The sequence below is a fragment of the Hypanus sabinus genome, chromosome 1 (assembly GCF_030144855.1).
Source record: "Hypanus sabinus isolate sHypSab1 chromosome 1, sHypSab1.hap1, whole genome shotgun sequence".
Taxonomy (NCBI): Eukaryota; Metazoa; Chordata; class Chondrichthyes; order Myliobatiformes; family Dasyatidae; genus Hypanus; species Hypanus sabinus.
Window position 1 is genome coordinate 12,238,299 of NC_082706.1, and position 144,179 is coordinate 12,382,477.

Below are 144,179 nucleotides of genomic sequence, written 5' to 3' on the forward strand. Positions count from 1 at the left end.
ATCATATACAAACCTGGGGTTCATATTCTTGTGGGCATACTCAGTAAGTCTATAGAACTATAACTGTAACACAATCAATGAAAGACTGTCTAATTTGAACATTCAATCAGAGTGCAGAAGACAGCAACTGCACAAATACAAAACAAACAAATAACAATAAGCAATAAATATCAAGAACATGAGATGCAGAGTGCTTGAGAATGAGTCCATTGTTTGTAGGAACATTTCAATGTCTCTTCAGCTATCCTGCACGTTTGCCATTACATCTGCCCTGTGGTCAATTGCCTGAGACTGTACACAATGCTCTAAATCATGTTTATGCAGTACCAGAACAATCTTTTTGATCATAAATTTGACTCTTTGATCACTAAGCATCCCAGAAGCAGTAATGGCCCAATGATTTATGTATTGCCTTCTAGGAACTTCCACCTTAAATTTAATAAGCCCTCATGCCCAAGGATCAAACATGAGGAAATCTGCAGATGCTGGAAATTCAAACAACACACACAAAATGCTGGTGGAACACAACAGGCCAGGCAGCATCTATAGGGAGAAGCACTGTCGACGTTTCCGGCTGAGACCCTTCGTCAGGGCTAACTGAAAGGAAAGATAGTAAGAGATTTGAAAGTAGTTGGGGGGAGGGAGAAATGCGAAATGATAGGAGAAGACCGGAGGGGGTGGGATGAAGCTAAGAACTGGAAAGGTGATTGGCAAAAGTGATATCGAGCTGGAGAAGGGAAAAGATCACGGGATGGGAGGCCTCGGGAGAAAGAAGGGGGGGGGGAGAAACACTAGAGGGAGATGGAGAACAGGCAAGCTACTAAATATGTCAGGGATGTGGTAAGAAGGGGAGAAGGAGCATTAACGGAAGTTAGAGAAGTCAATGTTCATGCCATCAGGTTGGAGGCTACCCAGCCAGTATATAAGGTGTTGTTCCTCCAACCTGAGTTTGGATTCATTTTGATGGTAGAGGAAGCCATGGATAGACATTTCAGAATGGGAATGGGACGTGGAATTAAAATGTGTGGCCACTGGGAGATCCTGCTTTCTCTGGCTGACCGAGCGTAGGTGTACAGCGAAACGGTCTCCCAGTCTGCGTTGGGTCTCACGAATATATAAAAGGCCACATCGGGAGCACCGGACGCAGGATACCACACCGGCTGACTGACAGGTGAAGTGTCGCCTCACCTGGAAGGACTGTCTGGGGCCCTGAATGGTGGTGAGGGAGGAAGTGTAAGGGCAGGTGAAGTACATTGGTTCCGTTTACAAGGATAAGTGCCAGGAGGGAGATCGGTGGGAAGGGATGTGGGGGGGGGGGGGACGAGTGGACAAGGGAGTCGCGTAGGGAGCGATCCCTGCAAAAAAGAGGGGAGGAGGGAAAATGTGTTTGGTACTGGGATCCCGTTGGAGGTGGCGGAAGTTACGGAGAATTAACGAAGTAACGATCCAATTTTTTGTCTACTCGCCAATAAAAATGGGATCCATTCAGCTATTTGCTTTCAAATATGAAATTTGACATCCCTTCGGCAGGTCATGTCATCTAGGACAGGGAATCTCCTGTTGGTATCTACGAGGCAAATGATCAAGACGTTGAGAATATTTAATGCAGAGAAGCTTCCATTTGGTATGAAAAATAAGTAATTTTTGGATTTCTTATTTATTGCTTATAGTTATTTATTTATTTGTTTTGTGTTTGCGCAGTTTGTTGTCTTCTGCACTCTGATTGAATGCTCAAATTAGACAGTCTTTCATTGATTGTGTTACAGTTATAGCTCTATAGACTTACTGAGTCTGCCCACAAGAATATGGTTGCTCTTTATGCTTTTAATAAGGTATTAACTGGATTAATAACTTTTTAGCAAAACTGAATTTATAGCACTACGAACATATAGTTTGTATTTTAACTTGCTTTTTTCACAATATGTGATGTTAGCCTCCACCTACTGGTGGCAAAGCAATATAACAGTTACATTACGGTTCGTCGTCTTTAATTTTTCTTTTGCTAAATGTTAAACATGTTGTACCTGCGTGTCTTCTAATTAGGCCTTGTTCGATATAAAAGCATCAGTTTCTGCAAAAATTGCTATCTTGTCTTTGTCTTTTCCTTAGGTTCTTTCCTTCCGTTTCGGGTGCTTTGTACCCGATCCCCTGTTTAAACTTTAAATAAACGGTCGTAAAGCAAACAAGTTTTCAACACATTCTTGGACTCCGAAAAGAACCGACAGATCAAAAAAATCACTTCATTCGACAGTATGTTGTCACTATAATTTCGATTATTTTCTGGGAAAGTGCTCTCTCTTCTTGTCAATGCTCCCACTGAATACGAACATCAGTCCATGATGCTCCTTTCTATTTGTAGATCTGGCTGTCACTCTCTTTGTCAATCTGAGATGGTTTCGGTAAACTTTCATTTGGTGTGTGTAAAGAGCAGGATGTACCCTGGTTGCATTTCCTATCGGGCTTCCATTGACTCCTTTGACACCTTGCAGCCTCACTAAGTGACCTTGAAAACTAACAACCGCGTCTAATGACCTTGTTTAAACTGGTGTTTTTCTGAGTCTTTTTGTTTCTGGGAATATAATCTTGGATGCTTCAGTCAATTGCTTCTGCCTGCTCCGGATCTCTTCACTGCTAATTGCCGACGGGACATCAACCGTCTCGACTTCACCACACCTTGTTCCAATTCCAACCTCAACTCCTTCCGAACGCTCTGCTCTCCGCTCCCTCCGCACCAATCCCAACCTCACTATAAAACCCGCTGATAAGTGGGGGGGGGGGGGGGCGCTGTTATAGTCTGGCGTACAGTCCTCTACCTGGCCGAGGCACAGCGACAACTCGCTGATACCTCCTCTTATTGACCCCTCAATCATGACCCCACTAAGGAGCACCAGGCCACTGTCTCCCACACTATCACCAACCTTATCAGCTCTGGGGATCTCCCATCCACTGCCACCAACCTCATAGTTCCCATACCCCGCACTTCCCGTATCTGCCTCCTACCCAAGATCCACAAACCTGCCTGTCCAGGTAGACCCATTGTCTCAGCTTGCTCCTGGCCCACCAAACTTATTTCTGTATGCCTTGACACTGTTCATCTCCCCCCCTCCCCCCGCCATCCTTGTAAGCCGAACAAGTACTTCACCTGCCCTTACACTTCCTCCCTCACCACCATCCAGGGCCCCAGACAGTCCTTCCAGGTGAGGCGACACTTCACCTGTGAGTCGGCTGGTGTGGTATCCTGCGTGCGGTGCTCCCGGTTGTGGCCTTTTATATATTGGTGAGACCCGACGCAGACTGGGAGACTGTTTCACTGAACACCTACGCTCGGTCTGCCAGAGAAAGCAGAATCTCCCAGTGGCTACACATTTTAATTCCATGTCCCATTCCCATTCTGATATGTCTATCCATGGCCTCCTCCACTGTCAAGATGAATCCACACTCAGGTTGGAGGAACAACACCTTATATTCCATCTGGGTAGCCTCCAACCTGACGGCATGAAGATTGATTTCTCTAACTTCTGTTAATGCCCCTCCTCCCCTTCTTTTCCCATCCTTTATTTATTTATTTAGCTAGCTAGCTATTTATTTATTCCCCCCCTTTTCTCCTCTCCTTTTTTCCCCTTTTTTTCTCTCTCTGCCCTTCTCACAATCACTCCTTGTCTGTTCTCCATCTCTCTCTGGTGCTCCCCTCCCCCTTTCTTTCTCCCGAGGCCTCCTGTCCCATGATCCTTTCCCTTCTCCAGCTCTGTATCACTTTTGCCAATCACCTTCCCACTCTTAGCTACACCCCACCCCCCTCCGGTCTTCTCCTATCATTTCACATTTACCCCTTCCCTCCTACTTTCAAATCTCTTACTATCTTTTCTTTCAGTTAGTCCTGATGAAGGGTCTCGGCCTGAAATTTCGACAGCGCTTCTTCCTATAGATGCTGCTTGGCCTGCTGTGTTCCATTAGCATTTTGTGTGTGTTGCTACAACACTGGCCTCATGTTGTTCTATCTAAGCTCAGTATTTTAGAGCAGTACGGTAGCGTAGTGGTTAGTGTATCAGTTTACAGCCCCAGTGACTAGGGTTCAATTCCCACCATGGTCTGTCGTTTGTGTGTTGTCTCTCTGACCATTGGGGTTTCTAGGTGCTACAGTTTGTTCCCCCATTCTGGCAAGATGGCTGTGCGCTTGGATGCAGTGGCTGCTATGAGCTCAACCAAAGGTGTTATTGTCTTTTTTTATGTATTTTTTTATGATCACAAGATCCTGCTGGACGTTAAGAACTTAATGCACTGCAGACCTACCCACATCATTGCTGAAAAACTGAAGGAGGTGGACTCGGTGTGGACTGTGATGTTGCCTGCAACAGAGAGACGGCAGTGCATGAAGGAGATGTGTAGCCTAACAACAAGTTACTTTTCTAGTGATCACCAGACCCTATTGAATATTGGTAGCGTGGAGTGATGCAAGTCCAATTCATTGATTTATTGAATAATGGCAGGGGTGTTGAGTAGCCACAGTTGTAGCAAGGGCTGGGTCTCAAACTACAGTGCCACCTGTTTGCAGTCACCCAGGGGGAGGTGTTGGAGTTGGTCACTCTACCAGAGTGCTGGAGGTGGTGTGGTGTAATGTCCATGCTGACATCAATGCTGCCCCCTACTGTTTGCTCAACAGAAGACAAGCTGTATTGTGTTCAACTGCAGACTGCTGCAAAATTCATTAACTCGGGGACTTGGACTATATACTTTCTGTTAATGTTACTGTTGTCTTCAATATTCCCTCTAACTTCTTTATTTTTATAGCTGCAAGGACTAACCATTTCTCTGAACAGGAAATTTTTACATGGCCTGAAAACTGTATGGCACTTTAAATGTTTTCTTTTTGTAGTATGCATACAATTTTTTTTTGTTTTTTTTTTAAAGATTACTTACCAAAAAAATTCAGAATCCAGAATTTTTCACATCAAGCGAACAGAAACCACAACTCACAAAACAAGTAAATTATGTCGGGCAGTCAAAACAAGTGACATGCACAATGGCAAAAAAATGTTTTGAATAGATGGTGCTGGTGTTCAATGGGTCGACAGTTTATTAACAATGAATTACCGACTTCCATTCTGTGTTTATTGTTACAATTTTTAACAGTTTAATCATTTGGAACATTGGCAATGTAAATACATTGAAACTCTAACAGGTTTCAAAGTAAAGGTTGCCGTCTGTTTATTATCTTGGAAATGTATGGATTATATTAATTAACATCATTAACTAAAGAGTATTTCACAATTATGTTAGCATAATTTAAAAATCATATTAACATAATTTCAATATTATATTAACATTATATGAAACAAAATTCCATCTGCGTGGCTACAAAGACTATGTGTGTGGGAGCATTTCAGTTACTGCATGGCCACACATCCACACAGCTTAGAGAGAACAGTGGCTATCTTATATATGATATATGTGCCCTGTACAGTGCATTTTTGTTGGTACTGTTTTTTGAAATATGGCCCTGAAGTATCCCTGTTTCCTTTGGCTATATTCATGGGTATTCATGTATGGTTGAATGACGATTAAACTTGAACTTGAACAGTCCAAAGATGTACAAGTTAGGGTTGGTAAATTTTGTATAAGCTATGTTGGCGCCAGAAGCATTGTGGCACTTGTGGGCTGTCCTCAGCACATCTGTGGAAAAATGACTCATTTCACTGTATGTTTTGATGTACATGTGATGAATAAAACTAATCTTTAAGACTTTCTGATTCCACTGAGTCCCTCCGTGTGATTGAATATCACAGCAACATTTCTGGTGACTCTGGTCATGAATCAGAAAATCCACGAAGAAAGTCCGGCAAAAGTCAGGGTGGGCGGATTTTAGGGTTCCATTACATTTTTCCGCAGAGTCGTTAAACGACCTAGTAGTGGTAATATGATCACTCGAGTTGCGTATGATGTTCTCCTAAGTGGTTGCCTTAATAGGGAATGCCCAAGCGTGACTTTGTTTAAATGGAGAGGCTGATGCACTTGCAGCCTCCACACAGTCCCTGACAGATTGGGGCCAGGGTCCAGAGGCATGGAGTACAAGACAACTGCAGAGCCTTTATTGCTGCAGCTTTCCCTGCTTCCACTGCATAGCCCAGTATTTAGGAGTGATCTTGGTTATTAAGTGTAGAAGTAATGACTTAGGTGTGAGCCATTTTTATCGATACTCATACATGGTATAATTTGCTGGGGGATGATCTGGTCAATGTTCCCACAAACAGATTGTCCCCTAGTAAATTGCAAAAATTGCAAAAGCCATTGAACATAACATTTCACCACAATCTCCCATGGAGATTGTAAACCCTCCCCCCTGACTCACTAACATTGGCATTTGCGTTCAATGACCATTATGTATTTTAACTCTCAGGTTAGCCCCTCTTTGAGCTTGAGGATGGTGACACAGACACTCAGATGAGTAATTGCCAACTGCCTTATAGTTCCAATGATTTCTTCAATTTCCAAAACATTCTATCTGATCAAGATGTTGAAGAAATGCCATTTCTAGAATTAATTCAAGAGCTATGTTCAATATAATCATATCTCAATCCCATTTTCCTGCCATCTCATCTTGATTTTTTTTTCCTTTGCAAGAATTAAAGGTATTAACATTGGTGATTTCAAGGTACACCTTGTTCTGACAAGCAAAATAAGGAGTTTGTTTTTTGTTAATATGAAACTTTACAGAGTTCACTCAAAACCTTCTGACTATTGGAGATTAGATCCAGTTTATCTGCAGTCGTCCAGTGGTGAAACAAGGAGAAAAGAAACCTTTCAGGCACATATTACCTACCTGTATCCAGTCTTCAAAAATTTCACATGTTGCCATATTGATGTTTAAATGCACCCAAAACACACAGGGTGTATTTCCTTATGGTATAGGCACCCATTTGTTTGACATATCTTCAAAGTTCAAAGTACACTTATTATCAAAGAATGCATAAATTATACAACCTTCTTAAAATATTAAAACCAATACTTGGGATTTTCTCTACAATTTGCATAATTTTATTTTGCTTAATTAATGACTTTGGTTTTATTTTACATAGCTTATTTTTCTATTTATATTATAACATAACTGTATACATTTTCCAAAACCATCATGAAAATGGAAAAACATGACTTCTATGTTTGTTAAAAACATGTGTGTAGGTTCTTTATTTTTTTTAACAGCTTCGCTTTTGAATGCCAGTAACTAAATTGTATAACCGTATTTCCGAAATTGCTGCAAATGACTGTCTAGCATCGGGAATATGTGCAGAAACCATTTGAATCACATAGCATCTAATACAGGTGCAATGCAACTTAAGATATATTCTTCAAATTTTCCAGTTTGATTTCATGGCTACATTGATGTTAATATTGAATATCTGTCTTGTGCTAAAATATATGCGTACATTTAATCGTTCAGTTCTGTGGTGACATTCTTATCCTTGGGAATATTTGATTATAAGTAGACTCCATTAATCTGGAGATTTTCATGTTAGCAAAGAGCTAACATTCAACCACTGTGCCTCTAAATAGTTACAGTATCCACCCTCTCCCGATGATCCTCATTGTTCATCGCTTATTACTTGCAGTTAGCAAGTTCAACCAACAGAGGGCAGTGAATGCCATAAATATGGAAAAATGCAGAGTATCTTAGGATTTGAAAGGAAGATAACCTTCATATCGTGGTGGAAAAAAACTGCAAAGTGGTAAAGTTTAACTAATATGTGATTGAATGAAATGTAAATCTGGTTAAAATAATAGTTTAAGTAATCTTAACTGCATCAACAATCAATCTGCTGGAGGAACCCTGCAGTCAAGCAGCATCTGTGGGGGAGAAGAATGGACACAAACAGGTCTATCACAAGTCAGCACTTTGTGTCAAGCGCATACCGCAGGAATTGGTAATTGGGCCCCGGCTAATCACAGCCTATCAGAAATATACAAAAAACAAACCTTGGTAGGATTATTGGCAGTGAGCTTTCAAGAGGATCCAGGTGCCAAATGAGTTGATGAAAACATGGCAGATAAAATATAAGATGGAAGAGTATAATATTGACCATTTTGTTGCACAAACAGAAATATCATCAAACCATGAACATGAAAAATGTTGAAGCTCAATAACTACCTTGTGTACCCATTCAGGCAAACTGCTGAATTCCCAAGTATGTGTAGTTGAGGGTAAATGGCTCGCTGGTATTTATAAGATATAGGAGCAGAAGTAGACCATTTCGCTCATTGAGTCTGCTCTGCCATTCAATCATGGACCGATTCAATTCTTCCAGTCATCCCCACTCCCTGCCTTCTCCCCATACCCTTCGATGCCCTGGCTAATCAAAAACCTATCTATCTCTGCCTTAAATACACCCAATGACCTGGTCTCCACAGCCGCTCATGGTAACAAATTCCACAGATTTACCACCCTCTGACTAAAGTAATTTCTCCACATGTCAGTTCTAAAAGGACGTCCTTCAATCCCGAAGTTGTGCCCTCTTGTCCTAGACTCCCCTACCATGGGAAATATCTTTGCCATATCTAATCTGTTCAGGCCTCTTAACATTCGGAATGTTTCTATGGGATCCCCCCTCATTCTCCTGAATACAGCCTGAGAGCTGCCAGATATTCCTCATACGGTAACCCTTTCATTCTTGGAATAATTCTCAAGAATCCTCATTGAATCCTCTCCAATGTCAGTATATCCTTTCTAAAATAAGGAGTCCAAAACTGCCCACAATACTCAAAGTGTGGTCTCATGAGTGCCTCATAGAGCCTCAATATCACATCCCTTTATTGCAAATAAATAGGACAGAAGATGTTTGGAGCAACATATAAATCAAATGCTTCCTTCTACAGCATTCAGTATTTTTCAGGCCACGAAGTTGATGTAATTGTTATTTTAAATTCAAGATTATGTAATTAACTGAATTTAAATCCCAAAATCTTGATTTTGAACTGATGGCTCTGGATTCTTACTCAAATAATTTAACCAGTGCACCTCTGTATCAAACACTTCCTACACTAATATAATTTAGACTCACTATAATTTAGTATATTTATGTATTACACTGAACTGCTACACAGAAGAAAAGAAATGGTGAAGTATGTTGGTGATACAAATGCAGAAAACAGAGTTCTGATGAAGAATTTGTGACCTGAAAGATTAATGTTTTCACTATGCACAGATGCCGCCTGGCTCTCTGATATCTTCCCAGCATCTTCTGATTTTATTTCAGATTTCTAGCATCAGCAGTTTTACTTTTAATGGTTCAACTTATGGCTGTTTAATTCAGCTTCATGTCTGCGACTGCACAGAGTGGCCACTTTACTAAGTACCTCCTGCACCTGACAAAGTGGCCTCCGAGCGTATATTCTGCTGCTGTAGCCCATCCCCTTCAAGGTTTGAAGTGTTGTGTGTTCAGCGATGCCTTTTTCCTGCAAACTCTATATTCACCATTTCCTGTGAACTCTAGAAACTCGGATTAAATCTACAGATTGCCAAGCGGTGTGGATCGTGACCATTAATAAAGAAGTAAATGTATGTATTGCACTGTACTGCTGCGTAAAACAAAATTGCAAAGTTTGTCAGTGATAATAAATCTGATTCTGATTCCGGATTATTGTGCTGACCTCACACAGCTATTAAGGATGGTCCCTGAAGCTCTGGTTCATATCCTGCTCCAACATTATTAAATATTAAATATTGCCTGGCAGTTCATTCTAGTAGGGGAGCCTGCTACACTGTGGTAAATGCTGTCCTTAGGATGAGATACTGAACTCTTTTCTCAGATTTAAAGTCTCAAATGCAGTATGTCAAAGCACAGTGGAACTTTCTTCACTGTCTCAGCCAAATTTATTCTTAATGAAATAGGTGGTCAGGTAATGAACAGTGCAGCTGTGGGAGCTTGTTGAGTGCATACTCTCACTGGCTTCATAAGACCATTGATATAGGAGCAGAATTAAGGCCATCTGGCCCATCGAGTCTGTTCCACCATTTCAACATGGCTGATTCAATTTTCCTCTCAGCCCTAGTCTCCTGCCATCTCCCCATATCCCTTCATTCCCTGACCAATCAAGAATCAATCAATCTCTGCCTTAAATATACCTAAAGACTTGGCCTCCACAGCTGGCTGTTGCAAAGAATTCCACGGATTCTCCACCCTGTGGCTTAAGAAATTCTTCTTCATCTCCAGCCAATAAGTCACTGGTCAGTGAAATCATTTCATTTTCTCTCCTGGCCATTTCTGGCATCTCCAAGCCTGAATTCCTGAAACTGTGCTGAGCAAAACAGTTCCAAGTTGCCTTACTGCTTATTTCTTGCCATCTACCAGTGACAAGAATCAATGCTTTTTGAACACAAACATGAACAATAGATGCTATTTAAAAACTGACTGCTCTAACGTCCAAGCACAAAGGCACATGACTGTCACTAATTAGAAACCGTTCAGTAACTGTCTCCTATCCCAGATAAAAGGTAGTGTCCTAAGTGAATGAAGATAATCCTGACAATTTTAGTGATTTAGTTTTTGTTCTTTAAGAATTGTCCCAAATAAATGGGTATCCCAATTAACCAGACTCCTTTGTACATGGTGAGTAAAGCTAATTCTTGGTCCTTGATATGAAGTGATTGGTTGAGTGCCTTCACTCTGTCTCCAACAAGCAGGATCTCCTGGTGGTCAACAATTTTAATTCTGGCCCGATTCCCATTCTGGCATGTCAGCCCATGGTCTCCTCTGCTGCCATGATGAGGCCACTCTCAGGTTGGAGGAGCAAGACCTTATATTCTCTCTGGGTATTCTGCAACCTGATGGCATGAACATCAATTTCTCTAATGTGCAGTAAACTTTCTGCCTCTACCTTCTCTCTTCTTCTATTCCCACTCTGGCCCACTCTTACCTCTTCTCTTCCTCCTTAGCTTTCCATCACCACCCCCCTCTTCCTTCCCGTGGTCCACTCTCCACTCCTATCAGGTTCCTTCTTCCTTGTCCCTTTACCTTGTCCACCTATCATCTCCCAGCTGCTTCTTTCATTTCGAATGTCAGCTGTTTTTCCTCTCTGTAGATACTGCCTGACCAGCATATTTTGTATTACTCTGGAGTTCCAGCAACTACAGAACCTTGTGTCCCTTTGGAATTAAATGCTTTTTGACCCCAGTTTCAGAGTCATAGAATAGTACAGCTCAGAAACAGACCCTTTGGCCTATTTAGTCAATGCCAAACTGTTCAAACTTTCTACTCCTGTTGACCTGCACCACAAACATAGCTCTCCATACCCTTACTATCCATATGCCTATATAACTTCTGTTAAACATTGAAATCAAGCCTGCATACACTACTTGTGATGGCAGCTCATTCCACACACTCACACCCTCTGAGAGAAATTTCCCCTCATGCTCCCCTTAAACTTTTCACCTTTCACCCTTAACCCATGAACTCTGGTTGTAGTCCCACCCAACTTCAGTGGAAAAAGGCTGCTTGCATTTACCCTATCCATACCCCTCATAATTCTGCATACCTCTATCAAATCTCCCCTCAATCTTCTACATGCCAAGGAATAAAGTCCTAACCTATTCAGTCTTTCCTTATAACGGGCTGCTTCACTGTCTGGTATGAAGGGTGGGGGGGGTGCGGATTGAGGTGGCAGAAACTTAGTAAGCTCCATCACGGGTACTAGCCTCTGTCGTATCCAAGACATCTCCAAGGAGCAATGTCTTGGGAAGGAAGCTCATCACTAAGGACCCCCACCACCCAGGAAATGCCCTTTTCTCACTGTTACCATCAGGTAGGAGGTACAGAAGCCTGAAGGCACACACTCAGCGATTCAGGAACAGCTTCTTCCCCTCTGCCATCCGATCTCTGAATGGACATTGAACCCTTGAACACGACCTCACTACTTTTTATTTGCTTTATTTGCTCTACTTATTTTTAACTTGGCTATTTAATAGACTTCAATATACTTACTACAATTCAGTTTTTTCTCTATATTTATTTGTCATGTATTTCGTTGTACTACTGCCGTAAAGTTAACAAATTTCAAGACATATGCTGGTGATACTGAACTTGATTTTCATTCTTTCCTTTTCATCAGAGGTACAAACTGGCACGGATGAGAGCTTCAGAAAGATTTTGAAAGACATAATTTTTTTATTTCATCTTATTCATATACTCCAATCCAAGACAGGGGAAAAACCATTTATCACTGACATCATTGTACAAAGCACAGCACGGGTTTCACACGGAGCCGGAAATAAAATGTAGTGTACACCAAGTTAGATATCAAAGCATATTCCATTGAACACTTCAGCACTTATTTAAACTTCCTGCATATTCTTCCTTTGGCTTGGTCGTTGTGGCGCATGAATGGCTTCGTGGTTGCGAGGAAACTACGTGAATGAGCCGAGAGCTGATGGGAACTCGAAATTTTCTTTGACCGTTTATTTCGGAAGCAATGATATCGTGACTGTTACACAAAAAATAGCCAAACTTCATTGCCTCCCCCCCCCACCCACCCCCCAAGCGACTGTAACAAAGATTTAAATATGAATTTTAAGACAAAAACTGAACTCGGATTTCATTCGCCTTTATTCACTCTCCCTGACATTTGAGATTCGAATTTTGCTCCTTTATTACGTCTAAGTAAGGAACCTTCTGAAGGGGCACAGTGGAGTCTGAAATACTCAGGAAACCGGGAAAATACCCACGGTCTCAGGGTGGATGAGCAGAACCCAAAGTTCTCCGAGTCAAACTTGAAATAAAACCGGCTATTAGACAAAAGAGTGAGCAAAGACGAAGCGCTGACTAACACTTTTAACACCGACTGCCAAACTTCTTTTTTATTCCGGGAGCATTTGACTTTGAAAATTGCTTCTGCACTTGAATTTTTAAAATAGCTGCATTTAAAGAGCTTGTGTACAACTTTTAACTGAGGGAGAGGTATTTTGGATTAGTCATCCAGACTGCTTTAGTTTTACCAGTCCTGTGCAGACGGACCCTTCCAGCGTTTGGAATGTGAGTTAGAATCCAAGCGTTTCCTGGCAACCATGAAACTCCAGTGCGCCATGTGACCAGTGCAAACCAATTAAAAAAAAAGAGGATTCTGCATGACAATGCTACATTCAGTCCTGTATACAAAAAGTAAACTCGCATCAAAAGATTTGGAGTTCGAATTTGAGGAGCTATAACAAGCTCTGAGATGCCAGTTGGATCACAGGGTCACCTTCTCCTCTCTCCTGATTTGCCCTGGCTTGGCAAAGGGCTTCCTTTCCAAGTGCAGGCAGTTTGGCAACGAACCTTGTATAAAAATAGAACGGGGAAGGAGAGGTTTGAAACAACGACTTTCAAAGGAAAATTCCGCCCTCGATTGACAAGTTAAACACCCCATAATAAATGGACGAGGTCCAGGACACGGACAGCACTGTCGTTCTACACAAATTAAGCGCGGAAAGAAGCTGGAATGAATTATGTGCATTAAACAGATCCTCTTGACAGCTGGGTGAAATCTGTTAACGTACGGAACCTCATAAGCTTCGCTCCCCCACTAATATACCTTCTCTTGTCCGTTATATGAGAAGAGCAATTCAGTAAAAAAATATTTTATATTAATTGGTGAACCCAGTGCACATAAATAATAGAAAAATTGGGTGCTATGTATGAGGGAAGGGTTATTTTGATTTTAAAGCAGGGGTACCCAACCTTGCTTAATGGTATTGGTCTATGGCATAAAAAAGGTCGGGAACGCCTGTGCTAGAGGAAGTTAAAAGGTCGGCACAACACCGTGGGCTGAAGGGCGCGTACTGTGTTCTAATGTTATATGTTCCAGTGTTCTACGTCCAAACCTACTAAAACACATGCCTCGTTTGGCCTTTCAATATAACCACAAGGGGACAGTGCAATACCACAGTTGTGCTTCACAGTGACGGTCAGGCTAAGAAATGGAATCAACAACGTCAATAAAATTAAAAGATAGGCAACACTTTTGCTCAATAAGTACAGCAATCAGTGGAACTGAAGCAAGCCAGAGCAATTATTGTCAGTCCCACTACAATCCTTGAGAGTCCCCAGATGGGTAAGTTTGCAACAAAATCAGCTATCAAATTTATCAATTTGATTTCAATTGTCTATTAGAACTATTAACTAAGATGATCCCTTACAAGCTAAGATATATTCCTCATTCCCAGGAACCTCACCTGATTTTAAATCATTGAATCATACTTCACGTGAGGAGGTTATTCAATTAAATGAATGTTTGGAAGTTTTATTTATTTGTTGAGCTAAATCATGGAATAGGTCCTCCTGGCCCTTCGAGCCAGACCACCCAGCAATCCCCAGATTTAATCCAGGCCTAATCATGGGACAACTTACAATGACCAATTGTAAACTGGTATGACTGTGGGAGGAAACCAGAGCACCCGGAGCAAACCCATGCGGTCGTGGAGAGAACGTATAAACTCCTTACAGTCAGGCGTGGGAATTGAACCCGGGTCATCTGTACTGTAAAGCATTGTGCTAACCACTACACTACTGTGCTTAATTTATTTAGAGGTACAGTGTGAAACAACGAGCCACACTGCCCAGCAACCCACCTATTTAACTCTGGCCTAATCACAGGACCGTTTTCCAATGACCAATTAACCTACTAACCGGTAAACATGTTTCAACTGTGGGAGGAAACCAGAGCACACAGAAGAAACTCGTGCAGTCACGGGGAGAACGTATAAACTCCAACATTGAACTCTGAACTCTGATGCTCCTGAGGGGCAATAGTGTTGCGCTAACCGCTACATTATTGTGGCCCCCCATTCATTCATCTCAGGAAAATCTCACTCCCTAATTTGCTTTCAAGAAGGAGCTAGATAGGTATCTTATGGATAGGGGAATCAAGGGTTATGGGGACAAGGCAGGAACCGGGTATTGATAGTAGATGATCAGCCATGATCTCAGAATGGCGGTGCAGGCTCAAAGGGCCGAATGGTCTACTTCTGCACCTATTGTCTATTGTCTATTGTCTAATTCATTCATTTGAGGATGGAGGATGTGACTTTCTTTCAAGGGCTAAGTGGAAATCTCAACCGACAGATTTCAATGTTGTATCACTAAAAGATGTACTGAAAATTAATTCTACACAGATTGTTTTGGGCAGAGAAACACCAATAACATAATATCATAAGCAGAACTGATGCTTATTCAAGTAAGGTGAAAATCTTACATCTCTTTGTCGAACTTTTTCTAAATCCAGTTTCAAAATCTGTTTTGGAGCAACGTGCACTGTGTATCTTCCTGACTACGTCTTTGTGCAAGCTGAACAATTTTTGGTATGGTGAGTCCACTGAAACACTAACTATGATATTAATACGTCATAATCCTTCAGTTTTACACTAACTATGATATTAATACGTCATAATCCTTCAGTTTTACAGCTCAGAATGAGGCTATTTGGCCCATCATGCTCATACCTGCCTAAAGTGGTCTTTTCCCTTTTCTCTGCTCAGGCCCAATAGGTACAGCTCGTTGAGTTTTCATTCAGATGTCGCTGTCAGGTGAAATTTCGTAAATGCTTCCCATCACCTCCAAGAGGCTGCTCCCTGTGGGTTAAAGGCAATCCCCAACCCTATCTCTCGTTCCCAGAATTTGGTCAATAAACCTTGGTCTTGCCTGCAACACTGAACCTCAAGAATTAGCAAAATAATTATTGCTGCCTCGAGAGTTACCTTGACCAGGAGAAAGCATAAATTCTGTCATTTGAAGCCAGTGATATGTGCTGATATTGAAGAGCAGAGCCCTTCATTGGTTCCAAACGAGGAGGAGAATTCTGTGCCAAGGGAGAGATACAGCAACAGAACTCAGATAACCCAGGAAGAAACCAACAATCTACCACTGCTGGAGGGACTTCCAGTCTGAGTCACAACCCATGTCACCAACTCTCCAATCATCACTCTGCTCCTCAGGATCTCCAGCACTTCCCCATCCACAGCTTTGAAGACATCAGGAGCCTTTACGCTGTAGTATGTAAACAATTGCAACTTAATCATGTCTTCCACAGATTGAAAACACAGGCAGAAGGAGATGAACTGTGGACTAACGCCATGCTAACTCGTACTGTATTAAGGTAGAGGTACAGCATTCCGCCTGACTCTACAAGATTCATGTGGCTGTCTGTGAGGTTGCCTCAGAATCCGATGGTCTCTGGCCTGTACCAGTCTGGGTGTGTACATAAAACGTGATGTCGTGTTAATTACATTGACAAAATCACAATTGCTACTATGAGTCCCTAAGTTTTGGAAACCTAAAGGCCCCTAAGTTTTGGAAACCTCTTCCAAAACCCTTTCCCTTTCCCCATTTTACTGTTAAACATCCCATTTCAAATTCTTAAGGATAGTCCTATGCCATTAAAGATCTCATTCTGCAGCATACAATCTGCAGGAGGAGCTCACTGGATCGAGGGGCATCCATGGGAGGGAGGCAATTGTCAGGACACAGATGCACTTAAGAGCTTAGGGCTTAAGGCTCGGTGCAGGATTTCAACCCCATGCGTCAGCAGTTCCTTTCCTCCTCCGGATGCCACTTACTCTGCTGAGTTCTGCCTGCAGATCATTGCTCTGGATCCCAGCATCTGCAGTCACTTGTGACTCTGGGATCTCCAGTGGAGCACAGTCCGCTCTTTAGTTCTCTCCGAGGTACTTCTGGGCTTTGTTTTGCAGAGACCATCACGTAGGTGCAAAAGCAGCTGCCAGCTGCTGGTGGGACAGGTTGCTGTCCAAGGTTGCTCACCAAGGTTGCTCACCAAGGTGGCCGCAGTCACTGGATGACCATCTGATGACCATGCTGCCTCCTTCCTCCCTCCTTTGTCAGATCCCACTAAAAGGCAGTGCCTTTGCTTTTTGAACCCCTATTCAGGCTGACAAGTAGGGGACAGAAAGACTTGCGGCTGAATCTGTTGGGGCCTTCTCCTGCATCCAGTGCACCGGGTGAGACCCGGCATAAATTGGGGGACCACTTCGTTGAGCACTCTTGGTCCATCCACCCTAAAAGGTGGTATTTCCCGGTGGCTACCATTTTAATCCCATTAGCCATTCCTGTTCTGACCTGTTGGTTCATGGCCACCATTACTGCCACCATGAGGCCAGTCTCAGGTTGAAGGAGCAACACCTCATATTCCATCTGGGTAGCCTCCAACCTGACACATGACACCGATTTCTCCAACTTCTGATAGCTTTCCCCACTCCCCTTTCTCTCTTCTTCCATTCCCTATTCTGGCTCCCCTCTCACCCCTTCTCTTCAACAGCCTATCATCCCCCACCAGTGCTTCTCCTTCCCATTCTCCCATGGTCCACTCTCCTCTCCTATCAGATTCCTTCTTCTTCAGCCCTTTACCTTTTCCACCTATCACCTCCCAGCTTCTCAATTCACCCTTCCCTTCCCCATGCACCTACTTGCCCTCTCACATGGCTTCATCTAACCCTTCCAGCTTGTACTCCATTCCCCCCTCCTCCCACCTTCTTATTCTGGGTTCTTCTTCCTTCCTTTCCTGTTCTGGGCCAAAACATCAATTCTTCATTCCACTCCACAGATGTTATCACCCCTATATCATTTCCCCCCAGTTGTCTTAAATCCCTTGAACTCATTATGTTAGATCTACCGTTCCCCCCTATATACCCTCTTCCCTCCAACACACTTGTTCAAAATGATTGGATACTCAAACAAAGATGTGTCTAGTGCTCTCATCAGTTCAGTAGTGGTAATCAACCAAGAACAAGTTTTACTCTGACTAGAGGATCACAGCAAGTCAGGCAGCAACTGTGGAGGCAAATGAACATTTGACATTTTGGGCCGAGACCCGTCATTGGACTGAAATGAAAGAGGGCAGCAGCCAGAATAGAATGGTGTGGAGAGAAGCACAAGCACAAGCTTGTGAGTAATAGGTGAATCTGGATGAAAGAGAGGGTAGGAAGGTGAGGAAAGTGAGAAAAGGGGAATGATAATGAGAATTTGGGAGGCTGGGGGATTATAGAGGGGTGGGGAAGATGGAATTTGATAGCAAAGTACAATAGATCATGGAATAAAGGGAAGGAGGTGAGCAACAAGTGGGAAGAGGGTATGTGTATGGAAAGGTGGAGGAGAAGGTGAGGAACAAATGGGAGGAAGGAATAGATGAATGACAGGTAAGGAGGCAGTGGGGAGCAAGTGGGAGGAAGCTGTGAATGATTGACAGGACAGGTGTTGAAGGTGAACAAATGGGAGGAAAATGTGGATGACTGACAGATCAGGAGGAGGTGGGGAACAAGTGGGAGGAGGGAATGGTGACTGAATAGTAGGAAGAGACAGGGAAGAAATGGGAGCAAGCTGTGGATGATTGACAGGTCAGGATGAGGTGGGGGACAAGTGGGAGGAAGTGGATGTTTGACAGGTCAGGAGTTGAGGGAAGAGGAAAGAGGAGGGGCCAGAGAAGTACATAAAACAAAAAGAGGTTGAAGGACAGAGGGAAATAGTTATCAGAAATTGATGTTAGTACCATCAGGTAGGAAACCTGATGGAGGTGTGGCTGTAATCTGTGTTTAGCCTCACTTTGGCAATAGAGGAGGCCATGGACAGTATGGGAACAAAATGGCTGACCACCAGGAGATCCTGGCTGTCACAGCAGATGGACCAAAGGGACTGGACTAAAGTTCACCCAGTAGCCTGAACTTCAACAATCCTAGAACAATCCTTTGGTAGGTATATTGTTGTACACTTTGTGTCTGGGTCAACTGATCTGGTGAGCTTCAATCTTAAAGGTAACTAGTGCTTAGATATAGGGAATGGTGAGCTTGGTGTTGGTTGCAGTGGGCGGTGAAGGAACACAATGGTAGTTTACATTCCCTGTGCACAGTCATGGGGATTTACAGACTCACAGCTTCAGTAACCCGGTGCATGGTCCCGAGTGTTATAAGCACAAATCTCGGTGTTGTTAAAAGGGTGGGGAAGGGCTTTAGTTTCAAGCTGACACCATCAATGATCATGTGCTGAAGGTCTACTGTGCATGTTACCGGTGCCCAAATTGGTGTTCCTGTCTTGTCTTAGACCCCCTAGTTTGCCAATCCCAAAGGAGGGCCCATCTTGCATTATTACAGTAAATTGGCCAGCTCCTCAGATCTGAATATTAGACGGTGCCTGTTCGGAATCATTCAATCTCTTATTGCTCTCCAGTCTGAGGGCCTCGTGCTTTGGCTGACCACTTAGTAGGGATCTGGTCTTCAGTAGGTGCCGGTAGGGTTGGAACCAGCCTTTAAAGAGTGGCGTGCAGACCCATTGGTGGAGAGGTCCAGAGGCAAGTGTACAGCCTTCTCATTCTCCTCAGTGTCATCATCATTTAGGTTGACCTCGGTGGTCTCCATGCGGCTGACCTTGTACATACTGCTCTGGGTATGAAAATACCTGGTGGACTTCATCTCCAGACCCTCATAGTCAGTGTCTTTGATGAACGGACACCAGCGGAAAGCACGGCGGAAGCCAACGCGGAACCTGCAAGGCAAACCAGACATGAGGTTTTAATGGTGTCCCAGCAAGGGGACACTTGGGCAGGTTTAGCGGGGTTGTGAGACATTCTGAGGGATGTGGGCTATCTGCTGGTGGGTGGGGACACCAGAGTTGGCAGATGCTGGATTGGGAAGCAATACCCGATCTGCTGGAGGAACTCAGTGGGTCAAGCAGCATCTGTGGGAGGAAAGAAACAGCCGTGGTTTCAGGTCAAAGCTCCGAACCAAGACCTGAAATGTCACCAGTTCCATTCCTCCCGCTGATGTGACTTGAACTGCTGAGCTTTTCTTGGAGATCGTTTGTGGTGGCCAAATGCGACTAGTTTGGATGAGTTGGACCAAAGAGTCCATTTCCACGCTCTATATCTCTACAGTCTGCTGTTGAAGTGTAAAAGGCTCACATTTCCTCACCAGCTATGTCCTAGCTCCAGTGGAACCTACTGGTGTTAGAGTAGGAGGGTGACCAGTTACTAGGAGATGTAAAAGAAGAATTAAAGATTATGGATGGATCTGTGCGTGGCTACCCTATGAGGCATTGGTATCATTTTGATCTTGCTTCTGGGTCAATAAACCAGTTGCCTGGACAGGTTTGTGAGTTCAAATCCCACCTGTGGAATTTAAGTCCAGTTGATTAAAAAAAATGGAACATGAAGCTTATAGTTAAAATAAGCTGCTGACCTGCAGGGGGTGACACATTTCCTTTTTCTAAGAACGTTGATGAGAAAAAGGAAATGTGTCACCCCCTGCAGGTCAGGAGTTAGTTCTGTACAGATGTGTATGGAACTCCACACTAACAATTACCTGCATCTAAGGTGGATCAGCCAGCTGGCCACGTGGGTACCCAATGCAGTGGTCCCCCCCATCCCATGAGGTGACCAACTAAATATCGGCAAAGTTGAGCACCTTGCCTCTAAATGGGATTCTCAGCAGAAAAGCTACTTTTAAAATTAATGATCAAGCATTCACGTCCATCTGCATTTCATCACCATTCCCCAACTCATCTGCCCACCCATACACACAAAATGCCTCTAAAGTACAGAAACACTGGTGAGAAATCCCTCACAACCCTGTTCCCAAAGTCTTTCTGACACTGCGTAGAAACACTTTTGCCGGTCAATAAGTGTGAGACTCAGTTTGTAAGTGCAGGTGTATGTGTATGTGGGGGTATTCGTGTGTGCTGTTGTGTGTCCATTTCTGTATCTGTGTGTGTGTGTGTGTGTGTGTGTGTGTGTGTGTGTGTGTGTGTGTGTGTGTGTGTGTGTGTGTGTGTGTGTGTGTGTGCGTGTGTGTGTGTGTGTGTGTGTGTGTGTGTGTGAATATGTGCCAGTCTGAACATGTATGTGTGCCTGCACTTCACATCCAAATGAAAATGAAAAGGGTTGTAAGTTATCCCACAGCTGATTAGACTGTAGCCACACTCTGGGGCACTGTGTGTTTGCAAAACCCTCACTTGGATGAAGAACAAGAGAGGTACTGACACCCGTCTTACTAATTCAATGAACAAGACTTTATGGACATTAATCCCTCGGTGAACATTTGTGCTCTGTGTCTGTTACAAACACATCTGCCTGGCGAAAGTTACACCAAGGTGCAAAGTTGGTAGGAAGTGGGTGTCAGGAAGTTCTAACTTAGCAGTTGCTAACCCTGGAGGATTCTTCATTAGCAGGAGGAGCCTGCCTTGTGTTTGGACTTACCGTTCATTGAGACAGCAGTAGATTATGGGGTTGTACATTGTGGAACTCATGGCGAGCCAGAAGATGGCCAGATACACTTGCTGGATGTATTTCTCCAGGTAGATATCAGGGTGGAAGAGGGAAAGCAGGAAGTAGATGTGAAAGGGAAGCCAGCACACAGCGAAGGTAGTCACCACTACAATCATCATCTTCACCACCTGCAAGGGCAGAAGGGACAACCATCAGATGGCCAGTTCCTCATGTTCAGACCCAGATTCCAAACCACACCGCAAGCTCAGACTCGCTCAGTTCCGTCTTGCATTCTGTACTGTTGAGCAAAGCAACTGCTTGGAGGAACAGTACGACAATAGACAGTTAGAAAGTTAGAGAGATAGATAGAAAGACTGAGAAAGAGAGATAGACAAACAGCCAACTAGACAAGCAGTTGGAGAGGCAGTTAAACAGATTGATCATTCATTATGTGCTGTGCTATATACATGGGCGATCATAACCATGTTTGTTCTTGGCTGGGTTTTCTACAGTTTGCCTTTTTCTGGGCAGTGTCTTTATGATGTTAGTGATCCCAGGCATTATCAATACTCTTCAGAGATTGTCTGCCTGGTATCAGTGGTCATATAACCAGGACGTGATATGCACCAACTGCTCATACGGCCATCCACCACCTGCACCCATGGCTTCACCTGACCCCGATCGGAGGTGGGGTGGTGGGGGGGCTAAGCAGGTGCTACACCTTGCCCAAGGGTGATCTGCAGGTTAGTGGAAACAAGGAGAACCTTATACCTCTTTTGGTAGAGACGTATGTCCACCCTACCACCTGCGATATCAGATAGATAAATAATAGGTAGATAAATAGACAGATAGATAGATAGACATATAGATAGACACATACATATAGAAGCTTCTGGAATATTTCTGTTTCAAAGTTCCACGAACTAATCAGAAAGATTAATGCACACTATCCAATGGACAATAAGGAGATTATGTTCTGATACTCCTTATGCATTGTTACTCATTGAAAAACTAGAGCAATTGCCTTCAATGGGAGTTTCCTTTCTCCCAATCCTCCCAATTGGCAATGCCATTTGCTGGAGGAAAGTAATCAACAGAAGACCTCACTCACCTTCCTCTTGGAATTGAGCTGCTCCCTATATCTGTCCGAGGAATCCCCTGGGATCTCACTGGCCCACAGCGTCCTGCCCACAACAGTGTAGGTAAACCCCATCACAATCAGGGGCATGAAGTAGACAAGGGCTATCACACAGACGTGGTACCTGTTTGGAAGATTTGGCAACAGTCAGAGAAGATTACCATCTAGCAATTCTGATCCCTGAAGGTTTACTGGGGAGTTCTAGATCAAGTCAAGTTTATTGTCATTTAATTATATTCATGTATATTGTCAAATGAGACAATGTTTATCTGGAGCACAGTGTAAAGCACACAGCAGTACACATAACACACAATAACTTAGGAAAGTAAGGATAAGATCAATAGATGAACTATGCATAAATAAACAAAATGCATAAATTAAATATTGTAAGTGTACTGCCCTGGTTAAGCTTTCTACTGCTATGCTCTGAGGTAGTTTATATTAGCAGTTTTCTGTAAAAGTAGTGTGCCATGCTGGGAAGTGTGTTTTGTCCGTGGCTAAGATGAGGATCCTTGTCGTCCAATTTAGGAATGTAAGTTAGCCAATCAGGATCGTGGGATTCTTCCTGATGGCAGCAGTGAAAAACAGCCTGGGTGGTGGGAATCTCTTGATACTGGATGCTCCATCACACATCTATAGAAGTTTGTCAAAGTTTCTGATGTCATGCTGAACATTCACACACTTCTAAGGTGCAGTTGTGCTTTCTTCCTAATTGCACTTATGTGCTGGACCTGGGATAGATCCTCTAAAATGATAACACCAAGGAATTTAAAGTTGCTGACCCTCTCTACCTCTGATCCTCTGATGAGGACTGGCTTATGGATCTCAGCTTTCCCCCTCCTGAAATCAATAATCAGGTCCTTGGTCTTGCCGACATTGGGTGAGAGATGCTGTTGTGACACTGCTCAGCCAGATTTTCAGTCTCCCTTCCATATACTGATTCCTCATCACCTTTGATTCAGCCAATGACAGTGGTGTCTTCAACAAGCCTAAATATGGCATTGGAGCTGTGCTTAGCCTCACAGTCATAACTATAAAGCAAGTAGAGCAGGAGGTTAAGCACTGAGCCTTGTAGTGCTGAAGGTTATTGTGAAGAATATGTTATTACTAATCCAAACTGACTGGGATCTGCAAGTGAAAAAATCAAGGATCCGATTGTATAAGGAATATTGAAGCCAAGGTCTTAGAGCTTATTTATTAGTTTTAAGGGGATGATGGTATTGGATGCTGAGCTGTAGTCGATAAGGAGCATCCGGATGTATGCATCTTTGCTGCCCAGGTTTTCCAGGGTTGAATGAAGAGCCCATGCGATGGCATCTGCTGTGGACCTGTTGCTTCGGTAGGCAAATTGGAGAAGATCCAAGTTGCTTCCTAGGCGGGAGTTGAAAATGTTTCATCATCAACCTATCAAAACACTTAATCACTGTGGATGTAAGTGCTACTGGATGATAGTCATTGAGGCTGGTTGCTATGTTCTTCTTAAGCACTGGTATAACTGAAGGCTGCTTGAAGCCCATGGGAACCTCAGACTATTGAAGCAGGAGGTTAAAGATCTCAGCGTACACTCCGGCCAGTTGACTAGCACAGGTCTTTGGGCACCCCATCTGGGCTAGCTGCTTTCTGTGGGTTCATCTTCCTGAAAAATGCGCTCTAGAATGACCTCTTGTATCATCATCACCTGACCTGACTGCCACTGATCTGGCCCTCAGCTGAGTGTGGATCTCATGGCTCAACCTGGACTTCTGGGTTGGGAAGAATAAATGATTTTGCGGGAGACACACATTTATGATTGTTTTTATGAAGTCCAAGACAACCCTGGTGTCTTCATTCATTTAAAGAGACCTGTCTTTCTCTCTAAAGTCCCATCTTGCTGTCAGCAAGTTGACAAGATCAGGTGATACTTTTAAGGAGTATGGGTTTGATCTTTCAGGAACAATAAACACCGGGGTTCCCATTCCACTTTTAAAATCCTCTTAAACAAAGTTCGCCAGTGTGACAATATAGCCTCTTTAAATGAAAATGAACAACACGGTCAACAAAGCCTGAATATTCCATAATTTTATGGAAATATTGACTTTTTTCTGCGAGATCTTCAGCAAACTCTTCCCTTGGGATCTGTTCACATGCCTACTTTACAAGGATTCACCAACAGCCATCTTGGGATTCAGACTGGCCTTAAGCCGGAGCAGCTCTAGAAGCGGCCGGAACTCAGTGGGTTAAGAGATTCAAAGCGCATTTATTATCAAAGTACACAACCCTGAGATTTGTCTTCCCTACAGACAGCCATGAAACAATGAAAACCATGGAACCTTTATTCAAAGAAAAATATCAACCCCCTTCCCCCACATGCAAAAAAAAACAATTTGCACAAACAGAAGAACAGTGTTAAAGACTCAGAGTGTAAAACACAAAATCAGAAGAGTCCAGCTTAGCTCAGTCCAGTTCAATCTTGGAGCTATGTGGTTCATTATCTGCAGGCCACGCTGATCAAAATCGTCCAAAATAGCAACAGAAAAAAGGAGCGACCAGAAACCAGAAGCACATCATAATGTGCGTCAGGCATTATCTATGAAGCTAAGTGGACTGCTGAAGTTTCAGGTCGAGACCTTTCATCTGGACTGAAAGACAGAGGTGAGCTAGTTGGTATAAGAAAGTGGAGGGAAAGGATGCAGCAAGAGTTGGGAGGCGATAGGTGGACTCGGGTGAGCAAGGAGGATGATGAATGGATGAGGGAGGGAGGAGAGCGGAAATGATGTCAGACAATGGGGTGAAAGGTCAAAGTGACAAATGGCTGAGAAAGGAATCAGGTAGGAGAGAATGATAGAGTATGGAGGGGCTGGGGCATGGAATCAGATAGGATGATTGGAACCAGCTGAATTAGAGGAGACAGAAATGAATATAAATGGAGCAGTTACCAGACATCTGATAATTCAATGTCCATGCCAACAGGGTAGAGGCTGCCCAGGTGGAAATGCAGTGCTGTTTCTCTAATTTGTGTATAGCCTCGATGTGACAGTGGAGGAGGCATGTTGGTGTGGGGCTGGGAAATGGAATTAAAGTGGCTGGTTGCTGGGTGATCCAGGCCAGCATGGTGGATGGAGCAAAGGTGCTTGGTGAAGGTGTTGGCTTTAAGATGGCTTCTGCTGCTTGTTACAAGTGGGTAAGGGGATAAAGGAGAAGCTTTCCAATATCCCAGGGTGGGTGAGGAATAAATGAAATGGCAACATCAAAAGCAGGGAAACTATTTAATGCCCCTATGCCCAGCCATCTGAAGGCTCCATCCTCTCTGATATTGATGTTCACTTGCCCCAGGGTGCAATAATACTAAATAGCAAAGCTTTTGCTTCCTGAATACTTTTGGGTGTATCTTATGGACTTTGGGCTGTTGATCATGAAAATCACCATGAAATTTCACTATAATGCACCAGTTTTTGAAATCGTTTATATTTGCTATTTCAATTCATAATTCAAGTCGATTAAAATCTTGCCCACAATGTGAGCTGGGAAGTTTTCTATCTTGTCCCGGAATGCCTGGGCATGCTTAGGCAGGGAAGATGCTCCATGCCAGGACATCTTCTAAAAACGCTATAAATTTCCATGAAGCATTTTGATATTTAAGGGAAATGTTTCCCAGAATAACTGATGCCAAGATTAAGGAAGGCACCTTTGCTGGTCCACAAATTAAATAGCTCGTCAATGACAGACAATTCAAAGAACTTCTAGTGGGACCGGAGAAAATCACATGTAAGGCGGTCAAAGATGTTGTTGAAAATGTTCTTATTTTCAACTACAGAACACTAAACTGCACGCAGCTGGTTGACAACCTGCTTCAAGCATACAAAACCATTTCCTGCATTCTGTTTAGACTTCTTCCCAGCAAGCCTTGGTCCTGTCAGTGGCAAGCAAGGTGAAAGGTTTTTCCAGGATATTGTGGACATGGAGAAATGGTATCAGGGCAACTGGAATCCATCAATGCCGGCTGAATATTGTTGGACGCTTAAGCCAGAAGTCTCAGACCCTGAGCACAAATGAAGTAATCAACAAAACATTTTTAGCTTAGTTGCAATATTGCAAAACATCAGCACCATAATTCAATCAATTTTATGTTAATTTATATTTAATAAAAGTTTATTTCTTGTTTCTCCAAATTCCTATGTGATACAAGTAGTCTGAAATTATATTTGTGTTCAGCTGCAAGCAGTCTGTCATAAGCAAAAAGAAAATTCTGAGGATAGAACACTTCAAAAAAAATTGTTCTCCTGTGTAACTAACATATCTCAGAACTCCCAGCAAAAACATCTTATCCTTACGTGTCTCGTCTCAGTCAGCTTTCAGAACTGCACCCTCCATAAAAAATAAATCATACCTTTGTGCCTAGTAGCACTGCAGTAAGCATAATGCAATTATAGTTACAGAGACTAAGGTTCAATTCCCATTGCTGTCTGTAAGGAGTTAGTACTTTCTCCTGGTGAACCACCTGGGTTTCATCTAGGCACTGCAGTTCCCTCCCACATTCTAAATTCAAAGGTTAATTGGTTACAGTTAGTTGGTTATATTGGGCCTGTTACCATGCTGTATCTCTAAATCAAAATATAAAATGCCACGCTGCTTCTTTTCCCTGTGTTTGCAGTCACTGGCTCCCTCATTCATTTTCTCCTGACCCATCTGATGGCCACTGTTAATCTCCGCTCAAGGAATCCTATGACTTTCTATTTCAGAGACTACAGCCCCAATTTATGTGTAACCTCTTCTCAACTTAACTCTCGAAGCCCATGTATTACTCTGGCATGCAATTTACACCCAAAACATGCTCTACAAGATACGGTAATCAGACCTGCTCACGATACTCCAGTGTGATCCAATCAGGCTTTATATAGTGGGGTTATACCTTGATTCTAACCTTCCAGAAATAGGATAAATTTACATAAGCCTTTTAATGGCCGCCTTTAGCATTTTAATGGCCTGTGGTGGCGGGGGTCACAACATGAAAAGGGCTAAAATGGTGTGCTAATGGAACAAAGCACAGACACTTTGTACAGGCTTTTCAATATGTGGAAGTTCTGTAAGGCAACAGCCAAGATGATAAGGCAGCAGAGACAGCTTGCAAACATAGGCTACATCCACACTAGACCAGATAATTTTGTAAAAGCCGGTTTCGCGTAAAAACGATGGGCATCCACACTATGCGTTATTGAAAATATCTCTATCCAGTCTGAAACAGAGATTTTGGTGAGTTTCCTCCTGCTGTGCATGCGCAGGACACATCTACCGAAAACAAACAACATGTTTGGTGTCGAATCTCACCGTAGAAGTTCGTGTTTGTATAGTTAAAGACTAGAAAAACTTAAAATGACGGATAGCTGTTGGTTGTCACGCAGGAGAACTTAAAACTAAAAAAAAAACAAATACTGGAGCGTACGGCGGCAACCAACAGGGAGTTCACGGACAGATTGACCCGGCTGACGACGAACATTGAAAAACTGACTAACTCTGTTGCATTAATGATGCACCATCAATAACTCACACTGAGACGTAAGGTGAGATATCGGCTTTTATTGACTGGAAGAAGGAACCAGGAGTGAGTGTCTATCATACAATGTCCTGGAGACTGAGACCGAGCGTCAGGCCTCAGATCTCCTTTATACAGGGGCCTGTGGGAGGAGCCACAGGAGCAGTCAGCAGGGGGCGTGTCCTGACAGGCACATAGTTCACCACAATTAATAAAGCACCTTGTTAAATGTATAAAACATGTCTTCATCAGTGTTATCTTGTATTCACATACAATGTTACATTAGGCTGTTACACATTGTCAGAGAAGTACTTGCATAAATAGGGAAACTACCTTCATACGAGCAAGGACAGAAAATGGCAAAGTGAGTACAGTATACTTACTTATTCAGTAAGTTATAGGTCAAAGTACTTGGTGAGTACATTTCTAACTCTTCTGGCTTCAGTCTCATTGCCATCTGTTATGAAATTGTTAGGTTGCATTCAAGAAAACAATGAAATGGCGCGCTGCCATCTGACAGCGTTTTCAAAAGTCTCCAGTTACCCCGTCCACACTGATCTGCCCAAGCAGCGTTTTCAAAAATATCCACTTTGGAAAGCGTTTTTGAAAAGCTCTGGTTTCAGGAGATGAAAACACCGTTTTAGTGTGGACGGAGGGTAAAAACGAAGAGAAAAAGCTTCAGTTACGGATTTATCCGGCATAGTGTGGATGTAGCCATAGTGCAGTCACCCAGGCTGAACATGGCCCTTAAATACCCAACTCTCCTTTGTGTAGTTATTCTGTTCAAGCTTCGGAACAAAATCACCAAGCACAGCAAAGCTAGATAAAGATGCAAATGAAGGATTCTAGGGCAAATCTTACTATTGGACGGTTATCTTACTAATTCTCAAGTATTATTTGCCTTGAATTGGTTATTAACAGATGAAATATGTATCATGAGTGGTACATAAATATGCAAATGATAGGATTCAGAAGTGTACAAACTTTCTATTGGATCAATATCTGTATCCAACTCATCAATTTGTATATAAAAATGGCATTTCTCTGTTCAAACTTCAGAATAGTTTGGTGACAAAGGCCAGTCTATTCTTGTTCATTCATTCATTATGTGCTATGTTATATGACATGGCCAATTGTGGTCTTTCCATGACCATGATTGTTCTAGGCTAATTTTTCTTCAGAGGTGGTTTGTTTTCTTCTGGGCAGTGTCTTTACAAGACGGGTGACCCCAGCTGTTATCAATACTCTTCAGAGATTGTCTGTCTGGTGTCAGTGGTCACATAACCAGGACTTGTGATATGCACCAGCTGCTCATACGACCATCCACCACCTGCTCCCATGGCTTCATGTGATCCTGATTTTGGGGGGGGGGGGGTGCTAAGCAGGTGCTACACCTTGCCCCAAAGTGACTTAATGTCCCTTTAGATCTCCAGAGGACCATTGGCATGGTTCTTGTGGGGAATATAGTTCTGCTTCTGGGAGAATCTAGAAGTGTGGTTACTGCTTGAAGGTCATGGGTGATGTATTTAAGAGGTGGGTGACACTACTTCCTTTTTTACTCTCCAAGGCCTGTGGGTCATTGGAACTTCTTTCTTCCACAAAGCACCATGGAAGCAAAGTATTTGAATATTTTATGGCAAAGGGAGCCAAACTCGTAATCAGCCAGGAATGGATGAAAAAGCAGAAATATGGAGTTATAGAGAAAGGAAGGAAAGTGGGTGGCATATTAGTATAGAGACTAATGCAGTTGCTTTCCAGTGACAATCATCACCGATCGTAGTTTGGTTCCTGCCGCTGTCTGCCAGGAGTTTATATGTTCTTCCTGTGACCACGTGGGTTCCACTGGGTACTCCGGTTTCCACCCACATTCCAGAGATGTACAGGTTAGGGTTAATGAGTTGAGGGTGTGCTGTGTTGGCATTGAAGGCATGGCAACACTTGTGGGCAGCCCAATAGAATCCTCGCAGATTTGATTTGACTCAAACAATGCATTTATTCCATTGTATGTTTCAATGAAACCATGAACCAATACCATTAAGCAAGAGGCCTGTAGATGCCAGTTTGGGAACCCCTGCTGTGGGAGAACTTTATGCCATTTCCTCCCTAGAATCTTCTGTGCAAAGCAGGAATCTGGCTTTGAGATATCCTCTTGTCAGGCTGTGAAAGTTCCTTGAGTATAGTGTGTCAAGTCAGTTATTCAGTCGCAGGGTCATAACTATTTATAGCTGAACATCTGCTCAGATGCTCAGCCACACAAGGTGACATCAACAGCGTGTTCATCCAGCCTCCCCTATTTTCAATCCCCTTCAGCGCAGCCAAATGTACTCCGCTCTCTATCAGAAACTTTATCACAAATCCAACCAAATTACGCCCACACATGCACTTGTTCACAAGCAACTTAATGGCTCAGCTAGCACAGCCGTTGCCTCAAAGTGTTGGGGACCGTGTTAAATCCTGAAGTTGTCCATGTGGAGTTTGCAAGTTCTCTCCTGACCGTGTGGGTTGCCTTTAGTTGCTCCAGTTTCCTTCCACATGCCAAAGACATGTGGGTTGATAGGTTAATTGGACTAGAATCTGGAGGAGGGATGTAGGAATGTGGATTAAGGTATAGTTAGTTTAGATAGGTAGTTCATGGGCAGAAAAACCTGTTTCCTTGCTGTGTCTCTCTAAGAGTGAAATGCATCTATCATACTTTTTCTTCATACCTCCCACCCCCTAAGGTTAGAACATAAGAAATAGAAACAGGAGCAGGCCATCTGGTCTGCTGAGCCTGTTCTGCCATTTAACAAGATGATGGCTGATCTGGCCATGCACCCATTTCCACCTACCTGCCTTTTCCACATACCTTTAATTCCCCTATTATGCAAAAATCTATCCAACCTTGTCTTAAATGTATTTACTGAGGCAGCCTCCACTGCTTCACTGGGCAGAGAATTCCACAGATTCACCAACCTACTCCCCCCAATCTTGAGGCTATGTCCCCTAGTTCTAGTCTCACCTAACAGTGGAGATAACTTTCCTGCCCCTATCTTAACTATCCCTTTCATAATTTTATATGTTTCTATAAGATCTTCTCTCATTCTTCTGAATTCCATCGAGTACAGTCCCAGGCAACTCAATCTCTCCTCATAGTCTAACCCCTTTGTCTCTGCAATCAACCTGGTGAACCTCCTCTGCACCACCTCCAAAGCCAGTGAGTATATGCTTCTTCAAATAATGAGACCAGAACTGCATCCTGATAAGTTGGTGCCTTTTACTTTATTTTCTTTTCCTTCATATATACTGTATTGCATAGTACTCTTTTAGTTTTAGTAAAATCTTTGAAATGTATTCTGTAACGGTATCTGGTGTGAGTTTGATATTGTGTGTGTGTGTACGTGCGGCATAAACTTGATTCTCACAGCACCTGCATGTACGGGAGGTGGGATTGGTGAGTGGCTGGATCTCCTTTTCCCCTAGATATTTACCAGCCTGCTGGGTAAGTGTTACGTTTGTGGGGTGCTCGTCCTGGATTGGATTGTTAGGGGCTGTGGAATTGCGCAGGCAGCAGAGCCGAGATGGACAGAGATAAGTTTGTTAACTGGTACGAGTTGGAAGATGTACCGGTAGCCTTTGTCAGCCGAAGCTTGTCGCCACCTGAGAGAAACTATCCAATCACAAGTTGGAGTTCCTGGTGCTGAAGTGGACTGTGGTGGACAAGTTGAGCGATTACCTGTACGGAGCCAGGTTTGAGGTGAGAACGGATAACAATCCTCTCACTTATATTCTGACTTTGGCTAAGCTGGATACCACAGAACATTGGTGGCTGGCAGCCTTGTCGGTATATGATTTCAGCCTGAAGTACCGCCCAGGAAGCCGGAATGTCAATGTGGATGCTTTGTCTCGTCGGGAGCCGGGGGAGGAGGAGAGTGACGAGGAGTGGGAGAGTGTCCCTGCCCCTGGAGTGAAGGCCATGTGTCAGTTTGCTATCACCGTGAAGGCCGAGGGAAGAGGAAGGCTGGAGCAAGCCGTAGACCATTTGGGGGTCTTTGACGACGCCATACCCCTAGCTTACCGTGACCTGACCACACTGCGGACTAAACAGTTGCCGGAACTGAGTCCGGGGGAAGTGGTTGCTGCTCAGCAGAATGACCCGGGTCTTGGCACTGTGTGGAGAATGGTAGAGAAGGGGGATGTGGCGTTGGCTGAGAAGGCAAAACACCCGTCCATGCCTCTGTAATTGAAGGAGTGGCCTCGGTTAGAATTAAAGAACCAAGTCTTGTACCGGGTCACGGCACCTCAGGACCAACCCCGCCGTTGGCAACTGGTCCTGCCGGAGAAGTATCGGCAGACTGTACTCCAGGCCTTGCATGATGATTCTGGACACTTGGGGTGGAAAAGACCTATGGATTACTCAAAGACCGGTTCTACTGGCCCCGGATGAGGGGGGAAGTCGAAGAATACTGTAGGGGATGCAGTCGTTGCATCCGGAGGAAGACCCTGCCAGCGTTGGCGGCTCCACTGTCGCACTTGCAGAGTGCGGGCCTCTGGACTTGATATGTATGGATTTTCTGTCGGTTGAGCCTGACTCCAGCAACACCGCGAATGTCTTAGTCATCACCGATCATTACACTCGCTATGCTCAGGCATTTCCCACTAAGGATCAGAAGGCGATGACAGTGGCGAAGGTGTTATGGGAGAAGTATTTTGTTCATTATGGCCTTCCCAGGCGAATCCATAGTGATCAGGGGTGGGACTCTGAGAGCCAATTGGGGTTGAGAAATTATCACCCACAGGGTATCCTCAGCCTGAGAGGTTCAACAGGACCCTTTTGGATATGCTCAGGGACCTGGAGATTGGGCAGAAAAATAAGTGGAGTCATCATATTGGACATTTGGTCCACTGTTACAATTGTACTCGCAATGATGCTACAGGGTACTCGCCTTATTATCTGATGTTCGGGTGGGAAGCGAGGTTGCCCATTGACTTATGTTTTGGGGCTGAGGTGGGTGAATTTCCCGGGAAGCCCTATCTAAAGTATGTGTCCGACATGAAGAGGGAGTTACAGAGGGTGTACGAGTTGGCCGAGGCGGCGACTACCAAACAAAATCAGAGGAATAAGATGAGATATGATCAAAAGGTGAAGTTTGCCCAATTATTGCCGGGCGACCGGGTCCTTTTATGGAATTTGGGATTCCCTGGTAAGCACAAGTTGGCAGATCGATGAGAGCCAGCCCCTATTAGTAGAGAGCCAGATGCCGAATCTACCAGTTTACCGGGTGAAACCTGAGGATGGAAAAGGGCCTATCAAGATACTCCATCAGAATCACCTGCTGCCCCTGGGTCAAGCGGTGCGGGTGGACAAGGAGCCAGAGAGGGAGGCTGTGCCTAGTACAAGGACTCTGCCAGGGTGCGGAGCGAGGGAAGAGGCTGCTGCTGAAGAGTGGGGACGGGTCCCTAACCTGGGAATGGCTACCGATTCGAAAGATGACGACTCAGATGAGTGGCCCCTGTTCCCATTCGCTGGCGCTCCAGTACCAGAAGAGGAGGCTCCTGGCCCTTCCCCTACTGAGTTAGGTGAGAGGAGGGAAGGTGTTGATGGTCAGATGGAGAGGCAGCCAGCATTGGGCGGAGAGAGGGTGGAACCCGAACATGAGCCAGAGGGTTCTCAGGTAAGGGGGGAACCTTGACATGAGGGCATGACATTTGCTGGTGGGGGGTGAATGTACAATGTACTATGTATGTAATCAAAATGGCTTCTTTGGATTGCTAGAGTAGGAATGCTTTTATGTCTGATAAGTGTTTTTTCTCGCAGTTGTTTAGCTTTGAACTTGCTGATATGGGGATTGTATTCATTTGTTAACCAATGGGGAATGTTATTTTGTCTTGTGGGGCTGGGAGCTTGGGGGGGTTTCGCGGTCTTTTGAGGGGAGGCGGGAAGGAGACGGCGAGGAAGGTGGACGTGCGCTGCACTGCTCGGTCGACCACTGGGGTGGTCCCAGGTGCAAGGACGTGGAGGTTGGAGGAAAGCGACGAGGGGTCGGATGGTTCGATGGTTGAGCTCCAACGATGTGCGCTAATCTGACCAAACTTTGATAAGTTGGCGCCTTTTGATTTATTTTCTTTTCCTTCATATATACTGTATTGCATAGTACTCTTTTAGTTTTAGTAAAACCTTTGAAGTGTATTCTGTAATGGTATCTGGTGTGAGTTTGATATTGTGTGTGTGTGTGTGTGTGTACGCGCGGCATAAACTTGATTCTCACAGCACCTGTGTGTACGGGAGGTGGGGTTGGTGAGTGGCTGGATCTCCTTTTCCCCTAGACATTTACCAGCCTGCTGGGTAAGTGTTACACTGACGAGAGGGTCAGTGTAAAAGTCAAATATATCAATTAGTTGAGTGGTATTGCAACAAAAACCTGGCACTCAACGTCAGTAAGACAAAAGAGCCGATTGTGGACTTCAGAAAGCATAAGACGAAGGAACACAAACCAATCCTCAAAGAAGGATCAGAAGTGGAGAGAGTGAGCAGTTTCAAGTTCCTGGGTGTCAATATCTCTGATGATCTAACCTGGACGCAACATATTGATGCAGCTATGAAGAAGGCAAGGCAGCAGCTGTATTTCATTAGGAGTTTGAGGAGATTCAGTTTGTCACCGAAAACACTCAAAAACTTCAAAAACTGTTACGAATGTACTGTGGAGAGCACTCTGACTGGATGCATCACCTTCTGGTATAGTGGTAGGGTGGGGCTACTGCACTGGATTGAAGTAAGTTGAAAAAACTTATTAAATTAGTCAGCTCCATCATGGGCACTAGCCTCCGTTAGTATCCAAGACATCTTCAAGGAGTGATGCCTTAGGAAGGTAGTGTCCATCATTAAGGATTCCCTTCACCCAGGACGTGCTCTCTTCTCATTGTTACTGTCAGGAAGGAGGTACAGGAGCTTGAAGGTACACACTCAATGGTTCAGGAACAGCTTCTTCCCGTCTGCCCTCAGATTTCTGAATAGTCATTGAACCCATGAATATTACTTGTTTATTTCTATTATTTTTGCACTACTTATTTTAACTTTACTATCTAATAGACACACACACACACACACACACACACACACACACATATTTACTGTAATTCAGATTATTTTCTCTATATTTATCATGTATTTCATTGTACTGTGGCTGTAAAGTTTACAAATTTCATGACATATGCCGATGATATTAAGCCTGATTCCAATTCTTCATATTCAGATGTGGTACTGTAGCGGTGTGCTACACGCAGCGCTAAAATTACGACACAGAGTCGGTAACTGCAGTCGAAGGAAAAAAACTTTATTCGAAAACTTCAGCCTCACTTTTAAGCCTCTGTCAACCGGCCCCCCATGGCGCAGAGGCTCCAAAGCTCTGTGCTCGCAAACCCCCGTAGGCTATCTAATTGTGAGTCGGTTCGGATACGCTAGGAAATGGGTCGCCACAGTACCTTTATTCAAGAAGGGCAGCAGGGATAAATGAGTTAGTTGTATATCTATGGGGCTGGCATAAGTGGTTGGGGAGACATTAGGAAAAAAAATCCTTTGGTAAAAATATTAATCAATATTAATCTTGGAAACCTAATGATTAATGAAAGTAGTGATCTTGGTTTTGATCATGTCTGAACAATTGAGTTGAGTTTTCTGAAGAGTTAAGGAAGTATACAGAGGAAGTCATTTGTGGTTGATGTTGCTCGTGTGGATCTCAGCAAGAACTTTGACAAGGTCCCATATGGAGATCCAGTTCAAAAGATTGAAGCCCAGGACAAATACATAATTTGTATACAAAACTGCTTTGGTAATAAGATGGTGGAAGGCAGCTTTTTGATTGTCACACTTGATCAAAGCTGGTACGTTTACAGTTTTTTAATATGCATTAGTTATTTGGATTTGAATGTCAGAGGCGTAATTGCTCATTACACAGATGACACAAGAATTGGTGTTGTTGATAATGAAGAGGCTGAAGGGCAAGTGCATAAATTCATACCACATTATGATGGAGTAGGTATTTGTAATCTTTTCCCTGTGACAGAGGTGTGTAGATTAGAGGGCATGGGCTTAAAGCTTAAAACATAGAACATACACTCAGTGTCACCGTTATCAGGTACAGGACTGGAAACCAGTTTCGTCTTCTGCGGATGTAGCCCTTCACTTCAAGGTTTGACTTGTTGTCCATTCAGAGATTCTCTTCTGCACACTACTGTTGTAACACGTGGTTATTTGAGTTAGTGTCACTTTCCTGTCAGCTTGAACCTGTCTGGTCATTCTGTTTTGACCCCTATCATTAATAAAGGCACTTTCAGCCACAGTACTGCCACTCACTGGAATTTGGTTTTGTTTTTTGCACCATCCCCTGTAAACTCCAGAGACTGTTGTGCGTGAAAATCCCAGGAGATCAGCAGTTACTGTGATACTTACAATCATTCCATGGTCAAAGTCACTTAGACCACATTTCTCCCCCATTCTGATGTTGGGTCTGGACAACAACTGAATCTCTTGACCATGTCTGTGTTGCTGCCACATGATTGGCTAATTTGCATTAATGAACAAGTAAACAGGTGTACAAGTACCTAATAAAGTAGTCACTGCATGTAGAACATGGAAAAGCAAGGCAATCTGCAGGCCCTTCAGCCTATAATGTTGTGCCAACCTTTTAACCTGTTCCAAGATCTATCTAACCCTTCCTTCCATATTTCTTTCATCCACGTGTCTATCTAGAAATCTTTTAAATGTCACTAATGTATCTAATTCTACCCCCACCACTACCAGTGCTCCATGAACCCACCATTCTCTCTGTAAAAAAAATCCCTGACATGTCCCCTCCAAACACCTTAAAATTGTGGCTTCTCATTTTAACCATTACTGCCCTGGGAACGATAAACACTATCTGTCCACTCTATCCAAGTCTCTTATCATCTTAGACAACTCTATTAAGTCACCCCTCATCCTCCTTCACTCCAAAGAGAAAAGCCTTAGCTCACACAACCTATCCTCATAAGACACTCTCTCTAATCCAAACAGCATCTTGGTAAATCTGCTCTGCCTTTCTCTAAAGCTTTTACATCCTTCCTATAATGAGGTGACCAGAACTGAACACAATACTCCAACTGTGGTCAAACTAGCTTTTTAGAGTTTTGAGGAAAAGGAGGGGGATCTGAAGAAGATAGTGTTTTTTCACCCAGTTGGCAGATGGAGTTTAATGCTGAGAAGTGTGAGGTTCTACATTTTGGCCGGAATAATCCAAATAGAACATACAGGGTAAATGGTAGGGCATTGAGGAATGCAGTGGAACAGAGAGATCTAGGAATAACAGTGCATATTTCCCTGAAGGTGGAGTCTCATGTAGATAGGGTGGTGAAGAAGGCTTTTGGAATGCTGGCCTTTATAAATCAAAGCATTGAGTACAGAAGTTGGGATGTAATGTTAAAATTGTACAAGACATTGGTAAGGCCAAATTTGGAATATTGTGTGCAGTTCTGGTCACCGAATTATAGGAAAGATATCAATAAATTAGAGAGAGTGCAGAGACGATTTACTAGGATGTTACCTGGGTTTCAGCGCTTAAGTTACAGGGAAAGGTTGAACAAGTTAGGTCTCTATTCATTGGAGCGTAGAAGGTTGAGGGGGGATTTGATCGAGGTATTTAAAATTTTGAGAGGGATAGATAGAGTTGACGTGAATAGGCTGTTTCCATTGAGAGTAAGGGAGATTCAAACAAGAGGACATGATTTGAGAGTTAGAGGGCAGAAGTTTAAGGGAAACACGAGGGGGTATTTCTTTACTCAGAGAGTGATAGCTGTGTGGAATGAGCTTCCTGTAGAAGTAGTAGAGGCCAGTTCAGTTGTGTCATTTAAGGTAAAATTGATAGGTATATGGACAGGAAAGGAGTGGAGGGTTATGGGCTGAGTGCGGGTAGGTGGGATTAGGTGAGATTAAGAGTTCGGCACGGACTAGGAGGGCCTAGATGGCCTGTTTCCGTGCTGTGATTGTTATATGGTTATTTGAGTTATTTGAGTGCTTCATTGGAATTAGAAACACGCCCCCTAAGTGGGGTGATGGGGGGCAGAGACTCATCATATAACATGTAGGAAGTATCCAGGTGGCCATTTATATAGTCAAGTCGTTGGCAACTACGGACAACTGCCAGAAATGGGGACAGGTAGAAACAGGTATTTGATGACTTCGATGAACAAAAGGAGCCACCTTTCTCTGATTTTCCTGCGTGATAATTTTATTTTATGGACTTGCTACTATATTGCGTGGTGGGTGGAGATACGTCTGTACCAAAGGAGGTGTAAGCACTCCATCCACCCCCAGCCCCACTAGCCTGCAGATCACCCTTGGGCAAGGTGCGGCACCTGCTTAACCCTTGATCAAGGGTACATGAAGTCATGGGAGCAGGTGGTGGATGGTCATATGAGCAGCTGGTGCAGATCACAAGTCCTGGTTATGCAGCTACAGATGCTAGGAAAGCAATCTCTGAAGACTGTTGATAATGTCTGGGGTCACCCATCTTTGTAAAAACACTGCTCAGAAGAAGGCAATGCAAACCATTTCTGCAGAAAGTATTGCCAAGAACAATCATAATCATGGGAAGACCATGATCACCCACGTCATACAACTTGGTACTACTGCAAACTACTGTATTATGGACTCCAAATCAAGTCCCACTAACTATTTGAACTTGCACCTGTAGATGCCATCTCTTCCCCTGTGTTTCACTCCAGAAGATAAGGGAGATGCTTCTTATGAGGCATCACTGGCTACAGGCAGAGGAGATCGTTGCTGTGTTGATGGCCTGAGTGACTAGTTGACAAGGACGAAACGAACAGTACAGAGTACAATGTTAGCTTGATAACATGCTAGGGTAGGAGTGGTTAGACCTGCAGCATCATGGGTTCAGCTGCCCAGGTTCAGTCCTGACATCCAGGGTTCTCTATGTGGAGTCTGCACATTCTCTCTGTAACTACTCGGGTTTTCTCCTGATCTTCTGGTTTCATCGCACTTTCCAACAACATCCAGCCTGAGAGATTACATGGCCTTCATAAACTGAACTCTAGCGGGTAGGCTAAAGTCAAAAGGGCATTGGTGAATATCCGAAGGAGAGTAATGCAGTGGTTACTGTTGTTTGTTTATTTATTGAGGTACAACACAGAGGAGGTCCTACCGGTCCTTCGAGCCATTCCGCCCAGCAATGCCCTGATTTAATCCTAGCCTAATCACAGGACAATTTATACTAATCAGCTAGCCTACCAACCAGTACGTCTGCGGATTGTGGGAGGAACTGGATCGTTCTCGTGGGAAGAACATACAAATTCCTTACAGGCAATTAAAACTACATCACACACACTCCTTACAGGTAATTCTGCTTACGGGAATTGAACCTGGGTCACCTGTACTGTAAAGCGATGAGCTAACCACTACGCCACCTTGCTGCCTTAACTCAAAACATTAATCTAATTTCAAACAACTCACACAAAACACTACAGGAACTCAGCAGGTCAGGCAGCATCTATGGAAACAAGTAAACAGTCAGCGTTTCAGGCTGAAGCCCTTCTCCAGGACTGAAAAGCAGGGGGGGAAATTCCAGAATAAAAAGGTGAGGGGAGGAGAAAGAAACTCGCTGGAAAGTGATAAGCGAAGAAATGGAGGTTTGGCTTCGACTTTATTTAAGAGAGGCACACACATATCATGGGATGTTGTATGTATTTAACATATTTTTGCATATAACCCTTAATTAATTGTTTAAATGAACATGAATGCTCAATCAACCTATCTCTATATATATGATTACCCAAATATTATTGAAATATTAAATACACAACAGTCAGCACAACACTTTGCAGTATCAACGACCTGGGTTCAATTCCCGCCACTGCCAGTAAAGAGTTTATACATTCTCCCCATGACAGCTTGGGTTTCCTCCGGGTGCCTCAGTTTTCTCCCACAGTCTGAAGATGTACTGGTTGGTAGGTTAATTGGTCATTATAAATTTTTCTGTGATTAGGCTCGGATTTAAGTCAGGGCATTGCTGGGGGGGGGGGGGTGTGGCTTAAAGGGGTGGAAATGCTTATTCTGCACTGAATCTCAATAAAATAAAAAAAGTAAACTGAAGATGACATGAAAATATGAAGCAAGGAACTTATGGGTGGCTCCTCTAGGAGTTGACAGGCACTAGATGGACTGAATGGTCTTCATCACAAAGCTGATGAAGTTGCCGCCTCAGGGCTCCAATGACCTGAGTTTGATCATGACCACTGGCATTGTCTGCGGGGAGATTGCATATTTCCTCTGTGATTTACTGACACTCCAATTTGGTTCTGTGTCTGAAAATGGTATTGATATTCGCACTGGTTTATTATTGTCACATTAATTAATTTATAATTTATTGAGATATAGTGTGCAATAGGCCCTTTTGGCCTTTCGAGCCATGCCACCCAGCAATCCCCCAATTTAACCCTAGCCTAATCACAGCACAATTTATAATGACCAATTAACCTACCAACCGGTTCGCCTTTGGACTGCGGGAGAAAACTGGAACACCCAGAGGAAACCCATGAGGTCATGGGGAGAATGTACAAACTCCTCACAGGCAGCGGTGTGAAATGAACCTGGGTCGCCTGTACCCATACCGCCCCAAGTGATGGGACAGCTTACAATGACCAATTAACCTACCCAGTAGGTCTTTGGACTGTGGGAGGAAACCCGAGCACACAGGGAAAACCCACGTGTTCCATGGGAAGTACATACAGATTCTGTACAGATGGTGCCAGAATCGAACTCTGACCTCTGAAATGCCCCAATCTGTAAGAGTATTGCACTAACCGCTATGCTACTATGGTGGAAGGGAAAAACGTGTCTACAATACCATTCCTGCAGATCAGATCATTACACAGTGCGTTGAGGTAGAACAAGGATGTTGACAGGATTTGAGGGGCTGAGTTATAGAGAGAAGTTAGACAGGCCAGGACTCTATTCCTTGGACCACAGGAGACTGTGATGTGGTCTTGTGGAGGGGTGTAAAATTACAAGACAGGATGAGTGCTCACCATCTTTATACCAGAGTTGAAAAATCAGGAACGAGAGGGCCAAAGTAATTTCTAAGGTAAGAACATGTTCGGCACAGCTTTGTGTGCAGAAGGGCCTGTATTGTGATGTAGGTTTTCTATGTTTCAATGAGAGGGCACAGGTTTCAGCTGAGAAACAAGAGATAAAATAGGACATTGAGGGGCAACTTTTTTGACACAAAGGGAGGTGTTGATGTGGAGTGAGCTGCCAGAGGAAGTGGCTGAGGCCGGTGCAATAACAGCTTGTAAAGGAAAGTTGGACAGTACACAGATAGAAAGGTTCAGGAGGTTATGAGCCGAATACTGATAAATGAGCTAACATGAGGAAATCTGCAGATGCTGGAAATTCAAGCAACACACACAAAATGCTGGTGGAATGCAGCAGGCCAGGCAGCATCTCTACGAAGAAATACAGTCGACGTTTTGGGCTGAGACCCTTTGTCAGGCCTAACTGAAAAAAAGATAGTAAGAGATTTGAAAGTAGGAGGGGGAGGGGGAAATCTAAAATGATAGGAGAAGACCACAGGGGGAGGGATGAAGCTAAGAGCTGGAAAGGTGACTGGCAAAAGGGGTACAGAGCTGGAGAAGGGAAAGGATCATGGGACAGGAGGCCTAGGGAGAAAGAAAGGGGGAGGGGAGCACCAGAAGGAGATGGAGAACAGGCAAGGAGTGATTGTGAGAGGGCAGAGAGAGAAAAAAGAAAAAAAAGGAGAGAAAAAAGGGGGAGGAATAATAAATAAATAAATAGATAGATAGATAGATAGATAGATAGATAGATAGATAGATAGATAGATAGATAGATAGATAGATAGATAAATAAATAAGGGATGGGGTAAGAAGGAAGGAAGGGGCATTTACGGAAGTTAGAGAAATCAATGTTCGTGCCATTGGGTTGGAGGCTACCCAGACGGAATATAAGGTGTTGTTCCTCCATGGAGTATACAACAGTGAGATACAACCTGTTCTTCCTGAGGCTGGTGGTACGTGATTTCAGCCCTTTGTATCTTCTGCCCAATGGAAGAGGGGAGAAGGGAGGATGACCAGGGTGGGTGGGGTCTTTGATTACAGGGACTGCTTTAATGAGACAGTGAGAAGCTCAGACAGAGTCCATGGAGTGGAGGTTGTTTCCGGCTTCCTTCCCTGGACTCTGTCCATTCTTCTCACTGCATCAGTAAAATCTTCCCTAGTATTCAGGTGAGTGGTATGCTCTGGGGTAAACTGTTGAGAAAGGGCAGAGAATAAAGAGGATCATTGTGAGAAAAATGTGCTTCATGTTCAAAATGATTTACTGCACTCAGTGGCCCATTTCCACATCATATACCCCAGGTACTCACTGAGATGTACAGAATCACCCATTTTGAGATGAAAGCAGGACAGAGAGAAAAGCCAATTCAATTGATAAAATTAAACCATAAGACCATAAGATTTAGGAGCAGAATTAGGCCCTTTGGCCGATTAAGTCTGCTCCGCCATATCATCATGGCTTATCCATTCTCTCTCAGCATCAGTCTTCTAGCTTCTCCCCATATCCCTTTGTCTTAAGTATACTCAGTGACTTGGCCTCCACAGTTGCCTGTGGCAACGAATTCCATAGATTCACCACGCTCTGGCTAAAGAAATTCCTCATCATCTCTGTTCTAAATGGATATCCCTCTATTCTGAGGCTTTGTCCTCTGGTTTTAGACACCGCACCATAGGAAGCATCCTTTCCGCATCCACTCTATTGAGACCTTTCAACATTCGGCAGGTTTCAATGAGATCCCTCCCTCATTCTTCTGAATTCCAGTGAGTAGAGGCCCAGAGCCAGCAAACGCTCCTCATATGATAAACCTCTCAATCCTGGAATCATTTTCGCGAAACCATCTCCAATGTCAGCACATCCTTTCTTAAATAGGGGATAAGAGATGAACTACTCAGAAGAAACATTTAAAATGATCAGAAAATAAATCACAGCAATAAATATTTCACACGACCCTCCCTATCATGGCTGATGGGCAGTCTCCCAGTGACCACTTTATTAGATACCCCCACTTGTTAATGCAAATATCTAACCAGCCAATCATGTGGCAGCACTCAACGCATGAAAGTATGCAGACTGGGTCAAGAGTTCAGTTGTTGTTCAGAATCAAACATCAGAATGGGTTTGAAGTGTGATCTAAGTGACTTTGACTGTGGAATGATTGTTGGTGCCAGACGAGGTGGTTCTGTATCTCAGAAACTGATTAACTCTGGGGATTTTCATGCATAACAATCTCTAGAGTTTACAGAGAATGGTGTGAGAAACAAAAAACATCCAATGAGTGACAGCTCTGTAGGTGAAAGCGCCTTGTTAATGAGAGCGGTCAGAGGAGAATGGCCAGAGCAGTTCAAGCTGACAGGAAGGCAACAGTAACTCAAATAACGACAGTGGTGTGCAGGAAGGCATCTCTGAATGCTCAACACGTTGAACCTTGAAGTGGATGGGCCACAGCAACAGAAGATCACACTAGGTTCCAGTCCCATACCTAGGAAAGTGGCCACTGCATGTCTTTCAGCATACAGTTAAGCTGCAAAAACACTTCTTTCCCGGAATCAATGGAGTATCGATGGCTGTAAAGCGAGCAGATGCTCAGAACACAATGAGTTCACTGCACCTCATAAATAGAACAGAGATTGTGTGCAAATGATTGACAGGGGCCAAGTGATAATTTTAACCCTGAGAGTTCAGCAAAGATCTCTGAATGATTTTACAGTGAACGGATTGACTGCAACCAACAAATTAAAGAGCGAACATATCCAGTGTATAAACATCGATTGACGGTTCAGTGGAGATTCCCTGGGGTCCACTCATCGCTGAACCTAAATTGGAAACAGATGCTTCCCCATTGAACTGACAGAATTGGCAGAAGCCAGAGGCCTGCTTTGGAACTGAGATAAAATTTAAGGCAAACTTTGTCAATTACAAACTGTCGAAGTGACATTGTAGATGACATTATAGATATAGAGCTGAGTGAGGGGGGTGGGGATGGTGGGACATGAACATTAGATTGTGACCTTTTGTACCTCTTGTCAAATACCAAGATTCATGGAAGGCAGAGCAAATCTGTCAGTGCTCATGCATCAAGTGTAACCTTATTGGCCACTGGTTAAATTGCAAAGAGGTAATTCTTAGTTCTTAATCAATCATTTTCCCTTCTACTCGCTGTCAGATCTGCTTTGTACTTCCAACATTTTTCAAGAGGGTTTCTGACATTGCTTTGGAAAGAGAATATGTTGACATCGCATTCTGATTCCAACTTGGCTTTCTCCTTTTGTTTTGCCTATTGGCAGAACATTTTCTGAAAGCCTAATGCTTTCCTGATAAAAACATAGAAAACCTACAGCACAATACAGGCCCTTCGGCCCACAAAGTTGTGCCGAACATGTCCCTACCTTAGAAATTACTAGGCTTACCCACAGTCCTCTGTTTTTCTAAGCTCCATGTACCTACCCCGAAGTCTCTTAGAAGACCCTATCATACCTGCCTCCACCACCGTCGCTGGAATCCATTCCGCGCACTCACCACTCTCTGTGTAAAAAACTTACCCCTGACATCTCCTCTGTACCTACTCCCCAGCACCCTAAACCTGTGTCCTCTTGTGGCAACCATTTCAGCCCTGGGAAAAAACCTCTGACTAACCACACAATCAATGCCTCTCATCAAGATGTCTTCAGAAACCAGTTCAACAATGCTGGAAATCCAAGGCAACACACACAAATTGCTGGAGGAAGTCAGCAGGTCAAACAGCATCTATTGAAATGAATAAACAGTCAATGCTTCAGGCAGAGAACCTTCTCAGTCCCAAAGAAGGGTGCTGAAATATTGACTGTTTAGTCATTTCCACAGATGATGACTGACTTGCTGAGTTCCTCTAGCACTTTATTGTGGTCACCTTCAAAGCAAGACATCCAATGTATCAAATTTTCCATAATTATCAGCCCAGATATTTTAAGCAGATAATACCTGGTGAAGACTTAAAGTAGCACTCCATTATAGAAGTAGAGTCAGGATCAGCTTTAATACCACTGTCATCATCAACATGATGTGCCGTGTCGTATGGTCACAACACAGCAGCGATCTCCTCTGCCCGTAGCCAGTGATGCCTCATAAGAAGCATCTCCCTTACCTCCTGGAGTGAAACACAGGGGAAGAGATGGCATCTACAGGTGCAAGTTCAATAAATAGGGGGACTTGATTTGGACTCCATAATACAGTAGTTTGCTCAGTTCATTATGTGCCATGTCGTATGTATGACGTGGGTGATCGTGGTCTTTCCATGACCATGATTGCCCTTGGCAAATTTTTCTAAAGAAGTGGTTTGCCATTGCCTTCTTCTGGGCAGTGTCTTTACAAGATGGGTGGCCCCAGACATTATTAATACTCTGCAGAGATTATCTGCCCAGCATCTGTAGTCGCATAACCAGGATGCCAGCCGCTCATATGACCATCTACCACCTGCTCCCATGGCTTCACATGACCCTGATCGGGGGCTAAGCAGGTGCTACACCTTGCCCAAGGGTGACGTGCAGGCTAGCGGAGCAAAGAGCAAAGGATCTCTTTCTTTGGAAGAGATGTACCTCCACTCCAGCACCCATTCACTGACATATGTCTCACAGTTTGTTGTTTTGCATCAGCATTAGAGTGTGAAATTTTATTTATTTATTGAGATTCTGTGTGGAACAGGTTCTTCCACCCCTTTAAGCCATGCCACAAGCAAACCCCCAGTTTAATCAGAGCCTAAAGGCAGGACAATTTACAATGACCAATTAACCTACCAACTGGTCCATCTTTGGACTGTGGGAGGAAACCACAGCACCTAGAGGAAAAGAAGAGTGCGAAAGTAGTGAAGTAGTGTTCATGGATTAGTTCATTGTCCATTCAGAAACCTGATGGCAGAGGGATAGAAGCTGCTTCCAATCCTGTCATTGCCCCTGGCTGTACTTTAAACATAAACATAGAAACATAAAAAATAGGTGCAGGACTAGGCCATTTGGCCCTTCCAGCCTGCACCACCATTCATTATGATCATGGCTGATCATCCAACTCAGAACCCTGTACCTGCTTTCTCTCCATACCCCCTGATCCCTTTAGCCACAAGGGCCATATCTAACTTCCTCTTAAATATAGTCAATGAACCGGCCTCAACTGTTCCCTGTGGCAGAGAATTCCACTGATTCACCACTCTCTGTGTGAAGAAGTTTTTCCTCATCTCAGTCCTAAAAGGCTTCCTCTTTATTCTTAAACTGTGACCCCTCGTTCTGGACTTCCCCAACATCAGAAACAATCTTCCTGCATCTAGCCTGTCCAATCCTTTTAGAATTTTATATGTTTCAATAAGATCCCCCCTCAATCTTCTAAATTCCAGTGAGTATAAGCCTAGTCTTTCTTCATATGAAAGTCCTGCCATCCCAGGAATCAATCTGGTGAACCTTCTCTGTACTCCCTCTATGGCAAGAATGTCTTTCCTCAGATTAGGGGACCAAATCTGCACACAATATTCTAGATGTGGTCTCACCAAGGCCTTGTACAACTGCACTAGAACCTCCCTGCTCCTGTACTCAAATCCTTTTGCTATGAATGCCAACATACCATTTGCCTTTTTCACCGCCTGCTGTACCTGCATGCCCACCTTCAATGACTGGTGTACAATGACACCCAGGTCTTGTTGCACCTCCCCTTTTCCTAATTGGCCACCTTTCAGATAATAATCTGTTTCCCTGTTCTTGCAACCAAAGTGGATAACCTCACATTTATCCACATTAAATTGCATCTGCCATGAATTTGCCCACTCACCTAACCTATCCAAGTCACCGTGCATCCTCTTAGCATCCTCCTCACAGCTAACACTGCCGCCTAGCTTCGTGTCATCCACAAACTTGGAGATGCTGCATTTAATTCCCTCATCTAAATCATTAATATAAATTGTAAACAACTGAACCTTGCGGTACCCCACTAGTCACTGCCTGCCATTCTGAAAAGGTCCCGTTTACTCCCACTCTCTGCTTCCTGTCTGCCAACCAATTCTTTATCCACATCAATACCATACCCCCAATACAGTGTGTTTTAAGTTTGCACACTAATCTCCTGTGTGGGACCTTGTCAAAAGCCTTTTGAAAATCTAAATATATCACATCCACTGGCTCTCCCTTATCCACTCTACTAGTTACATCCTCAAAAAATTCTATAAGATTCGTCAGACATGATTTTCCTTTCACAAATCCATGCTGACTTTGTCCGATGATTTCACCTCTTTCCAAATGTGCTGTTATCACATCTTTGATAACCGACTCTAACATTTTCCCACCACCGATGTCAGATTAACCGGTCTACAATTCCTTGGTTTCTCTCTCCCTCCTTTTTTAAAAAGTGGGGTTACATTAACCCTCCAATACTCAGGAACTAATCCAGAATCTAAGGAGTTTTGAAAAATTATCACTAGTGCATCCACTATTTCTTAGGCTACTTCCTTAAGCACTCTGGGATGCAGGCCATCTGGCCCTGGGGATTTATCTGCCTTTAATCCTTTCAATTTACCTAACACCACTTCCCTATTAACATGTATTTCCCTCAGTTCCTCCATCTCACTAGACCCTTGGTCCCTTACTATTTCCGGAAGATTATTTATGTCCTCCTTAGTGAACACAGAACCAAAGTAGTTATTCAATTGGTCTGCCATGTCTTTGTTCCCTATGATCAATTCACCTTTTTCTGACTGTAAAGGACCTACATTTGTCTTGACCAATCTTTTTCTTTTCACGTATCTATAAAAGCTTTTACACTCAGTTTTTATGTTCCCTGCCAGCTTTCTCTCATAATCTTTTTTCCCTTTCCTAATTAAGCCCTTTGTCCTCCTCTGCTGGTCTCTGAATTTCTCCCAGTCCTCAGGTGTGCCGCTTTTTCTGGCTAATTTATATGTTTCTTCTTTGGACTTGATAATATCCCTAACTTCCCTTGTCAGCCACGGGTGCACTACCTTCCCTGGTTTATTCTTTTGCCAAACTGGAATGAACAATTGTTGTAGTTCATCCATGCGATCTTTAAATGCTTGCCATTGCATATCCACCGTCAACCCTTTAAGTATCATTTGCCAATCTATCTTAGCTAATTCACGTCTCATACCTTCAAAGTTACCCTTCTTTAAGTTCAGAACCTTAAGTTCTTTAAGTTCTTTGTTTCTGAATTAACTATGTCACTCTCCATCTTAATGAAGAATTCCACCATATTATGGTCACTCTTACCCAAGGGGCCTCGCACGACAAGATTGCTAAGTAACCCTTCCTCATTGCTCAATACCCAATCTAGAATGATCTGCTCTCTAGTTGGTTCCTCAACATGTTGGTTCAGAAAACCATCCCGCATACATTCCAAGAAATCCTCTTCCTCAGCACCCTTACCAATTTGGTTCACCCAATCTATATGTAGATTGAAGTCACTCATTATAACTACTGTTCCTTTATTGCACTCATTTCTAATTTCCTGCTTAATGCCATCCCCAACCTCACTACTACTGTTAGGTGGTCTGTACACAACTCCCACCAGCGTTTTCTGCCCCTTAGTGTTATGCAACTCTACCCATATCAATTCCACATCCTCCAGGCTAATGTCCTTCCTTTCAATTGCGTTAATCTCCTCTAACCAGCAATGCTACCCCACCTCCTTTTCTTTCCTGTCTATCCCTCCTGAATATTGAATATCCCTGGATGTTGAGCTCCCATCCTTGGTCACCCTGGAGCCATGTCTCTGTGATCCCAACTCTATCATATTCATTAATAACTATCTGCACATTCAATTCATCCACCTTGTTACGAATGCTTCTCGCATTGACACACAAAGCCTTCAGGCTTGTTTTTACAACACTCTTAGCCCTTATACAATTATGTTGAAAAGTGGCTCTTTTTGCTTTTTGCCCTGGATTTGCCTGCCTGCCACTTTTACTTTTCACCTTACTACTTTTTGCTTCTACCCTCATTTTACACCCCTCTGTCTCTCTGCACTTGTTCCCATCCCCCTGCCACATTAGTTTAAAGCCTCCTGAACAGCAGTAGCAAACGCTCCCCCTAGGACATTGGTTCCAGTCCAGCCGAGGTGCAGACCGTCCTATTTATACCGGTCCCACCTCCCCCAGAACTGGTTCCAATGCCCCAAAAATTTGAATCCCTCCCCATTGCACCATTTTTCAAGCCACGTATTCATCTGAAGTATCCTCCTATTTCTACTCTGACTAGCATGTGGCACTGGTAGTAATCCAGAGATTATTACCTTTGTGGTCCTACTTTTTAGTTTATCTCCTAACTCCCTAAATTCACCTTGTAGGACCTCATCACGTTTTTTTTACCTATATCGTTGGTACCTATGTGCACCACAACCACTTGCTGTTCACCTTCCCATTCCAGAATGTCCTGCAGCTGCTCAGAGACATCCTTGATCCTTGCACCAGGGAGGCAACATACCATCCTGGAGTCTCGTTTGCGGCCGCAGAAACTCCTACCTATTCCCCTTACAATTGAATCCCCTATCACGATAGCTCTCCCACTCCTTTTCCTTCCCTCCTGTGCCACAGAGCCACCCATGGTGCAATGAACTCAGCTGCTGCTGCCTTCCCCTGATGAGACATCTCCCCCAACAGTATCCAAAACAGTATATCTGTTTAGGAGGGAGATGACCTCAGGGGACTCCTGCACTACCTGCCTACTGCTACGCTGTCTAGTGGGAAGAACTTTGGAGGGAAGAACTCAAAGCATAAACTTCTTTCCAAATAGCAGCCACAAACAGTTCTGACACCAAGAATAATATTGGCCACTTGATAACATATTACATCATCAACATGACAAATCATTAGATCAACTATTCTATTTAGAACCCCCACAACCCCCTCTACTACCTGCGTCACTGCACTGTAAGTATGTTAAATCACTTGGTATAATGCTGTTACTTTTTAAATATATACTGGAATTTATGTATTTATTCATACTTTATATCCATGCTTTAACTTATTTTTATATAATTCTTTACTCTGTATAATTGTCCAACATTGTCCTTTTTTGTTTCAAGTATTGCCAACACACCACCACAAATACCTTATACATGTAAATGTATATAGTGAATTAAATTGATTCTTGAACCTTGAAAATGTGATCAAAAATCAGAATGAATTAGACTTCTTTTATGGTCCATGAATTATTGTTCAAGTACAAGGTATGGGGGTACTGGGGTTGGAGCTACTGCACAGGACTGCAGTAGGCCCAAAGACGTAAACTTAATCAGCTCTATCATGGACATGAGCCTCTGTAGCATCCAGGACATCTTCAAGGAGAAGTGCCACAAAAAGACGGCATCCATCATTAAGGACTCCCATCACCCAGGACATGCCCTCTTCTCGTGGCTACCATCAGGAGAAGGTAGAGAAGCCTGAAGGCACACTCTCAGTGATTCAGGGACAGCTTCTTCCCCTCTGCAATTTGATTTCTGAATGGACATTGAACCCAGGAACACTACCTCACCACTTTTTTAATTTCTGTTTTTGCACTACTTATTTAACTATTTCATATACATATATACTTACTGTAATCCAGAGCTATTTCCCCTATTATCATGCATTTTATTGTAATACTGCCGCAAAGACAACAAATATCATGACCTTTGCTGGTGATACTAAATCTGATTCTGATTCTGAAGAACTGATAATGCTAGTGCTAATTGGTGGAGTGGAGAAGGCTCACTGCATTTGACGCACATTTTCAAGAGGAATTTGAGGCTGCATTGATCTCCTCTCACTGCAATAGTGTATTCGATGAGATCAGTGAGCTCAGAATAGAAGGGAATTACTTGAGTTAAGATACACAAAAAGCTGGAGGAGCTCAGCAGGTCAGGCTGCATCTATTGCAGGGTTTCCAACCTGGGGTCCATGGACCTCTCGATCAATAATATGAATACATGGCATAAAAAAGGTCGGGAACACCTAATCTATAGAGAGAAGTAACGAGTCAATGTTTCAGGCCAAGACAATTAATCAGGACTGGAAAAGAAGGGCAAGGAAGCCAAAATATGAAGAATTTGGGCGGGGGGGAGGGGAAGAAGAACAAGCTGGAAGGTGATAGGTGAAGCTAGGTGAGGGGGAGGTAAGATAGGTGGGTGGGGGAGGGAAGATGAAGTGAGAAGCTGGGATGCGATAGGTGGAATAGGTGGAGGGCTGAAGAAGAAGCAATCTGATAGGAGAGGAGAGTGGACCATGGGAGAAAGGGAAGGAGGGAGGTGATGGGGAGCCATAATGGGAAATTGTTAACCAGACACAGCATGTGCACTGCTGAGAAGGAAACAGAATCATGAGTAAGCCATTCAGCCCCTTTGTTTCTGCTCTGCTTTTCAACAAGAGATCATGGCTGACATTTACTTCAGTGTACAACACCACTTCCTTCACTTACCTCAATTTTCCTAATTCTCTTAGTATCTAAAAATCTATCAAATTGCTCCTTTGGGTCCACTCAGTACCCAAACGTCGACAACCTTTGAGTATCCAATGGTTCATTACTCTCTATGTGAGACCATAAGACCCTAAGATGTAAGAGCAGAATTGGACAATTTGACCCATTGGGACTGCTCCGCCATTCCATTGTGGCTGATTTATTAACCTTCTCTACCCCATTCTCCAGCCTTCTCCCTGTTTTTCTCTTTCTTATTCATCAGTTGAGGGCAACTTTATTCTGGGGGGGGGGAACGAACAAGGGTATAGCAACAACACAAATATGCTGGCTGTTTAAGACCAAGGTGTATGAAATTATTTTCCTTCTACAATGTGGTCTATCTGAAATACTCTGCCCCGAGGATGGTGGAGGGCAGATTATTAGAAGCGACCCACGCGGAGAATGGACGGAACTGAGGTGTGAGGTGAAGGCATTCCCTTTCATTAGAGTATTGGATGAATTCTGAGTATCTGACCCCTGATTCTAAATTTACCTACAAAATGCCGGAGGAACTCAGCAGGTCAGACAGCATCTACGGAGGGAAATGGACAGGAAACATTTTGGGTTGAGACCCTGCATTTGAACTGGAAAGGAAGAGGGGAGATGGCCGGAATACAAAGGTGGGGGAGTGGTGGAGAAAGAGCTGATAGGTGATAGTGAATCCAGATGACAGGGCTATGGGGGTGGGAGGGGGGTGAAGGTTGATAGGCGGATAAGGGAGGGGAGATGTGAGAAGAGGGAGGCGATAGATAGAAGTGACAAAAGGAAATTTCAGAATCAGAATCAGTTTTATTATCACCAGCATATGTTGTAAAGTTAACAAATTTCACAACATCTGCTTGTGATATAAAACCTGATTCTGATTTTGATTTGTTGTCTTTGATGCAGCAGTACAATGCAATACATGATAACAGAAAAAAAAAGTTATTTACAGTAACTATATATATTAAATAGTTAAATTAAATAAGTAGTGCAAAATAAAAATTTTAAAAAGTAGTGTGAGGTAGTGTTCATGGGTTCAATGTCCATTCAGAAATCAGATGGCAGATGGGATAAAGCAGGTCGGACAGCACCTGTGAAAAAGTGTGAACAGTTGATGTTTCGGGCAGAGAACCTTCTTCAGGACTGGAAATGAAGGTGGGTGGGAAAGGTCAGGGGCTGGAGAAGAAGGAATCTGATAGCGAGAGGGACTGTTTACTCTTTTTCATAGATGCTGCCTGACCTTCTGAGTTCCTCCAGCAATTTGTGTGTAATTGCGCTGGATTTCCAGCATCTGTAAGTTTCCTTGTGTTTGCTCAGATCAGCTCTCTGGGGGAAGAAACTTTCAAGATGTTGTGAAATTTTTATTTTAGTAGCCCTATATCTCTTTCCAGAATGGAGCTTTTGGAAAAGGCAGTTTGCTGGGTGGGTAATGTTCACATATTTTCAGTCCATTAACTGATTTATTATCTACACTAGCATATTACCCCAGTACCGAGAACACTTCTTTTGATTAGTGAATTCTTGCAGGGGCTTCAGGAAGACTGTATGCACCATGTCACTTACATTGTCCTTACCTATTCTACTAGTCACAAATTTCTAAAAGAGTAGACAAACAAAAATCTAGATTTAGTCTGCCTAATTGTATTTTTCAACTATCCTGTCACTTCTTCCTAAGTAACAGATTCCAAAGTTTTCTCTTTTGCTGACACTGTTCGATTGTTATGTGACATGTCTATGACGTCATCATTATGTGCCGTGTCTTATGACGTGGGTGATCATTGTCATTCCAAGACCATGAACGTTTTTGGCAAATTTTTCTACAGAATTGGTTGGCCATTACCTTCTCCTGGGTGGTGTCTTTACAAAACAGGTGACCCCCAGCCATTATCAATGCTCTTCAGAGTTTGCCTTCCTGGCATCAGTGGTTGCATAACCAGGACTTGTGATCTGCACCAGCTGCTTGTAAGACCGTCCACCACCTGATCCTGTGGCTTCATGAGACCCTGATTCAGGGGTTGGGGTGGGGGAAGACCAAGCAGGTGCTACACTTTGCCCAAGGATGACCTGCAGGCTAGGGGAAGGAAGGAAAACCTTATACCTCCTTTTGTAGAGACCCTGCCACTCTCAGACTTAAATCCCCATAAATCCTTAGTTTCTCTTTTCCTTCCTAAAGAATGGGTTTATATTGAGCTTCCAATCTAGTGGTACCAATATATAATCTGTGGAATTTTGGAAGATGACAACCAATTACATTTATTGTCTGTATGGTCCTCAAATGCATGGAAATGAGTTGTGAATATTACTGTTAGTCTCCTTACTCTCTCCAATTCTATTTGTTTTCTTACCAATACTCATTTCTTTTAACTCTAACAGCCTTTTAGTGACCATCTGGTCCTTAATTTGGAAATTTAAGGCAGCTGAAGGGACAGGCTGTATTTAGAAGATGGGCCAATCCAGTTTGGAAAAGTAGAAGGTTCCCTTTCAACTGCCCAGCCTTAGAAATTGAGCAAATATGTCCAAAATCTTACTACAACATGTGAGATTACTATCACAAAAAAAATGCACAAAGTGGGAAAAAATGGTTAAGAAAACTGAGAGAAAACATTTTTGCTTTTTGCTTCTTTGTCCTTGACTGCATTGGGTAACACGGTATCATAGTGGTCAGCACAATCACATTATAATGCCAGGGGTCACCGAGCAGAGCTTGATTCTCCTGAACTGTCTGCAAGGACTTCACACCTTCTCCCCACGGCCGTGTGCATTTCCACCGGCTGTTCTGGTTTCCTCCCACATTAGAAAGATGGACGGTTTGGGTTAGTGAGTCATGGGCGTGCTGGAAATGTGGCAACACTTGCAGTTTGCCCCCAGCACAATCCCTGGACTGTGTTGGTTGTTGACACAAAATGATGCATTTCACTGCATCATTGATAGAGATACAGCTTGAAACAGGGCCTCCTGGCTCTTTCAGCCATACTGCCCAGCAACCCACAATCAAATCCTAGACTAATCACAGGATAATTTACAATAACCAATTAACCTACTAGCGGGTACTTACGGGCAGTGGCAGGAATTGAACTGGATCACTGGTACTCTAACCGTGCCACTCAAGCAGTACTACCAATGATCTAAGGATATGAAATGATTCTTTTGTTTCATTGGATGTGACTCCAATGGCACTTCCTGATGAGTAATGGGAAGCTTAGTGTGAAGACACAAAAACCACTGCAACAGGCGAGACACAAAGTGTTTTGTGGCTGAGTCAGCGTGCGAGGGGAACGCACAGGTGAGGAGGGGTGATATAGAAGGTCAACTCACGTAGTTTCATCAGACATGCCTTCCTCTTTGCTCTCTTCATCCACTGGCCACTCCACGTAACACACGACTCTGCCTGGGAACTGCTCTGTTTTGGAGTAATAGCACTGTGGAAGGGCAAGGGACAGGGCCATCAACCAGATGATGCCAATGACGACTTTTGTTGCAGTTGCCGACAGTCTTGGTTTCAGTGGATGAATGATAGCCATGTACCTGTGGAACAGATAAGAGTCAGGCTGTAAAAAGAGGAGGTTGCCCATTTTCTTCTTACCTCCTCTTTCAAAATCCTCATCATACTCAAATCAAGTCTATAATATAATACTTGTTATTGAGTTACCACAAATGACTGCAGATTCAGGAGCAACAAGTTATCCGCTAGAGGAATTCATAGGGTCAAGAATATCCCAGTGGGAAAGGAATTCACTTCACTTTTCTTCCAATAAGATGGCAGTGCACTCAGATTCAGCTGCCTCTCAGGGGCCAACAGAGGTGTGTTTTTTTTAGTTTTTTTTAGAATCACAAGACAATGTTGGGCACCAGGAACTTTGGATATTGCAGTTCTACCCCATCAGTGAGCTGCTCATTGGGGGAGGAGCTGGATTTGGTGCAGACCGTGTTGCTGCCTGGTACAGGAAGGCATTGAAGGCATTGGAGTTGGGGTGAGAGGGCGGTGTGCACTGAAGCTACAGGTGATTGCCTTGGACGTTTGGCTTGCGATCATAGGAACTTGTCAAGCATTGATAATGTAAGTGCTGCAGGCCCATTTCACTCATGTGGTGGTACGACAGGTGGCAGGGGAGCTGCGTGGCCTCAGTTGTAGTGAGGACTAGGCCACAAGCCGCAGTCTTGCTTGCTGCTGCAGCCCAGAAGAGGAGATGCCAGAGGCTCGGTTGGGGGCTGGCTTTTCCCATCAGTGATGCCCTCCAGTATTCAATTGGTAGAAGGACAAGCTGGATTACGTGCATGTGTTTCTCTGCAGACTGCTGGAACTAACTATTTGAGGGACATGTCATACTGAGACTTGGGCTATATATATAGATATATATATATAGGAACATTAAATAGCAGTCGGCCATCTGGCCTGTCGAGCCTGCCCCACCATTCAATAACATCATGGCTGATCTGGCCATGGACTCATCTCCACCTACTTGAGTTTGTCCCATAACCCTTAATTCCCCTACTATGCTAAAATCTATCCAACCTTGACTTAAATATATTTACTGAGGTAGCCTCCTCTGCTTCATTGGGCAGAGAATTCCACAGATTCCCCACTCTCTGGGAAAAGCATATCCTCATTATCTCTGTCCTAAGTCTACTCCCGTGAATCTTGAGCCTATATCTCCTAATTCTAGTCTCACCTACCTGTGGAAACAGCTTTCCTGCCTCTATCTTATCCATCCCTTTCATAATTTTATATGTTTCTCTAAGATCTCCTCTCATTCTTCTGAATTCCAATGACTCCAGACGACTCAATCTCTCCTCATAGTCTGTTCCCCTCTTCTCTAGAATCAACCTGATGAACCTTCTCTGCACTGCCTCCAAAGCCAGCATATCCTTCCTCAAGTAAGGAGACCAGAACTGCACACAGTACTCCAGGCGCAGCCTCACCAGTACGATGTACAGTTGCAGCATAACCTCCCTGCTCTTACACTCAGTCCCTCTAGCAATGAAGACCAACATCCTATTTGCCTTTTTGACAGCCTGCTGCACCTGCAAACCAACCTTTTGTGATTCAAGCACAAGCACTCCCAAGTCCCTCTGCACAGCAGCATGCAGCGATTTTGTACCATTTAAATAATAATCTGCTCTTTCACTTTTCCTTTCAAAGTGGATGACCTCACATTTACCAACATTGTACTCCATTTGCCAGATGCTTGCCCACTCACTTAACCAATCTATATCTCTCTGTGGACTCTTCATATCTTCTGCACAATTTGCTTTTCCACCTTTTCCACTCAGTTTAGTATCATCAGCAAAGTTAGTCCCTGTGGTCCCCTCTTTCAGATCGTTAATGTATATCATGAATAGTTGCGAGCCCAGCACTGACCCCAGCAGCACGCGTTACTCTGCCAACCAGAGTAACATCCATGTATCTCAACTCTACTTTCTGTTAGTTAACCAATCCTCTATCCATACTAATACATCACCCCCAACTCTAGGTATCCTTATCTTATGGATAAGTCTTTTATGTGGCACCTTATCGAATGCTCTCTAGAAATCCAAGTAAATAACGTTCATCTGTTCTCCTCCATCCACTGTGCTCGTTATATCCTCAAAGAACTCCAGTAAGTTTGTCAAACAGGACCTGCCTTTGCTGAATCCAAGCTGCATCTGCCTGATGGATCCATTTCTTTCCAGATGTCTTTACTTTCCTGATATACTTTTTTCTGCGTGACTGTAGGTGTGCTCGTTACCTTGAATGTGCTGTGTGCCTTGTGCTGTACATTTTTTGCGCCTTGGCTCCAAGCTGTTCCACTCAATTATATTCATGTATGGTTGAATAATAATTAAAGCTGAATTTGATTTTATTTGAATTGCACCATTTGGGGTTGAAACCCTGCATCATGACTGAGAGGGTAGGTGACTAGTATGAAGGAGAGAGGGGGAGTGGGGAGACAGGAGCCCGATGTGACTGGTGAACTTAAGAGACATGAATGAGGTAGGAGAGGGTATGCCGTGGCTGGATGATGGATGGAGGCAGACAGAGAGGGAAAACTTGAGAGGTAGATGGATCGAGGTGGGAGGAGGGGAGAATGAAGGTTAGAGAGAGCTGCTGGAGGGAGATAAACTGCTGTTCTGATCCAAAGAGCAAAGGAGTTGACAATAGGAATTATTAGAGAGGAGGACGGCATTGGGGCCATAACCACATGGATGGAGGCTGTAGATGAACCATGGTTGAATAGACAGGGAGGGGAGGGGGATGATGCTGGGTGATGGTGCGGGACAGGGTGTATGAAAGGGGGCAGAAGGGATTAGGGGAGGACTGGAAAAAGAGAGAGAGTGGGGTAAAGGTGAAAAGCCACCAGACAGGAGGGTTACTTAAAGCCGGAAATCTCAGTGTTCATACCATTAGCTTGGAGACCACCCAGGTGAACAATGAGGTTTTGTTCCTAACTATTTATCAAATATTCTTCCCCTCTGCTGCTGGCGAGCTATTCAACCATGAGGGCATCACAGCCAGGTTTCCCTGCCCTTGCTTAATATCAACAGCCATTTCTTTACAGAAATCTTCACAGAGATGGTGTTTAATCTGGAGATGTGTGAGGTACTGTACTTTGGGAGATCAAATTTAAGAGGACAGTACAGAGTCTGTAGCAGGACCCTTAACAGTATTAATTAATCAATTACTTAATTTTAAAACTTGTTTAGTTAAAGCACGGAGTTAAAGCCCTTTGGCCCTTTCAGCCTTGCTGCCCAGCAACTCCCAATCACGGGACAATTTGCAATGACCAATTAACCTATCAATCGTTATGTCTTTGGACTGTGGGAGGAAATTTGAGCACGTGGAGGACACCCATACAGTCATGGGGAGAAAGTACAAATTCCTTACAGACAGCGATGGGAATTGAACCAATCATAAAGCATTGTGTTAACCACTTTGCTACTGTGTAGCTTAGATAGAGAAAGATCTTGGGGTGCAGGTCCATAGCTCCTTGAAAGAGGTGGCACATGTTGATAGTGTAGTAAAGAATATTATACTTACCTTAATTAGTCAAAGCAATAATTTCAAGAGCCAAGAGGTTATGTTGCAGCTTTATAAAACTGGTTAGATCTGTGCCCGGAGTATTGCATTCAATTCTGGACACTATTATAGGAAGGATGTAGAGGCTTTGAAAAGGGTACAGAAGAGGTTTACTAGGATTCTGATTGAATTAGAGGGCATGTGGTATGAAGAGAATTTCAATAAATTTGCGTTGTCTATTCTCTGGAGCAGCAGAGGCCGAGGGAGACTTGACAAACGTTGATAATTATGAGGAGTAAAGTTAGAAAAGGCAGAACATATTCCTTGAGCTGAAATGGTTAATACCAAAGAGCATGCACTTAAGGTGAGGGGGGATAAGTTCAAAGGAGATTGTTGGGCCAAGACTAGTGGAAGTCTGGAATACGCTTCCTGGGTTGGTAATGGAGGGAAATGCCACACAGACAATTGAAGAGGTCTAAGGCAATTGAATGTGCAGATATTGGAGGTACATGGTCTTCAGTAGGGAGAAGGGTGTAGATTAGTAGGCTTTCTACCCCACCACCACTACACATCACCTAGACTTACTTTGCTTACATAAAGTCAGTCTATGTATATAACAGTTACTTGTACATTGTGTTTTATAGGATTGCTTTAATATTTATCTTTTTGTGTTTTTTTGTATTGTGTTCCTGATGCTTATTGTGTTTTTTTTACACTGCTTTCTATCTGGAGTAATAATCATTTCATTCTCTTTTACCCCTCTGAGCTGTTGGTCTCCCATCTCGCTGTGTCATTAGTGAGTGAGAGAACCAGTTCTGAGATGTCGAGCTGTTGGGACAAACAGTGGTTTCTGATGGACACTAGACCATGGTCTCTTGGGGGCTGTGCTATTGCTTGCATGGCGGCTGGTGGAGGGGTGGGGTTGATGATTTTGCTGAGGCTGGTAGGAAAAGGCAGAGTGGCAGGGTTGATGTTTTGCTGCTGTTTGTGAATGGGAGGGGGAAGTGGGGGCTTTGGGGTTCTAACATTTTTATGTCAACTTTTTTGGGGGTTTTCTTCTGTTTCGTGGTTGTCTGTGAAGGGTTAAGAATTTCAGATTGCATGCCGTATACATTCTCTGATATTAAATGGAACCATTAAACCATCGAAGGATGACAAGAAGCAATCTTAAACCTGAGTCTGAGGCCGTTGGTCAGGGCCCACCATGGATGTTGTGACCTAGATGTCCAGGTACATAAGCCAGGGCAGTGAAATATGGAGAGCAAGCTGTTGCACATTTAGCAAGCTCCACTTCTCCATTCGTCTAATGAACGCAAAGGAACAGAAGAGACTGATACACTTTGGCACCAGCAGTGTCCTAAGAGTTGCTAGTCAGTGTTGAACTCAACAAAGAGTTCATTACTAGTCCAGTTAGTTTGGCACAACAAAGTGGGCTGAAGGGCCTGTTCCTGTGCTATACTGTTCAACGTTTTATGTTTGAGATCATATCACAACTGTTTTGTTTCCCATTCATTGGCCCCCATATTCATGTGACCCTGATTAGGGGGTGGGGCCTAAGCAGGTGCCACACCTTTCTCAAGAGTGACCTGCAGGCTAATGGAGAAAAGGAGCGCCTTACACCTCTTTTGGTAAAGACATATCTCCACCTGCTGCCCAAGATTGATAATAATTAAGTGCATAAATAAATAAAACAAACACCAGAATTTGCAGGCAGAGACTGTGTCTACAAGTGAAACCTTTACACATTATACATCATTTAGAGCTGGTACTGGCTGCAGCGCCATCTGGCATGGGGCCGAGGGTGGGTGCTATGGCACAGGATCAAAGTAAGTTGCAGAGAGTTGTAAGTTAATCAGTTCCATCTTGAGCACGAGCCTCGGTAGTATCCAGGACATCTTCAAGGGTCAATGCCTCAAAAAGGCAGCATCCTTTATTAAAGGCCCTCATTTCCCAGCTCATGCCCTCTTCTCATCAGGGTGTAGATACTGGAACCTGAAGGCTCACACTCAATGATTCTTCCCCTCTGCCATCCAATTTCTGAATGAACATTGAACCCATGAACACTAACTCATTCCTTTTTATGTCTTTTCTTTGCACTATTTAATTAAGCTATTCTTTATATATGTACTTCTTTAATTCACAGTTTTTTCTCTATTATTATGCATCGCATTGTACTGCTGCCGCAAAGACTACAAATTTCAAACCTGATTCTGATTAATTGCAACAGAATGTGATGTAGAATGAGCTTCTCTCTCTGACAGCAAGGTGGATCAGGAGAACATGAGCATCAGTATATTCATCTCATTCTGACATCTAACCCTTTCCCACTGAAACCCTAGAGTCCAATCAATAAAACCAAGCCTTTGTCACTGCCCAAGAACATGGTTTTGGAAAGGTTTGAGGTCCTGTCCCAGTGGGACTAAGCAATATCTGGCGAGGAGCCAGAGTGACATCTGCGGGATTAAGGAATTAAGGATTAAGGATCAAATTTAGCAGGATTAAGGAATATGCACTGCTAAAGCAAAGGTGTAAATAAGGTTGAAAGAGTATGGAGAAAATTTGCAAGGATTTTGGCAGAACTGGAGGACCTGTGTTTTGAGGAAAGATGGAATAGATTAGGATTTTATTCCTTGGAATCTAGAAGACTAAGGGGAGATTTGATAGAGATATACAAAATTATGAGGGGTAAGGATAGGGTAAATGCAAGCAGGCTTTTCCCCCTGAGGTTGGGTCATGCGTTAAGGGTGAAAGGTGAAAAGTTTAAGGTGAATATGAGGAGAAACTTCTTCACACAAAGGGTGGTGAGAATGTGGAATGAGCTGCCAGTGCGAGTGGTGCATGCCAGCTCGATTTCAATGTTTGTTTGGATAGGCACATGGATGGTAGGGGTATAGATGGTTATGGTCCTGGTGCAGGTTGATTGGAGTTTAAACGGTTTGGCATGGAATAGATAGCTCAAAGAGTCTGCCTCTGTGCTGCACTATGACCTTCCTTGGTCCTATTTGCAGAGGTACATGGGCAAAGGGGTGGACAGCCCTGCCCATGCTGAACAGGGCATACACAAGCAATGAACAGCAAAGAATATTATGAGAAGTTATGAGCCCCTTATCTAAGAAAGGATGTGCTGGCATTGGAGAGGGCCCAGTGGGAGGAGGTTCACGAGAAAGATCCTGGGAATGAATGGGTTAACATATGAGGAGCATTTGTTAGGTCTGGGCCTAGAAAGAATGAATATGGAGAGGTTTCCTATGGTGAGGGTGCCTAAGACCAGAGAACACAACCTAGGAATAGAGGGACATCTCTTTAAAAAAGAGATGAAAAGGAATTTCTTTAGCCAGAGAGTGGTGAATCTGTGGAATTCATTGCCATAACCAGCTGTGAAGGCCAAGTTGTTGGTTATATTTAAAGCAGAGGTCAATACATTCCTGATTAATAAGGCTGTCAAAGGATCTGCCAAAAAGACAGGAGAATGGGGTAGAGAGGGAAAATAAATCAGCCATGATGGAATGGTGTAGTAGCCTCGATGGGCCAAAAGTCCTAACTCTAGTCCTATGTCTTGTGATCTTATCAAAACCAAAAGAGCAGAGTGAATTTAATCTGCCTTGTCACTGCAGACTGATGGATTCCATAGCTTTCTTTAACTTTTCCGAGAGAAAGAACAGATATTTCCATGTGGTGGCAATTTTTCAGATCACAGGATTATATTGTACTGAGGTGGAGTTTCACTTTTGGCATTAGGTATGCCCTTTCCAATTATGCTTCATATATTTAAAAATTTATTCTGTAACATTATACAAGGGGGGCATAATTTTAAAGTATGGGGGGGTGTCAGAGGTAAGTTTTTTACACAGAGAGTGCTGAGTGTGTCACACACTTTTCCAGGGATGTTGGCAAAGACAGATACATTAGGGGCATTTATGAAACTCTTAGATAGGCACATGGATGATGGAAAATTGGAGGGCTATGTAGGAGGGAAGGGATAGATTCATCTGACAGTAGGTTAAAAGGGCAGCACAACATTGTGGGCCAAAGGTACTATGCTGTAGTGTTTCTATGTTCAAACCACTGTTCAAAATTGTCTGTCAGTAGCCCTGGCTGTGCTGCTGTACTGCTCTGTGTTCAATTATTTTAATTATTGTATGAGGGCATGTGCATCTATGTATCTTTACTTAAGATTGAGTGTAAGTGTATATACTAGGGTAACTGTTCAAATGTGCATTTGTATATGAGTATGTATAGTTTACGTTAGCCTATGCATATACAGTATACAATGTGTGTGAGTGTGTTTGTACGCATGCTCATTATATAAATGTGTTTGTTTCAGTGCACAATAGACTTGGCAGTGGTCAGGCCTGGCTCCCCTGCCGTTAACTTACAGAATCGCTGACATTCAGGTTTTGTGTGGACTTGAATGATGTCTCCGGTGTATATGATTGTAGGTCCTGTCATACTCCGGCAAAAGCCACCAGGACAGATCTGCCGGGAGAGAAATATGCTTCCTGTGGTGGGGGAGTCTAAGACTGGAGGACACAGGCTCATAATAGAGGGATGTCCATTTAGAACAGAAATGATGAGGAATTTCTTTAGCTGGAGCGTGGTGAATCTGTGGAATTCATTGCCACAGGCATCTGTGGAGTTCAAGTCATTGGGTGTATTTAACGGAGAGATTGATAAGCTCTTGATTTGATCCCTCGCCTAAGAATCACAGTATGGAAAGGACAGGAATCGTCTCACAGTATAAACAGTGGAATGTCAGAATACAGTGGTCACATGTGCATTAAGAACTGCCCAAATGTCTAAGGAGCTGGGGTTAACAGAATCCATAAAACATAGGAACAGAATTAGGCCATTTGGCCTATCGAGACTGCTCTGTCATTTGATTTATTATCCCTCTCAACACTGTAGCAGACAATTCTAAGAAATCAATTGCCACTGCTGGCAACTTTGCATAGGTTGTTATCCTTGTCTGACACTCCCTCCAATCACTCCGGTAATGATCTTCCAAAAGTCAAAGATCCTTCATCAGCAGCAACTTAAAAAGCAATGAAACTTAGACTAGTAATATTAAATGTACTTAAGTGTACTTAAAGTTAAATAGAGTTAAGCTATTTCAAATGTATTCAAATAAGGTTAAGCATAAAGTAAGCGCAACTAAGCGGTCAACAGAAGATATGACATATGCTGGTCCCCAGCTCCATACTGCCCAGAACAAAGCACAAATATGTAACAGATGGAGATAGATAGACAGAGAGAGAGAGAGAGGGGGGGGGAGAATTTATATATATAAACACAAAATAAATTACATGTATATAAAAATATACAGAAATTAAACTCTATGAAAATTTACATCACAAAGAAATTCAAGGGTAGGAGTTCATGGAATTCACAACTTTAGTAGAAGGTGTTCTCACAATTCTTACAGGTTCAAGAGTTCTAAGGTACAGGGCAGCAAAAATATAGCAATATCAACATGCTTGCAAATCAGGATAGCATATGGCCTGTGGGGTGAGGAGGCAGGAAAATATGCATCATGCATGTCTAGTCCTTATCGTATAGTGACAGGCTGGGTATCTGAGGTGGAGAGGCTCACCATGTGACACCCCAAAGTCTTTCCACATCCATGAGACTAGTCAATTGTCTGATCAAATGCACTCTGTTGCAAATCCAAATCCTACTAAAAGTAGTGGATACAACCCAGTGCATCATAGGCATATGTTATGAAGGATGAACAGTTCTGATGGACAATAGGGTGCAGAGTTGCCCATATTCCCCCCCCCCACTTTGAGAATCACAAACCATTACTGTTGCTATGCTGCTCATGAGAGAGAGAGAGTTGAAAAGAAAACATGCAAGAACATCTGCTACAGATAAGAGAAGGGAGAGGGGAGAGAGACCTGTTGATTTACCGTATTATGACTTCTGCGAGGGTCATTTACCTTATACCATTCTGTTCATTAACATTCCTCAGTGGACAGCCGGAGTGGGCTGGTTTGATGGACACAGTCATTCAAAATTGATTGACAACTGAGACCCCGTGAGTAGGGATAAAAGTCAGGTCTGGAGAGACACCCTTCAGACACACCAGGAGACACACTTGTGGACACTGATTGAGTGTTGGAACCCATGGGAAGGTGTGGGGCTTCGGAGACTGAACCAGGAGGTCGGTCAGTAAAACTCACAGTGTTATAGCAGGGCCGGTGGGGACTTGTGTGTGTGTCCACTCATGCCAGAGTGACGAGTCCACCACAGAAGAATGGTCTAGCTGAATGACAGAGGGGTCATAACTGAATGACCACAACGGCACGATGGATCAAGAATGCAAAGGAAGGTTGGCCTGACTGTAGCTGTTACTTCTCGCTCGCTTTCTCTCTCTCTCCAATGATTACAACACAACAACCATACCTACCTCAGCACGCATGAGCTGAACTGAACTTTATATTTTTCCATGACAAATCATTTACCCCTAGACATCGATAGAGCTTGTTTATTATTGCTTATTATTATTCCTACACTTTTAGGTTTATTATTGCTAACATGTGTTATTTATATATTTGCATTATTGGTATTGATTTGCTTATTTTACTAATAAACACTTTTGAATATAGTACCACCAGACTCCAACAGATGCTTCTTTCTCTGCTGGTCAGACACCCAGTTACAGGGTACATAACAAATTGGGGGCTCATCCCAGATTTGATTACTAAATTGGGGGCCAATGAATCGGGATAAAAGTCCCTTATCTGATCTGGTTGCATGGATAACCAGACAGAAAACCAACAGAGATGGAAATACAAAAAAAAATTTAAAACTCCGACTTCGGGGGCATTGGAGGATGCCAGGAAGGCGGAATTGGTGAGTGTTGCGAGACGATTAAATCTCTCGGTGGTGAAATCGTCGATGAGAAAGTTGGATATACAGAGAGCAATAGCTATGCATTATTTATCCGAGGGTGTGTTCCAATCGGATGTATTGGACCTTTTCCCTGAGAGGAAACCAGCCAAGGGGGAGGTTCAGTTAGAGATAGAAAAATTAAAGTTGGCTGAGAAGGAGAGGCAGCATGAACTTTGGTTAAAGCAGCTGGAAGCAGAGAGGGAAGTTGAAAGGAAGAAGCTGGAGTGGGAGGAGGCAGAGATACAGTGGCAGTTCGAGAGGGAGAAATGGCAACGTGTGGATAGTGGGGTAGACAGGGAGGAGAAGTTTAATGTTCATAGGGAGTTTAGGTTAGTACCTCTGTTCAAGGAGATGGATCAGTACTTCTTGCATTTTGAAAAGGTGGCAGTGAATCAGAAGTGGCCCAGAGATAAGTGGGTGGTGTTGTTACAAAGTGTATTAAAAGGGAAGGCTCAACAGGCATATGCTGCGTTGCCTGAGGAGGTTGCAGAGGGTTATGAGGAAGTAAAACAGGCTGTCCTTCAGGCCTACGAGTCGGTACCTGAAGCGCATAGACAAAAGTTCAGGGATTTAAGGAAACAGTAGAATCAGGCATTTACAGAGTCTGCATACGAGAAGGATGTGCTCTTGGATCGTTGGTGCACTGTAGAAAGGTAGAGGAGGATTTCGATCGTTTAAGAGAATTAACTCTGATTGAAGAATTTAAAGGTTGTGTTTCGGATAATATCAGGACGTATCTGAACGAAAAGACGAATAAGTCTATATCGGAATTTGCCAGGTTAGCAGATGAGTATGCCTTAACCCACAAAACAAAGTTTCCCCCAAATAAGAGGTACCAGAAAGGCAGTAGAGAGAGTCCACCATCTAAGGCAGAGAATAAGCCAGGAGCTAGTGGAAAAGGTAAGGAGGAGGAAAAGCAGGCTGGCAGGAAGGTTCCTAGCTTTACTTGTTATAATTGTGGGAAAGCTGGTCATATCGCATCTAAGTGCTTTGCTCCGAAGAAGGAGACAGGAAAAGGGAAAACAGCAGTTCTGACTGGTTGCATTGAGTCAGTCAGTAGATCGATGGGGAAGGTAAAGGTGGATAGAGCCCAAGAGGGGCGTGAGAAGTTTATTTCGGAAGGGATGGTGTCTGTGAAGGAAGGAGAAACCCCAGCTCCAGTGAGGATCTGAAGGGATACTGGGGCTGATCAGTCATTAATCCTAAAGAAAGTGCTGGATTTCGGTCCTGAGACAGGAGAGGTTGTGTTAAGAGGTATAGGAAAAGGGACAGAAGCTGTACCTTTGCACAGGATCATTTTAAAATGTGACCTGGTATCTGGACCAGTCGAAATAGGGGTGCGGTCAGAACTACCGAGGGACGGCGTGGACTTCCTTCTTGGTAACGATTTAGCAGGTGGTGACGTGTGTTCAGCAGTGAAGCTGACAAGCAAGCCTGTAAGTGTTGAGGACCTGCCCCTAGATTCTAAGATTTATCCCGCATGCACAATCACTCGCAGCATGTTGAGAAAGGCGACTGAGAAAGAAACCAGTTTAAATGAGTCCAGTGCGGATTTGGCTGAGACTTTTTTATCGACCCTGTACCAAGAGGGGTTAGAGGGTGGTAAAGCGGAGTATAGTGAGGTTAAAGAGAGTAAAGGAGAGGAGGTAGACCTACCCTTAGCAAGGAGAGAATTTATAAAGGAGCAGAGACGTGATGAGGAGCTTGTGGCATTGAGAGAGTCAGTTTTTTCTGAGACAGAGATTGATAAAGAACCAGAGGGATACTATCTCAAGGAGGGGGTGTTAATGAGGAAGTGGAGGCCGACCACGGTGCTAGTTGATGAGGACTGGGTGGTGGTACATCAGGTGGTGGTTCCGATGGTCCATCGGAACAAAATTTTGAACTTGGCTCACAAGGGACACAAGGAGGACATTTGGGAGTAAGGAAGACAGTGGATAGGGTTATGAAAGATTTTTATTGGCCAAGTATGAGGAAGGATATCACTGACTATTGTAAAAGGTGCCATACTTGTCAGGTGGTAGGAAAGCCAAATCAGGTTATCCCTAAGGCACCTCTCAGACCAATACCCACTTTTGAGGAGTTTTTTTCCTGAATCATCATGGATTTTGTGGGTCCTTTGCCCAGAACTGTGAGTGGGCGACAGTACGTCATGACTATGATGTGTGCTGCTACTCGATTTCCAGAGGCTGTGCCCCTGGGAAATATTAGGACTCCTGTGGTGATAAAGGCACTCATTAAATTTTTCACCACGGTAGGGTTACCTAAGGAGATACAGTCAGATCAGGGGAGTACCTTTACGTCCCGTGCATTTCAGCAAATGTTGACACAGATGGGAGTTAAACAAATTTTAGCCTCTGTGTACCATCTGGAATCTCAAGGAGCATTGGAAAGATTCCACGCGACTTTAAAGACCATGATTAAAACTTACTGTTAGGAAAACACTCGTGACTGGGATGATGCATTACCACTTCTGTTATTTGCAGTGAGGGATACGGTTCAGGAACCTCTGGGGTTCAGTCCATTTGAGCTCGGTTTTGGTCACAGGCCCAGAGGACCTTACTTAAAAAGAAATGATCTAGTCCGAACGTTCAAGTCAATGTGATTGACTACATTTTGAAATTCCAGGAAAGACTCCATAAGTTATGTGACCTGGCAAAGCAAAATCTTAAAGACTCCCAGACTGAAATGAAACAATGGTATGATAAACGAGCCCAAGAGCAAGAATGAGGTAAGTGGGAGATAAGGTTTTGGTCCTGTTCCCCATAGTTACCAACCCCCTACAGGCGAAGTTTCAAGGACCGTACGAAGTGATTAAGAAAATAGACTTGCTGAATTATGTGATTGAAACACCTGATAGATGAAAGCCGAGTCAGTTGGTTCACGTAAACATGCTGAAAGGTTATCATGAATCAACCCCCACGGTGATCGGTGCGGTCACGAAAACCGATGAGGCAGAAAGGATTGTTAAGGAGGGACCTGAGCGTTTTGAAAAGTTAAGCATAGTACCCACCAGACCAGAGAACTCTGTTATTTTAGCCAACCTTGCTGATAAAGTCAGTCATTTAGAGCCTGAACAAAGAGCATCTGGCACAGCTCATTAAACGGCATGTAGATTTATGCCCAGATGTTCCAAGGAGGTGTAAAGGAACAGAGCATGAAGTTGTTGTTACCTCAACCCAGCCTATTAAGCAATCCCCTTATCAGATGAATTTGGAAAAGAGCAAGCTAGTGGAAAAAGAAATTGAGCATATGCTAGCTGCTGGTATTATTCGTGAATCTGCTTCTGCATGGGCATCTCCATGCGTGGTCATGCCAAAACCGGACAGTACCATAAGATTCTGTACAGATTACAGAAAGGTGAATGCTGTCACACAAACAGATGCTTGCCCTATCCCTAGGGTGGACAATTGTATTGATAAAATGGGTAAAGCGAGATCCATCACTAAGATTGATCTGCTAAAGGGATACTGGTGTGTTCCTTTAACTGACAGGGTTCGAGAAATTTCAGCCTTTGTCACATCATCAGGGTTCTATGAATACAATGTGTTGCCATTTGGAATGAAAAATGCCCCAGGGACATTTCAGAGAATGATTGACGCAGTGATTAGAGAGTTACCAAATACAAAGGCTTATATTGACGATGTAGTGGTTTGGAGTGACACATGGGATGAGCACCTTGAGGCTGTAGAGAAGCTGTTTAAAAGAATGTCTGCAGCCCATCTCACAGCGAACTTTGCAAAAAGTGAATTTGGTCATGCCACGATCACGTATTTGGGGTATGTAGTAGGACAGGGGCAGTTGGCTCCTGTGCAGGCTAAAGTACAGGCTATCTCCGAGGTTCCTGTCCCAACAAATAAGAGGGCATTGAGAAGGTTTTTTGGGCATGGTGGGGTACTATCGAAAATTTTGTAAGAACTTTGCGGATATTGCCCTCCCGCTTACAAAACTCCTACGGAAGGATGAAAAATTTGAGTGGGGCAATCCTTGTCAGGAAGCTTTAGAGAAGTTGAAAACCATACTGTGCCATCAACCTGTGTTAAAAGCACCTGACCTTTTGAAACCTTTCTCCCTGGCGACTGATGCAAGTGATGAGGCTGCAGGGGCAGTCCTATTGCAAAAAGCAGGGGATGGAGTCGAACACCCAGTGGCGTATTTCTCTCGAAAGCTCAATGTGCATCAGAGAAATTACTCTACTGTGGAAAAAGAATTGTTAGCACTTATCTTGGCGATACAGTATTTTGAGGTCTACATTTGTTCAGCACAGAGACCATTAATTGTTTATACTGATCATAACCCCTTGGTATCTCTGGCTAACATGAAAAATAAGAATAGGTGGTTACTAAGTTGGAGTCTGTTGCTACAGGAATTCGATATTAAAATACAACATGTAAAGGGGAGTGACAATGTAATTGCTGACTGTTTATCTAGATGTTAGTTTGAATGTGTATCTGTATTATTTTTGTATTTAAGACCACTACTGTATTTTGTTAAACTCTGTAATTCTGTAAGATGCTGTATTAGTTAATTTTCACTTTGGTGAAAATTCCCAGAAAGATGAAGGTGTTATGAAGGATGAACAGTTCTGATGGACAATAGGGTGCAGAGTTGCCCATATTCCCCCCCCCCCACTTTGAGAATCACAAACCATTACTGTTGCTATGCTGCTCATGAGAGAGAGAGATGAAAAGAAAACATGCCAGAACATCTGCTACAGATAAGAGAGGGGAGAGAGACCTGTTGATTTACCGTATTATGACTTCTGCGAGGGTCATTTACCTTATACCATTCTGTTCATTAACATTCCTCAGTGGACAGCCAGAGTGGGCTGGTTTGATGGACACAGTCATTCAAAATTGATTGATAGCTGAGACCCTGTGAGTAGGGATAAAAGTCAGGTCTGGAGTGACACCCTTCAGACACACCAGGAGACACACTCGTGGACATTGATTGAGTGTTGGAACCCATGGGAAGGTGTGGGGCTTCGGAGACTGAACCAGGAGGTCGGTCAGAAAAACTCACAGTGTTATAGCAGGGCCGGTGGGGACTTGTGTGCGTGTCCACTCATGCCAGAGTGACAAGTCCACCATAGAAGAACGGTCTGGCTGAATGACAGAGGGGTCATAACTGAATGACCACAACGGCACGATGGATCAAGAATGCAAAGGATGGTTTGCCTGACTGTAGCTATTACTTCTTGCTTGCTCTCTCTCTCTCCAACAATTACAACACAACAACCATATCTACCTCAGCACACATGAACTGAACTGAACTTTATATTTTTCTACGACAATTCATTTACTCCTAGACATCAATAGAGCTTGTTTATTATTGCTTATTATTATTCCTACACTTTTAGGTTTATTATTGCTAATGTGTGTTATCTATATATTTGCATTATTGGTATTGATTTGCTTATTTTACTAATAAACACTTTTGAATATAGTACCACCAGACTCCAACGGATTCTTCTTTCTCTGCTGGTCAGACACCCAGTTACGGGGTACGTAACACATAGGCCTCACCAACACTAAGCATATCTACAGGGCATGTTGTTGCAGGACAGCAGCGTCCATCATCAGAGACGCCCACCATCCAGGCTAGGCTCTCATCTCACTGTGGCCATCAGGAAGGAGGTACAGGATCTTAAGTTCCACATCACCAGGCTCAGGAGCAGTTACTACCCTTCAACCATCACACTAAGTGGATAACTTTGCTCACCTCAACACTGAACTGATTCCACAATTTCTGGACTCAATTTCAAGCACCCTGTAACTCACGTTCTCAACACTATATATTATTTTCTTATTTATTTATTATTTTGTTTATCTTTTAGTGTTCGCATAATTTTGTAGTCGCACAGTCGTAGCGTGTTCATCTTTGTTCGTGTATCATTTTTCATTGATTCTATTGTGTTTCTTAGTATCTACTATGGATGCCCACAAGAAAAATGAATCTCAAGGAATACATGAACTTTGAGAATAAATTTACTTTGAACTTTACTTCTTTGCGTTAATGAGTCAATGGCATGGAACAAGAAGCTCGTTCTTTCTCCTCTTCTCTCAGACTGTAAAGGGGAACTATGGTGGCCGATGGATGGGATTTTTGTTTGAAAACCCTGTGCCAAGTTTCAGATCTTCCAATAGCTTCCACACAGTCTTTTCTCAGGGTCTCTCTCACTCTGGACTGGTTGTGGCCCCGTTGCTTAAAAACCACGCAGCCTTTGCAACTTGATGAGGTAAATATTGATTACCCTACAAGCCATGCATTAAATGCCCTTGATATTTCGCAGACTATTTGTCAAATCTCTACACTTACGCTTATTGCTTGTTGAAGACACCTTATTGCTCTCTACATGAGACCAAACAGCAGCTGTTAAGGTGATCATAAATATCAAAACCCTGTAACCCTCATCCAAATTATAACAATGGGAGAAAGACATTCAGTCTCTCTAGCATTACTATCATTCAAGATTTCCTTTCTTGTATAGTCTGCCTTAGTGCGCATGTCCCACAGCTTTACCCTTAGTAACACATTACAGAGAAAAGCTTAAAACTGATCTTCCAGGTGTGGCATCTGATCTTCCAGGTGTGGCAAAACTTCACCTGCAAAACTGCCAGGGTCGTCTACACTATCTGGTGCTCCCAATGCGGCCTCCTCTCCATTGGTGAGGCCTGTCGTAAATTGGGGGACCACTTTGTCGAGCACCTTCACTCCTTCTGCATGAATTCCAGGTAGCCAACATCCTAATTCCGAACCACATTCCCGTCCTCGTGCGCCAAGATGAGGCCACCTTCAGGGTGGAGGATTAACACTTTATCTTCTGTTTGGATAGCCTCCAACCTGATTGTATGAATATCGATTTCTCCGTCAGATGAGAAAAAATATCCCTCACCCCCTTCCTCTATTCCCCACTCTGGCCTTTTACCCCTTCTCACCTGCCTATCACTTCTGCCTGTGTTCTCTCCTCATACCCTTTCTCCTATGGTCCATTCTCCACTCCCACTAGATTCCTTCCTCTCCAGCCCTTGGCCTTTCCTACCCTCCTGGCTTCCCCATCACCTTCTAGCTATCCTCCTTCCCCTTCACCTCCCCCCCCCCCCCACCTCCAACTTTTTATTCTGGCATCTTCCCCCTTCCTTTCCAGCCCCAAAGAAGAGTCTCAGCCCGGAACATCGACTGTTTATTTATTTCCATAGATGCTGCCTGGCTTACTCGTGCAACTGACCTTCGCTGTCCCTTAACTGGCACGTTATGTCATCTAGTTGAGCCCCATCAGAGGGATGTTGCTGTATCCTTGCTGCTTTGAGCCCTGATGAAGGATCTCGGCCTGAAATGCCAACTGTACCTTTCACCCCCAATTATACACCTTCTGAGTTCCTCCAGCATTTTGTGTGTGGGTTCCTCTGAATTTCCAGCATCTGCAGCCTCTCTTGTGCTTTGAGATTTGACTATTCCAATCTCTTCTGTCCTGCCTTCATCCTCACTAAACTTAAGCTTCTACAAACCACTATCTCCTGGATCAATACTCATCCTAACTCCATTTGACCAATACTCTGCTGTCAGACCAACTCAAGGTCAGTCATTCTATTCTGCAGTTGACCAGCAGAGGCAGATATAGTTCTCTATTGGCTGCACTTAACATCTGTGCATTTAAACCCTGCTTCCCGTACCTTACTTTGCTTAGTCTTAAAGTGTGACCTTGTAAGTATATTTTTTTCATTTTTTCTGTGTTATTTTTAATGTCTGCTTACTGCCTGCCATTTCTGGATCTTATTTGTGCATTAAGATCTTGGATTACTAAACTTGTGTTTGGAATACTGACGTTTTGAGTTGACCAAATGCCTGTTTTTACCCATCCTGGCTAAGAGAAGGCATAACTTGCTTTTGAATCTGCACATTAGCCACGACTGCATCGTGGTTCCTGCATCTGGGCTCACTCACACTCCTTGGTGGTACAATGATCAGAGTACATACACGTCACCATATCCAACCCGGAGAATCTTCTACCTGCAAGTGTTCTTAACAAATTTATAGAACAGTAATTGTAAGCAGGATCAATGAACAACAAACTATGCACATGCAAATATGAATAGATAGCAATAAATAAGGAGAGCATGAAATAACAAGATAAGGGATCCTTAAAGTGAGGTCATTGGTTGTGGGAACACCAGAAATGGAATGAATGTAGTTATCCTTTTGCTCAAAAGCCTGATGAGCCAAGAGACTGCTCTTAAACCTGGTGGTGTGAGTCCTGGGGCATCTGTACCTTCTACCTGATGGCAGCAGCAAGAAAATTGCATGGCCTGGGTCGGGAGGATCTTTGATGATAGATACTGGTTTTCTACGACATTTTATGTAAATGTGCTGAATGGTTGGGAAGGATTTACTCATGATGTACTGGGCCGAATCCACTACCTTTTGTAGGATTTTCCATTCAAAGGCACTGGAGTTCCCATACCAGGCTGTAATGCGGCCAGTCAGTACTGTAGATTGTTGAACTTTCAACCCAGTGACCTGAGTTTGATTCCCAATCAGGCCATTTCCCATACACAGTGTCTCAGTTTTAAAATTCTGAGGTCTCTCTCTCTACCCCTCAGAGCCCTCCAAAGTTTCTGTTCATTCATTTCAGACCTCATTAGGCAAGGCTGTTTTAAATCATTCCAGTAATAACCCAATACATCACACCCCTCCCCACAAATTGGCATCTACAGGAGGCATTGCCTCAAGAAAGGAACATGCGTCGTGAAAGATTCACAATATCCACCCGCACCTCAGTGGCTGAGCAAACCAAAATATTCTTAGCTGGAATTGCCAGGTTCCTGTTATAAAGATCTTGTTATTATATTTCAAAATGCTCAACTTTCAAAACAGCATCAGCAGTAAATGAAAAGTGTGCTTCACCTGCAGAATCTCAGAACTTAATTGCGTTTTTCCAAACAATGCTGATTAAAAACCACAGGAGCTTGCAGCACTGGGGTCATCGGCCACAGCACTGATGCTAATATATAGGTGACCTTCATGTTGTCACACAGGAGAGTTCATGTGGGGCCTTCAATTTGGTTATTAAGATGAAATGATGGGCCATATACACTTGGCGATGACTTTATTACATACACCTGGACACATGCTTGTTAATGCAAGAATCTATGCAGAATTCAAAGCGGATATTGTCAAGAGGTTCAGTTGTTTTCAGAATTGGGAAGAAGTGTGATCTAAGTTTCTCTGACCATTGTTGCTGCTGAAACGGTTGGTTTGAATATCCCAGAAACTGCTGATATCTGGGATTTCATACACAGCATTCTCCAGATTCTACATAGAATGGTGTGAAAAAAAATCTAGTGGGCAGAAGTTCTGTGTGCAGAAATGCTTTATTAATCAGTGAGGTCAGAGGAGAATGCTATACTGTTTCAAGGTGACAGTAACTCAAATATCCACGCATTACAACGGAGCATCTCTGAATGCACAACATGTCAAACCTTGAAGTGGGTGGGCTACCGCTGCAGAAGACCACGAACATACGCTCAGTGGCTACTTTATTAGGTACAAGAGGTCACAGAGTGTTCTACCTTAATATTCATTTTCTTCCGGGCATTCACAGTGGAGCAAAGAAATAAAAATATGATAAAGAAATAATCAATGGAGAACTACACAAAAAGACTGACAAACAAGATGAATCCACTCTCCGGGTGGAGGAGCAACACCTTATATTCCCGTCTGGTTAGCCTCCGACATGATGGTATGAGTATTGATTTCTCCTTTTGGTAATCAAATTCCCTCTCTATTACTTATGCTGATCATTTACCTCTTCTCATCTGCCTATTACTTCCCGCTGGGTCCCCTCCTCCTTCCCTTTGTCTTATGATCCACTCTCCTCTCCTATCAGATTCTTTCTTCTCCAGCCCCTGACCTTTCCCACCCACCTGGCTTCACCAATCACCTTCCAGCTAGCCCCCTTCCCCTCTCCCCACCTTTTTATTCTGGCATGGTCCCCCTTCCTTCACAGTCCTGAAGAAGGGTCTCAGTCTGAAACGTTGACTATCTATTCACTTCCATAGATGCTTCCTGACCTGTTGAGTTCCTCCAGCATTTTTGTGCATTGTATTGGATCAACAGCATCTGCAAACTTTCTCGTGTTTCTGACAATGAAATAACGTGCAAAAGAAGACAAAGTGTATGAATAAAATAAGTAAATAAAAAATAATGCTGAGAACATAAGTTGTAGAGTCCTTGAAAGTGAGTCCATAAGTTGTGGAATCAGTTGAGAGTCAAGCTGAGTGAAGTTATTCACACTGGTTCAGGAGCCCGATGGTTGAATGCTAATAACTGTTCCTGAACTTGATATACAGTATACGTACTTCATTAATAAATTTACTTTGAACTTTGAAATGCTGATCCATGCACAATGGAGGTTTAACAAGTCATACCCAACAGAACTTTCTTGTAGTTTTCCAGCAATAGAAAGATTCTTATTTCAGACAGGATCCATCAGGCTCCTGAACCAACATGGATATCATTTATTCCTTTTTTATTTATTATTAATATTTATATTTGCACAGTTTGACTTCTTTTACACACTGGTTGTATATCCATTTTTGCTCGTGTGTCTTTTTTCATAGTTTCTTTGTTCTACTGTGAATGCCCACAAGAAAATCAATCTTAGGGTAGTATATGAAGACGTATACATCTTTGATAATAATTTACTTTGAACTTTGAACTTTTCAACTTTAACAGATTAAAGCATGAGAAAGATAGGAAAGTGTTCACCAATTGAAATTGGAAAATCTTATGGTTTTTCATTGCTTCCTTTGTTCTACCTCAATGCATATGCAATGAAATGGCCTTTATGGATAGTATACAAAGCAATGTCTTTCACTGTACCTTAGTACATGTGACAATAATAAATCAATTTACCAATTATCACTACTGCAAGGGTGAATCTGACCTTCTAACAGCCAGTCACTTAAATTCTCCGACCCACTCCCTCTCTGACTTTCTCTTTAATATCCCATGCTGTTCCACTGGAGGCAAGGAACATCAGCCGCCTAGCAAGTTCGAGCCCTGGGGACTCAATACTGAATTCAGTCATTTCAGCTCATTTATGTACATCAGCACTGACGTACATCACTCACCTGTAACACGTACTCCGCTTTTCTCTCTACACCATGAGTTCCCAAACCATTAAACCTCTTGTTTAATGATATTGGTCCATGGTATAAAAATGGTTGGGAACCACTGTTCTACACAGATGCTGTTTGATTTGTTGAGTACTTTCAGAATTGGCTTTTATTTCAGATGTCCATCAACTCACAGTTCCAGTAGATACTGTATTCTTCCGAATGCTGCCCTCATTCACATCCCCCTACACCACCTCCAGCTGGATCATCATTAGCTGACAAGCAGTCCTCACCCTCTCTTAGACAGAGTCATAGAGCACTACAGCATATAAACAGGCCTTTGGCCTATCTCGTCTGTGCCAAACTGTAATTCTGCCTTGTCTCATTGACCTGCGCCGGGACGATAAACTTCTGTAACCCTCCCAGGCATGTACTTATCCAAAAATCTCTTAGATGTTAAAATCAAACTTGCATCCACCACTTCTCCTGGCAGCTTGACCCACACTCGTATGTCCCTCCGAGTAAAGAGGTTCTCCTCACAAATACGAGAATATCTACCGAAGCTGAAACTCCAAAGCAATCCAGTCTTGTTGAAGGGTCTCAGACCGAAATGTTGACTGCTCTTTTCCATGGATGCCACCTGGCCTGCTGAGTTTCTCCAGCATTTTCTGTGTGTTGATGAGATTCCCCTTCTGGTTCCACTTACATAGTTCACCTTTCAACCTTAGCCTTTGACCTCTAGTTCTTGTCTCACCCAATCTCAGTGGAAAAAAAGCTTCCTTGCGGCTCCCCTATCAATACCTCTCATGATTTTGTACACTTCTGTCAAATAGTCCCATATTCTCCTATGCTCCAGAGACGAAAGTCCTAACCTATTCAACCTTTCCCTACAGCTCAGATCCTCAAGTCAAGGCAACATCCTTGTAAATTTTCTCTGCAACCTGTCAATCTCATTGACATGTTGCCTGTAGGTGGGTGACTGGAACTGCACACAGTATTCTAAATTAGGCTTGAACATCACTTTATGCAACTTCAACATAGCATCCCAACTCCAGTACACAATACTTTGATTAATGAAGGCCAATTACCAGAAGCTCTCTTCATGAACCTGTCTACCTGTGATGCCACTTTCAAGGAATTATGGATCTGCATTCCCAGATTCCTCTGTTCTACCTTTCTCCCCACCCTATCACAAACATTCCCTTTATTCTCTGCATCCTGCCTTTTGCTTCAACTTAACATACTCTCTGTTCCATTTCCAACTTGATGAAAAGTCAACAATTTGAAATATCACCAATTCTGTTTATCACTCTACTTATACTGCGTGCCCTGGTTTTTAATTTCAGATTGCCAACATACTTTGCAAAAAATACACTCGGTGGCCACTTTATCAGGTACACCTGTAGACCTGCTCGTTAATGCAAATATCTAATCAGCCAATCATGCGGTAGCAACTCAATGCATAAAAGCATGCAAATGGTCAAGAGATTCAGTTGTTGTTCAAGCCAAACATCAGAATATGGAAGAAACGTGATCTAGGTGAATTTGACCATGAAATGATTGTTGGTGCCAGGGTCAGGATGATTTGAGTATCTCAGAAGCTTCTGATCTCCTGGGGGATCTTCATGCACAACAGTCTCTAGAGGTTGCAGAGGGTGGTGTGAAAGACAAAAAAAAATCCAGTGCGCTGCAATTCTGTGGGAAAAAGCGCCTTGTTACCGAGAGTCAGAGGAGAATGGACAGACGAGTTCAAGCTGATAGAAAGGCAATAACCACGCATTACAACAGTGGTGTGTAGAAGAGCATCTGTGAATGCATGAGCTTTGAAGGGGATAGGCTACAGCAGCAGAAGACGATGAACATACATGCAGTGGCCACTTCATGAGCTACAGGAGGTACCTAATAAAGTGGCCACTGTGTGTATCTTTGCACACGAGTGCAGCAATTTTTGAACAGAAGCTCTTCAAGGGCATGGTTACACCCTGTGTCTCTGATTAAACCCTGTGGTTTTCTTGATGAACTAAAACTGAATTAACTATTCAAGGAGTGACTTTATTCTGATGACATTTATTAATGAGACTTCATCATCTACTTCAGAACTCCTCTTCTGGATGTATTTACATGCGAAATCACTCTTGTACAAAATGGCTCGTGTGCAGTGCGACATGATTAACAAGTGGAATCTTTTTATTTAAATGAGCAGTGCTCCATCCCTCCATGGCTAAACCTCAATGGCTCAGACAGCCTGTAAACAGAGTAGAATAACATTACTGAACTGAATTGATATGGATTGAGAAATTGAATTTTATTTGGTTGGTGCTCAACCAAGGCTGAATTGGCTTTATTTATTTATGATTTATTGCTTTGAAAGTCATCAATCTTACAAATCTACCAGTAGTAGCAACATAACATTGAGGATTACAGACTCAAAATGGGATCATACCCATCCGTAATTAGGAACTTCGTGCTCACTCTATCTGACTCCAGTGCCAAGTATATTTCCCGTCTGGGAACACTACCTCTTCTGCTTGCCAAAGCAGCAGATGTAAATGTGTGCTCTTTATGCCAGTGCGTTCTGTAGAGGACATCTCGAGCCACACTGTGCAATACACCCACACTGGTTCACCGTGTCTGATGTCACCCAGGTGCAGAAGAAGGGGAAGATGCCAATGCAAAAAGAGTGGATACTGTTCTGCAATGCACACAAGACATTGGAGGAACTCTGGTCAGGCAGCACCTTTGGAAAACAGTAAACAGTTGACGTTTTGGGCCGAGACCCTTCCTCAGGACTGAGAAGGAAAAGGGAAGGAGGATAGCTGGAAGGTGATCGATGAAGCCAAGTTGGTGAGAAGGGTAAAGGACTGGAGAGGAAGGAATCTGATAGGAGAAAAGTTTGAACCATAGGAGAAAGAGAAGGAGGAGGGGATCTGGGGGAAGTAATAGGCAGCTGAAAAGGAGTAAAAGTTCAGAGTGGGGAATAGGAGGAGGGCTGAATTTGTTTACCAGAGGAGTAATCGATATTCATGCCATCAGGTTGGAGGATACCCAGACAGAATATAAGGTGTTGCTCCTCCGTTCTGAGAGCAGGCTCATCTTGGCACAAGGGGCAGCCATGGATCGACAGGTCGAAAGGGGAATGATAATCAGAATTAAGATGTTTGGCCATTGGGAAGTCCCACTTGTGGCAGATGGTCCAGATAGTGTTGCTGCCTCATAGTTCCAGATATCTGAGACTGATCCTGGCCTTGGATGTAGAACTACACATTCTTCTTCTGATAACATTTGAATTTCTCCTGGGTGCTCCAACCTGGAAATTGAAGCACCCAAAACTGACTCCACAGTCTGTGGACTCAGTTATGGGGAGTCTGCAACTCATGTTTTATTTTATGTTTACATTTTTATAATTTGCACTATTTTGTCCTCTTTTGCACATTGGGTGTTTGTTGGTCTTGTGTTTGATTTTTCACAGATTCTATTCTATTTCTTTTTGTTTTTTCCCTCAGGGCGGCTGGAAATAAAATTAAGTTCAAGGTTGTATGTGGTATGCACACTTTGATTAAAAAATTACTTTAAGGTTTGAAATGCATTTTAGCGGATTATCTGGAAATCATAAAAGTTTCTCTTTGTGGTAAAATAATCAAACGAGCTTTTGAGAAGATACCTTGCAGCCAACATTCCCTCTTCTTTTTACAGCTGTGCAGACCAACCATTGCCCTGAGCAGGAAATTTTTACACTTCAAATGCTTTATTTTGGCATTACGTATACTCTGAATAATTAAAATGAAAATTGAAAAATCACATACTGTTAATTTATTAATTGAAGTGTATAATTAAACACAGTACAACAAAGAAAATCATAAACTTTTAAAATTAGACAGCATCAGCATTCAGCAGGCCAGCAGTTTATTAACAATGAGCTACTGCCATTCTGTGTTTATTGTTACAATTTGTAACAGTGTTGTATCTTGAAACCTTGACAATGTAAGTACTTTGAAGCTCTAAAGTGCTTTAAACTAAAGGTTGTGGTACATTTATTATTTAGAAAATCTATTAATTATATTCATTATGTTAATTACATTAATTATATTCATAATGCATAACTACAGGGCATTTCATAATTATATTATGATAGACTTCAAAATTATATTAGCATAATTTCAAAATTATATTAACATAATTTAAAATTTAGATTAACATTATAAAAAAGAAAATTCCAGCTCTGCAGCAACAAAAGCTATGTGCATGGCAGCATTTCTGTTACTGCCTGGTCGTGTACTAACGCAGCTCAGGGGGAACAGTGGCTGCAATGGAAATAGGAAGATTGTGAGGTGAACTGATGGGTTTGTTTTGCTGGGAGCTGGCAAGCATCTGATGGATCAAATGGCGTTCGTCTTCATCATAAGCAAGCCAGGGTTTCAACATACATCTCCAGACTCTTTGGAGGAGAGTGAAAACTGCTGAGGGGATCACTGGGGTCTCCCTTCCCCCTATTTGTGAGAGTTACCAGGATCGTTGATTATGAAGGGCCTGAAGCATGCTGATGACCCTCACTACCTACCCCAGAATCTCTTTGGCCCACTACCGTCAGGAAGGTGGTACAGGGGCATTAGGACCAGAACTGCCAGGCTAGATAACAGCTTGTTCCCTTAGTCCGGGGGTCGGCAACCTGCGGCTCCCGAGCCATTTGTGGCTCTTTCACCTCTGTGCTGCGGCTCCCTGTGGCTTTGGGAAATAATTGGTCAGTATTTAATTAAAATGTATTTTATGTTAGTTTGTTAGCTTTTGAAATGTAATTCTAAATTTGAAGATTATGGTGATCTTGTACAATCTAAGTGTGGCGACACATTTCCTCACAATTAGCCAGCATTCCGGCTAAGGGAGATAGCCTACGGGGGTTTGTGAGTACGCGTCTTTTGCAGCATCTGCGTCCATGGGGGCTGGGTTGAGGGAGGCTTAAAAGCAAGGCTGTTTAGTTCGAATAAAGCTATCTTTGACTGCAGTTTACTGACACCGCTACAACGTGTTTTTATCGCTGGCTGTCCAGACGGAAGGTGCTGAAACGCTTTGTCGCGTGTCTGGAAGAAGTGAAAACTTTCCTGGGCAGCAAAGGGCTCACCTTTCCTGAGCTGGAACAGCCAGAGTGGCTGGAAAAGCTACACTTCATGGTAGACATGACAGCGCACCTGAACACGCTGAACACAGCTCTTCAGGGGAAAGGACGCACAGCCCTGCACATGTTGGAGGATGTTTTGGCATTCGAGCGCAAGTTGACGTTGCTTGCCAGAGATTTACAGAAAGGCACTTTGTCTCACTTCCCCAATTTGAGAGAGTTCAAACAAGGTCACGACATGATAATTTCGGAGTATTTACATTCTGCAATCATCGCAATGCAAACATCGTTTGGGAAACGCTTCTGTGAGTTCAGAGAGGAAAAAAACACATTATCCTTCCCGGTCACTCCCTTAAGCATCGATCCTTCCCTACTGAATACGACTGCATTGTCAGGTGTGAGTCAACCTGATCTTGAGATGGAACTGGCCGACATAGCCGACAAAGACATATGGGTGTCCAAGTTTAGACGCTTGACAGCAGACCTTGAAGATGTTGCCCGTCAGAAGGCCGTTCTTGCTCAGAAACACAAATGGAGTGATATTGAAAACCTTCTAAAACCGGACAAACTTGTGTTCGAAACATGGAATGCTATGCCCGACATTTATGTAAACATTAAAAAGTATGCGCTTTGAGTCCTGTCGATCTTTGGATCCACATATGTAAGTGAGCAGGTGTTCTCCAACATGAACTTTATTAAAAACAAACATCGCGCATGCCTCACAGATGACAGCTTGCGATCCTGTGTAAAGATGAAGGTGACGTCATACAGCCCTGATGTGCAGACGCTGTGCGCTGAGGTCCAGGAGCAGAAATCCCATTAACCAAGTATGATAAATATTTTAATTGCCTATTATTTTATGTATATTCATATTTTTTCATTGTTCAGTGAAATAGTCCTTTTATTTTTCAGGCTGACAGCTGGCTGATGTTATTTTTGGTTTGCTGCTGGCAGAAAATTTAAGTTCGGCGTTTTTCATAAATACAAGAAGGACTCAAATAGACTTTGAGTATTTTACTTAAAAGTAACTTTCAACCCAACGTCTTTTTTTCGGAGTTCAAAATGTTTTTGTTGCATGCAGAAATGTAATTTCGTTTTCTCTGCAGGAGTTCATCAATTTCATAAATGCAACATGTTATAGTTTGTTTATATATAGCATAAAGGCAAAAAAAAACGTTGTATGCAGTGTTATTTCATTTTAAATGTCAAACGGGTTTTGCGGCTCCCAGTGTTTTCTTTTCTGTGGGAAACGGGTCCAAGTGGCTCTTTCAGTGGTAAAGGTTGCTGACTCCTGCCTTAGTCTGTGAGATTAATGTGTACCCTGTCACCACCGATGTCTCATCACTCGGACAACAAGCTGTTTACTGTTCGCTCTACTGTTTATTGTTTACCTGTTCTGTGTCTAAATGCATTTTGAATTATATTTTAGTAATGCACATTTGTGGTAATATTTTGTTTGACATGCTGTGTGTGATTTATGTTGTCCACAGGAACATGGTTTTGTATATGCTTACAGTTAGATAACAATAAACTTGAACTTGAAGTTGAACTTGAATACTGAGCTCCAACAGTCTGGTAAAGGTCTGCCTTGCACTGGCTACCAGCATAGCCTTTCCCCAACAGGTAGAAATTAATGCATTGATATCAACATATGAACCCTCCCAGACCTTGTAAGTCACCCACTGCAAGGTGAGAAAGATTCGACTGTCATGTAAAACTGGGTGAAACATCAACACAAGGGATTCTGTAGATGCTAGAAATCCAGGGAAATCTTGCCTGACAACCTGTTTGAAGTCTTTGTGAAAATAACAAGCACGATAGACAAAGGAGAGTCAGTGGATGCTGTTTGCTTGAATATTCAGGAGGCATTTGGCAAGGTGTCGTACATGAGAACAACATAAGAGCCCATGGAATTACAGGAAAGATAGAAGCATGGATAGAATTTTGGCTGTTTGGCAGAAGACAAAGAGTGGGAATAAAGGGATCCTTCTCTGGTTGGCTGCCAGTGACAAGCGGTGTTCCATAGGAGTCGGTATTGGGACTGCTTCTTTTCAAATTATATATCAATAATTTGGATGATGGAATTAATGGTTTTGTGGCCAAGGTTGTGGATGATGCAAAGATAGGTGGAGGGGCAGATAGTGTTCAGGAAGGAGGGAACCCACAGGAGGGTGTGTGTGGCAGCGCGTGCGTGCATGTGCATGGGGATGGTGTGGATGTGGCGTGTAAGGTTGGAGTGTGTGTGGGGATGTGGGATGTGTATGTGGAGGATGATGTGTGTGTGTGTGTGTGTGTCTATGTAAGACAGGCTGTTTGTGTGGGGATGTGTGTAAACTGGATAAGTGGAATAAAGATGGATTGTATAAACTACCTGAATGGTGAAGTGGTCTCAAAGGACAGAACAGGTGCATTCGTGCCTACGTTCTAACTAGTGATCAGAAATGACAATATATCTACATAGTATGAATTTTATTGCTCAGAATAACTTTATATTCATTATAAAAACTAAATTAAACTTCAAGAAAGAGGGGCAAAAGACATTGGAACCAACCAAAAAATGCCTAAATGATCAGCCCTGATGCTGGAATGTTGAACTCCAGTTCCCCAAAGGCCATTGCTGTTTACTTCTCCTGGGTTTCTTTACTTCCCACATGATGCTTGAATGAAAATTGCACAAATCCATCATCCTCTGAGCTGGTGTCAAGCACTTGTGCGACACAAACAGCTTCACACAAAATGTAAGAGTCCCGTGAAGGTGCACAGGAAGCGATTCATTTCTGGATAAACAAAATTATATCCATGTACAGTATGCACTCAGTGGTCACCTAATTGTACACCAGCTTGTAATGCAAGCATCTAAACAACCAAACATGTGGCAGGGACTCAATGCATAAAAGCATGCAGACATGGTCAAGAGGTTCAGTCGTCCAGCTGTTGTTCAGATGGGAAAGAAATGTGGTCTACGTAACTTTGTGGAATGATTGCTGGTGCCAGATGAGGTGGTTTGTGTATTTCAGAAACTGCTGATCTCCTGGGATGTTCATCCATGACAGTCTCTAGTGTTTACAGAGAATGGTGTAAAAAAAACCCAAAGAAACATCCAGTGAGAGGCAGTTCTATGGCAAAAATTCTCTGTTAATGAGAGAGGTCAGAGAAGAATGGCCAGACTGGTTCAAGCTAAGAGAAAGGTGGCAGTGACTCAAATAAACATACATTACAACAGTGGTGTGCTGAGGATCATCTCTGAATGCACAACATGTCAAACCTTGAAATGGATGGGCTACAGCAGCAAAAGCCCATGAACATACACCCAGTGACCACTTCATTAGGTACAGAAGGTACAGGAGATACGTAATAAAGTGATCACCAAGTGTACATTATTGTACATATTATTTTCAATACAGCATTACCACTTCATAACACCTATTCTCCTTTTAGAATTAGCCATTCATTTGACAATATTCATATCATTTGCCAAAGAAACCAGGATGGATCACAACTGGGCTATTATGATATGTAATGGGAAAATATTGCATTACTAGATCAACCTTGGAAATAATTATAAAACCATAAGATATAGGAGCAAAATTAGGCCATTTGACCCATTGACTCTGCTCATCATGGTGGAACCATTTTCCCTCTCAGCTACACTCTCCTGCTTTCTCCCCATATCTCTTCTTGCCCTGACCAATCAAGTATCTATCAACCTCTGCCTTAAATATACATAAAGCTTTGCCTCTACAGCTGCCTATGGTAAAGAATTCCATAGATTCACCACTCTCTGGCTAAAGAGATTCCTCCTCATCTCCATTCTGAGGCTGTGTCCTCTGGTCTTAGAATCTCCCACTATACGAAATATCCTCTCTACATTGACTCTATTAAGGCCTTTCAACAATTGATAGGTTTCAATGAGGTCACCTATCATTCTTCTGAATTCCAATGAATGCAGGCTCAGACCCATCAAACACTCTTTATATGACAAGCTGTTCAATCTTGGAATCGTTTTTGTGAACCTCCTTTGAACCCTCTCCAGATTCAGCACATCCTTTCTAAGATAAGGGCCCCAAAACTGCTCACAATATTCCAAGTGAGGCCTCATTAGTACTTTATAAAGTCTCAACATTACATCCTTACTTTTATATTATAGTTCTCTTAGAATAAATGTTAACAACGTAATTGTCTTCCTCACCACTGACTCAACCTGCAAATTAATCTTCAGGCAATCCTGCACAAGGACTCCCAAGTTCCTTGAGCTTAATATTTTTGAATTTTCTCTCCATTTAGAAAATAGTCTATCCTTTTATTTCTTCTACCAAAGTGCATGACCATACACTTCCAGCTGAAAAGATCCTCAGGATCAGGTACTGAGGTTATTTGTTTTCATTATTATACCATAGGATGGTTTAATCAGAACTACTCTTAATTCTTGGTCAGAAATGCGTAGGTTTAAGGTTCAGAGATCCTTATGCAACATAAACTCTCACTCTAGTACAGCACTAGTTCTTCTTTTGTATAAGACAGGAATGAAGTTCTATCTGCCCTCATAGATTCCAGAGTAACACAGGCCCAGAAGGCCCTACAAAATTCCTAGAACTCCTAGAAGGCCCATAATTCCTAGAAAGCAGCGTCAAGGGTAAACAGAGTTGCAAAGACAACTTTTGGCACTTGGCCTTCATAAATCTAAGTATTGAGTATAGGAGTTGGGATGTCATGTTAAAGTTGTGTAAGATGTTGGTATTTCGCGTCAGTGTTGAAATCAAACCCATATCCACAGTTGGCAATTCTTTCCACATTCTCACCACCCTCTGAGCAAATAAATTCCAACTCATGTTCTTTTTAAACATTTCACCTTTCACCCCTAACCCATGACTTTTAGTTCTAGTCTTACCCAACCTCTGTAGAAAAACAGAAGTTGGTATTTTACATTTAGCAAAAGAAGATATATGTAACCATATAACCATGTAACAATTACAGCACAGAAACAGGCCATCTTGGCCCTTCTAGTCCATGCCGAACGCTTACTCTCACCTAGTCCCACTGACCCACACTCAGCCCATAACCCTCCATTCTTTTCCTGTCTATATACCTATCCAATTTTACTTTAAATGACAATGCCTTAGATCAATAAGATTGAGGGAGGGCAGAGAAAATTTACAAGGATTTGAGGACCTGAGTTACAGGGAAAGGCTGAATAGATTAGGACATTATTCCATAATGAGAGGAGATTTAATAGAGATATACAAAATTATGAGAGGTATGGATAGGGTAAATGCCAGCAGGGTTTTTCTACAGAGGTTGGGTAAGACTAGAACTGAAAGTCATGGGTTAGGGGTGAAGGGTGAAATGTTTAAAAAGAACATGAGTTGAAATTTATTTGCTCAGAGGGTGGTGAGAATGTGGAAAGAATTGCCAGCAGTGGATATGGGTTTGATTTCAACATTGACGAGAAATTGGAATAGGCTCATGAATGGGGGTGCTATGGCCCAAGTGCAGGTCAATCAGACTGGGACGCTCCTCCTTCTCTTTCTTCTGTGATCCGCTCTCCTCTCCTATCTAATTTCTCCTTCCTCAGCCCTTGACCTTTCCCACCCACCTGGTTTTTCTTCCAGCTAGCCTTTTTCCCCTCACCCTCACCTTTTGATTTTAGCAACTTCCCTCTTCCTCCTCAGTCCTGAAGAAGGATGGAACATTGACTGTTTATTCATTCCCATAGATGCTGCCTGACCTGTTGAGTTATTAAAGCATTGTGTTGCTTAGCCAGAATACTAGCATGGACCAGATGGACCAAAGGGCCTGTTACTGTGCTGAAGTGCTCTTTAACTCCATGACTACGCCAAGAAGACTAGAAAAGTTTCCTCTTGACAATGTTTATATCCCAACCAACACCTGAAACCAGATTAGTTGGTTGTTTTCACATTGTATGTCACACATTGACAGTTGTTTTTCCTGCATTATAACAATGAATACTTTAAAGAAGATGTCATTGTTCATAGAACACTTTAGTAGGGAGCGGAAGGCTAATGTTGGTGCCCGAATGCAGTTCTTTCCTTGCAACTATTTACCAGAGTGTCAATCATGATGGCTGCAGGTGATTGTACAGAATTCCTAGTGAAAACAGAAATGAGAGTTCCTGATGTGTCAAGTGTAAATCATGTTGTATCTACTTCAAAATAGGTGTACACCTGACAAATTTGATCTTGTCTGTGTATAATTTATCTCTTTTAATTGCTGAATGGGAAAATGGCACCGCGATTTCTTTCAAAAATTGTTCTGGAATAATTTCATCAGAGTCTGCACTCAGCTCTAGGTCTCAAGTATAATGTGCGTCTACAGCTTCTCCAGACCTTATAAGGATCAAACATTCAGCCCACCGGTTCTATTAGTCATGTTTGATTGCAAGTAACTGTATCTCTTTGCTGAATTCAGTCTGCCTGCTCCCTCCTAAATATTATATCCAGGATTTGTATTCTTTAACCCTTGTGTCTGAAATTCTATAGTAGCTCAGCTCTACAGAACAGATTTCCATGATAACGGTCAGATAGCCTATTATGTTCCACAGAAACAAAGACTGGTGAGTCACTCATTGTCCCTCAGAATAAATGAAGAACATTTCCTGTATCTCACAGATACATTTCTCTGAAGATACTAAACAAAATTTAGGAATGTTAGTCACTCAGAACATGTGTCACAGCCCTCAAATGTGGAAAAGAAGTACAATTTTTGGAACATCACAGATTTTCAGTGGACACTAGAATTGTGGGAAAGTGTGTTTAAGTGTTGTTAGGGCCCATCCCTTGATGACTGAACTTCTGAATAAGTTTCCTGACTCCGAACAACTAAGACAAGGGTTTATTTTTCTTTTTAATACAGCGATCTGAAGTTTGACTGTTATAAGTTGCCAATTAAGAAAATAAAACATCTGTAGACAAATGCCAGATTGGCATTTAGCAAAAGAAGATATGTGTAACCATATAACCATGTAACAATTACAGCACGGAAACAGGCCATCTTGGCCCTTCTAGTCCGTGCCGAACGCTTACTCTCACCTAGTCCCACTGACCCACACTCAGCCCATAACCTTCTATTCCTTTCCTGTCCATATACCTATCCAATTTTACTTTAAATGACAATACCGAACCTGCCTCTACCACTTCTACTGGAAGCTCATTCCACACAGCTACCACTCTCTGAGTAAAGAAATTCCCCCTCATGTTACCTTGAACTTTTGCCCCCTAATTCTCAACTCATGTCCACTTGTTTGAATCTCCCCTACTCTCAATGGAAAAAGCCTATCCATGTCAACTCTATCTATCCCCCTCAGAATTTTAAATACCTCTCTCAAGTCCCCCTCAACCTTCTACGCTCCAAAGAATAAAGAGCTAACATGTTCAATCTTTCCCTGTAACTTAGGTGCTGAAACCCAGGTAACATTCTAGTAAATCTTCTCTATACTCTCTCTAATTTGTTGACATCTTTCCTATAATTCGGTGATCAGAACTGTACACAATACTCCAAACTCGGCCTTACCAATGCCTTGTACAATTTTAACATTACATCCCAACTCCTATACTCAATACTCTGATTTATAAAGGCCAACATACCAAAAGCTTTCATCACCACCCTATCCACATGAGATTCCAGGGAACTATGCACCATTATTCCTAGATCACTCTGTTCTACTGCATTCTTCAATCCTACCATTTACTATGTATGTTCTATTTGGATTATTCCTACCAAAATGTAGCATCTCACACTTATCAGCATTAAACTCCATCTGCCATCGTTCAGCCCACTCTTCTAACTGGCCTAAATCTCTCTGCAAACTTTGAAAACCTACTTCATTATCCACAACGCCACCTACCTTAGTATCATCTGCATACTTACTAATCCAATTTACCACCCCATCATCCAGATCATTAATGTATATGACAAACAACATTGGACCCAGTACAGATCCCTGAGGCACACCACTAGTCACCGGCCTCCAACCTGACAGACAGTTATCCACCACTACTCTCTGGCATCTCTCATCCAGCCACTGTTGAATCCACTTTACTACTTCAATATTAACACCTAAAGATTGAACCTTGCTAACTAACCTTCCGTGTGGAACCTTGTCAAAGGCCATACTGAAGTCTATATAGACAACATCCACTGCTTTACCCTCATCAACTTTCCTCGTAACCTCTTCAAAAAATTCAATAAGATTTGTCAAACATGATCTTCCACGCACAAATCCATGTTGACTGCTCCTAATCAGACCCTGTCTATCCAGACAATTATATATACCATCTCTAAGAATACTTTCCATTAATTTACCCATCACTGACGTCAAACTGACAGACCTATAATTGCTAGGTTTATTCTTAGAACCCTTTTTAAACAATGGAACCACATGAGCAATACACCAATCCTCTGGCACCATCCCCATTTCTAATGACATTTGAAATATTTCTGTCAGAGCTCTTGCTATTTCTACACTAACCTCCCTCAAGGTCCTAGGGAATATCCTGTAGGGATCCAGAGATTTATCCACTTTTATATTCCTTAAAAGCGCCAGTACTTCCTCCTCTTTAATCGTCATAGTTTCCATAACTACCCAACTTGTTTACACAATTCAATATCCTTCTCCTCAGTGAATACCGAAGAAAAGAAATTGTTCAAAATCTCCATCTCTTTCGGCTCCGCACATAGCTGTCCACTCTGATTCTCTAAGGGACCAATTTTATCCCTCACTATCCTTTTGCTATTAATATAACTGTAGAAACCCTTCGGATTTATTTTCACCTTACTTGCCAAAGCAACCTCATATCTTCTTTTAGCTTTTCTAATTTATTTCTTAAGATACTTCTTACATTCTTTATATTCCTCGAGCACCTCATTTACTCCATGCTGCCTATATTTATTGTAGATATCTCTCTTTTTCCTAACCAAGTTTCCAATATCCCTTGAAAACCATGGCTCTCTCAAACTTTTAACCTTTCCTTTCAACCTAACAGGAACATAAAGACTCTGTACCCTCAAAATTTTACCTTTAAATGACCTCCATTTCTCTATTACATCCTTCCCATAAAACAAATTATCCCAATCCACTCCTTCTAAATCCTTTCGCATCTCCTCAAAGTTAGCCTTTCTCCAATCAAAAATCTCTGGGCCCAGTCCTATCCTTCTCCATAATTATATTGAAACTAATGGCATTGTGATCACTGGACCCAAAGTGCTCCCCAACACCATCACCTGACCTATTTCATTCCCTAACAGAAGATCCAACACTGCCCCTTCTCTAGCTGGTACCTCTATGTATTGCTGCAAAAAAACTATCCTGCACACATTTTACAAACTCCAAACCATCCATCCCTTTTACAATATGGGCTTCCCAGACTATGTGTGGAAAATTAAAATCTCCCACAATCACAACCCTGTGCTTACTACAAATATCTGCTATCTCCTTGCAAATTTGATCCTCCAATTCTCGCTCCCCATTAGGTGGCCTGTAATACACCCCTATAAGTGTTACTACACCTTTCCCATTCCTCAATTCCATCCAAACAGCCTCCCTAGATGAGCCCTCTAATCTATGCTGCCAGAGCACCGCTGTAATAATTTCTCTGACAAGCAACGCAACACCTCCCCCTCTTGTCCCTCCGATTCTATCACACCTGAAGCAACAAAATCCAGGAATATTTAGTTGCCGATCATACCCCTCCTCAACCATGTTTCACTAATAGCTACAACATCATATTTCCAGGTATCAATCCATTCCCTAAGCTCATCCACCTTTCTTACAATGCGACTAGCATTAATATAAATGCATTTAAGAAATTTTCCACCTCTTCCTCTCTGTTTATCTCTAACAGTACAAAGAACTTTACTGTCTTCTTTTTCTTCCTTCTCCCTTACATCTGTTCCTACACTCTGGTTCCCCTACCCCCTCGTATCTAGTTTAAATCCGCTGGAGCCTCTCTAGCAAACCTACCTGCAAGAATATTTGTCCCTCCGGAACAGGTCCCACCTTCCCTGGAAAACTGCCCAATTGTCTATAAATCTGAAGCCCTCCTTCCTGCCATGACTTCAGCCACGTGTTGATCTGCACTATCTTACTATTTCTGAACCCACCTGCACGTGGCACTGGTAGCAATCCTGAGATTGCTATCCTGGAGGTCCTGTCCTTTAACTTGGCACCTAACTCCCTAAACTCACCTTTCAGGACCTCCTCACTCTTCCTACCCACGTCATTGGTCCCTACATGGACCACGACATCTGGCTGCTCACCCTCCCTCTTGAGAATACTGAGAACTCGATCTGAGATATGCTGGACCCTGGCACCAGGGAGGAAACAGACCATCCAGGATTCTCGATGTCTTCCACAGAACCTCCTATCTGTCCCTCTAACTATCGAATCCCCTATCACTACTGCTCTCCTTTTTTCCCTCCTTCCCTTCTGAGCTGAGGGTCCAGTCTCGGTGCCAGAGGTGCAACCACTGAAACTTGTCCCTGGTAGGTCGACACCACCAACAGTCTCCAAAACGGTACACTTATTGTTGATGGGAATGGCCACAGGGGTGCTCTGCTCTTCCTGTCTATTCCCCTTCCCTCTCCTGACAGTCACCCAACTATTCCTGACTCCTAGGGGTGATTATCTCCCTGAAACTCCTGTCTATTTCTGCCTCTGCCTCCTGAATGATCCGAAGTTCATTCAACTCCAGCTCCAGTTCCCTAACACGGTTTGTCAGGAGCTGCAGCTGGATGCACCTTTTACAGGTGTAGTCATCAGGGACACCAATGCTCGCCCTGACTTCCCACATACTGCAAACGGAGCACTCAACTGCCCTAACTGCTGCCTCCGCTACCTACTCCTAATCTAATTAGATTAATTAAAGGAGCTTACCTGGCCTTACCTCACCTGGAGTGAAGCTCGTACTCAGCGTCTGCTGGCTTTTTAAATTCTCCCATTGATCTCAGAGGCCGACTTTCACGCGCTTGCGCAGTTGTGCCCCGTTCAAACCTCGCCTCTGCCTGTTCTCGCCAAAGCCGTCCCACTCTGCCTCAGATCATCCCAACGATGGCCGCTGTATATGGCGGTCTTTCTTTTAAACCTTTGGCGTGCTATGTCACGCGCCTGTGCAGTCTAGCCTCTTTGCCGCGATCAGTTAAAAGAAAAACAGCTTCTCTCTGAGCTTCTTTTATCTCTTCCCTCTCCGCCTCTTGCTGCAATTTAAATAACGGTTGAAAACTTCCTCTTGAAGTGTATTGTGGAAAGTCCCAGAATTAGTGCTGTATCTTATATATATGGCTGGTTCCTTAGGTTTGTTATAGCCGGTGGGGGCGGGGGAGTAATGGTGACAAGCTTCCACTACCTATTAAATGCTTCCAATAGGGTCCACCTCAAGTAGCCTCTGACAACCAAGTCCAGCTCCTGGCCTTCACATGTGGCTTAGCTATTAAGCCTAATGGAGCCATTTCTACCAACAGGAGAAGGGTAGAGGCGGGTTACTGGCGCCTTAAAACCAGTCACGTTGGGCAGAGAGGGCTCGTCAGCCGTGGTTGGCAGCTCATCCCAGGAGAAGGAAAACTCTGATCTCAAACCTCATCTGCCTTGTTGCTATACCTACTCATGGGGAAGGCTTCAGGAGTGAACCCAGAGAGAAAAAGCTGGACCTGGAGTCCCTATAAGGCAGCCCTATGTTGAGATCAACACCGACTGGCCTCTCCTATGACGCTGCTGGTGCCAAACTGTATTGGCCTTTGCCATTCCTTTGGGTGCATCAGATGCCTGGAGAGGGGGAGCTTGCTACATGGGCAACAGCTCGCTCTCCATATTGTGCTGCTCCGGCTTGTGTACTTAAACAGCTAGGACACAACATCCATGGTTGACCCAGATTGAGGGAGGCTTCAGCTCTGCTCTAGATACAGTTATGAGAACTGGCAGAGTCAGTGGAATAGAAGTAGAAGAGTGTGGGCTACAGATGGCATGGAGGAAGTCTGGGACAATGAGCAACTGGATGGAAGACCCTGTTTTCCTGCTTAAGCACATTCACAGCATGGCCACAGCTGTATCGAGTGACAAAGCAGACTTGGGTACCTTATCTTCATTTATTAGTAACAGCAGCAAAGACTGAAGCTTCAGATATTCCCATCTGTGAGTTAATTAATCAAAGTTGATCAGCCTTGGGACGCTGTGAACCATCATGAGCAGTAGGTTATATACACCACTACAGTCCTTCACTTTACTCTATCAGATGAAGCTATGAGATCAGTTGTGCTGTAATGAAGCTTCCTGGAAGCAGCACCTGGCGACCTAAAAGTAATGGCAATGTGGCAAATATCCAACACGTGTCCACATGCACGCCCACCAGCATTGAACAGTCTGAGCTAAGAAATCCGTAATCAGTTATTGGACAGAAGCTCATCGGTAGTGGACAGTTAAACATCTCACAGGTGAAAGAGGTTTCAAGGCAATTCCTGTCTTTAATGATGGCTGGGTGCAGCCTGCCACACAGCGGTAACACTTGTAACCACATTCAGGTGGAAGTACAAGATAAGATGGTCCACCCCAGCTTCCTTCTGAGATCCCTATTAGGACAGAAGCCAGTCTTCAGATTGCTCAAGTCACTCCGTGAACGGTCAAGAAATGGCTAAGAGCAGCGGCTACGGCAAAGGTTAAGGGATGAGTACACTGAGGATCTGCATTCCAGAACTCTGACCAAGCTACTCCAGTTCGTTACAGAGTGGAGGTGCAGGAGCTACAACCTTTCATCATCATCAAGAAGACAAAAGAAATGATAATTGACTTCAGAATGGAGAAAGGTCCCAAACAATCCCCGCTATTCATAGGTAGTGGAAAGGGTCCCCAGTTTCAAATTTTTGGGGATGACCATTACTAAGGAGCTGTCTTGGTCTGTCAACACAACCTTGATAGTAGGTAAGGCACAACAGCAACTATGCTACCTGAGGTGCTTTAAGGAGAGCTAGTCTGCCCTAAAAATTGTATGCCAACTTTTATCAATGTGCGATAGAGAGCATACTGACATGTGGAATGGCAGTGGGGTATTCCAACTTCAGCAAGATAGATCACAAAGCACTCCAATGGGAGATTAGGATGGCTCAGCACATCATCAGGACTCAACTACCAGACCTGGAGACAATCTGTAACTCTCAATGCCTACGGCATGTTTGTAACATCATTAAAATCCCATCCCATCCTGGACACTGCCTGCTCAAGCTCCTACCATCTGGTAAGAGACACAGAAACATCTTAAACAAAACAGTAAGACTGAAAAAATGCTTCTTCCCAAGGGCTGTTGTGCAGCTGAATTATGCTACACTCCAACTTGCCAATGGCCTTTGAGTGTTATGGAATATTGAAATCATTTGTTGCATGTGGGAAATGTGTTTTTTTTAATTAAGCCATATTGCATGCATTGTAGTTATCTGTTTTGCACAGACTGGAGTAGTACAGCAATCTCATTGTCCTGAGCAAAGACAATAAAGTTCTATTCTATTCAGTTCTACTTCACAAAAATGATGTCTGCCTAATGATATAGAAATTTGCCTGGTATCTTATGTCCTCTAAAAGGAAGAAATGTAATCTGTCAAACTACCAGATCAGCCTGCTCTCATTTGTCAGGCAAGTGGTCAGAAAGGTGTTGTTAATGGTAATATCACACCGCACTGGAGATATAATGACCTATTCACTGCCCGGTTTGGTTTCCACCAGGATTATTTATATCATTATGGTCTTAGTCCGAAGAACAGAATTACAGTACATAGGTGATGTGAGAGTGGCATTAAGACAGCTTCTGACCAAGTGTGACATCAAGAAGCTGAGTAACAGTGAAGTCAACAGGCATCAAGAAAGAAAAAGCACCAGTGTATGTCACACAAAAGCTTGTTGTTCTGAGAGGTCAGTCATACCTCAACATGTAGGAGTTCCTCTGTGTCCTGGGCCGAAGCTTAATGAGTTTTCTCATCAATGATGTTTTGCAACATGAGATCCAAAGTGAAGATAACTGTGGTAACTGCACAATGAGCATGTTAATTCTCAACTCAGCAAATGAATCAGCCCATGACTCATGGACCAGGACCTAGACAACATTCAAGCATGGGCTAATAAATGGCAAGCAGCAGTCTTGTCACAGAAGTGTCAGGCAAATGATTATCTCTGACAAGAGAGTCTAAATCACCTACACTTGATACTTGATGGCGTTACTGACCCTAACTGTCAATATTGACAAGACATTCCACTGCACAAGCCACATAAACACTATGATTACAATAGACAATAGACAATAAGCAATAGGTGCAGAAGTTGACCATTCGGCCCCTCGAGTCTGCACCGCCATTCTGAGATCATGGCTGATCATTCACTATCAATACCCAGTCCCTGCCTTGTCCCCATATCCCTTGATTCCCCTATCCATCAGATATCTATCTAGCTCCTTCTTGAAAGCATCCAGAGAATTGGCCTCCACCATCTTTTGAGGCAGTGCATTCCACACCTCCACAACTCTCTGGGAGAAGAAGTTTTTCCTCAACTCTGTTTTAAATAACTGACCTCTTATTCTCAATCCATGCCCTCTGGTACTGGACTCTCCCAACATCTGGAACATGTTTCCTGCCTCAATCCTATCAAATCCTTTAATTATCTTAAACGATTCAATCAGATCCCCTCTCAATCTCCTCAATTCCAGTGTGTACAAGCCCAATCTCTCCAATCTCTCTGTGTAAGACAGCCCTGCCATCCCAGGAATCAACCTAGTGAATCTACACTGCACTTCCTCAATTGCCAGAATGTCCTTCCTTAAACCTGGAGACCAAAACTGCACACAATATTCCAGGTGTGGTCTGACCAGGGCCCTGTACAAATGCAAAAGGACATCCTTGCTCTTGTACTCAATTCCCCTTGTAACAAAGGCCAACATTCCATTTGCCCTCTTCACTGCCTGTTGCACTTGCTCATTCACCTTCATTGACTGATGAACTAGGACTCCTAGGTCTCTTTGCATTTCTCCCTTACCTAACTCTACACCATTCAGACAATACTCTGCCCTCTTGTTCCTGCTTCCAAAGTGGATAACTTCACATTTATTCACATTGAATGACATCTGCCAAGTATCTGCCCACTCACCCAGCCTATCCAAGTCTCCCTGTATTCTCCTAACGTCCTCTTCGCATGTCACACTGCCACCCAGTTTAGTATCGTCAGCATCCAGTGGATGGATATCTTGGAGTGAACTGCTGAGATTTACAACCATCCCGACATATTAGTGAAGCTACAAAGAAAGCACAGCAGTGGCTATATTACATTAAGAGTTTGAGGAGATTTGGTATGTCTCCAAAAACACACAAAAATTTCTACAGATGTGTCATAGAGAGCATTCTAACTGGCTGCATCACTGTCTGGTATGAGGGGGCTACTGCACAGGACTGAAGTTAGCTGCAGAGAGTTAATACAGTTACGAAGAGGACACACCAGTGGCTATATTTCATTAGGAGTTTGAAGAGGTATGATACATCAGCAAAGACCATAGCAAGTTTCTACAGATATAACATGGAGAGCTCTTTAACTGGTTGCATCACTGTCTGATACAGTGGGGCCACTGCTAGGGTTCAGAAAAAGCATCAGGGGATTATAAACTCAGCTGGCTCCATCATGGAGAGTTAAGGGCATTTTAGGATAGTTAATAAATGCTGGCCTTGGCTGGCAACATGCATATTCCAAAGAAAAATGCATTAAAAGGAAAACCTGCAGAATGAATGGATGCTGAAGGAAGTGAGGAGACCTTGAAGCTGTGACAAGATAATAGACATCATTCTGAATAGAGGATATTGAATGAATAACTTGTCCCTGTGGCAAAAATGAACGTCTGGTTGCCCACATTGGATACAATTCTGATTAGAAACAACACCATTTGAATTACTTGCAATTTTCAGGTCATCCTAACTCAAAGGAGTGAAAGTCTAACCTTGTTCATCACTGTCAACTCCATCTGAGATAGTCTGGGCTCTTGAACCTAAGGGCTTTAATTACTTGTAGTAGTGCGATCACTCCAGCCAAGAATGGTGTTCCCTCGAGGAATAATTCCTTTAATGGAGAGCACTCATGCTTGACTTTGTTTAGCATGGGGAGGCTGATGCATGGGTAGCTACCACATGGTTCTTAACAGATTGAGGTCAGGGTCTAGTGCAGGGGCCGGCAACCCGTGGCTCCGGAGCCGCATGTGACTCTTTCATCTCTGTGCTGCGGCTCCCCGTGGCTTTGGAAAATAAATGATGAGTATTTAATTAAAATGTATTTTATGTTAGTTTGTAAGTTTTTGAAATGCAATTCTAAATTTGAGGATTATGGTGATCTTGTAAAATCTAAATAAAACGTGTTTTTTGTCGCTATTAATATACGTCACCACTGCCAATGCCTGACACCTGCCAGTGCACGATTTCTTTAATTTTTTGATCCAAGGTAGAATAACTATGGAGGATTCTAAAAAAAGAAAAGTGACTGAAGAAAACAGAACGTTTAATGATACGTGGGCAGGTTCATTTGCTTTCACTGCTGACGAAACTGGTTTACCGGTATGCTTAATATGCAATGAGAAACTAGCAAACAACAAAAAGTCAAAAGTCGCAAGACATTTCCAGAATAAACACGCAGCCTTTGCTCAAAAATATCCGGATAGAGCTGAGAGAAAAAAAGCCATTTCGGAACTGATGCGGAAGGTTGATCTGAGCAAAAATCATTTCAAGAAGTGAATGAAGTCTGGAAAATCAACTACATATGCTAATTTTGTTGCTGCTCAGGAAATAGTCAGGCACGGGAAGCAGTTTACCAGATGGTGAATATATAAAACAGGGACTTTAAAATTCACGGACTTTAAAAACAAGAGTGAAATTGTGCAGAAAATCAGGGATATGCCCCTCTCTGCAAAGACTGTCAAAGACAGAACCATAAAAATGACGAGTCTAAAGACAAAGGTGATATTGAACAAATAGCGCTGTTCTGCCGGTATGTAAACTCTGCCGGGCCAGAGGAAGAAATGATTGAGCTGATACCTCTAAGAGGCCAAACACGGGTGGGGGAGGACATCTGTGAGGCTGTCTTGAATTGTTTAAGAGCCAAAGGAATAAAGACCACCCACCTGGTGTCAGTAGCTACTTTTGGGGCACCAAGTATGACAGGAGTGCACAAGGGATTTGTGGCTTTACTACAGAAGTCGCTGGACAGAAAGCTGCTGACTTTTCACTGCATCATGCACCAAGAGGCACTGTGCACTCAAACATTTCCTCCGGAATGCACAGAAGTAATGGATGTTGTCATTCAGTTTGTCAATAAAATAATGACAAAAAGTTTAAATCACCGTCAATTCCATTTTTACTGGACGAGCTGGAAAGCGCATATTCTGATCTCCTGCTGCACAACAAAGTCCGGTAGCTGTCCAGAGGGGAGGTGCTGAAATGCTTTGTCGCGTGTCTGGAAGAAGTGAAAACTTTCCTGGGCAGCAAAGGGCTCACCTTTCCTGAACTGGAACAGCCAGAGTGCCTGTAAAAGCTACACTTCATGGTAGACATGACAGCACACCTGAACATGCTGAACACAGCTCTTCAGGGGAAAGGACGCACAGCCCTGCGCATGTTGGAGGATGTTTTGGCATTCAAGCGCAAGTTGACAGTGCTTGCCAGAGATTTACAGAAAGGCACATTGTCTCACTTCCCCAATTTGAGAGCATTCAAACAAGCTCACGACATGATAAATTCGGAGTATTTACATTCTGCAATCATCGCAATGCAAACATCATTTGGGAAACGCTTCTGTGAGTTCAGAGAGGAAAAAAAAAACATTATCCTTCCCGGTCACTCGCCTAAGCATCGATGCATCCTTACTGAATACGACTGCATTGGCAGGTGTGAGACAACCTGATCTTGAGATGGAACTGGCCGACATAGCTGACAAAGACATATGGGTGTCCAAGTTTAGATGCTTGACAGCAGACCTTGAATATGTTGCCCGTCAGAAGGCCGTTCTTGCTCAGAATCACAAATGGAGTGATATCGAAAACCTCCCCGAATCGGACAAACTTGTGTTCGAAACCTGGAATGCTATCCCCGACATTTATGTAAATATTAAAAAGTGTGCGCTTGGAGTCCTGTTGATCTTTGGATCCACATATGTATGTGAGCAGATGTTCTCCAACATGAACTTTATTAAAAACAAACATCGCGCGCGCCTCACAGATGACAGCTTGCGATCCTGTGTAAAGATGAAGGTGACGTCATACAACCCTGATGTGCAGACGCTGTGCGCTGAGGTCCAGGAGCAGAAATCCCATTAACCAAGTATGATAAATATTTTAATTGCCTATTATTTTACGTATATTCATATTTTTTCATGGTTCAGTGAAATAGTCCTTTTATTTTTCAGGTTGACAGCTGGCTGACGTTATTTTTGGTTTGCTGCTGGCAGACAATTTAAGTTCGGCGTTTTTCATATATACAAGAAGGACTCAAATAGACATTGAGTATTTTACTTAAAAGTAACCTTCAACCCAACGTCTTTTTTTCGGAGTTCAAAATGTTTTTGTTGCATGCAGAAATGTAATTTCATTTTCTCTGCAGGAGTTCATCGATTTCATAAATGCAACACATTATTGTTTGTTTATACATAGCATAAAGGCAAAAAAAAACTTTGTATGCAGTGTTATTTCATTTTAAATGTCAAACGGGTTTTGTGGCTCCCAGTGTTTTCTTTTCTGTGGGAAACGGGTCCATATGGCTCTTTCAGTGGTAACGGTTGCCGACCCCTGGTCTAGTGGCATGGAGTGCAAGACGAATAGGGACCCATCACTGCTGTTTCAATATGTCATCATTTTCCACCATCTCCTCCACTGAGGTCATGGTTGGATTAAGTTTTGTTTGGAAACCTCCTTGAGCTCCTTCCCCTCCTCCTTCCTCTTCTCCTTTGGTCTACTCTTCTCTCCTATCGGCTTCCATCATCACCAGCTCTTCATCTTTTCTACACATCTGGCTTCACCTATCACATTCTAGCTATCCTCATTCCCTCCCTCCCTCCCTCCCTCCACCATTTTATTCTGGTGTCTTCCGCCTTCCTTTCCAGTCCTGAAGAAAGGTCCTGGCCCAAAACGTTGACTATTTATTCATTTCCATAGATCCTGCCTGACTTGCTAACTTCCTCCAGCACTCTGTGTGTGTGTGTATGTTGCTCTGGATTTCCAGCATCTGTGGACTTCCTTGTAATTTGTTCCCCCTTGACCTTCCTGTCGTGGATGACCCTACCAGGAGCTAAGCTCCATATGGCATAGTCCTCGAGATCGTGGGAATTCTCAAGCCTCTTCACCACAACAAGGGGTTGATCCTCAGAGAGGATAGCCTTAATCACTACACTGCTGATAGATGTCCATTCTGTTGCTCAAACATTAAACTTCTCCCTTCTTCTCCACCTCCTTCTACACCTTTAAGACATTCCTTAATTTACCTTCAACCAAGTTGTTATTCACCTGTCCTAATGTTTGTTTCTGTGGCTTGGCATCAGATTTTGTAGAATAATCCTCTTGTAAAGCAGCTTGAAATATTTTACTATGTTCTTTGCAAACGCAAATTAGTACTAACGTTACAAGACAACATCTCAAGACCTTGCTTTACCACTAGACATTAATCACCAAACATCACTGTGGATTTCTCAGATAAAGCAGAAGAGGCTACCATCACAGGGAAACTAAGGCACTTATTCTATTAATAGAGTGTGTCTGTTTCTGTTACCACTGATTTTATTTCTCGGTCATATATGATGTGATTAACTAATCACACTGGACAACACAGATTTTGCTTCCCGAATATTTTTAGGTGTACCTTATGGAATTATAATTGTGTTCAGCTTCAATCAGTCTATCACAAACCTAAAAATGAAAACTTCGAGGAAGCAACACTTGCAAAAAAAATTGTTGTGCAATGATATTCGTTCCTTTCAGTGGCTTGCGTGTGGAGCCAAGTTCACACATTTAATATTGCCTGTTGAGAAGAGAGCACTCTAGGCCTATAGGTAACACGGTTGTGCAGAGGGTACCACTACCACTCCACAGCTTCATAAACCTGGGTTCAGTCTTACCCTTGTGTGCTGTCTGGGCGGAGTTCGCTGGTGTTCCCTGTTACTACATGAATTTTCATCCCACGTACGAATGATGCATGTGCTGACCAAGACACTTGTGAGACCACACACAGAACTCCATGTGTAATTCCAGTCACGTTGTCATAGGAAGGGTGACATTTAAGTTGGAAAGGGCGCAGAAAAGATTTACAAGGATATCGCCAGAGGGGTGGAGGGTTTGATCTGAAAGGAGAGACGGGATAGATTGAGAGTTTTCTTACTGTGAGTTGGAGGCTGAGAGGTAACCTTTCAAGACAATAAGTCATAAGATATAGGAGCAGAATTAGACAATTCAGCCTTTTGTGTCTACTCCACCATTCAACCATGGCTACAGATCTTCTCAACCCCATTCAGAATCAGAATCAAGTTTAATATCACTAGCATAAGTCATGAAATGCGTTGTCTTTGCAGCAGCAGTACAATGCAATACATAATAATAGAGGAAAAAACTGTGAAGTACAGTAAGTGTATATGTATTAAATAGTTAAATTAGTATTGCAAAAATAAAAATATAGAAGTAGTGAGGTAGTGTTCGTGGGCTCATTATCCATTCAGAAATTGGATGACAGAGGGGAAGAAGCTATTCCTGAATCAGGCTCCTGTACCTCCTTCCTGATGATAACAATGGGAACAGGCCATGTCCTGGGTGAAAGAGATTGTTATTGATGGATGCCGCCTTTTTGAAGCATTGCTCCTTGAAATCGTCCTGGATATTACGAAGAGTAGTGCCCATGATGGAGCTAAGTTCCATCATGGAACTAAGCTGGCTAACTCTCTGCAGCTTATGCAGTAGCCTCCTCACTTACAAGACAGTGATGCAGCCAGTTAGAATGCTCTCCACAGCACATCTGTAGAAATTTGCGAGTGTCTCTGGAGAAGCAAGTGTCCAATCTTCTCCCTGTAGCTCTAACAGATTAGATATGGCAAAGTTATTTCCCATGGTAGGGGAGTCTAGGACAAAAGGGCACAACTTCAGGATTGAAGGATGTCTATTTAGAACAAAGATGCGGAGAAATTACTTTAGTCAGAGGTTGGTAAATCCGTGGAATTTGTTGCCACAAGTGGCTGTGGAGGCCAAGTCATTGGGTGCATTTAAGGCAGAGATGAATAGGTTATTGATTAGTTAGGGAATCAAAGGGTATATCAAAGGCAGGAGAGTGGGGATGACTGGAAGAATTGGATCAGCCCGTGATTGAATGGCGGAGCAGACTCGATGGGCTGAATGGCCTACTTCTGCTCCTTTATCTTATGGTTTTATAGATAATTATAAACTAATGAGGGGCATGCATAAGGCGATATGGTCATGGTATTTTCCCAGGATAGAGATGACTAAAACATAGGGTTTAGGTGAGAAGGGGAAAGATTTTAAATGGTTTTGAGGAGCAACATTTTGCACACTGTGTGGGGGGTATATGGAACAAGGTGCCAGATGAAGTGGTGCAAGCAGGTACAATTACAACTTTTAAAAGACATGTCTATGCTATTAGATGTAACTAAGGCAGAGATTGATAGGTTTATTTATTTTTATTTCTTTATTAAGTAGGCCCTTCCAGACCTTTGAGCAAACCCCGACTTAACCCTAGCCTAATCACAGGACAATTTACAATGACCATTTGACCTACCAATCAGTATGTCTTTGGAATATGGGAGGAAACCAGAGCACCTGGAGGAAACCTACACAATCATGGGGGAGAACATACAAACTCCTTACAGGTAACGGTGGGAATGAAACTGGGTTGCTGGTAGAGTAAAATGGTGTGCTAACCACCTCTCCATTGTGTCACCACATCAATCAATCATGGTCTTGATTGATGAATGAATTAAGGGTTACAGGAAAAAGGTAGAAAGAAAGTTTTTCTTTTCCCTGCAGAGTAAGATAGGAACTATCCAAGTATCTATCCACAGGTTTGTGGATAGGAAAGGTTTAGAGGGAATATGAACGAAACATGGTTAAAAGAGATTTGTTTAAGTAGAAATCTTGATTAGTATGGATAAATTGGGCCAAGGGGCCTTTTTCTGTGTTGTATAACTTTATGACTACATCAGGGTTTCCTAACGTAGAGTCCACAGACCCTTTGCTTAAAGGTATTGGTACATGGCATAAAAACGGTTGGGAACCCCTGCTCTACATGCTAGTCAGTGACTGTTGTGTCCCAAGAGGAGTCTATTAGGGGAGGATTGATGGGGTGAGGGGTTAGTGAAGCTGGGTTCTTGATGGTTGGCATGTTCACTGTATGTGACATCTTACAAAGGACTATTTCCACCAGTCACCAACAGTCTTTATTAAATCTTCAGTGCCAGTAAACACTGCAGCAAATGGTGGCTCATTTACCTAATGCACCCTCGTGACCATCAAAGCTCAACATGTGACAGGTCATGAGGTTTCCAGCAGCTGTATGCAAGAAGCAAAGAAGGTCATGGATGACATTGTCATGAACGGTTCTGACCTCTGACCCAGGGAGACCCGGTGACTTCTGTAAGGGGCACTTAAAGAGTGGCAGGGGTGACACTGGCATTAATTGCTTCACAGGTTGCAAATTATAGGCACCCTTACACTTGTTCAGCACTTCAGCCATCACGTTTGTTCCTGTGACGAGTGAAGCACTTCAGCAGAGGGATATGCAAACTGCATAGGTAGGTAAATATGAAGGCCAAGTAATAGATTCAAAATACTAATTCAAATAACCTACAGTCCTATCATGAGTACAAGATCATTGTGTGACTTGGAAACGGTTTCCTTTGCATATCCCACAACATAACCAACTGGAACCTTCTTGATAACGTACAGATCTGAGTGCATTGTGCATGTTGTGCTCCCCGTTCTAACATCTCTGCTTGTGATATGAATCCTAAATATTTCAAATTGCTTCCATTATTTTGTTTGAAACATCTCTTTCAATAATCCCACACCATTCTCAGTGCAGAAAGAAGGGAAGAGGTACCATTCTAATAGGGGCCAAGAAGTTATGACCAAAGTTATTTGGCTACAGTCCCAATGAAGGGTCTTTGAATGCTGAAAGGCCTAGAGAGAGTGGATATGAAAGATTCTTCCTTTGTTGGGGGAGTCTAAGACCAGAGGGCACAACCTCAAATTAGAAGGACGTCCATTTAGAACAGAGGTGAGGAGGAATTTCTTTAGCCATAGAGTGGTGAATCTGTGGAACTCATTGCCACAGGCAGCTGTGAGGTCAGGTAACTGGGTGCTGTTAAGGCAGAAGTTGTTAGGTTCCTCATTAGTCAAGGCATAAGTGGTTACTGGAAGAAGCCAGGAGAATGGAGTTAAGAGGGAAATGGGTCAGTCATGATGAAATGGTGGAGCAGACTCAATGGGCTGAATGGGCCAATTCTGCTCCTATGTCTAATGTCTAATGGCATGAAATATTAACTGTTTACTCCCCCCATAGATGCTGCCTGACCTGCTGAGTTCCTCCAGCATTTTTGCATGTGTTGTCCTGGATTTCCAGCATCTGCAGACTGTCAAAGTTCAAAGTAAATTTATTATCAAAATATGTAGTTCATGTAGAACATGAAATTCATTCTCTTACAGGAAAATCCAGAAATACAATAGAATGCACAAAAAACACACACATAACGACGTAACAAAGACTGACAAACACCCAATGTGCAAAAGAGGACAAATTGTACAACTAATTAACTGTGATCTGCAGAGTCTCCAAAAGTGAGTCCACAGGCTGTGGCGAGGTGAGTGAACCTGGTCCAAGAGCCCAACGGCTGTAAGAAACAACTACTCCCAAACCTGGTGGTGTAGGATCCAAGACTCCTGCACCTCCCACCTGATGGAAGTCATGAGAAGAGAGAGAGATGGATCTAAGACAAGCTGGCAGAATGGGCTCAGGTGGGGGAGTCTCTTAGGTTTATAATGTTATTTGGGTTGTGTTTCCCATTCTGAGTCTCACTGCCTCAGTGTTTTAGTCACCTTCTGTTGTCCAATGGGTGTGTGTGGCATCATTGATGAGTTCCTATCCATTGGTGTAGCTTTTTGCTGCTCTGCTGTATTTTGCCACTTCATGCAAACACCAGTTTGACAAAGTCACCTGCTCCACCATTTAGCGTCTCTCTCTGTTGTGGGGGAGTCTACTTGGGTCTTACCGGTTACCCCTGAACTCAGTCACCCTCAGTCCCAAGACACTGCCTAAGAAGTTGATGAAGGTGGCATTGTGTTACTTCGTCATGTGTTTCTTAATCTAAAGTGTAATACACACATTAGAGACCAGGTATTCTTCCCCAGGGTGCTGTTCCAAGTTATTTCTATTATCACATATGATCAATAGGAAAATCTGTTCAGTAATTAGTCTGGGAAATATACATTCAATTAGGACCACCTGTACATCTGCTCATTAATTCAAATAACTAATCAGCCAATCACATGGCAAGCAGCTCAATGCATAAAAGCATGCAGACATGGTCAAGAGGTTCAGTTGTTGTTCAGGCTGAACTTCAGAATGGGGGAAGAAATGTGATCTAAGTGACTTTGACTGGTGGTGCCAGACATGGTGGTTTGAGTATCTCAGAAAGTGCTGATCTCCTGGGATCTCCATACACAACTGTTTCTCAAGTTTACCAAAAATGGTGTGAAAAACAAAATAAAACATCCAGTGAGCAGTAGTTCTGTGTGTGAAAATGCCTTGTTAGTGAGAGAGGTCAGAGGAGAATGGCCAGACTGGTCCTAGCTAAGAGGAAAATTATAGTGACTCACATGTTATAACAGTGGTGTGCAGTAGAGCATCTTTGAATGAACAACATGTTGAACCTTAAAGTGGGTGACATATCTAAGCCAAATTGTGAAGATGGTGTTCAGAAGCAACAGTATCTCTTAGCTACTAAGGATGAGCTGTTTCAAGTTCTTGGGTGTCAACATCTCTGAAGATCTATCTGGGCTCAACAAATTGAGGCAATTACAAAGAATTCACGAGGATATATCCAATTAGAAATTTGAGGAGGTTTGGTACATCATCAAAAACTCTTGCAAGTGTCTACAGATGTATTGTTGGGAGCACTCTAACTGGTTACATCACTGCCCGATATGGAAGGATCAATGCACGGGATCAGTAAAAGCTGCAGAGGGTTGTAAACTCAGCCAGCTTCATCATGCACACTAGCCTCCTCAGCATTGAGGACTTCTTCAAATGGTGATATCTCAGAAAGGCAACATCTATCATAAAAGATCTCCACCACCCAGTGCATGTGCTCTTCTTATTACTGTCATCAGGGAGGAGGTACAGGAGCCTGAAGTCACACACTCATTGATTCAGGAACAGCTTCTTCCCCACCACCATCAGATTTCTGAATGGACAATGAACCAACCCATGAACATCACATCACTATTTTTGCACTTACTGTAATTTTATTATATATCTTATTGTAACACATAGTATACTTTATGTATTGCACTGTACCACTGCCAGAAAATAACACATTTCATGACATATGTGAGAGATAATAAATCTAATTCTGTTTCAGCTCATGAATTTGCCCAATAATTGGGTCCTGGAACATATGAGTTAATAACGTACATTGCTTCTGTTTGTCATAGATAGTACAGTTCAATTTATCCGCCACCTTCCCATCTCCTTACATCTCAGCACATGGAAGATGCTGGCGTTCATATCTGAATGCCTATCAGGGCTATTCACCCATCATTGCCCTCTTGCCTGATCATTACTGGCTTCTGATCCAACCCCTCAATTATAAAACATCACAGCCTCAAGCTCAAAGCACCCAATGGCCTTTTCCCTCCTTAGTCCTGTATTAGCTCCCAGTCCTGCATCTGGAGCAATTTGACCTCCGTCAACTGTGGACCCTGACCTCCTCAACACCACCATCAGGAAGTGAGTTGAAATTCTCAGCCTAATCCTTTTCACTTCTTCAGCTCTGCTCCTCCTTGGACAAGGCACACTTCTGGCCTCAATACTTTTTGGTTCTGAGTCCACTTTCAAGAAGCACTTTGAGATGCATTTTGACCTTACTTTAGTTCAGCATCCCTTTTCTTCAAGTATTTAAGAGAAGTCACACCCCAAGAAAGTCGTTCTTCCTCAAAATGATTCCTTCTCTCAAAATGCAAAGACACAATGTTGTGAATTGCCCTGCCTTCAAAAGAATGTCATGTTGCAAGACGAACATTAAATGGTTACATACAAACATAAAACCATAAGAACTATCAGGCTATTGGTACCTGCTGCGCAGTGGCTGATATTTGGTGCCACTTTCCTATACAAATCATTTCGCAATGTTGAATATTCTTAAGCATCTTCGTCTTGAATATGCCCAACTATTAAAATTCCGCTTCTAAAATCTGCCCCCACCCCCGATTATTTCCTTCTTTGTCATTCATAAGAGCAATGCCAAATATAGGTTCACAGTCAGGGCGTCGGTGTTTCTGCAGGCGATGAGCTTAACCGGAACACGCGTTTAGAAAAATGTGCCACAACGAAACGTTCCTTTCGAATTTACTTTTTCAATATATAAAACAAATTACATTCAGTAGGAAATAAAATAAGCACAGGCGTCATATTCTCCGCGGTCTTGTGCAGATAAGGTTTTTCAAGTACATTATTTTTCCCTCAGCGATTTCACAGCAGTTTGAAGTGCAAACGACGCCTGTGGTCTGGCACGGGGAACTGAGTGAGGAACGTCATTGAGTTTGACAGGACATGAGACTTCCAGATATATTGCCCAGTCCCTGAGAAGCGCCCGTTCATCGGTGTGTACTTGGCCGAGTTCATTCGGCTCTCTCCAAATATGAGTTGCAGTGGCCTCAAATGACAATCGAGATACAGTAATAGAAAAACTGCAATCACTCCAGTCGAGTATGTTTCCCTATGGGGTTCTACTGTACTACAGAGTGGATTCCCTCAGTGGAGAATGCCTGTGCGTGACGTTGTTTAACATGGGGAAGCCTATTCACGGATAGACACTACGCTGTCCTGGACAGATCGGGGTCAAGGTCCAGTGGCATGGAGAGCAAGACTGCCGTCGTGATGTGTCATGATTTTCAGCCAACTCCCCCACTGAGGTCTTGGTTGTATCATACTTTGGCTGGAACCGCCCCCCTTGACCTTCCCACCGCGAGTGACCCTGCTAGGCGCTAAACTACTGATGGCGTCGCTCTCGAGATCTCGGGAACTCTCAAGCCTCTCCACCACCACAAGGTGACGATCCTCAGAGGAGATATGAAGTAAATATGGCATCGTAATAAAGTACAATGGGCGGGGGGGGGGGGGATTCCAGATAAGTCATCAAAACATTTTTGGAAACCATGTTGAAGTATTTCTCCTGAACTTCATTGGGTACACTGTGATAAAGTAGGTTCGATAGCTGTGCTTTAAAACATGAAAACCATACTGTGTATATTGGAGTGGCATTCATATACAAAATGCTGGTGGAACTCAGCAGGCCATGCAGCATCTATTGAGGGGATTAAATAGTTAACGTTTTGGGCCGAGACCCCTTCGTCACCACTGGGATGGAAAGGGAAGAAGTCATTCTTCTCCCGTTTTCCTTTCGTCCCGAAATGTCAAATGATTATTCCCCTCCAGAATCTCTTCTGACACTGGAAATCTAAAGCAGAAACTGAAAATGTTGGAAACACACAGTGGAGAGTTAATATCTCAGGTCGAAGAAGCATATCTCTGTCCGCAGATATGACAGGCCTGCTGAGCGTTCCCAACATCGTTTGCTTCTAGTGTAGATCTCAGCCTTATATGAATGTCAGGTAAAAGTGCCGAGTTTTTGCTGCGAGTCGGATAGAAATTAACCACATCCTAAATATTGGAGATGACCTCTTACCTCTGCCTAAAACTGACCAACAACAGAATGATTTCCTGTTACCCCCGCCCCTTCCGCTCAGGATTATAAAACTGTACCATAAAATATAGGAGCAGAATTAAGCCATTGGGCCCATCGAGTCTGCTCCGCCATTTCATCACGACCGATCCAAGTTCCCTCTCAGCCCCAATCCCCTGCCTTCTCTCCATATCTCTTCATGCCCTGACCAATCAAGAATCTATCAATGTCTGCCTTGAATACACCCAATGACTTGGCCTCCACAGCTGCCTGTGGCAACGAATTCCACAGATTCGCCACTCGCTGGCTGATGAAATTCCTCCTCATCTCTACTTTAAAAGGATGCCCCTCTATTCTGCCAATGTGACCCCCCACCCCCCACTTCCACCGCAGGAAACATCCTCTCCACATCCACTCTGTCGACGTGAGATTTTGTTCCACGCGGGGAAGGAAGGTTTGGAACAAAAGGTGCCAAGGTGCCAACAGGTCCTTGTCCAACCTGTTAAACATTCTGAGCCTGCTGGACTCCTTTAATTTGCTGTGGGCTATCCCAACAAGTGAATGAGAAGAATTTACCGCAATGTTCTACATTCATTTCATTTTTATATACAGCGTATTGCATTCTGATCTTTCATCGAAAGGACAAGGCTCGGAAATAAAGCCTCGTTGACAACATTTAAAATAAAACGTATAGAGCTTTCCCCCATCAACGCGAAGAGCCAGTATTCCCTGCAAAATTTGCTCCCTCGGACGATTTCTTCTTCGGCTTTTGCTTTCGTTGACTCGCCGCTGTCATTTGGTACTTGGTATTTTTTTCCTTCCGCGCGGGAGCCAGTCATATGCAGCGGCATTAACTCTCATTTTAAAAGAATGGAACTGGAATCAGTATGATCGCCGTGTCACTAGCCAAATAGTATTAACTTTTTCATGTGAGATTCCCTGTTTAAAGATGAATAAACATTCCCAACAATTTCTCTCAAAAAAAAGTTGCAATATTGCACAGTGCAATTTTACTCGCAGATGCTCTACCTGTCAATGGGAATCTCAGTGAATCTTAACCCAATATTTATCGTTCGGCAAAACATATTTTGTTCGTGCGTTAGAATCTCAGCATTTGCAGATAATGCAAATTAAATTTATTATCACAATGCGTATTTATCACCATATACTACCTCGAGATTCATTTTCTTTCAAGCATTCACAGTGAAACAAAGGAACGCAATAGAGTCAATGAAAATCTACCCGCGTACTTATTGTCTTACATTGTAGTTCATTCTCCGTTCACCAACTTTTTGATGAGTTTGAGCTTTTATTAAGCCAAATGGGAGTAAATGAGCGATTGCCCGCTCAGTCGGCGTGCTGGGCCGCGCGCTTTTGCGCTCCGGTGCGTTTGGAAAATTGGGAGAGATCCCAAACAGTAGGAGGCAGGTTGTGTTGCGCATAAGCGCCCGGCTCAGCACAATGCTGGCCAGCTCTGTGCTTCCGACTCAAGACTGGAATCCCTCCCCTCATGCCCGAGGAACTACCAATTTCACAGGAAGTATAAGAATGGGACGACTTCTTCTATCGCGGCCGGCATCTGCAGGAGTAGGACCAAGTTCCAAGATTAATAGCAGCGGCGACGGAGGGTGCATCCGCCAAGGATTGTGCGAAAGATTAGGATACCATTTTGAGACTTTTGCAGAGAAATTGTGCAAAGAGCAATTTTATCCACGGATGCGCATGGACTGAATGAAAAAAACCAGAAAATTACAAATGCAATGATGGAATTGTTTTGAGAATGATTCGAGGTGTGAATGACAGAGAGAGAGAGAGAGAGAGAGAGAGAGAGAGAGAGAGAGAGAGAGAGAGAGAGAGAGAGAGAGAGAGAGAGAGAGAGAGAGAGAGAGAGAGAGAGAGAGAGAGAGAGAGAGAGAGAGAGAGAGAGAGAGAGAGAGAGAGAGAGAGAGAGAAAGAGAGAGAGAGAGAGGGTGAGCGAGAGTGTATGAGAGCGAGAGACTGAATGAAAGACGTTTGTAAGCAGAATCGGGTTTCGCGTTACGGTTGTGACTTCAGCTAGAAGTTGGAGGGATGGAATCACAGACGTTGACAGCCGCAGAGTACAGTAGTCCATTCTGCCCCTCGTATCCATGCCAGTAAAACAAACCTTTGAGAATAGTCTTGGCATTTGTAGCTGAGGCGCACCGGGATTTATACACGCTGCGGGTTTCTGCCTCCGCCGCTCCTTCAGGCGGAGAATTCTAGACTGCAATTGTGATGATTATTCTGCCCTTCCCCTTAATCAACCCGTCAATTAAACGCACGGCTTTCACTACGCCCCTCTATTGGTTCGGGGAAATAAGACCTTTCCGTACAACCTGTACAAGCTCCTGATGATATAAAATCACGAATAAACCACATAAAATAACCGGTACTGAAGTAGCCTCGAACATCTCCTCTGGACCCTTCCCCAAAGTGTTCCTGCAGCGTTGTTATCAGAAGGGAACAACGGTATAACACTTCATACCCTTCATACCTTACTGTACATAATACTACGCATGCGAATATCCTATTTGTTCTCTTAACCCTCCCCCGTCTCTCTACCTCTATGTCTCTATTCCCCCCCTCTCTTTTTCTCTATCTAAACAAGGTTGAAAGAGTACCGAGAAAATTTACAAGGATGTTGCCGAGCCTGGAGGATCTGAGTAACAAGCAATGAATTCTTAGTACCATATTCCTTGAAGGTAGACGATTGAGAGGACATTTGATATAGGTATGCAAAATTTTGAGGTGTATAGATGGGGTAAATGCAAGCAAGCTTTTTCCAGTGAGGCCAGGTGGGTCTATAACCAGAGGTCATGGCTTAAGGGTGAAAGGTGAGAAGTTTAAGGGGAACATGAGGGGAAACTTCTTCACTCAAAAGGCCGTGAGAGTGTGGAACGAGTTGCCAGCACGTGGTGCGTGTGAGCTCGATTTCAACGTTTAAGAGAAGTACATGGATGGTAGCGAGATGGAGGGCTATGGTTCCTGTGCAGATCAATCGGAGTAGGCAGTTTAAATGGTTTCAGTGTATACTAGATGGGCCGAGAGGCCTGTTTCTGCACTGTATTTCTTTATGATTCCATGACTGTATCTCTCTCTCTCTCTCTCTCTCTCTCTCTCTCTCTCTCTCTCTCTCTCTCTCTCTCTCTCTCTCTCTCTCCCTCCCCCCCCCCCCCCCCATCTCTCCAGCTCTCCATGAAGGTATACATGGAACTGCACTGCTAAATCCCTCTTTACCTCACCCTCACCCTAGGAAGTTCACCTGTCGATGGCGATCGCCGTCATGGAGTAGATGCTAGCGAACATGGCAGTGATGGGGAAGAAGTTCTGGAAGCGGCAGTAGCCGGCGCCGAAGTACCAGTCGTTGTGGATACTGTAGACAAAGTTGATGACCGTGTTGAATGCAGCCATGGAGGTCTCGGCGAACGCCAAGTTGACCAACAGGTAGTTGGTGACCGTCCTCATCCTCTTGTGGGCCAGGATAATCCACATGACCACTATGTTTCCGCAGACCGCCACCAGCACGATGGCGGAGTAGGCAAGAGCCCAGAGGGCGATGAGCCAGTTGGGCTGGATGAACTTGGTGTCCAGGAGCTCCGTGCCGTTCCACAGGCCGGAATCATTCCAGGTCCCATTGACAACGCTGAGGTTCATGGTAGCGGCGATGAAAACGCAATCCCCTTCCTTTTCTCTCGACTCTCGACTCCGCGGTCCGGCGCCCTCAGCCTTAGAGGCTCAATTCATATCAGTGGACTTCAATCTGCCTTCTTCGGGAGCCGCACGCTAGTCCATGGTATTCCCTTTATGGGGCAGCTCTTTCCCAGAGGTTCGCATTGAAAGTTGTCGGATGCATGCCTTGCTCCGGCTCTTGGCGGTGGTGAATTACTGAGAACAACCCCGGCGGTGGTGAATTGCTGAGTACGGTTTCTGTCACAGGTATCGGCTCCTGTGATCTGGACAGAAACACACTGGGAGATGGGAGGAGGCTGAGGGTGTATTAAAAAAAAACAATGTCTTTGCATGGGAGGACGTCAGTGCTCGGGGGAGGGCAATAACGGCGCTGGGACCTCCTCCACCTCCCGCCTCCACTTCAATATCTCCAGGAATTCTCTCCACAACATTTACTCATAGTAGGGTATCCTCGCCCCCCTTCCCAATTAACCACGACCGGAAAGGCGTTTAACTCCGGAGAGCTTTCTGTTCATTGTTCCACCCAATTCCATCTCTCAGTAAAGCGCGACTGATTCGCGCGTTGTATGATTTAGTGTAAGTGACAGAATTGCATTGTAACTCTGATGTGCCTGGTTAGACTGCCTCCGGAACGGGCAAGCTTAAATGACCCCGAGTTCAGTGCTGCTGCTGCGGGCTGCGGCTGTTCAGTTCTGATACACACAAAATACCGGAGGGACTCGGCGGGTCAGGTAGCATCGATGGAAAGGAGTTAATTAAAACAGTCATCTGCAGATTCTCTTCTGTTTGTCTTCGCGTAGTTTTCTCTCCCGGACCTGCCTCCAGCCTTTCTCTTTCAACACGCCGGATTCCCGTCCCGGAGCTAGGTCCGTGAAACCCGTGTGCAAGACGCAGAGGTGGGAATGATTTTTTTTAATGCTCATCTATTTTATTGTATGCAGAAAGGACGAAGTGTTACTGCAATGCATCTCAACTCAGCCTGTTTCGCTCTCAAATTCAAAGTGCAAAGTCGAACTCATTGCACGTGCAAAATGCTGGAGGAACTCAGCGGGTCAGGCAGCATCTAGGGATAGGAATAAACTTAGGGCTTCTCCCCACTTCCTTGCCAGACCTGCCCGAAACGTCGACTTTGTCGCCATGCAAGCTACCATGGACCCGATGAGTTCCTCCAGCATTTTGCATGTGTGTTGCTCTGGATTTCCAGCATTCGCAGAATCTCCGTGTCAAATTAATTGCGACTTAATTTATATAAAATCCACGGTGAAGACCCTGCACAATGTGATCCTCTGTAAACGTTCTATATTCTACCTTCTTTCCATTGTGCAAGTGATCAGTGATTTCAGTTTCCGCAGTTTCTGTCGACCGCTCTGCGTTCTCCTTCCTAGCTTTTGGCTCCTTTGAAGATCGGAGCCCTAATTACAGGTGCCGCTGTGAAATCCCACCTGATGTCATCGTGTAGTTGATCAATTGTTTGAGTCACTTATTGTGGTGAACTACATATATCTGTCTGGACACGCCCCTCTGCGGACTGCTCCTGTGGCTCCTCCCACAGACCCCGGTATAAAAGCGATTGGAGGCACTGCTCCTCCCTCAGTCTCCAGGATGTTGTGTGGTGGTCACTTGCTGCTAATAAGAGCCTATCGTTCGCCTCCCGTCTCGAGGGTTATTGATGGTGCATCACTTATGAATTTGCTTCCACGGGATTTTTCAGAAGAAGAATTCAGATGATAGCAATTTGTTGCTGGCCTTTTGCTTCTTGTCTCCTGCCAATTACTTCCTCCTGGGTCCCCTCCTCCTTCCCTTTCTCCTGTGGCCCACTCTCTCCTCCTATCAGATTCTTCTTTCACCAGCCCGTGACCTTTCCCGCTTTACCTATCACATTCCACCTAGCCTCCTTCCCCTCCCCGCTCCACCTTTTTATTCAGGCATCTTCCCGCTTCCTTCTCAGTCCTGAAGAAGGGTCTTGCTCAGAACTGGGCTGCCTGTTCATTTCCATTGATGCTGCCTGACCCGCTGAAGTTCAGCCAGCATTTTGTGTGCCTTTCTTCGGATTTCCATCATCTGCAGAATTTCTTGCAATGCTTCAACAATATTTCCCATCGAGAACGCCAGCTCTCAAAGTTCAGAGCAAATTTATTAACAAAGTTCCTATCTGTCACCTTGATATTTATTTTCTTGCAGGCATTTGCAATAGGGTAATGTAAATACAATAATATTATGTAAAACAAGGACTGATTATCAGTGGTTCAAAGAAGGCAAACTGCCAAATAAAAATGTCAAATAATAATAATATATATAAGTAAAATATATGATATTGAGAACTCAACTTATAGAGTCTTTGAAAGCAAGCTCATGTGCTGTTACTATACCTTCTCCCAATCCATCCCAACAAAACCCCCAATCCTTTTTAACAAGAGCAGAGGGGGAAATGGATCAGCCGGGATGAAATGGTAGGGCAGACTCAATGGGCCAAATGGGCCTAGTTCTGCTCCTCTTTCTTACGGTCTAAGACTCCAGGTTATATGGAGAATGATCCCAGCTGTCCTCTCAAGATAAGATAAACAGGTTTGGTGTGTTTTCTTTTGAGATTAGTAGAATGATGAGTGATCTTATTAAGAAATATAAGAAGCTGAGTGTGTATAACAGGGTGTATGATGAGATGTTTCCACCAACGGGAGTGTCTCCATAGAGGGAAAGTTGATAAAAGATCAAATAGAATATGTTTTATTTGTCATATGTACATTGAAACATTTGAATATACAGAGAAATACGGGTTAACCGCCAAATTTCCGACACCCTCGGTTCCTGAGCCTTGCCGGATTAATGTTTTTGCCAGATTAAAAGAGGTCATGCAATAGTAAAGGCAAAAAAATGGACTGTAGAAGCTTAAAAAGGATTTTTAATAAAACAAAAATTAAATGTAAATAATCAATTACTGTGCTTACAAAGTGTGTTGCTTCTCGGTTATCTTTTTAAACATTTCATCCAGGTGAAGGTGTTTCATGTGTTTTGATCTGTCCCAGTGTAACTTTTTCTTGCATCAAATAAAAATTCATTAGCTCTTGTTTCATCACAAAGGTATGTTTTATAACCCTCTGATTAAATCACCCAACAACTCAATTAACTTTTCAATCGTAAATCCTTCAATTTCATCATCATCACTGCCATCTTCATCACTTGCAGTGTTTTCATCAGCACTCATAACACTGTCTATAATTTCTGAGTCCATAAGGTGACACACAACAGGTCTTTCATCATTGACAGTCATGCATTCACAGAGATTTTCTTCATTAAGACAACTTGCTATATCTTTGAAAGCAGGTCCTGTGACTCTTATTGTATATGCAAGCAAATCATGAGCAACTCCTTTCTCCTTTGGTGCAGGAAATCCTGTAAAATCATCATTGAGCTTTTCTTCAGGCCCATTATCAAACATCAAGGCAGGCCACAACTTCTTTAGTGTTTAAGGTTTTACCTTCTCCCACCCTCAAGCAATGGACCAAAGATTGTCCTTCATGTTAAATTCTTTAATAAATGTCTGTACAGAATTGCCAGCATTCATCTCATCTAAAAGTCATTTCATGAAAAGAAGAATTTTGCAATACTCAGGTACCCCTCAGGTGCAATGTGCTCTGGCTTCTGGCACAAAATATTTTTTTAAGCCACTCTCACGTATCGGTGGTAACCCAGCCATTTTTATTTGTATGATATGTTACTGGGTAAATTTCAACACTTTTCAAGGCTCTAAAGTGTTTACTTTTTCTGATCACCAGTGGGTAATGAATACCTGCTGCGTTGGAGCACCTTAAAATGGTAACTCAGTCCTTAGATTGTTTGAATTCTATGGGATCTTCTTCATCTTCTGTCGCTAATGTTTTCCTAAGTGTGCATCACCAGTAAAATGCACTTTCATCTGCATTATGCACCTGCTCAGGACTAAGGTTTTCATTAGCTATGAGCTTCACAAATTCATGCTCGGTAACTCCTTTACTGTTTGCAGACTGTTTCTCTCCACACACGTTATGCATGGAAATTCCATGGCTTCTTAGACCTTTGAAGCCTTCCTTCACTATAGGCGCATGTTCTAATTTAAGTTCTTTATGGAACAATTTTGGCAGCTGGCTGGCGGCACAATGACATCAGTGCCGGACTCTGGAATGAAGGTTCCTGAGTTCGAACCCAGCTTTCCATCCGTGTCGAGCTCACAATCATAAAAAAAAGAGAGACTGCGCTGTAATAAGGATGTGGGGGATCACTCACAGAATCTTTCCTCCAAGACAACCACTTGAAAAGAAAGTTGTCACTGAGGCTCTGGCAGAGTATGGTGCGTGCAAAAAAAGTGGAGCAATTTAGCTTGGTTCATTATCATACTGTCCGACAAGTCGACTCCATCACTCCAATACTGGCGAAACCATTCGATCATCATTAAATCATGCTCAATGCTCTTAACAACTTCCATAATTTTTCCAATGATCATTTGCTTTAGCGAATCACTGCATAGAATTGCAAACTTTTTTCTCCTTGGTGCTTTATATTCTACACAGATGGCAAACCAATGCCATATAAGTCACTCAGCTTAAGCACAGAAACAATGTGATCCAGTTTTTTCAACATTTCAACCTTCTCCAGGCTTGATAAGGGCTGAAGTGTACGTTTGGCACCACCACTTGTATTTACCTTAGAAGCCATAGCTAGGGTAAAATAAGAACAAAATATTGTGACCACCACCAACAAGTGCAATGTAAATAATAAAAATAGTGTGCTTTTGTCAAAACAAATCTCGCCACAGATGGCGCTGAGTGCATTATACACAGTGCCATCTGGTGGCTGCCTAGTAAACTATGTCTCATAATTTCATCCGAATTCAAAGAGGCGCCAAGCCATCAGTTTTTGGAAAGTTGGTGGTTAACCTGTATATTGTTTGCATTCACATCCAACACAGTCCACAGATATGTTGGGGGCAGCCTGCAAGAATCACCATGTTTTCAACATCAACATAACTTGTCCAAGTTTGTGAATGACACAAAGCTGGACGGCAGTGTTAGCTGTGAGGAGAATGCTTAGAAGATGCAGGGTGACTTGGATAGGTTAGGTGAGTGGGCAACTCATGGCAGATGCAATTTAATGTGGATAAATGTGAGGTTATCCACTTTGGTTGCAAGACCAGGAAAACAGATTATTATCTGAACGGTGGCCGATTAGGAAAAGGGGAGATGCAACGAGACCTGGGTGTCAATGTACACCAGACATTGAAGGTGGGCATGCAGGTATAGCAGGCGGTGAAAAAGTCAAATGGTATGTTGGCATTCATAGCAAGAGGATTCGAGTACAGGAGCAGGGAGGTTCTACTGCAGTTGTACAAGGCCTTGGTGAGACCACACCTGGAGTATTGTGTTCCCCTAATCTGAGGAAAGACATTCTTGCCATAGAGGGAGTACAGAGAAGGTTCACCAGATTGATTCCTGGGATGGCAGAGCTTTCATATGAAGAAAGACTGGATCGACTGGGCTTATACTTGCTGGAATTTAGAAGATTGAGGGGGGATCTTATTGAAACATATAAACTTCTAAAGGGATTGGACAGGCTAGATGCAGGAAGATTGTTCCTGATGTTGGGGAAGTCCAGAATGAGGGGTCACACTTTAAGGATAAAGGGGAAGCCTTTTAGGACCGAGAAGAGGAGAAATGTCTTCACACAGAAAGTGGTGAATCTGTGGAATTCTCTGCCACAGGAAACAGTTGAAGCCAGTTCATTGGCTGTACTTAAGAGGAAGTTAGATATGGCCCTTGTGGCTAAAGGGATCGGGGGTATGGAGAGAAAACAGGTACAAGGTTCTGAGTTGGATGATCAGCCATGATCATACTGAATGGTGGTGCAGGCTCGAAGGGCCGAATGGCCTACTCCTGCACCTAATTTCTATGTTTCTATGTTCCTAAAGCTTGCTATCCCTAATTTATACGTTTCTAGATTGTGGGAGGACAGTGGAGCACCCGGAGGAATGTATGGAGACACTTGTTGGTTGAGCACAGCACATCCTTTATGTGTCAGTAATCATGAGATAGGTAAATCTGAATCTGTATGTGAAACTGGTCATGGGGAGAACTTAACAGCCAGCACCACTCCCACGTTCAAAATTGGGAGCAAGATAGAAAGAAGGAAAATATAGACCGGTTGATATAACGACAATGTTGGCAAGTTGTTAGACCACAAGATCATAAGACATATACTTAGTGGCCACTTTATTAGATACGTCCTGTACCTAATGAAGTGCCCAATGAAGATATGTTTGTGGTTTTCTGCTTCTGTAGCCCATCCATTTCCAGGTTCAACGTTACCCTTCAGAGAAGCGTTTCTACACACCACTGTTGTAATCCATGGTTATTGGAGTTACTGTCACCTTCCTGTCAGCTTGAAACAGCCTGTCCCTTCTCCCCTGACCTTTTCATTAATAAGGCATTTTCACCCACAGAACTGCTGCTCACTGGATATTTTTTGTTTCTTGCACATTCTCTGTCATCTCTAGACTGTTGTACATGAACATCCAAGGGATACTCAAACCACCTTCAGTCCACTGTCAAAGTCACTTAGCTCACTCTTCTTCCCAATTCTGAACAACAACTGAACCTCTTAATCATGTCTGCATTGGTTTATGCATTGAGTTGCTGCCACATGTTGAAATGTTCGAATGTTTAAAGGCATGGACAGAGTGGATGTGGCAAAGTTGTTTCCCATGGTGGGGGAGTCTAGTAGGAGAAGGCATGACTTAAGGATTGAAGGGCGCCCATTCAGAACAGAGATGCGAAGAAATTTTTTTAGCCAGAGGGTGGTGAATCTGTGGAATTTGTTGCCAAGGGCAGCAGTGGAGGTCAAGTCATTGGGTATATTCAAGGTAGAGATTGATAGGTATCTGAGTAGCCAGGGCATCAAAGGTTATGGTGAGAAGGCGGGGGAGTGGGACTAAATGGGAGAATGGATCAGCTAATGATAAATGGCAGAGCAGACTCGATGGGCCAAATGGCCGACTTCTGCTCCTTTGTCTTATGGTCTTATGATTGGCTGATTAGATATTTGCATTAACAAGCAGGTGCACCCAATAAAGTGACCATTAAGTGTATGTTTAGAATCAATAAACAAAGAGAAATTAATTATAATTTAGAAAAGCTGAATATAATCAAAACCAGTTTACATGGTTTTCAGAAAGGTAGATTGAGCATGACAAATTTGATAAAGTTCTCCGATGATGTGATGGAGAGATTTGAGAGAGAGCAAACTTACAGATATTCTGTCTTCACTGGGTCTCAATACCTTTCCCTGCAACTGGATCTTGGACTTCTTGTCCGAAACACTAACCAGTCCACATTGTCAGCAACATCTCTAGCTCCATCATGCTGAGCACTGGCAGCCTCTGGAACTGCGTGCTGGTTCCGCTTCTGTTCACACGGCTGACACATGACTGCACTGCCAAGCTCTCTTCCGCCCCTCCAAGGTAACTATCAAGAGCGTTGTGTACACAAGGCCCTTGGCATTGTCGAGGTTCCTTCGCATCCATCCCACAATCAATTTGACCCCTTACCATCAGGCAGGAGGTACCATAGCATTAGCACAATGATTGTTAGGATGGGATACAGCTTCTTCCCCTCTAACATGAGACTACTGAACTGCCTGCCACTACCCAGGTCTCATTACATATGAAGCTCCAGTGGTGTTATACTCTTTACCTTTTAACTTGTGTTATAAGTGCATATTATGCTAATTGTAGATATTCAGGAATATATTTTATTAGTTGTTAATTTATTTGTGGTAATATTTCTTTATGTTTTGTTGTGAGTTATATGTACTGGGTTGTGCACCTTGATCCAGAGCCACACTGTTTCATTTGGTGGTGTACATGTATATGGTTGAATGACAATGACCCTGAACTACGTTAACAACATTTTCTAGGTACTTGAATAGGTATATGGATAGGAAAGGTTTAGAAGGTTATGGACCAAATGCCGGCCAATGGATATGGAGAATAGGAGTGGGTGTTGTAGGAAGGGTGAGCAATCAAACAGTGGCACGATGGTTCAGGAAGCCATTCAAGAGCTGGGAGAGAAGAGAAGTATAGTTGTAATTGGGGATAGTATAAATCAGGGGAAGAGACACAATCCTCTGCCACAATGACATGACTGAGTCCCAAAGGCTGTGTTGCCTGCCTGGTGCCAGGTTCAGGATATACGGCCAGCAGAAGAACTAGAGAGGGAGGGGAAATATCCAGGTGTAGTGGTCCATGTGAGCATTAGAACAAGGAAAGAGACTCTGCTGAGGGAATTTGTGCAACTAGGGGCTAAATTAAAATGCAGAACCAGCAAGGTGATAATTTCCGGATTGTAACCTTAGCCACGTGCAAACTGGCACCAAGGTTAATAATACCAGTGAGTTAGATGTGTAGCGCAAAGCTTGGCATGGGAGAAGTGGGTTTCTATATGTGGGATATTAGCACCAGTATTGGGGATGGAGAACACTGTTCCGATGGGACGGGCTCCACCTGAACCTGAACCATGCCGGGACTAGGGTCCATGTGAATTGCATAACTAGGGCTGTAGATAAGGCTTCAGACTAAATAGTATGGTTTCAACATCTTGGAAAAGCATGGATAAAGTAAAATTTAAGAATATGAAATAAAGCTTAGAAAAGAGTAGGAACTTAACTTCAGACAGCTTGGAGACAAAATTGAGAAGGGTGGTGAATACAGGACTGAAGGTGATGTATTTGACTGCACACAGTTTGCAAAGTAAGGTAATTGATCTTGTACTGCAGTTAGAAATAGGCAGCTATGACATTGTGGACATCACAGACTCCTGGTTGAAAGAATATCGCAACTGGAAGCTAAACATCCAAGGATGACATCTTACCCAAGAAAAAGCCCAGGAAGGTGGGCAGAGGTTGTGGGAAGGCTCAAATCATAAAAATTGAAATGAAATCCTTAGAAAGAAGCAACATAGGATCAGAGGAAATAAAATCTTTGTGAAAGGGAGTTAAGAAACTGCAAGGGTAATATTACTCTGATGGGAGTTATAAACAGGCCTCTTAAAAGCAGCCAGGATGTGGGGTACAAGTAGCAATGGGAGATAGAAAAGGCAATGCTACAATAGTCCTGGGGGGTTTCGATATACAGGTAGATTGGGAAAATTAGGTTGGTACTGGATCTCAAGACAGGAAATTTGTAGAATGCCCATGAAATGAGTTTTTTAGAGCTGCTTGTGGTCAAGCCCAGGAGGGAAGGCAATTCGGGATTGGGTAAAAAAGCAACACACACAAAATGCTGGAGCAACTTAGCAGGTCAGGCAACATCCAAGGAAATTAACATAGCTGATGTTTTTTCCAGAGACCCTTTTCAGGACTGGAAAGGAAAGGGAAAGATGGGGAGGAGTGGAGGCTAGCTGGAAGGAGAAAGGTGAAACCAGTTGGGTGGGGAAGGTGGGAACGATCTGGAGAAGAAGGAATCTAATAGGAGAGGAGAGAGGACCATAGGAGAAAGGAAGGAGAACGAGCACAAGGGGAGTTGATAGGCGGGTGAGAGGTAAAAGGCTAGAGTGAGGAATAGAAAAAGAGGGCAGAGGGAGGGGAAAATTGTGTTGTGCAATGAACTAAATTTGATTTTGTTTTGGTAAAGGAAACTTTAAAAGACAGTGATCATAGTATAATAGGATTCAGCCTGCAGTTTGAGAGGGAGAAGCTACCTTCACATTGCGTAAAGGTAACTACAGATGCATGAGAGAGGGGTTGGCCAAAGTTAATTGGAAGGGAACACCAGCAGGATGATAGCAGAGCAGCATTTGCTGGAATTTCTGGCAGTAATTGGAAGATACAGGATTAGTTTATCCCTAAAAAGAAGCAGCATTCTAAAAGGAGGACGAGGCCATCATGGGCAACAAGTGAAGTCAAAGGCAGCATAAATGCAAAACAGAGGGCATATAATGTAGCAAAAATTTACTGGGAAGTTAGCAGACAGGGAATCTTTTAAAATCCAACAGAAGTAACTAAAAACAATAAAGAGGGAAAAGATGAAATACGAAGGTAAGCTAGCCAATAATATAAAAGAGAATACTGAAAGTTTCTTCAGATAGATAAAGACTAAAAAAATAGGTGAGAGTGGATGTTGGGCCTCTGGAAAATGATGCTAGAAAGGTAGTAACGGGGAACAAAGAAAAGATAGTTGAGCTGAATCAGTAGTTTGTGTCTGCCTTCAATGTAGAAGACAACAAAACTTTGAGAGTGTCAGCGGGCGGAAGTGTGTGTAATCACTGTTACTAAGAGACGGTCCTTGGGAAACTGAAAGAACTAAAGGTAGATAGGTTGTCTGGACCAGATGGACTATGCACCATGGTTCTGAAAGAGGTAGCTAATGAGGTTGAGGAAGCATTAGTAATGCTCTTTCAAGAATCACTAGATTTTGGACTCGCTCCAGATGACTGGAAAAACACACATGGTATTTCACTCTTTTAGATTGGAGGGAGGTAAAAGGTGGGAAATTACAGACCAGTTAGGCTTAGTCAGTAGTTGGCAGCCTGTTAGAGTCTATTATGCAGGCTGAGATTTCAGAGTACTTGGAGTCACATGACAAAATAGACCATGACAAAATGGTTTTCTTAAGGGGAAATCTTGAAAAAATCCATTAGTATTCTTTGAGGAATTAACAAGCAGTTTGGACAAAGGAAAGTTAGTGGATGTTGTTTATTTGAATTTTCAGAAGGTCTTTGACAAGATGCCAGCATGAGGTTGCTAAACAAGGCAAGAGCCCATGATATTAACAAGAAAGGTACTGACATAGAAACAGGATCGTCTGACAAATGGCAGAAGTGGGAATAAAGGTGGCCTTTTTAGTTGGCTTTCCAAGAGGACCACAAACTTGTCATAGGGTTTGGAGGCTCGTGTGCCTCAATGAGCTATGTTGGCTGGAGTCAGGGCCTTGTGCTTTGGCTGTTAATAGGGTCAACCATGTCTAGCAGTTCAAAGGGTAGAGGCCTGATTAAAACTGGTCCACCAGTCCTCCAGGTTCATGTGTAACATCCCTGACCAGTCAAAAAACAATATTTATGGAAGCAGCAATGAAGAATCCTTCTATACAGACAGAGATGGAGGACCTTCATTGCTGCCCTAATCGCCAGCGGTGGAACAGGCAGTAAGTAAGTAAGTTTCTAGTTGTCTGCCTCTGACTGGTGGAATTCCACGTGCGTTGGCTTTGAGACCACTTCTTTTCATGTTACACGTTAATGACCTGGATGCTGGAATTGATGATCTTGTGGCCAGGTTTGTAGGAGGATGCAAAGATAGGTGGAGGGACAGGTAGTGTTGAGGGGGCAGGATGTCTGCAGATGGACGAGCAGATTAGGAGAACAGGCGAAGAAGTGGCACATAGACAATAGACAATAGACAATAGGTGCAGAAGTAGACCATTCGGCCCCTCCAGTCTGCACCGCCATTCTGAGATCATGGCTGATCATTCACTATCAATACCCAGTCCCTGCCTTGTCCCCATATCCCTTGATTCCCCTATCCATCAGATATCTATCCAGCTCCTTCTTGAAAGCATCCAGAGAATTGGCCTCCACCGTCTTCCGAGGCAGTGCATTCCACACCTCCACAGCTCTCTGGGAGAAGAAGCTCTTCCTCAACTCTGTTTTAAATAACTGAACTCTTATTCTCAATCCATGCCCTCTGGTACTGGACTCTCCCAACATCTGGAACATATTTCCTGCCTCAATTCTATCAAATCCTTTAATTATCTTAAACGATTCAATCAGATCCCCTCTCAATCTCCTCAATTCCAGCGTGTACAAGCCCAATCTCTCCAACCTCTCTGCGTAAGACAGCCCTGCCATCCCAGGAATCAACCTAGTGAATCTACGCTGCACTTCCTCAATTGCCAGAATGTCCTTCCTTAAACCTGGAGACCAAAACTGTACACAATATTCCAGGTGTGGTCTCACCAGGGCCCTGTGCAAATGCAAAAGAACATCCTTGCTCTTGTATTCAATTCCCCTTGTAACAAAGGCCAACATTCCATTTGCCCTCTTCACTGCCTGTTGCACTTGCTCACTCACCTTCATTGACTGGTGAACTAGGACTCCTAGGTCTCTTTGCATTTCTCCCTTACCTAACTCGACACCGTTCAGACAATACTCTGTCCTCTTGTTCCTGCTTCCAAAGTGGATAACTTCACATTTATTCACATTGAATAACATCTGCCAAGTATCTGCCCACTCACTCAGCCTATCCAAGTCTCCCTGTATTCTCCTAACGTCCTCTTCACATGTCACACTGCCACCCAGTTTAGTATCGTCAGCAAACTTGCTGATATAGTTTTCAATGCCCTCATCTAAATCATTGACATAAATCGTAAAGAGCTGCGGTCCCAATACAGAGCCCTGTGGTACCCCACTAGTTACCTCCAGCCAGTCTGAGAAACACCCATTCACTGCTACCCTTTGCTTTCTATCTGCCAACCAGTTTTCTATCCATGTTGAAACCCTGCCCCCAATGCCATGAGCTCTGATTTTACTCACCAATCTCCTATGTGGCACCTTATCGAATGCCTTCTGAAAATCTAGGTACACAACATCTACTGGCTTACCCTCGTCTAACATCCTTGTTACACCCTCAAAAAACTCCAACAAGCATGGAATACAGCATAGGGAAGTGAATGGTTATACACTTCGGTAGAGGGAATAAAGGTGTAAACTATTTTCTAAATGGGCATAGAATTCAGAAATTACTTAAGAGTTCAAGTGCAGAAACCCTGAAGGTTAATTTGTAGGTTGCATTGGTAATGTGGAAGTCAAATGCAATGTTAGCATTCATTTGGAGAGGACTAGAATATAAAAGGCAGGATGCGTCAAAGCGTTCGGATATGGCCCAAGTGTGGAGAGAGGCACACAGAAGCTGGTCGACAGTTCACTGACTTTGATGAGGACTGTTGCAGAATTTAAAGGGAAAGAAAAACAACAAACACTAGGTCAACAGGGCTGTTGACTAAAACTTTCAAACTTTCAAACGCTGCAGTTGGAATCTATAACTAAATAGTAAATGAACAGTGTCAGTCGAAATGGTAATCCTCTTTCCTGGATAAGGATGAGGGTAAACAGGAGCATAAATGTTGCTGTGTTATTGGTCAAGACTTGAACGAAAAGATGGGAGCTAAATACCACCAGAATCGAATACAAATTAGTTAGAATATGTGTACTTATGAACAATATTGTTGAACCTGTTGCACAGGCCACCTGCATGGGCACATAGACCTTGCAGTAGAGTTAGTGGTTGTAATAGGATGTAATAGGGTGGTAAAGAGAACTTTTGGAACATTGGCCTTTATAAATCGAAGTATTGAGTATAAGAGTTGGAATTATATGGTGAGGTTGTATAAGACATTGGTGAGGCCGATTATGGAGTATTGTGTGTAGTTTTGGTCACCGAATTACAGGAAGGATACTGATAAGGTTGAAAGAGTGCAGAGAAGGTTTACAAGGATGTTGCTGGGACTTGAGAAACGGAGTTACCGAGAAAGGTTGAATAGGTTAGGTCTTTATTCCCTGGAGCGTAGAAGAATGAGGGAAGACTTGATAAAGGTATATAAAATTATGATGGGTTTTATTAGAGTGAATGTAAGCAGGCTTTTTTCACTGAGGCTAGTGGAGCAAAAATACAGAGGACTTGGGTTAAATATAAGGGGGGGAAGTTTAAAGGGAACATTAGTGGTGGGGGGGGGGTTCTTCACACAGAGAGTGGCGGGAGTGTGGAATGAGCTGCCAGATGAAGTGGTAAATGTGGGCTCACTTTTAACATTTAAGAAAAACTTGGACAGGTACATGGATGAGAGGTGTATGGAGGGATATGGTCCAGGTGCAGGTCAGTGGGACTAGGCAGAAAAATGGTTCGGCACAGCCAATGTTCTATGGTTCTAATGCTGAGGCTTTATAAGGCATTGATCAGACTGCATTTGGAACATTGTGAACAATTTTGGGCCCCTTATCTATTTAGAATGGGGGTTCCCAAACTGGGGTCCAAGGACATCTCGGTTAATAGTAAGGCATAGAAAAGGTTGGGGACCCCTGATTTAGATACTGTATGAGCCATAACATGTGCTATATAAATACACTTGTTCTTGTTATTTCCAATTTGAGTCAGTCAGAGTAAATTTATTATTGGAATTCTTATTATTATTATTAATTAATTATTGACTTATTAGCATGTTAATATTTAACTTGAAAAATTGTGTTCAGTTCAGATTTTCTCATTATAGGAATAACAAGGAAGATTTCGGGAGGATATAAAGATGATTTACCAGGATGCTGCCTGGACTAGAGGGCATATCTTATCAAGGATTGGTTGTGCAAGATAAGGCTTTTCTCTTTGGAGCAAAGGTAGATGAGAGGTGACTTGATGGAGGTGTAGAAGATGGTAGGAAGCATAGATTGAGTGGGTAGCCAGAGACCTTTTCCAAGGGCAGAGTCAAAGTTAAATTCTTAACATAGAGAGTGGTGAGTGTGTGGAATGTGTTATTGGGGTGGCGGTGGAGGAAGATACATTAGGGACATTTAAGAAACTTTTAGATAGGCTTATGGATAATAGAGAAATTGAGGCTTATATAGCAGTGAATGGGTAGATTGATCTTAGAATAGATTAAAAGGTAGGCACACCACAATGGGCCAAAGTGTCTATACAGTGCTGTAATGTTCTTTGTTTTATTACCAAGGTACATATATGTTATCATGTACTACCCTGAGATTCCTTTTCTTGCAGGCATTTACAGGAAAATAAAGAATACAATAGAATTTATGAAAAACAATATATAAGCAATGACTGACAAAGAACCAGCGTGCAAAACGAGATAAATTGTGCAAATAAATAAATAAAGCTGAGAGCGTGAGTTACCGAGTACTCGGAAGATGCTGATGAACAACCAATGACAGTTTGCTGGCTCCAGCTTATTTCAGACCCGTAACTTTGTTAATCCCACATGCTTCAGATCTTCTATTGCACAATCTCACAAATCTTCTAAAATGCCCTGGATGCAATATCATTCACATTGCCCAGTTAGCTCTTTATTCATTGGGTACTAAGGCCATAAGATATAGGAGCAGAATTAGGCCATTTGGCCCATTGGGTCTGCTCCACCATTCCATCATGGCTGATCCATTTCCTTCTCAGCCCCAATCTCCTGTCTTCTCCCCTTATTCCTTGCATGCCCTGACTAATCAAAAACCTATCAACGCCTGCCTTAAACATGCCCAATGTCTTGGCCTCCACAGCTGCCAGTGGCAATGAATTCCACAGATTCACCACTCTTTAGCTGAAGAAATTCCTCCTCACCTCCATTCTAAATGGATGTTCCTCTATTCTGAGTCTGTGTCCTCTGGTCTTACCACAGGAAATATCCTCTCTATATCTACTCTACTGGGGCCTTCCAGCAGTCAATAGGTTTCAATGAAATCCACCTTTATTCTTCTGAATTCCAGAGAGTACTGACAGAGAGCCATCAAATGCCCCTCATATGATAGGCCTTTCAACCCCAGAATCATTTTATGAACCTCTTTGAACCCTCTCCAATGTCAGCTCATCCTTTCTTAGATAAGGGTCCCAAAACTGCTCACAATACTCCAAGTGAGGCCTCACCATGAATCCTTAATGTGATGTTAGCTAATTTCCCTCCCTGAAGGATAACAGTGAACAATAGATTCTATGTTTTTATTACAAATCAGTCACTTCACAGTCATTGTACTGGTGCTAGCTTTTGATCGCCAATGTGGTTAAGTGATTGAGCTTAAATTCCCCTCAAATTTGATTTGAACTCTGTCTCCGGATCATTGGGTGCACCGTTGAGGTTTGGTCCACTAACACAACTGCTGTGAGAAGGGAGTATGTGAGAAGGAAATATTCCAAAGGGTTGATTTAAAAATAATTCGTGCAGCATTGGGAATAGAAGACTCAGTGATACATAGGATAAAGGATTGGACAAGAAAAATGCTTACAACAGAATATGGATGAAAGTATGAGACAGAATATTGAATAAATTGCCCACTCTGCGACAATATTTTCAATTGAGTAGAGTGGAAATGAATGCTGGAGAGGATTTATTATTGATGGCCCATTTCATTCATATTCTGCAAATCATTTTTGAAATTTTGCTTGAAAGATGGGTATTTAATGTTCTCCCACAAGTGTCCTTTAGATGCTGAGTATAATCTACTCAGTTGAATTGCTGTGGTCTGTGTGGTAAAGTTATTTTCACAAGTGCTGTTATGTGGGAGACCCAGCATTTGATCCAGTCTAAAGCATGGAGGGGAATTGATATCAAGGGAGGTCAATACTAAAGGTTGAGCATTGAAAACCAAATTCAGTAAGGCCAGAAGTCAAGGGCCGATGGTTGAGGGTTTTTCAAGTCTGGAAGTGGAGGCCCCTGGGTCAGCATATCCAGGTATACTGTATATGTCTCTCTTCTCCCTGTCTTCCACTCTCTCTCTCCTCCCTGTCACGCACTGTCTTGCGCTCCCTCTCCCTCTCTCTTTCACGCTCCTTCTCTCTCTCTTACACTCCCTCCCCATCTCGCTCGCTCTCGCTGCCTCACTTTCTCTGCCTCTCACACTCCCTTTCCCTCTTGCGCTCCCTCTCCCTCATGCTCCCTCTCCTTCTTTCTCTTATGCTCCCTCTTTCTCACACTCCCTCTCTCTCTCGCACTCCCTGTGTGTGTGTCTCTCTCTCTGTCTCATGCTCCCTCTTCCTCTCACACTCCCTCGCTCTCTCCCTCTTGCGCTCCCTCACTCTCTCTTGCTCCCACACTCCCTCCCTCTTCCTAGCTCTCGCACTCCCTCCCTCTCTCTTGCACTTCCCTCTCTCTCTCTCTCTCTCTCCCTGTCTCTCCCTCTCTCCTCCCTGTCTCATGCTCTCTCTCCTCGCTGTCTTGCACTCTCTCTCTCCTCGCTGTCTCATGCCCTGTCTCTCCTCCTTGTCTTGTGCTCTCCCCCATTCTCTCTCTTCCCCTCTCTTTCCGCTCCCTGTCCCTCTTCTCCTTTTCATCCTCCCTCCCTCAAACTCTTTCCCCTCTGCTTTCTTCCCTTCCTTGCTGACCCTCAACTTTTTTTCCCTCCATCACCCTTCCTCCCTCTCCCCTTCCATCGAAACCTTTTCCCTCCCCATCTATTTCTTCTTTACTCCTCCCTTTCTCCTTTTCCATCATTCTCCTTCCTTCTCCCTACCCCTCCCTACCCTCCCTCTCATTCAACTTCTCCTTCCTCCTTTTCCACTCCTTCCCTCTTCTTCTTTCTATCTGTATCTTACTTGCCACCGCTGGCTGAGGAAGCCGTCATTGGGTATATTTAAAGTGGAGGTTAACTGTAGAGTAGAGGTTACAGTACCATTGAACGGGTTTTGATGGTGCTATCAGTAAGAAGTTTGTGCGTTCTCTCCATTACCGTGTGTGTTTCCTCCAAGTGCTCCGGTTTCCTCCCACAGTCTAAAGATGTACATTTGGTACGTTAATTGGTCATTGTAGCCACTTCTGCACCTCAGAATATAGAGATATTGGTGAGCTCTCCTGATCACGTGGAATATGTTCTCAGACCACGTGAGGTTATGCAAGGTGTGTACTCGCAGGAGTTTGAACAGTTTGCGGTTTTCGCTGCTGTATCGTCATTGTAAAAGGGTGAGTGGTGCGAGATCTCCTGAAGTCAATAACCATCTCCTTTGTCTTGTTGACATTGAGGAAGAGAGTACTTGCCTGCCAACGGGCCTGAAGCTCTCCGTAAGCCGTCTCATCGTTACTGGTGATGAGGTGCGCCGCTGTCGTGTCATCAATGAGCTTGATAACGTGATTACTCAGGTGTTCGGTCACACAGTCACGTCCGAGCTGAGCATACAGCAATGGGCTCAGCACGCACCTCTGGAGGGCACCTGTGTTGGCTGTGTGGGGTAGCATTTGTGCATCCTGACTACCTGGGGTCTGTTGGTTAGGAAGTCCAACACCCAGTTGCACAGTGGTGTATTTGGACTGAGGAGCAGAAGTTTGTTCACCAAGATCTGTGGGACAATTGTTTTGAATGCCAAACTGAAACACAAAAGCAATTTTCTAACATGACTGGCCTTGTTTCCTTGGTGTGTCAGGGTCAGGCACATTGCAGGTGGAATGGCATCTATTGTAGAGTGGTTCTGTCTGTAATCATTTTGGGGGGTGCTCAGTGGGACAGGAATGGAGTTTGTGGTATGTGCCATTAAAAGCACCTCATGATAATTTGTGCCAGTGCCACAGGGTGGTAGTTGCTTAGCTCTGAAGGTCTGGAGTTCTTTGATATGGGGGTAATGATGGCTGATTTGAAGCATGTGGGGAATGCAGCCTGAATGAGTGAAGTGTTGAAGATATCCGTGAATACTTCAGTAAGCTGCAGCGCTAACTCCCCTGTGTACTTGGCCTGAGATGTTGTGTGGCTCAGCTTCCTTACAGGGGTTAACTCCCTGCAGACTCCTTCTCTGTAACAGAAAGTGGCTGCTCACCTGGGAGGGGGTTAGCTTTAGCGGCTGGTACTGTGTTGCATGCCTCGAAGCGTGCATAAGAGTTGTTTAGAGCTTCAGGGAGGGAGGCGTCACTTTTTTTTGACAAACATACTAAACTTTATTCAAATACAGAAAAAATACAGAGATTGGGGGTTTACAATAAAGTTACTGAAAGGGAGTCGTCACTGGTACAGTTAATGCCGTTTTTCCTTGCATAGACTGTAATGCTCCTGATGCTTAGCCATAGATGCCAGGGTTCGTTATCGGACAAGTGTCCCTGAATATTTTATACATAGGCTGTCTTTGCCCTCTTGGCACCTAAGATGAGGTTTCCGATGAGAGCTTTTCCATCTCCAGACTTGAAGACAGCATCCTGGTCTTTTAGTAGGGAGCTCCTGGTTGGGCCATGGGATGACAGTTCGTTGAGGTACCAACATCATCTACACACTTACTGATAGATGAGGCATATTCTTCGAGGTCTGTGTCTTCTCTATTTGTGGCAGCCTCCATGAACATCTGCTAGTTAGTGCATTGAAAACAGTCCTGAAACATAGAGGTTACCTCATTGGGCAATACAGTGATGGTCCTCTTGACTGGTTTCTCCATTTTCAGCAGCTCTCGGTATGCTGTGATTAACATTATGGAGATGTGGCCAGAGAGGCCAAGATGAAGACATAGGGTGGCTTTGTAAGTAGAGTTTGAGCACTTATGGAGTAATATTCCTGATGTCTTGTTTTGTAGGGAACTGATAATACCCTAAAGGTCTTCCAGTGTGCCCTTGGTGTTCGCGTTCGCGATATAGACAACAGTGATGAACACAACAGTAAACTCCCTGAGCAGGTAATATGACAGGCATTTAATTGTACTATGTTCAATTTCCCCCTAACAGTGACTTCTAACTGTAGATAAGTTAGGGCACTAATCTTTGTTAATGTACACATAGATCCTTTGTGTACATTAACAAAAATCCATAAATCCATAATCCAGCTCCTTTGGATTCCCCAACACAGAGTTTCTGTCTGCATGGGACAAAGTCATCCCATTGAGTTGAATTGCTGAGTTGGACATGTTGTTCAGCCACGTTTTGGTAAAACAATGCAGCAATTTCTCCTCTCCTTCTGTGCATTCATCCTTAGCTGCATTGAGTCTATTTACTTCCAGTGAGCAGCCATTGTCTAGAAACAGTGATGGTACCACTGGTCTTCTCAGGTTAGCACTCAGCTTAGCTCCCAAGTGTGTTTTGGAACATTGAAACAATGGTGAAATGTGTCATTTACATCAACAACCAATGCAGTCCATTCTGGGACCACTCTTCTATCACCAACATAGCACACCCACAAACTTACTAACCCTAATCCATTCACCTCTGGAATGTGGGTAGAAACTAGAGGACCTGGAGGAAACCCATGTAGTCCGGCAGCAGGAATTGAACCTTGATTTGTGACCACTAGTGTTGTAAAGCATTGTGCTAACCACTACACTACTATGCCAACCAATGGGTAATGAACAAGTTCCATCTTTACAGACAACCATAAATCAGAAGACTTACTTACTTATTATTGCTCGTTACACCACTGGCATTTAAGGCAGCAATGAAGGTCCTCCATCTCTAATTGTATAGAAGGATTCTTCATTGCTGTATTTTTTGAACAGTCAGGGTTGTTAGCCGTGAGCTGAACCCCTAAACCTGAAGGACTGGTGGGCCATTCTTAGTCTGTCCTCTACCCTTTGACTTGTTTGAACCTAGCTCTCCTGGTCTTTGAGGCATACAAGCCTTGAAACCCTACAACAAGGCTGTGGTCCTCTTGGAGGAAGTCAGAAGTCTGTAGGTCAAAAATACACAAAGATCACTCGTTATCATAACCACACCTCCAACATATTGTAAGGAATGGCATCAAAAACACACAAGACTGATAAGACAGAACAGTTGTTAAAACTGCAGAAACAGAGAGAGGAAACCAGTTCTGCCATTTGCACAAATAAACATATGTAACCCGGTGACCATCAAATGCTATTCATTATCATTAAAAGTGGACTCAGGCATCCATCCGGGTAATGCTAGAATAGTTGTCTGTACCTTTAAGTGGAAATGCTGATGTCATTACACATGCGCGGGATAGAAGGGAGACCATTTTGTTTTCTGCTGGAGAAGCTGGTGGGGCATTGGAATTGAGTTCCTCCAGAGATGCTAGGCATGGTGAGGAAAGATTTTCATGAGTAAAGGTCTTGACGCTGGATAATGTGGCTTGCAAGGTTCCTTACCAGCCAAGCAGAATTGCCACTACCGTATTAGTTCTGATGCAACATCAATAACTCTCTCTGAGACGTAAAGGCGAGATATCGGCTTTTATTGACTGGAAGAAGGAACAAGCAGTGGTTGACCACCATACTACATCCTGGAGACTGAGAGGCCAGGCTCAGGCCTCAATCGCCTTTATACTGGGGTCTGTGGGAGGAGCCACAGGTGCAGTCAGCAGGGGGCATGTCCAGGCAGGTATATGTAGTTCACCACAAGTACTGTATTAGTCTTGTGAGGTTTTCTTTTTAATTTTATACTGCATATGCAACTGGACAATACACAAGTGTATGGATCAAAGGTTAAGCGGAGATTGTAACGGCAGAACCTGATTATAAAGTCATTCATTTTGTTTTAAGACCCTCTTCTGGCACTTAAACATCAAAAACAGATAAAGGAATTAAAACCCAAAAAAGTATTTGTTGTCCTGAGTGTGTACTTTTCCCCAGGTTACAACACATATATAAGTACATTGGATTTCTGAATATAATTTCATGGGAGGATGTTTGTATATATGGGTGTCCTTAAACTGGCTGTACGTAACCAAGGGGCAGCATTTTATAGGAGATGTAAATAGACTCTTGCCTGGCACTAGGGTTCAGTTTTCCACAGAATCTGTCACATTGAAACTTATTGAATACTGAAGGGTCCAGACAGAGTGAATGTAGAGAGCAACACACACATAAAAACTAAAATGTCTGCAGCTGCTGGAAATCCCATACAGAGGATGATTCTTATAGTGTGGGAGTCTGGGACTGGAGAGCGCAGCCTCAGGAGAGCAGGATGTCCCTTTAGAACAGAGATGAGGGGGAATTTCTTCAGCCAGTCAGCCATGAATCTGTGGAACTCATTTCCACAGAGAGCTGTGGCAGCCAAGTTTTTGTGTATATTTAAAGCAGAGGTTGAAAGGTTGTTGATTTGTGAGGGTGTCAAAGGTTATGAGGAAATGGCAGGAGAATGGGGTTGAGAGGGGAAATGAATCAGCCATGATGGAATGGCAGAGAAGACCTGATGGGCTGAATGTCCACATCTTCTCCTGTGTCTTTAGGTCTTATGGTTGCATGCCAAGGAGGAGACATGTCACTTCACTATTGTTAATTCCATACTTAAGACAAGCACCAGCAGGCAATATGGTTGGAAGATTCATTCTTCTGTCTGGAGACCATCCAGCTAATTTTCCAGCATCTGTGGATTGTCTTTTGTTTTTCAACTGATTTTCTGTTGGTGTCTCAGACAACAGGTTGAATTTACTTCTTAGTGGAGGTCAATTAGAGTGAGAATCAGAATCAGATTTCATATCACTGACGTACGTTGTGAAATTTGTTGTTGTGTTGCAGTATTACAGTGCAATACCTAAAAAAATACAATAACTAATACACACACACACATAATGTGACTGACAGCACATTGACGATGTCTCTTTGTGTAGTGTGGAGATGTTTGCAAGCGTATTGTCAAGATTGGAGAACAACTCAACCCAAACATACTGTATTTATATGTGTGTGTTAGTGGTGCGAAAAGAGAGCAAAAAATAGTGAGGTCGTTTTCATGGGGTTGGCTCATTGTCCATTGAGAAATCAGATGGCCGAGCAGTAGAAGTTGTTCTAATACATTGAGTGGGTTTCTTCCACCCCTTGAACCTCCTATCTGATGGTAGTAATGAGAAGAGAGTATGTACTGGGTAATGGGACCTGCCAACTACGAAGTACCCTTGCCCCAACTCCAATTTCTCTTCAGACTATGTTGCATCCCTCCCCTTAGCAGAGTTCTCTGCGTAACTTACTTTTGTAAATTTTATAATTCTTCAATTTTTTAACATTTTTCTATAGTTAAGTTGGCTCAAAACCTATTGGTTTCAAGATTTCAAATCACACACCAATAAAGTACTCACAGGCCAACAAAGTTCAAAAAACGTTCAAAAGTTAGAAGTAAATTTGTTATCAAAGTATGTGTATGTCACCATATACTGAGATTTGTTTTCTTGCAGGCATTTAGAGGAAAATAAACAAAGTGGGGTTTTTTAAACTTCATTGCTGTGTGAGAACTCTGGACTATTGCAACAGCTTTGAACTTCAAATGAGTATGTGTTGCATGCTGTGGACTTACTGGATCAGGCTCACGTTGGTGAGACCATGCTTCCAGTACTGTAGGGTCTGCTCATCCCAGCATTCCTCTTCCCTGACCTGCTTTGGAACTGAGGTAATTGCAGAAATGTTCAAGGTAAATGCAAGCCCAATGGTCTTATATGAAGTTCATTGTCAAGAGGTCAGTACCTGTCTCCAATTATCATTTCCTTCAATTCATGGGATGAAGCATATTAAGGACTTAAAAAAGGGCTGGCTTCCCTGTAAAAAAAAATCATGATTCTCTTAGAATGTATTTCTTGACTTCCGGTCAAGATGGCGATGGTTTAGTCGCTAAACGCTATCGCTCCGTTTTATTTCTTATCTCCGCACTCCTTCTCTCTCTTTTTTTCACTCCAAACTGTTGAACTTTTTATTCTCCCTTCTGCCTGCGAATACGCTTGTTTTACAATGGCTTCAAAAACCACCAAATCGGGGAAGAAAGAAGTTCCTGCCACCAGCCCCTCAGGCAAAAACATTATCTCAATTTTGGAGCAGCACCGACAGGCAATAATAGCTGAACTTAAGACTTGTATCATTTCGGTGAATTTGGAATTGGATCAAATTAAGTCCATAATGGAGGATTATGCCCAATGTTTATCACATCTTGAGTCTGCTACGGATATGTTAGACCACCGTTTTAAAGAGCTGGAAAGCATTTGTTCCGACTTAAGTGATCATAACAGCAAGTTAATATCCAAAGTTACTGATTTGGAAAGTCGGAGCAGACGTCAAAGTCTACATATTCTTGGCTTGCCAGAGCTTATCGAACATGGATCTCCTGTCGAATTTTTCTCTAATCTGCTATGTGAGATTTTTGGGAATGATACACTTTTGCCCTCGCCCGAGATAGACAGAGCTCATTGTACTTTAGGGCCTATCTCGGAGCCAGGACACAGGCCACATCCAGTAATTATCTGTTTTTATCGCTACCAGACAAGATCTCCTCATTAAGGAAGCTCGTCGGAGAGGGAAGTTGGAATATAAGGGTCAACCAATTTGTGTTGTTGAGGACTATGCTCCCCAAGTTCTGAGTCTGCGAGCCAAGTTTAAAGGAGTTATGAAAGAATTATATAATTGCGGATTCAGGCATTCCCGTCAATTTCCAGCTCGCCTTTGAATAGTTCTTACTATTGGGGGCAAAAAGTGGTTCAACTTGGCTTCAAATGCTCAGAAGTTTATCGATGACCTCCCTGTGGCTTCGACTCCCCCTGGTTCAGTCTGATTACTTATATTGGTGGAGAAGTACTTTTTTTTTTCCTGAGATTTCTTTCTTAAGTCAGTAAATAAAATTTCATAGTCTTTCGTGGGTAGGTTATTGGGTAAAATCTATTTACTTGTTTTTATATTTTTTCTTAAGTACTAGTTCATATCTTTTTTTTTGGATTATTTCCTTGAGTTACGCTTAACAAATTTTGGTGGAATGGTTTTTCTTTTCATTATGTATAACTTTAATTTGTAGTGCTAAAAGTTTTCTTTTTTGTAATTGATGCAAAATGGAGCTGATGATGATGTTAAGAGACAGGAAGTGGGATTATGGGGTGATTGTTTTTCTGAAGAGCTTGCTGTTGCTTTTCGGTAGCTTTCGTGTCCTGGGGTCTGGGGTGGGGGGAGGGAACTCCAACGCCAATATTATTCATAGAACCTTTAGTCATTTGTATTATTCAGTGTCTCTCGTACAGGTTGATTTCTTTGCTAAATGTTGATGTTAAAATTTTGGCTAAAGTTTTGGCCTGTAGATTGGAGAATTCCTACCCTTACTTATTTCTGAAGACTGGTTTTATTAACAAATGTCTCCCTTTTTTAATATGTGGCATCTATTTAATATATTATACTCACCTTTAGCTGGGATTCCTGAATGTGTCATTTCTCTAGATGCAGAGAAAGCATTTGGTTGTGAGGAGTGGAATTATCTTTTTGCGGTTTTAGAAAAATTAGATTTTGGACAAAGTTTTATTATGTGGATTAAATTGTTACATTCACACCCCACTGCTTCTGACTTGACTAATTCTCAGCAATCCCAACCTTTCAATCTTAAACATGGCACCCGGCATGATCTGGCCATAAAGCCATTGGCGAATGCATTTCGAAGTTGTGCTGAATTGACGGGGATTTGGAGGAGGAGGGTGTTGAGCACAAAGTTTCTCTTTATGCTGATGATCTTTTACTGTTTTATATCAAACCCGACTACCTCCTTATCCCCAATGTTTTCTCTCCTTAAAAAATTTAGCCAGCTTTCAGGATACAAACTTAATTTATATAAGAGCGAACTCTTTCCAAAAAATAAAGAAGCACAATTATTAGAATTTTATAACCTCCCTTTTAAAGTAGTAAATAATCAATTTATTTACCTTGGCATTACAGTAACAAGAAATTAAAAGCATCTTTTTGGAGAAAACTTCACTAAGCTTTTAAATCATACAAAACAGAGTTTAGCACAGTGGTCACCCTTGTCATTGTCTCTGATAGGTCAAATTAATGCTGTTAAAATGTATACCCTTCCTAAATTTTTATACTTACTTCAATCTTTACCAATCTTTATTTCTAAAGCCTTTTTTGACTCGTTAGATTCTATTATTTCATCCTATCTGTGGAAGGGCAAACATCCCAGACTAAATAAAGCTCATCTTCAAACTCCTGAAAGAGTAGGTGGTATGGCCTTGCCCAACTTTTGTTTATATTACTGGGCAGCCAACATACGTTGTTTTATCTTCTGGTCTTACTTTTATAATCAGTCTGACTGCCCAAAATGGGTGGCAATAGATTTGAACTCTAATAAGAATCTCTCTACCTATGCACTTCTTGGATCCGCACTTCCTTGCCATTTACCTAAATCAATTGTTTATCCAGTTGCACACTCTGAGAATATGGGCTCAGTTCAGAAAATATAATGTGCTTCATGGTTTCTCTCTCTCTAGTCCTATTCTATATAATCATCTTTTTCAGCCTTTTATGCAGGATTTAACATTTATAGACTGGCACAGAAAGGGCATTAGGTGCTTTGAAGATCTTTTCATAGATAAATAGATAAGCGCTTTGCAACTTTTGAACATCTGTCTGTAAAGTCCAACAATCATCTCTTAAGATATATCCAAATTAGACATTTTATCAACCCTTTAATACCAATCTTTCCTGAGGTACCCGTTAAAAATGTTATGGATTTGTTTCATCGTATGAATCCATTGGGTAAAGGTTTAATTTCTACTATTCGAGATATGTGAGCACTGTTGAGGCGAGTCTCCTTTGACAAAATTAAAACTGCCTGGGAGCATGATTTAAATTTGTCTTTGTCCAACGAGGTTTGGGATTCATTTCTTAAGTCAGTTAATTCAACTTCTCTATGAGCTCACTATTGCCTTTTACGGTTCAAGGTGGTACACAGGATGTCTAAAATTAACATGGTTCTATCCTGATGCGATAAGTGTAAAGGGGGCGAAGCTTCTCTTATCCATGTGTATTGGGTTTGTCCTAGCTTGGAGAGATTTTTTTTTAACTTTATCTCATATACTTAATTGCTATTTGGAACCTAACCCTCTGATTGCTCTTTTTGGTAGTTCAGGAGAAGCTGACATACATTTTTCTCCAACTAAGCATCGTACATTGTCTTTTGCCTCTCTTTTGGCCAGATGTGCAGTCCTTCCTAGGTGGAGAGATGCTGCCCCATCAACTCATGCTCAATTATTACCTTGAAAAGGTATTAATACCTTGAAAAGATTCATCGGTCACTTCTTCATTCAGACATGAAGTTCCAAAAGGTGTGGGGAGCTTTTCTTGAATATTTTCATAATTCCCATTTAGATTAAGGGTGCATCCCTCCCTTTTCTTCTTTTGCGTTTAAATCCCTTACTTCCAGCTTCTTACGGTTAAGATTTATGGGTTTTTTTAAATGTGTAAATATATTATAGTTTAGGTAGTAGGCTATATACCTTCTTTTTATAAATACAGTTCTGTGGTGATATAAGTTCTGACTAACTTTTTATGTATCATAAGGTTGGCTTGGAGTTGGGTAGTGGGAAGGTCGGGTGGTAACAACCTTTATACGATTCTACTATAGGTGCTTTTTTAAAATTGTTATGAACTGTACATTTGATATGTTTGTTTTGCATGGTATAAACCTCTTTTTTACTTTTTTTTTGTTTTGTCACATTGCAGAAACTCATTAAAATTAATTTTAAAAAGAATGTATTTCTTTAATTAGCACTAAACTATGATATCCCTTAATTAATTTTCCACACGAATCTCGTCGCAGTACCACACCTCAACTCCAACAAATTTCCCAGTACAGTGCAGCTAATCTCCATGGCAGAAGTGGAATAATTCAATGTACGTTAGGAACCAAGGTCACTCCAACCTCTTGCAAGCTGCTTGCAAGGGTGCACTTTGAAATATCAAATTCCAAGTCCCCATGGACATGTTCACAAAAGCATATGTGACCAGGGACGTTTGCAATAACCATCCACAGTGCATTCATTTCCTCCTGACAATGAAGACCCAGAAGTATGTAGATATGAGAAACAGGAATCACTTTCGAGAGCTCAGGAGATTCCATTCATTGATGGAGATATCCTCCATTGCCTTCTATGCACCAATACAGCGTTTAGTCACTACAAAGGTCAAAGGCTCAGTAGTTCATTTTATTGTCAAAATATACATGTCCAATTCAACTCTGATATTTGTCTTCTCCAGCTAACCATTAAATACAGAAAGACCATGGGGGTTGTTGAAGAGAAAAGACAGCAACTTCCCCTCCACTGGCCCGGCACGAGACAGAGAAAAAAACACCCGCGATCCCCCAGAATTTCCCAACCCTCCCCCGCAGAAAAAAACAGAGACAATAGCATCAAATCCCCCACCCCTCCCTGCAGAAACAACAGCAATGGTAGCAACAAATCTCCCACCCTCCCCCCACAGAAAAAGCAGCCACAATACCATAAGATCCCCACCCTTTGCCACAGAAAAAACAGCAACAATGGCAACAAATCCCCCACCCCTCCCTCACAGAAAGAAGTAGTGACAATAACAATCCCCAACACCCTAACTTGCAGAAAAGAACAATGACAGTAGCATCAAAAACCCCCAATCCAGCCCTTCTACACACAAAAAGTTAACCGGTCACCCACCTGCCAGCCATCCACAAGAAAGAAAACACCTTAAAACTGAAGGAGACCAAGTTAAAGTACAGTTTAGTAATCACATAAATCTCAGAATACCGTAAACATCTTCTTGTCGGCATACAAGGGCGAGTTTCTGCACGAACTCAGTCCTTCAGTGAAGACTAACCGCTGAGCTGGGTCTGAATGCCGCCTGTCTGGCTGCTGACCGTCATCACCCCGGTGGCCTCCATTGGGAGCAGGCGCTGACAGTGTCTGAGTGCTTCCGGCCACTTGAGGGACAGCGTACCTGGAAATCAGGGCCTCAAGTGCAGCAGGAATCTCATGGTCCACCACAGCAGGCACCTCAACGCGCTGGGTGAGCTTTGAGTCTTTATCAGGAGTGTCAGCTATGGAAAACCATGAGTTAGATCATTAACATCAATATTCTCTCCCGGACCAACGTCCAAGCACTGAGATTATGATATCCTTCAGTTGACACTGACAGGGGGTCATGCTGTTCACTTTCCAGAAGGTCTCGACTCAAATGAAAACATCCTCTACAGGTCTACTCCATCTAAAGCCCTTCAATATTCGATAAGTTTCAATTAGGTACCTCTTCATTCTCCTAAACTCCAGTGAGTACAGGCTTAGAGCCATCAAATACGCCACAAATGTTAACCCTTTCATTGCCATGATAATTTTTGTGAACTTCTTCTGTATCCTCTCAGTGCCAGGACAGGGTGGATGTGAAGAGGATGTTTCCTATAGAGGGGGAGGCTAGGACCAAAGGGCACAAACTCAGAATAGAGGGACGTCCATTTAGAATGGAGATGAGGAGGAATTTCTTTAGCCAGAGAGTGAGTGGTGAATCTGTGGAATTCTTTGACAAAGGTGGCTGTGGAAGTCAAATCATTGAGTGTGTTTAAAGTAGGGGTTGATAGATTCTTGAAAAGTCAGGGTGTGAGAGGTTATGGGGAGAAGGCAGGAGAATGGGGCTGAGAGGAAAATGAATCAGCCTTGATCAAATAGTGAGTAGACTCAATGGACTAAATGGCCTAATTTTGCTCCAATGTCTTATGGTCTCACAGCCTTTCTTAGATATGGGGCCCAAAACTGCTCACAATACTCTGTGTGGTCTGACCAAAGCCTGATAAAGGCTCAGCATTGCTTCCTTGCACATACGTTTTAGTCCTCTCTAATGAATACTACCAATGCATTTGCCTTCCTTACCACCAACTCAACCTGCAAGTTAACCTTTGGAGAATTCTGCATAAGAACTCCCAAGTCCCTTTGCCTTCTCTCATTTTTGAATTTTCTCCCGGCTTAGGTAATAGTCTACCTTTTATTCCTTCTGTCAAAGTGCTTGACCATGCAGTTCCAAAAGCTATATTCTGTCTGCCACTTCTTTGCCCATTCTCCTAATCTGTTTGTCCCTTCTGTAGACTCCCTGCTTCTTCAATATTACCTGACCCTCCACCTCTCTTGGTATCATCTGCAAACTTGGTCACAAAGCCATCAATTCAATCATTCAAATCATTGACATATAACGTGAAAAGAAGAGGTCTCAACACTGACCCCTGTGAAACACCACTAGCAATGACAGCTAACAAGAAAGGGCCCCTTTATTCCTACACTTTGCCTTCGGCCAGTCAGCCAACCTTCTATCCACATTTGTATTTTTCCTGTAATACCATGGGTCTTACCTTGTTGAGCAGTCTCACTTTTTCAAGGGACTTTTGAAAATCCAAGTAAACAACATCCACCAAATCTACTTTGTCTATCCTGCCTGTTATTTCCACAAAGAATTCCAACAGATTTTTCAGGTAAACCTCCCCTAAGGAAGCCATGCTGATCATGATCTCTTGCCAGCTCCTCTGTTGAAATCTTAGTTGGATTGCCCTTAGTCTAAAACCTCCACCTTGACCTTGCTGCCATGTGTGACCCTACCAGGAGCTAAGAGCCAGATGGCTGAATTCCAGCAGCATCACTGTCAGGAGCTGAGAAACTCACAAACCTCTCCACCATGAGAAAGTGGAAATCCTAGTAGAAGGTTGTGTTATAGGTAGCTGGGCAGCTCTCACGATATCCAAGTCACCCTCTAGTGCGCAGGCTTTTGGCAGATGTAAGGATCACGTAAATGCAATTGTGAAGAAAGCACAGCAGCTCCTCTACTTCCTTCAGTCTGCAGAGATTCGGCGGGACATCACAAGCTTTGACCAATTTCTATAACTGTGTAGTGGAGAGTGTATTGACTGGCTGCATCACAGACTGGTATAGAACACCAATGCCTTTGAATGGAAAATCATGCAGAAGGTCATAGGTCATGGGTAAAGCCCTCAACCATTGACCACACCGTATGAAAGCAGCATCCATCATCTGAGTTCCCCAAATGCAGTCTATGTTATTTCTTGTTGTTGCCACCAGGTAGAAGGTACAAGAACCTCAGGCCTTGCACCAAAGGTTCAAGAACAGTTACTTTCCACAACCATCAGGCTTCTGAACAAAAGGGGATAACTACACTCACTTGCCCATCCAATGAGATGTTCCCACAACTGATGGTCTCACTTTAAGGACTCTTTACCTTGTCATTTCATGTTCTCATTATTTATTGCTACTTACTTATATTAACATTTGCACAGTTTATATCATCTTCTGCACTCTGGTTGATCTTTCATTGATCCTCTTATAGTTACTATTCTATAGAGTTGCTGACTATGCCCACAGGAAAATGAATCTCAGGGCTGTATGGAGTGTGTGTGTGTATATATATATATATATATATATATATATATATACACACACACTCAGGTAATAAAATTTACTTTGAACTTAGAGGCAGTGTCACAATCACACTCCACCAGATATTTCTGCATTAGAACCTCCAGTCTGCTTTGTGCTTCCACTGTGTGTAAACCGACTAACAACATGAGCTGCACAAACAGAACTGGATTCAAGTT

The 144,179-nt window shown here is 43.0% G+C and overlaps 1 protein-coding gene across 1 annotated transcript; it reads right to left on the minus strand.

Annotated features, from left to right (window-relative positions):
* Positions 1 to 12,531: 12,531 nt before the first annotated feature.
* LOC132391443 (substance-P receptor-like) lies at positions 12,532 to 113,410 on the minus strand. The gene is made up of 5 exons (XM_059964655.1): positions 112,758 to 113,410; positions 54,720 to 54,929; positions 22,334 to 22,484; positions 21,214 to 21,410; positions 12,532 to 19,505 (listed from the first exon to the last, which is right to left on the minus strand). Exons 1-5 carry the CDS (start codon positions 113,147 to 113,149, stop codon positions 19,238 to 19,240), a joined length of 1,218 nt encoding a protein of 405 aa, XP_059820638.1. The 5' UTR covers positions 113,150 to 113,410; the 3' UTR covers positions 12,532 to 19,237.
* Between the last annotated feature and the right edge of the window lie 30,769 nt (positions 113,411 to 144,179).

Coding starts and splice junctions, on each gene's coding strand:
- LOC132391443 (XM_059964655.1), bottom strand. CDS start 113,149: ATGAACCTCAGCGTTGTCAATGGGACCTGGAATGATTCCGGCCTGTGG. Junction 54,930..112,757: donor ACGGCGATCGCCATCGACAG/GTGAACTTCCTA, acceptor TCTGTTCCACAG/GTACATGGCTATCATTCATC. Junction 21,411..22,333: donor AGCTCAATTCCAAGAGGAAG/GTGAGTGAGGTC, acceptor CTGCCCTTGCAG/GTGGTGAAGATGATGATTGT.